At 40.3% G+C, this 104,032-nt stretch overlaps 23 non-coding genes across 23 annotated transcripts; 10 read left to right on the plus strand and 13 right to left on the minus strand.

The window, feature by feature from the left end:
* Positions 1 to 965: 965 nt before the first annotated feature.
* Positions 966 to 1,037, plus strand: TRNAQ-UUG (transfer RNA glutamine (anticodon UUG)). Its single transcript has one exon. It is a non-coding gene; the product is annotated as a tRNA-Gln (tRNA).
* Positions 1,038 to 5,117: 4,080 nt separating this feature from the next.
* TRNAS-GCU (transfer RNA serine (anticodon GCU)) lies at positions 5,118 to 5,199 on the minus strand. Its single transcript has one exon. It is a non-coding gene; the product is annotated as a tRNA-Ser (tRNA).
* A 5,976-nt stretch (positions 5,200 to 11,175) lies between these two features.
* TRNAA-AGC (transfer RNA alanine (anticodon AGC)) lies at positions 11,176 to 11,247 on the plus strand. The gene has a single exon. It is a non-coding gene; the product is annotated as a tRNA-Ala (tRNA).
* Positions 11,248 to 17,468: 6,221 nt separating this feature from the next.
* TRNAT-CGU (transfer RNA threonine (anticodon CGU)) lies at positions 17,469 to 17,543 on the minus strand. Its single transcript has one exon. It is a non-coding gene; the product is annotated as a tRNA-Thr (tRNA).
* An 8,045-nt stretch (positions 17,544 to 25,588) lies between these two features.
* On the minus strand, positions 25,589 to 25,660 carry TRNAA-AGC (transfer RNA alanine (anticodon AGC)). Its single transcript has one exon. It is a non-coding gene; the product is annotated as a tRNA-Ala (tRNA).
* A 5,296-nt stretch (positions 25,661 to 30,956) lies between these two features.
* Positions 30,957 to 31,028, minus strand: TRNAA-CGC (transfer RNA alanine (anticodon CGC)). Its single transcript has one exon. It is a non-coding gene; the product is annotated as a tRNA-Ala (tRNA).
* Positions 31,029 to 36,263: 5,235 nt separating this feature from the next.
* TRNAK-UUU (transfer RNA lysine (anticodon UUU)) lies at positions 36,264 to 36,336 on the minus strand. Its single transcript has one exon. It is a non-coding gene; the product is annotated as a tRNA-Lys (tRNA).
* A 4,076-nt stretch (positions 36,337 to 40,412) lies between these two features.
* On the minus strand, positions 40,413 to 40,484 carry TRNAA-CGC (transfer RNA alanine (anticodon CGC)). Its single transcript has one exon. It is a non-coding gene; the product is annotated as a tRNA-Ala (tRNA).
* A 4,312-nt stretch (positions 40,485 to 44,796) lies between these two features.
* Positions 44,797 to 44,903, minus strand: LOC132498122 (U6 spliceosomal RNA). The gene has a single exon (XR_009533734.1). It is a non-coding gene; the product is annotated as a U6 spliceosomal RNA (small nuclear RNA).
* A 747-nt stretch (positions 44,904 to 45,650) lies between these two features.
* On the minus strand, positions 45,651 to 45,723 carry TRNAF-GAA (transfer RNA phenylalanine (anticodon GAA)). The gene has a single exon. It is a non-coding gene; the product is annotated as a tRNA-Phe (tRNA).
* Positions 45,724 to 50,443: 4,720 nt separating this feature from the next.
* Positions 50,444 to 50,515, plus strand: TRNAA-AGC (transfer RNA alanine (anticodon AGC)). The gene has a single exon. It is a non-coding gene; the product is annotated as a tRNA-Ala (tRNA).
* Positions 50,516 to 59,131: 8,616 nt separating this feature from the next.
* On the plus strand, positions 59,132 to 59,203 carry TRNAA-AGC (transfer RNA alanine (anticodon AGC)). The gene has a single exon. It is a non-coding gene; the product is annotated as a tRNA-Ala (tRNA).
* Positions 59,204 to 64,534: 5,331 nt separating this feature from the next.
* Positions 64,535 to 64,607, plus strand: TRNAF-GAA (transfer RNA phenylalanine (anticodon GAA)). The gene has a single exon. It is a non-coding gene; the product is annotated as a tRNA-Phe (tRNA).
* Positions 64,608 to 65,085: 478 nt separating this feature from the next.
* LOC132498116 (U6 spliceosomal RNA) lies at positions 65,086 to 65,197 on the plus strand. The gene has a single exon (XR_009533728.1). It is a non-coding gene; the product is annotated as a U6 spliceosomal RNA (small nuclear RNA).
* Positions 65,198 to 69,812: 4,615 nt separating this feature from the next.
* Positions 69,813 to 69,886, plus strand: TRNAT-AGU (transfer RNA threonine (anticodon AGU)). Its single transcript has one exon. It is a non-coding gene; the product is annotated as a tRNA-Thr (tRNA).
* Positions 69,887 to 70,813: 927 nt separating this feature from the next.
* Positions 70,814 to 70,887, minus strand: TRNAF-GAA (transfer RNA phenylalanine (anticodon GAA)). The gene has a single exon. It is a non-coding gene; the product is annotated as a tRNA-Phe (tRNA).
* A 708-nt stretch (positions 70,888 to 71,595) lies between these two features.
* Positions 71,596 to 71,667, plus strand: TRNAA-UGC (transfer RNA alanine (anticodon UGC)). Its single transcript has one exon. It is a non-coding gene; the product is annotated as a tRNA-Ala (tRNA).
* Positions 71,668 to 75,671: 4,004 nt separating this feature from the next.
* Positions 75,672 to 75,743, plus strand: TRNAA-CGC (transfer RNA alanine (anticodon CGC)). Its single transcript has one exon. It is a non-coding gene; the product is annotated as a tRNA-Ala (tRNA).
* A 3,881-nt stretch (positions 75,744 to 79,624) lies between these two features.
* TRNAA-AGC (transfer RNA alanine (anticodon AGC)) lies at positions 79,625 to 79,696 on the minus strand. The gene has a single exon. It is a non-coding gene; the product is annotated as a tRNA-Ala (tRNA).
* A 5,359-nt stretch (positions 79,697 to 85,055) lies between these two features.
* Positions 85,056 to 85,128, plus strand: TRNAK-UUU (transfer RNA lysine (anticodon UUU)). The gene has a single exon. It is a non-coding gene; the product is annotated as a tRNA-Lys (tRNA).
* A 3,509-nt stretch (positions 85,129 to 88,637) lies between these two features.
* Positions 88,638 to 88,709, minus strand: TRNAA-UGC (transfer RNA alanine (anticodon UGC)). Its single transcript has one exon. It is a non-coding gene; the product is annotated as a tRNA-Ala (tRNA).
* A 3,379-nt stretch (positions 88,710 to 92,088) lies between these two features.
* On the minus strand, positions 92,089 to 92,161 carry TRNAF-GAA (transfer RNA phenylalanine (anticodon GAA)). The gene has a single exon. It is a non-coding gene; the product is annotated as a tRNA-Phe (tRNA).
* Positions 92,162 to 102,658: 10,497 nt separating this feature from the next.
* On the minus strand, positions 102,659 to 102,730 carry TRNAA-CGC (transfer RNA alanine (anticodon CGC)). The gene has a single exon. It is a non-coding gene; the product is annotated as a tRNA-Ala (tRNA).
* Positions 102,731 to 104,032: the final 1,302 nt, after the last annotated feature.

Here is a 104,032-nt window from a genome sequence, read left to right on the forward strand (position 1 = left end):
AAGTGACTATATCTCACAAAAGTGAACACGACAAAAAGTGAGAAGCTCCTTGATTCCCAATTCCGCTTCTTAACCTATTTAAAAATGTATATATACACTCACAAACTATGACTTATAAAAATTAGTTCATGCTATATATTACAATTCAGCAAATTTCTGGGGTTTGTTTATTTGTTTTAAACTTAGATTAAATCCTCTCCAGAAACTGCCAAACCAACATGTGGGTACCTACATCTATCCCATTCTTTTTAGTATATTATTTCCGTTGAATGGATGGGCATATTTTCAAGTTTCTGATATTGCAAAATATTACAGTGAACATCCTTAGACATATATTTTAATTTTTTAATTTTTTGTATTTCTGTAGGATGGCTTTTTTAATGAAAAATTGCTGAGTAGAGATTATTTTGATAGATATTGCCAAACTGCTCTTCGGAGGGGTATTTATCATGAGTTTCACTAAGTTTGTCAAGACTGCTCTCCAAGGCCCTGGAAGGGGTCGCCCTGTATGAACATATGTTTTTGTAAAACTTGCAAAAGTATATTATAATGGAAATTAGTTAAGACTGCAACCTCTTTTTATTCCAATTTTTCCTCAGATACGTTATATATGCTTTAGAGTAGCTGTATCTGTTGAGAATGTCTATTCTTCTTCTTTAAAAGGACCCCCTTGTGTCCTTTTTAGGAAACTTGTGTAAGTTTCAGACTTCACAAAATCTGGATCCGCCTCTGCTGGTCTTCCGAAAATTAATTTATGCTCCCAACAGAAGCAGAAGAGAGAGTGCCCGGATTGCCCTGAATTATATTTTGCCCAGTGCCTCTTCCCCAGCGACAATAAAGCGTCAGATTTCATTATCAGCGTGGTCTCACTGAAGCTTGACTTAACTCTTCTGGGTTAGAGCGATTGAGAACTTATGAAGGAAATATTTAACTATGATTACAGACGGAGGTTTACCTTCTCGGTTGGTCCCATGGTGTAATGGTCAGCACTCTGGACTTTGAATCCAGCAATCCGAGTTCGAATCTCGGTGGGACCTCTCTCAGAGGAACATTTTATAGTTCTTGGAATCATATCTGACCCGGAAAGAAAGCGTTCCTCTGCTTTACACATTTGTGGTCGTGTACAGTAGTATTGGATTCTACGACTCTGTTCAAACAAAAGGACAGAATACTTCTCCTGGGAACTAACGAATTCTTTAAAATTAAGCTTTCCAATCGCACAAAGTTCAATAGCAAGAAGGCTGACTAGAAATGGTCAGCCTCCCAGCAACCTCATGAACTTTTCAGGGCTCGGGCGGAACAGCTCCAGCAGCGCAATTCCTTGATGGAGACCGCATCTCAAAACCTCCAAGGTACCAAGGCCTCCTCACCGCGCCCGCTCCTAAGCCTAAAACCCCACGTGCCGAGTCGCCGAGCCTCGGCCGGGAGCGCGCTTTCTCCGTCCGGGGTCACTTCTCACCTCCTCTTCCCATTCCCATTTCACCGAGACAGTTCACTCTCCTCTGCCTTCTCTCATTCCTTCTTCTCGTTCTCATCACCCACCCCAAATGCGAAGCCGGCTTGGAAACTCCTCGAAAGCCTGCAGCCGCGGAGCGCGCAGTTCCTGCCGTCCAAGCAGAAGAACTCACGTCTCTCCCCGCGTCTCCCCTCTCCCGCCGCTCGGGCCCGCGGGAAATGGAGCGAACCTCTGAACGCAACCTTCTCAGAAAGTGCCAAACACCTGTACCCGAAGCACCCGGAAAACGGTTCGATGGAGCCGAGGCTCAGGGACGAGAAATGCCCCCCTGAAAAAGTACTCTGTGTGTAGACAGAGATCAAGTTGGAGACAAAGCTGATCAAACGTAGAAAGTCCGGTTAGTTCTAGATAGCCACTCATTTGCCATTAGAATGAGAAACGTAGGCGAGTGGGAGGAAAGATTTCCTTCAGCTGGACAGGAACTAAATTAGGAGGAGACAGGTATCTATGTTCTGTACAAATTAGTCTCTTCTACGTCATAATAGGCAACCCTTAAATCCAGTGATCTATTTTCAGGTTCCTTCTTGCTTCAACATTTTAATGTTCTCATATGTAACCAAAAAGTAAGTCAAGTCCTTCTCTCACCAATTCCAGTAACTCACTAAACTATAAATATTTCATTGACTCATATTATGATTTACCATTGGTTACACAGATACTTTGTAACAAAGTAAGGTTACTAAGTTTATGAAAACAGATTCTTTTGTTTCCCACTATGAGCACTTGATTGTATCTCTACTTAGATGGTCTGTGATGATGCTAATTGCAGGGGGAAATAACATTTTCTGCTTGGAGTGTTGCCTTAGCAGGTGTGGTCCTGTCTTCTTTCAACCTTGTTGATGCTAGTATGAGCAAAAGTATCCTCCAAAGTATCCTCTCTCTTCTGAACTGGCCTGATAGCCTTCCCGGTGTGGGGAGTTTCTAACTGCATTCTCTCCAACCAATGCCACCTCCAGCCTGTGGTTTTCAGACATCTGCAGCACTAACATCCTAACCCAAAGTCAAAACCTCAAATAGACTCCAGAGTTCCAACCACCCTCCTGGAACTTTGGGAAATGACGTAACAAAAGGGAGAACCACTTCATCTCAAATACTGAAGGGGAAATTATGACATAATCATTATGGTCATATTTAGCATCAAGGACCCATTTGTCCCAGCTCAAATTCAGTAACTCAGACATTATCCCAAGCCTCTAAATTACAGTAATGAAACGTACCTGGCTGGAGGACGTACCTGCACTCAAGTGGCCCAGGGCTGGAGAGAAGGCCAAGGAACAGCTGATATAGGGAGGCAGAACCAGTAACAGACGCATGAGAGGCTGGGAGAGCATGTGGACACTTCTGTAGGAACCTTACCTGGTCTGTGGATCTCCCATTCTTTAAGGAAGCTGAAGGAATCCCCATGGATATTAACAAGGACTCCCTCCTTGACCAAACTTGTGTCAAGCTCCTCTGAGCCCTCTTACAAACCATCTTTGGCCTGCCCAGCCCAGTTATAGTAAAGAATCCTGTTGATTCCAGTTTTGGCAAGAATCCCGCTAAGCCAGTTTATCTAGAATCCCCCCAACACCCTTGATATCCAGTCAAGTTCCCCTTCCTTCACTCTTGATAAATTTAATCAAGTTTCTTTCAGTAATTTTCCACCCAATGACTCCTTATTCTGCCCCTTTGGCTAAAAATCCTCAGCTGCCTCTGTTGTATTCTGAATGGAGTTTAATCTTCCTGATTGCAATAGTCTTAAAGTCTTCCTTGTCTGTTTGACTCCATCTGGTGCAATTTTTCTTTGACAGTTTCCACAAAGAACTTATAGACACATCCTGGGAAAACTGCTTTTTCAGAAAAGAGAGCTAACTTAGGATTTGAGGGTGCAATAAATGTAGAGAATGTGTGTCCAATGTAGATGACTGAATGAATTAATGGTAGCCAATTTCCTGAGGATATAAAAACAGATTTTAAAATTTGTCCAAGATATGAGGATGTGGCTGGTAAAATTGAAGGCAGGAGCAGCTTTCCTGGGCTGAACATTTACAGAAATAAAGAGCATTCTGGGTGATTGGATGTAATACATAGATACCTCAGCCAGACACAAAGCTTTAAGATCAACATGAGAAGCATCTGGATGCTTTATTAAATTACAGATTCCAGAGCACACTCCCTGAGATCATAATTTAATAGATCAAGAGTGAGGCCCAGAATTCTTCATTCACAACAAGCACTTGAAGCAGCCTAGAGATCATACTTCAAATACTGCTCTCACCTTAAAAAAATAAATAAAATAAAGCAAAAAATATTCTATCTTTATAAATGTAACAAATATTTTGTTGTAGTAAAAGAAATGAAAATTAAATTGCACTGCATTATCACTATCGCCTACTAAAATAACAGAGAAGCCAAAGTTGACAACATAGCATATTGGGGAAGGTGAAGGGAGAAAGGACCTCAGTCATTACTGGCTGGGAGTATAGATTAATAAAATTCCTTTGGAGGGCAGTTTGGCAGTACGTGTGAATATTTCAAATGCACATATCCTAGGACACAGCAAACTCCTTTTAAGAAATTTATCTTACAGTATTACAAATGCATATATTCAAAATTACATATACATATATATGAATAACTTTATACATAAATGTCTCTCTGTATAATATTATATATAAATGTATAAAGTTATTCATTGCAGCATAGTTTGTAAAAGCAAAAGATAGGGGAAAAAACCTAAATGTCCAATAGAGGGCTGGTTAAATAATATACAATAACCCATATGTTGGAATACCATGGGTCCTTGGAAAAGCATAAACTGTCACTTTTTTTTATGATATGGAAAGTGCTCCAAGATATATTGCTTAGGGGAAAAGGGTAAGGTACAGACCAATATGCATAGTATGTTATCATCTGTGTTACCCCTTTTTGAGATAAAAAGATATGTTTATTTCATGTGGTATATATTCATATATGCTTAATATGATGCTGGAAGGAATTAATAACAATGGCTGTCTATGGCGAATGTAATTAGGTGGTTGGAAAATAAGAAAGGATGCAAGAGTTTTCTGTATAGCTTTATATATATGATATTTTAATAAATATTTTAATAATTTTAAATTAAACTGTATTTTATGTATAAAATACTTAAATAACTTTTATTTCATAAAATATTTTATATACATATAAAAATATTTTGCCCCAAAGTTCTGACAAGTTGGAGATCACAGCAGAAACTACACAATATTGACATTCTTCTGTTCTGCTAAAGGAGGAATCCTTGGATCTAACAGGAAATGTCATGTGGGATATATTTTCAGTTTTGTCTCTTTAACAAACTTGGTGAAAATTGCAGTACAGTTAAAAACAGGCTGAAAATATCCTGCAAGTGTAACACAACGTATAATAATTTGTTGTGTATATTTAGGCAATGTTTTATTATATCCCTCTTCCTCGAAAAAGTCCGTGTGAATATAAGTACACCTCCCACCCTGAGGCAAGTTTCTATATTAGATTAAATGATGATAAGCACTGTCTACATGACAAGTACGAAATGAGTCAGTGAAGAGCAACCCGCTTACACAATAGCCGCCCCGGAGCGGCCAACGTCCAAAGAACCTCACGACGAGGGTGGGATTCGAACCCACGCGTGCAGAGCACAATGGATTAGCAGTCCATCGCCTTAACCACTCGGCCACCTCGTCTAATAATGTTGGGGTAAAATCATGTCCTTCATTACTGCGGTTCCTTTCTGTCGTACTATATCTAATTGCCTTTTCTGGTTTAATCCTGACTCAATCCTCACAATCAGATATTTTTATATACATTTCACAGCAACCATAAAACTGAAAATGACACTTAGAGTGGTTCGATTACTTGGCACATATAAAATGAACAAGTAAAACCAGTACACGTCGGTATTTAAATACATAGATCCTTGTTGAACACATGAATGAATGAACATAGCCAGGATTTCAACCCTGATTTGCTGACTCGGCTCCAGTCAGCTGCCCTGCTGTGTTCTCCCAGAGATTAGGGTGCCTCTGCCGCTGCACTCGGCATTCGAGGGGCCGAATTCCCTACGTCCTGATTAGAACACGTCCCGGGATTCCTGTTTTCTGGGAGAGACCAGGAAGCAACAAAACCTGGCTCTGCTTCTGAAATATGCTGGACTGCTGAAAGACTCCTTCATTTCGGTCTTGTTACCTTCTCTGGGGCTTGGGATTCATCAGTCTGCGACACACAGCAACGGGTGAAAACGTGGTTGAAAAAAAGTATCAGCAGAAAACCCGCAAGCGTCCTGACCGGGCCGTTTTGTTTCTAGAGCAGACTGGCGTCTTAGAGTGTACGATTGATTTACGGTGGCTACCACAAACACCGAGAAGGGCCAGGTGGGGAAATCCTCACTAGTGCAGGAGCCAGGACGCCTGGGTCCTGTTGTGGTTCTGTCCCACTCACCGTGTGCCCTTGGGCAGGCCACTTCACCAGTTCCATATCCACTCCTTCCCTCTCGCCTCCACAATTCCACCACCACCACCATTCTTCCCCACCCTCCCCACCCCCAGGAGGAAGCTGAACTTGACAACTTCAAATAAACTCAGCATCAATAAAACCCTGTCACTCACTAGGATTCAACTGCTTTTCTATATTTAGTGCAGACTTTTGGAGAGAAATTTGAAAAGACTCTAACATGCCCAAATGCTGTAGCTCCTTCCTTCCTATGAACTCTCTACTTCGGTTCTCAACTTTGGCAAGAGTGACCCTCTTCTTTGCCTCTCACGTTCCTTTACTGAATTTCATAAACTCATCTTCAACATACAACATACCCTGAACCACTTCTTTCCCACTACAGGTTTTGCCCCATAAGGAGAAGTCCAGGCTCAGTTCCTCCACCTCTCTGCTCTTCTGATGTTAAATATTCATCCCCACAGTTGTATTTCTATTGCTGTTTGGCTTCAAGATAACCTGCTCCTCTGCTGATCCAGGTCGGCTTCCTGCAGTTTTTGCTCCCAACTGCTCTGATTCCCAGGCACCCTAGGCAGGGCTCCCACATCTAGAGCTTTATCATTAGTCACCGTGACCTGTGCTCCACGTGCTTCTGAATGACTTTAGGCCCCATATAATATCATATTTGTTTGTTTTGAGTGACCTCCCTAGAGAATTCTCCAACTCTTTGTGAGAACAGAAATGTCACAAAGAGTGCCCTATCTAGGGGCTAATTGTTGGGAAGTAGGAGGTCCATCAGAGCTTCTAGTCAGTCATAATTAGTGAACATTTCCTTTAATTTTCCAGTTTTTAGAGCTGCATTCTTTGCATTACTTGACTTGTGGTTGCTTCCTCCATCTTCAAAGCCTTCAGTGTAGCATCTAGCTTCAGTCCAAACATTGCCTTCTTCTTCTTTGCTTCCCTCTTATAAAGACAGTTGTGATTATATTTAGGGCCCATCCAGATAATCCAGGATAATTTTCCCATACCAAGACCCTTGATTTATTCATATCTTCACTTTCCTTTACCAAATAAGGTAACATTTACAGGTTCCAGGGTTTAGGACCTAGATACCTTTGACGGCTGTAATTTGGCTTACACAGTACATATATTTTTGAACCCAGTGATATAACTCCTGGGCATATCTCCCAGATATTTAGGGAAAACTTTACAATGATGCTTACTGTAAACAGGCACAGCATCTAATTTTGTCTTCAATCTAGTCATTAGTCCTCCTCTTTTCTCTTCTCTACTCTTCTCATTCTAAATATTATTAATGTGTGAGTTCTCCTACAGAAAAGCCAGAGTATTTGGGCTTGGTGTGATCCCTAGTTTTTATTTTCAATCCTTCTTGAACACTATTTTTCCACTCTCATAGCTTTATCCTCTTTACCTTCTCCTGTCAAAAATCCATAAAGAACAATTTAACCTAAAGTAGGTTTTGGAAATTTCTACTTCCATAGGTAACAAAAAACCTTTTTTCCCATCGAAAAATTACCTAGACCCTTATTTTCTCTAACAGCAGTGAGCCTGTTATCCAGACCATGTTTTCTGAGAAAAAGTATTTAAAGAACATTTTTCTGTAATATGATTGATCTTTCACAGAGGGGTCATATTTTTCCCTGTGGTTCCCCTTGTATCTTCAGAGATCCTTATGACCAGTAAATAATATACAGTCCCAAACACATGGGGAATTCCTGAGCTGGGGAAGATGGCGGTTATCAAAGGGATACAACTAGATTACTCCAGGCTGAGAAGTTCCAGTTTAATACCAACAACAACAAGAATAGCCACCAAATAATAAAAGCACACTCTGTTCTAGGTCCCAGTGAATAAAAGTTTTGTACATTTCTTCTTTAAATCTCACAACAGTCATGAAATATAGGTATTATCATTTTCAGTTTACATGTGAAGAAACTAAGATTTAGAGAGATTAAATAACATATCCAACCCAGGCGCCTGAGACATCTCCAAGGCCATTTCAACCCCCATATCTGGCAGGTTGCAAGGCTCTGTAAACAAATAGATAATACTGTTTCCCTTTTCTCCCTAGGCCAGTGTTCTCTATTGCAAATTCCAAGTGGTGTTTGCTCCTGAAAAAATGTCTGTCTCACATTAGGTTTCACTGGACTTTCTCATTCAGAAAGCAGAATTACCCAGCATGACCTCTGGGGAGGGTAAAGGGATCTTGCTAATTTGCTCCTTAGGCCTCTTTTGTGGTTTCTTAAAACCTTTTAAAAACTTTCTGAGGAGATGTTAAAATGAGTATAAATTGAAGAAGAAGAAATATGTGCTATAGAGCATTGCTCTGTGCAGAGTATGGACCTGAAATCTGGCCCTGTCAGTACTGATTTTGAGGATGTTTGGGCATCTCCAGAGGGAGCTGCAAGTTGGAGGGACAGAGGCAAGACTCCACCATTGGATTTGAGAGTATTTTAGGAGGGGAAATGCCAATAAAACGATCCAGATATCACTTCTCATTGCCTTGTCTGCCTAAGAACATAATGGAAAAACAAAAACAACAACAACAAACAAAAAACAAAAACAAGAAAAACCAGAAAGAGAAAAAAGAGAACTCCCACTTAAGTGTAGAAATACTAAATCAGGGGATTCAGGTCACATACAATTCTCTAGTACTCTGAAGATAAAAGCTTACCAAAAGCTAGTTCATTTAATTTTCCCACATAAAAAGATTCTCGCTGAACTTTGATAGTGCATCTTGATGCTCTGTATTGCCACTATACATCATATCTTAGTGCAGGAAACAATAACGAATTGCTCTTTTCTTTTACTTCAAGGTTAATCATGATATCCTTGGTAAACACTTTACTGTGGAAGGGAAATCTCTTGTGGAGATAAACCCCAGGCAGAAACAGGAAGAGGAACCCCCCACCGACTGAAATAACATACCTCTGAGTACTGTTCTTGTGTTTGAAAACTTCATATTGAAATATAACAAACATACAGAAAAAGTACACAAATTATACTTGGCAATCTTTCATACAGTGAACCCATTTGTGTAACCAGCACCCAGATGAAGAAATAGAACATTCCCAGTATCCCAGAAACTCTTCTCCTGTCCTCTTCTAGCCACTACCCACAAGACAGGAACTGACTTAACTTCTTATACCATACATTAGTTTGGGCAGTTTTAAAATTTCAAACAAAAGGAATCATACACTCTGTTAGTTTCTTTCACGCAACAAGTTTATGTTTGTGGTTTTCCCCCCCTTACCCCTATTTGCTTTGGGCATATCAGAGGAGGTAGGACTTAGTTAAAAAAACAAAAACAAATTCCCCATCCCAAATTCTCATCCTGATCATCAGCTCCCTCATCCACTCCTGTTGAGCAGAATCCCAGTGTTGGGTGTTTATTTACTGGACATGAGGACAGACTCAGTCTAGGAGAGTGTGAACAAGAGAGTGGCTTGGAAAGTAAAAACGACTCAAAAAAATGATGGAGACATTTCAAACAGACATAGGAAGCCAGTTTGAAGGGACTCCCAGTGGCCAAATCTGGGAGTATTTGTGCACCAAAGTAGGTAAGTATCATAATCAATTATAAAGCATCAAAAACTAGAAATCCATACAAATGATTGTTTAGTAACATGTCAAGCACTGACTGTAAATATGGTGGAAGGACTGGAGTTGGAAAATCATTATTCTGTAACAATCATAATAAAGATTCGCTCAGACTGTGCATGTTAAATCTTGGGGGAGATTTTGATGAGGAACAGGATATTTGCAGTCTTAAATCACTGTCCTACAAACCAGGGATCAAAATTAACCTTACCAGTGAGTGACAGATAGTCCTTACCTGTCTCCAGGTATGATACTTGGAGAAGCACACAGCATTATCTACATAGTAATCCACTGAGGAATGCATAGTCTGAATCTAATCAGGAGAAAACATCAGTCAAAAACCAAAGTGAAAGACATTCTATTTTAAAAAAGAAAAGAAAAAAATACACTATTATTGAAATGGCACATTAATGTCATGAAAAAAAGAGAAATGCTGAGGAAATGTCCCAGATTAAAGAAAACTAAAGACATGTCATCTAAATACAATACCTGACACCAGACTAGATCCTGTACTCTAGGGGGTAATTGGTCAAATTGGAATGCAGACTGTAGGTTAAATACAGCTATTTATTTAACATTAAATTCACTGAAGTTCATGACCCTACAGTGGTTATGTAGTAAAGTATTTAAGGGTAAGTGAACATGATATACTGCAGCTTACTCTCACATGGGAGAGAGAGGTAGGACATGGGGTAAAATATTAACAATAGCTAATGGGTAAAAGGTGTATGGTTATTTGGGGTAATATTTTTATTTTTTTCAAAATTTTCATAAGTTTGATATTCAGAGGGAGAAAAAGAGAGACTGCGCTGGACTTGCCGGAGAAATCAATGCATGTGAATTGGGCCCGGGCCAACTCTTTAAAGTATAGGAAGCTTCCCCCCTTCCCAAACCTTCCGAGGTACTAATAATTCTTCATAGCTCCCTGGTTCCCAAGGGGTTGGTCGCGGAGAAACAGAAGCCAGTCGCGCCTTGCCTGCTCACCTTTTATCTAAATAACATCCCAGCCCAGCCCAGCCCACCCTCGACTAGCTCCGCAAGGCAAGGGGACTCCAGGGTTTTGCCGGAGGTAAGTGTTGGTTGGTAAATTGGACGATCTGGGCGCCTACGGTCCAGGACATCGTGAGCTCGCTGGGATGTTCCCTGCCATCACCACGAAACACTCAGTGGATTTTTCTGGCTTCCGGAAATGGAGATTTGAGGGTCTTTGTTCCAAGGGAGTTGGTGCTGGACGCGGGAACTGGAGCTCTGCAGGCGCGGACCCGCTTTGACTCCACCTCTGCTTCCTTCCCAACGCCACCTCCTCAGTGGGTACCCCGGCTGCCCAGCTACCTGCTTCGGCCTCCTGAAGCCTTACATGTGGAAAGGGCAGGAATGGAGGGAGGTTGGAGAGAGTGAGAGACAACAGATTGTCGAGACAACAGATTGCCTCTTTTCAGCCTCCTTCCTTTGGAGTCTCATTCTGTTGCTTTCTTATGAGGCCGCTGCTCAGTCTGTTTCGCAAATGGAGAATTTTACGTTCACGTTTCCTCTGCAATTTACTAAATCTTTGAGAAGCAAAGAAATAATGATTATAAATCACGAAAGGAATCCGAAGAAAACGGTTTGCAGTTGGGGGTGTAGCTCAGTGGTAGAGCGCGTGCTTAGCATGTACGAGGTCCCGGGTTCAATCCCCGGCACCTCCACAAGTTTTGAGAGGATGCATTTGTGATCGAACCACTTTTCCTTTCATCTCTCCCTTTAAACCTGGTGTCTTCTTTCATTCAATTTTCTGCCTACCTGTACTGCCTTTGTAGTACCCAGTTTCCGCCCCGAGAGCGTTGCCACCACCAGAAATGTCCTAAATCCTACGTGACAAGCGTTTTTGAAAGATAATTGGCCTGATTTCTTTGGATGCCAAGTTAAAAACAGAAAAGAAGAAAACAGAAAACAATAGACTCTAGGTTTCATTCACTTTCTTCTGAATTCTGAAGAGTTCTTAGAGCAAAAACCAAACTGGAGGTGGAATAGCAGAAAAATATCTTATGATTTCTTCCTTATGAGCATCCGACCACCCCATACTTTGTTTTCTTAAATCACCAGATATGGAAGCAGTGGGCTCCAGTCATAACCGCAAGGTTCTATGCACAGAGAAACAATAAAGCACTGTCTGTCATTGTACGTGATGCTTTCCAAGTCTAAACTGAATGATACAGAGTGAATGAAGACTGGCTGCTTCAGTGAATCCAAACCATTGCCACTTTGCTGAGATAACTTATTGGGAGTGTGAGAGATCAAGCATCTAAATATCTCCTGTTCAAGAAAATTTCAATCAAAATAAATGACATGGGCTCATTTCAGAAATAAATCTGAGTGAACGACCACTTCCACTTTGCCAACACAAACAAATATCCCACAATACCAATATGTCTTAACCAATCTAAAAATCAAAGCTGATTTGCTTAGGCCCACCTAGTCTGAAATATTGGTTTCATAATATGAGAGGGAAAAAAGATCAGTTGTCCCTTTTAAATGTATTGATTTCTAGGAATTAATTTTTATTTTGGAAAATAATTCTGTACAATATATATTTTTAGTTAGTTTTTATCATCTGTACCACCTATTTAAGTCACTTTAAGTATATCTGTGGTCACAGAGATTTAATTTCTTCATGACAAGATAAGGATATCCACTATCGTTACTATTTTAATGCTATAATGGAGGTACTAATCAAGGAATTTAGCATGAAAAAGTAATTAGAGGATTAGGTAGTGGATAGGAAGGGATAAAGCGCTCTCTATATATCTTGGTAGAGTTATATATCTAGAAGCTACTCCTCAGAACAGAAAAGCTACTACAAATGGACAATTTAGTAAAGAACCTGGTTGTAAAATTAATACACACACACATACACACACACATCTTCCTACATCCAGACTTTGGAGGTTTTTGGTTATTGATTCATTATTTTGAAAGCTGACAAATGAAGGAAAAGAATCAAGTACTTACACTACCTCTCATACAGAATGTATGTCAGGATAAACATACAGTTGATGAGGGAAAATTTTTTCCTGTAGAAGAATGACAGCTAATACATTCAGAAGGAACGATAAAATAGTCAACATTTTGCAACTGATATTGCTATAATGTATCCTGGTCACAATCATCAGTGGTTGCTACAACCATGAGGTGAAATTGGATGGGGGAGCTCTAGAACAGATGGAGCGGGCTGACATACCCAATCAATTTCTCTCTAAAAGTGAGACTGCTACACAACATGTGCCTCTTGACACAGTGAAATAGAACATACCCGAGACCACCAATGAAATACTTGTATTAAAAAATTAGTGCTTTGTCTAGTGTAATAGATGGAACCACCTGTTTACAGTAAGTATTGGGAATATAGGAATATGTTTAATAACATCACAAAAATGGAATCAGTCAAATCCAGAATGTGGAGGGCTTCCCTGGTGGCGCAGTGGTTGGGAGTCCGCCTGCCGATGCAGGGGACACGGGTTCGTTCCCCAGTCTGGGATGATCCCACATGCCGCAGAGCGGCTGGGCCCGTGAGCCATGGCCGCTGAGCCTGCGCGTCCGGAGCCTGTGCTCCGCAACAGGAGAGGCCACAACAGTGAGAGGCCCGCATACCGCAAAAAAAAAAAAAAAAAAAAAAAAATCCAGAATGTGGGACATTCTCCTGGACAAACTGACCCTCAAGAAAGAAATGGCATGGGGGATAAAGGGAGGTGGAACTGATACAGATTAAATGACATGTAAGGAGAATAATAGACAAATGCAACATATTTGGATCCTGATTCAAACAAAGTAATTGGAAAAAGAAACAATCAAACACATACTGAGGATTTGATTATATTAAGAAGTTTTATTATTTTTGCTGGTTGTGATGTTATTGTGGCAGTGTTAAAAAAGAAAGTTTATAATTATTAGTTATACATGGGAAAATATTTATAGTTGAGATTAATATCTGGAACTTGATTTTTATTCCAGGAGGGGAAAAAAAGCACAAAAAGAGACAAACAAGAACAACAAAACTATGATAAATGCCGAAGTTGGGTGGTAGGTACATGGGTATTCATTATAGTATGATTTCTACTTTGTTTTAAAATGTCCAGGGCTTCCCTGGTGGTGCAGTGGTTGAGAATCTGCCTGCCAATGCAGGGGACACGGGTTCGAGCCCTGGTCTGGGAAGATCCCACATGCCGCGGAGCAACTGGGCCTGTGAGCCACAACTACTGAGCCTGTGCGTCTGGAGCCTGTGCTCCACAACAAGAGAGGCCGTGATAGTGAGAGGCCAGCGCACTGCGATGAAGAGTGGCCCCTGCTCACCGCAACTACAGAAAGCCCTCACACAGAAACGAAGACCCAACACAGCAAAGATAAATAAATAAATTTAAAAATGTCCAAAACAAAAAGCTAAAAATTTAATACTTTATATATATAATATGCTTTATATTATATATTAAATATATTTAAATTTTTATTTTCATCAAAGAATGGCTTCTATTTCTTTTTTGTTCTTCTTTCTCTATTTCCTTTAGGTGTAAGGTTAGATTGTTTATTTGAGATTTTTCTTGTTTCTTGAGGTAGGCTTGTATAGCTATAAACTTCTCTCTTAGAACTGCTTTTGCTGCATCCCGTAGGTTTTGGATCATCGTGTTTTCATTGTCATTTGACTCTAGGTATTTTTTGATTTCCTCTTTGATTTGATTTTACTGTGATTGTGCCCCTCGTACCGTCTCATTGTGGTTTCTCCTTTGTCTTTGGATGTGGGGTATCTTATTTGGTGAGTTCCAGTGTCTTCTTGTCAATGATTTTCCAGTAGCTAGTTATGATTCTGGTGTTCTTGCAAGAGGGAGTGAGAGCACGTCCTTCTACTCTGCCATCTTGGTTCCAATCTCGCAATCCTCCCTTTCTTGAGCAAGGATTAAATTAGGCTTTTACATGTTAAGACTGAACTATCGTGATTTATTTAACATTTTGAATATAGAAGCTAAAAATAGGTATTGTGAGGTTATGAGATTAGGAAACAGAAGCTGGTCTTTCAACAAAATAAAATTACAGTTAAAGTTATTGAACTTAGCATAGGGAAGGTCTACTTAAGACACACAAAGAAACCACTATATAAATAAAAATATTGGTTCACTTGCCTTGGTCAAATTTAATATGACCTTTTGACTAACTGATAAAACAGGATAGACCATTTATATTTATATAAGCTACATATGATGAAAATTATTATTAAAAATAAATAAGAAGCTTCTACAAATCAATTTCCAAAGGAAACCAATTAAAAATAAATAAAATAGTTTATTTTTTCTTATCTAATCAACAATTTGGATGAAGGTGGAACTTATGTAAGGCAACCTTGATTGTTGAATATATTAACGTGCAGTGAAATATGTAATTAGGTGTGTGTGGTGTCTGTGTTTCAATCTAAAATGAACTGCAAGTGCCATTTATTTTGACTTAAAATATTTTGGACAAGAGAATTTAGTATCTTGTCCCAAAACTCTCCCATGAGCCAATAGGCACTTATTTTGAATTCCATCTGATACATTATAGTACCATTTATAGCTTTATACTTCAAGTTAGAAAGAAAGAATGGAAGGATAGAAGGAAGGAAGGAAAGGAGGAAGGAATTTCATCTTGTGTTTTTGCCAAAACAAAATTTTAAAAAATTTAAAGGATGTTACAGGGACAATTAGCAAAGTCTGAATAAGACCTGTATATTAGATAACAGTACGATATCAATGTTAATTTCTGATTTTGGTACTATGGTTATATTAGAGAATACTGTTTTTAGGAAACATACACTGAAGTAGGTAGAGGTAAAGGATCATCATGTCTGCAATTTACTCTCAATGATTTATATATATACATATATAATAAATTAAATGAGATTAAATATTCATATTTGGGAAATTTGAATGATGATAAACAGGAATTCTTTGTCCTGTTCTTGCAACTTTTCTGTAAAAATAAAATTACTTTAAAAGTAATAGTTAAAAGAAAAAGATAAGAATAAAATATAAGTTAGGATAATCAAATCCCTTAACAAAAGCCCACATTTGGTGAATGGCAGATCCAGGAAATGGATAGATACTTTGTCACCTAAAACTCGATGTTCCTTTCTCTTCTGTGCATGGTCAGTTACTTTATTGCCAGCCTTTTCTCTGCATTCATATATAGACAGATTTTGTTTTTTTACAATAACAATTTGGTCCATTGAATGAATAGTGCTTTCTTTAGAGGGAAGAAAACATCTCTGAATTGAATTGAGAGCCACTTCACTTTTTAATCTATGCCCCAGTGCAGAATCTTCGGAGTTTTCTGTTGAGTTTGCACTGTAAGGAGATCAACTGAGTTCTTTGCTGAGTATGAGGAGACTACAAAGCTCCATTAAGCCTCCTTACATAACCACACTTGGGGTTCAAATAACCTTAGAAGAGTTGACCTCCGATTTCTCTTATTTTGGTAGTTAAGAACTTCCAATAAGAAACAGAATGGAGAGTTAAAATTTCCAAAGAGAACTCCCTGTTAGCACAAATACCTTCTCACTAAAACATTGGTGAATTCATCATCATTAGATAGAGAGAGAAAGGATAGGATTATGAATTATTGACCTAAAATTACGGAAAAGGAATGGATGCATTTAATTTATTTCTGTCAAAGTTTTACTCTAAAAATATCTTGGAAAAAAAGTCACTGTCAGCAATGCTTCCCCTGGAGTTGCAGAAATAGGTTCTTTCTCATTTGGGGGGATTTTCTCCCTAAAACTTGATGCCAGTTCCCTTTTATTATATTTTACATTTATGTTTTCTGCACCTCTGGTTAAGTTGCTTAAAATCTACTCTTTTTCATTTTAAATCTATCTTCCAAAAAGAAAACAATATGCTCTGCCTCTCTTTCCTACATAATTCTTCCCCTTTTTTGCAACTCAAGTGTCCCCCTCTGTGACTTCCCGGATTAAACAGCATTTCTCATATATGTTCTCCTAAATCTCAGTCATTCTTTTTTGTAGCATTTATCATAGTCATGATATTATATTTCTGTCTGTGATTACATAATTGATTTCTAACTCCTCCTTCCTTCCTACTAAGCTCTTAACTCCTTGGAGGTGGAGACCAGACCTGTTCAGCTCACCTTTCCACATGCTGAATGAGCAGGCATACAATACATAATTTTTGGAATGAGGCAATGAATGAATGTTTCATAGCTATCAGCTAAAATAGATAAAGGTAGATCTTCTGCTGCTTAGGGCCAGCTGTAAGAGTTGTTTGTCTGCACAGATTTTCTTTTAGAACTCATTTCAGTGATCTCACATCCAGAAATATAACTTCTTGAAACTGATATGCTGGCCCAGAGTCATGACACTGACGACCAGATGTTTGCCTCTAATGGCCCAATTTTAGTCAGCCTAGGAGAGGGAATAATAGTCCTCTAAAAATCGACATCAGGAAGTCGGGCTTACCTGGTGGCACAGTGGTTGAGAGTCCGCCTGCCGAGGCAGGGGACACGGTTCCAGCCCCGGTCCGTGAAAATCCCACGTGCTGTGGAGCGGCTGCAACCGTGAGTCATGACTACTGAGCCTGTGCGTCCGGAGCCTGTGCTTCGCAACAAAAGGGGCCACAGCAGTGAGAGGCCTGTGTACCGCCAAAAAAAAAAAAAAATTTTTCAAATTTTATTCTGGAAATCTCTATTCATAATTGATCTTGAACACCTAAGTAGTTAAATTCCAGTACAGTATTCACCATATGATAGACCATCAGTTGAGAGCCTGAGGGTGATTGAGAATGCAGGTGTAATTAGAAGAGGTTATAAAAAACCTCCAACCAGTGGATTTGATACTGTGATTAGAGAAAATATCAGACAGATGGCTTCTAGGAGGGGAGCCAGACATCTTTTAAGGCCCTGCTGGGATTACGAACCCAGGATTGCCTGTTTACGAGACAAGCGCTTTAACCAACTAAGCCACAGAGCCTATAGTACAAATAATAGGGCCTCCTTTCTGTTCAAATCGTACTCAATTAGGTGAAAACCTATTAATTAGAGTCACTGCTCACTCTCTTCTCGAATAAATCGACCTTGCAGAACAGACACACCTGCGATGGAGACTCCTGGAACTTAAGACCCCCATCAAGCCTAACAAAACGCATACACGCACTCACACCATAACAGAGAAAATGTACTTAGAACAACCACGGAATGGGAAAGAGTAGATACGAGCCGAGTGTTCGTTGTGGAGGAGGGGACTTCTCTGAATGAGGCCAAAGAAGTTCTTATATTCCATCCGATTGTAGTAATTTAGAATCCTCAAGTAAGTGGATATTCTAAAAGTAGAGCGAAAAGCTTTAATAACAGAATAGGTCAGTTAGAACTTCAGTCAAATTAATGGCATTCCTGGTTGTTAGAAGAGGGCACACTTGTGCACTGAAAAACAAACAAAATGGAGACAACAACCCAAAATTCCAAACACATTCAGACTCTGCTAACAGCTGTCCGCTTGTGCTCTGCTTGAGGAAGTAGGAGACGGTCATTCAGGAGGCGGCTCGGTCAGAGTTCACTTAAAGGTTTTATGATTCAAATCCCAGGAGCCTTTGCCTGCCCGAGGCTGGGAAACAACCTCTGTTCCTGCAGCTCTTAGGAAGGTGCACAGATGGAAACCACAGCTCGCTAGGCTCTGGGAGGCGTCGTCGCAGATCGGGAGATTCCTCCTTTTCTATACTACCTACTTCTTGTTGGTTCTTCAAAAGGATGTTCTTTAGTATTTTCCTCATGGACCCTCAACTTGTAGAAGCTAAACAAACATTTACTGATTGTACAATTACGAAATTAAGCATCCATTCTTAGACTGTTAATGCTTGCCTCCTGGTTTTCTGCCTGTAATTGGAATAAGGCTGGCGCTGAAAAGGGAGTGAGTTCATCAAATTAGCAGATGCCACAGCACATCCTCCCAGCTTCTGCTGCCTGGTTAAAATACAAAATGCGAGGACTCCAAAATTCTTTATTTAACCAAGTAAAGGCTGAAAGGAGCTCTGGGCCTGATAAGACCTTTGAATCCCAAAGTCTTTTTTAATTTCTTTCTTGGGTCAAATGGTCTGGCACTGACATTTTCTATCCCATTCAGAATGTTTTTATAGTGAATACAAACTTATTTTCTTGCTAACCAGGATAGTCACTTTTTAATTTAATATATGCTAACAAACTTCTATGATAAGGCTCACACAACTACTCCATTTACAGTTACTGTATATTTGGAAAATATACAGTTTGGAAAACAACACCTTCAAAATAATAATGGACAAGGAATCACGGTGTTTCTGAATTCTAATTAGCTCAACTGTTTATGATCAGGACTGTAAAAATTTCAGTTACAAAAGCACAATTGGGATGACAGCATTTTTGGCTAAGTATTATTCAAGTATTGTCCAACAAGAGTGATATTACTGAGTACCTACTATGTGTCAGGGGCTGAAATGAGTTCTATGGATACAATTAGGTACCAGATGGCCAAAGATGATAGAAAATAGAACAAGAAACTGTAATAAAAATTTAATATGATAATAAAAGAAGCACGAGATGATAGATGAGCACCTAACAAGGGCTTGTAATACTCTGTACTATGAACACTGCCCAGTTCAATACATTTTTTGATGATTTCTCTTTAATGTATTTGATTTTTTGTAGAAAAAGTATATTATATATATATATATATATATATATATATATATATATATATATATATATATAAAATGTATAACTGTACAAATAGTACTTGGAAACTTCTTTAAAATTTTCATGTTAATCCCAGGTATTTAACCAAAATAGGAATCTCTGCCAAGGTGGAATGAAATAAATCTGACCAAGGCCCAACAGTAGGAAGGTTTGCAAGGTGCATGAAATAAAATTATCATGAGAGTAGAAAGAGGCAGAATCCATGGAACCTATTCCAACGAGGTCCTCCCGGAAATAGCCTTGCACTCAGGCAAACAATATGTATGAGAACTGAAAGAACAAATAACATATGAGACCCCAGGACAGTTTGATGCACAAGTGCTTGATTAATATTAGACCCAAAATAACTAAATGAGGGATATGAATATGGATAATGGAACAGGGGATTTTTTGTAACTGCAATGATTTCTCATTACCCTAATAAATGCTTCCTCTGTTGAGAATAGGGTGATTCAACATAATACTAGCTAGTAGATGTTATCAGTTGAATTTTGTCCCTCTAAAAATTCGTATGCTGAAGTCCTAATACCCACTACTTCAGAATGTGACTATAGAAGTAGTCGAGAAAAAGGGTCATTACTAATGTAATTAGTTAAGACAGAGTCATCCTGGAGTAGGGCAGGCCTCTCTGTTACAATATAACTGCAGTTCTTGTAAATGGGGGAAATTTGGAAACAGACATGCACACATGTGAACATGAAAGTGGAGGTTGGGGAGGGGGATGCACCCATAAACCAAGGAATACCAAAGATGGTCAGCAAACCATCAGAAGCTACCGGAGAGGCATAAAAAGATTCTCCCCCATAATCCTCAGAAGGAACCACCCTGCCAACACCTCGATTTCGGATTTCTAGCCTCCAGAATCATGAGATGATAAACTTCTATGGTTTAAGCCATGTAGTTTGTGTTATTTTGTTACAGTAGCCCTAGGCATCATCCTCTGAGTATGAGCTAAGTTTTTCCCTAAATTTTGCCCTAAACTTAACTGAAAACAATTTATTTAAAAAAGGGCTGAGAACTATATTCAATTTTCTATGATAAACCATAATGGAAAACAATATATATAAAACAATATATATATATACATTCTTATGTGTATATATATATATATATATATATATATATATATATATATATATACATTCTTATGTAATATATATATTTCTATATAGATATCTGAATCACTTTGCTGTATAGCAGTAATTAACAAAACATTGTAAATCAACTGTATTTCAATAAAAAATAAAATAAAAAGAGAACTAATGAATAAGGGGTGATGGGAGGTAAGTGTGAGAGGGGCTCATGTACACTAACTAAAAAGCTGAACAAAAATTGCTATAAATTTTTTATAGATATACATACATGTAGTAAAAGATTAAAATGCAGATTGGAAAGATACTAATGGACTTCAGGATGGTGGTTACTTTTATGGAGAGAGGAAGGGGAATGGGAAGTGAGGGGTGATGCTTCAATCATACTTCTAAATTATTTCCTTAGGGAAAAATGAAGATCTGGGTAAAGGGTACATGACATCTATTATAATATTCTCTGTATTTATGCTTTACTATTTCATAATTAATTTTAAGTTCAATAAAATAAAATATATTTGCATAAACTTTCACATTATCGTATTAGAAAAATAACAAAAGTAAAAGTAAAGATTAGTGCACTTGCAAAGCCCCAAGTATTCACATATTTGCTTTACATGTAGTAGAACCTCTTCCCTTAACAGATATTGCCAGAATTTCTATAGTTTCTAGAAAATAACAAAGAGCAGAGACATAGTCTTTGCCATTAAGTAGCTAAAATGTTAGTTGACAAAACAAAATGTATCTATGGGTAATGATACTGTAGCTTTACCTAGGCCACGTGGAAATGGGCTTTCCCTGAAGCATAGTGACATAAGTAAAGGCAAGCCTTCCAACATTTTATATCAAACATACCAGAAAGCTAATACAAGGGGAAAAAATAAAGGCAATGACTTGGAATAGCCATCTAAAGTTTCCTCACTTTGTGAAGCAACCATTCAAAATAACTTAGAATTTACCCTAAAAGAAAACTTCGGGGCAAAAAAGTAGTAGGACCCTTTAAGGATTAAGCACAGGAAGTTCTATGTGAGCAAATTAGCTCTCCCCTGTATAACTTTTTTCTGTCTCTTCAGTTTATTTTCATTTTTAACTTTTATTGGTGAATAGCTTATTTAGAATACCAAAAGATATGAATATTGCATTTTTATGCATCTAGCACATTTGTTACTTTGTTCATTACTAGAAAGTTAATCATTTTGTTGCCATTTGGTAGCAACTATGAAATAGCTATTCCAACCCCCTTATCCAACCCTCCTCTCCTTTGATCACCTCACACTATATGAATTCAAAAAATGATCGTCAGATTGCCTTCCCTGACTGTTTAAAATCTCCCAGATTTACAACATTTTCCTGAGGTCCTGTTGTCTAGAATGAACTCTGGTTATAAATGTCTTTGTGAGGAGAAGTGCTCTTAATTGGCTTCTTTCCCCTGATCTGGTTTGTTCTCTCTTTGGATCTGAAGGGCCAATATAGACAAGAAAGAAGAGAGATTAGCTTTCGTTACTACTTACAAACAGGACAAATTTTATTTCAAATTACTGAGAGGTCATTAGTCACAATTTAAGATTAAACTGTGCAAGGACTGCCCTCTGCTACAATGTAGGTCTGCTGGATCTCATTTCTCCTTGAAATGAAAAAAATAAGGTGTATTCTTCATTGAATGACCTTGGTTCACATCTACTTTTCTCTAGCCACAAGACTTTGTAGAAACTACTAAATGGAGTCCAACTCAGGGTAGGCTCAGAGGAATTCCATTGCTGGTAAATAAAAGGAGTGTTTTGGGTCTTTTTCTTCAATGCTAATGTATAAAGCTCAGCAAATAGAAGACTTTTCCCCAGCTATCCGCTCTCTTATGTTCTTAGAAAATTTTCCTTTTCTTTCTATCTTTGCTCCTCTTAATATTATTTGGGGGACAAAAAAACCCCACAGAATATGCAATCTAGTTTTACCTATTTAAAATAGTCATCTCTTGAAATATTGTTAAAAACGTTATTATTTTCCTTTAGGGACGCAGAGTCATATGATAAATTAAAATGAGCCTTTCAAACCATAATTCAAAAAGAGTCATGTACCACAATGTTCATTGCAGCACTATTTACAATAGGCAGGACATACAAGCAACCTAACATGTCCATCAACAGATGGATGGATAAAGAAGATGTGGCACATATATATAATGGAATATTACTCAGCCATAAAAAGAAACAAAATTGACTTATTTGTAGTGAGGTGGATGGACCTAGAGTCTGTCATACAGAATGAAGTAAGTCAGAAAGAGAAAAACAAATACTGTATGCTAACACATATATATGGGATCTTTAAAAAAATGGTTCTGAAGAACCTAGGGGCAGGACAGGAATAAAGACATAGATGTAGAGAATGGACTTGAGGACATGGGGAGAGAGAAGGGTAAGTTGGGAAGAAGTGAGAGAGTGGCATTGACATATATACACTACCAAATGTAAAATAGATGGCTAGGAGGAAGCAGCACATAGCACAGGGAGATCAGCTCGGTGCTTTGTGACCACCTAGAGGGGTGGGATAGGGATGGTGGGAGGGAGACGCAAGAGGGAGGGGATATGGGGATATATGTATACGTATAGCTGATTCACTTTGTTATACAGCAGAAACTAACACAACAATGTAATGCAATTATACTCCAATAAAGATGTTAAAAAAAACAAGCCTTCCATTATAAAGTCTTAGCCCCAAGTTATCAGTATCAACTCCCCTTTTTCATGAGGAAATTTTATTTCAGAAAATGTAATGTCTTTCCTGCTTCAAGTCTAGGTCAGAGCCATCTCAAACCACTGATAGATATCCCCAAATTTAAATTTTGGGGTGGGGGGAAGCTTAGAGTATATTTGTTCTGTCCTGGAAGGCACTGAATTATTAAGTGATCTACTTTCTTCCCAGTGACCAGCTTTGCAAACACAGGGATCTCAGGAAGTAACAGTTTTCATTTCACAGTCCTTGAACAACTGTGGTAAGATAAAGAGAGACAGAGGTGCTTCTCTTTACTTAGCAGAATGGTATGTGAAATTAAGTTATATCCCATGGATCACCCCTGTCTGCCCTTGACTTGGCCAGTCTGGGGGCTGCTCCTGTATCTGTGACTACCTCAGTCACCAGTGGTGTCTCTAGATAAGCTTAGACTAACTGAGAAAGGGGTAAGCCTGCAGGTATACCTCTCTTATGCCTCCTCCTACCTTTGTGGATATTTGGAGATAATTTAAATAGAGAATTTCTAGGCCAGCGGTTCTCAACCTTAGCTACATATTCAAATCACCTAGGGGGATTTTTTAAATGCTGGTGTCCATTCCACACTCCAGACAAATTAAACTAGAATCTCTCAGAGTGGGATCCAGGCATCAGAAAATTTTAGAGCTCTCCAGGTGACTCCAACGTGCAGCCAAGTTGTAGAACCACCGCTTCACTTTTAAAGAAAGTTGTGGGCTCAGGGAAACTGTATTGATTTTATCTTTCCCTCCCATCACCCAGTACACACTTTACCTACCAGATAAAATAATTTAGTTAGGACACTGTTTTTGGATTGCACCTAAAACTTTTTTATTGGTTAAATGAAGGTGAGTCTTTTCATGTGATTTGGAATAGAGAAATCTTAAAAATCTTTGATGAAGTTGATCACAGTCTGGTGACATGAAGTGACAAAAAAATCAGGTGGTAAGTCATAATTACAACTCAAAACTGGTTCCTAGGTAGAACTGTTGGTATTTCACCACTGCTAGACTTGAGTGTGGGTAACACGGCACATTGAAAATGGGAGGAACAAGAAAGGATAAAGTCTGTGAACTATTTCCTTATTAACCGCTCACCTGGTAGATGCTACGGCTACTATTTTAAGTTTGTTCAAAGTGTTCTAATATCTTTAGAGCTACACCAGAGTTAAACTATTGTAGGTCTGTAATAAATATTGGCAAGACCAATTGTTCAATACATGACAGCACAGGATGATTTTGGCTAATAGAATGCAAGTTTCAGCGCACCACACTTTCAAAGGCCCATTTTAAGACCCATACTTTAATTTTGCGGTTTTTCTTAAATAGTCAAGAGGCACAAGCACTAGATCCACCCATGAATGACAGACCAAATCATTAAAGAGTCCAACATAAAGGATCACAGCCATTATTATTTTTTAACACTGGGCTCTTGTACCTCTAAGAATTTGGTACATTCCATCCCCTAAGGTTCAGGAGCCCTTAACTACAGCCAGGCAAGGGACGCCTGGAGCTGCTGGAGGCCTTGCTGAGAAATAAACGGAACAACAGAAAACTGTTTTCTAAATTTCCTTTACTTGCTAATGTGACAAGGTGTCACAAATTGGAAGTTGAGACAAAAGCACCAAGATACAGGAGATGCTGCATTCCAAGGGGAATAGCCCTTCATCAAAACACACAAAGGAGCTAGCCAAAGAAAGTCCTTACCCACATGAATGGTGTAAAAGGGCTAGGTTTAGAAAGAGAAGTGGATTTTTGGAGAGAATTAAAGTCAGTAACTTTAGAATCAGTGAGGCAAATTCAGAGATTACAAAAGAGATCAGTATAGAAGGAATCAAATCCACGACGATGTGAACGCTGTGAGCTCTGGCAAAACGCACTGAGGGGAAAACATGTCTGCGTCAAAATGTTTCTACTTCACTCTTTTGTGTTCGATTTCTGAGAGAACGGTCACGTTTTAAGAAGCGAAATTTACCCAATACTTTCACAGCCTCCGGCCTGAGAAGAGTGTATTTTCTTTCTAGGGGAGCTTCCCGTGAAATCCATCTTGCTTATTGAGCCTCAGAGTATGAAACCTGACACAGGAGCTCAGCCTGCCGTCCCATCTCCCGTTCGAAACCCCGGCAGCAAAATTAAGTGAAAATACTAATCCGTTCGCAAATCTTCCATTTAGAGTTTACATGAATAACTGTCATTTTGTTTTTTCATGGAACAGGGACTAAAGTCACTCTTGATTTCACTTTGTGGAAGACCATCTCTAATCCCTGCTGAGGATGCAAAGGAATAAAATTTTTAAACGGAAAGGTTACTAGCATAACCCGCGCCAACTGTTAAGTACGAAAGGTTACTAGCATAACCCGAGTAAACTGTTAAGTACCTGGAGGCAAGATGGTTCAGATTCTACAAGAATGGGCTGTGACCGTAATGCAGAAGAGAATTGTTTCCAGAGCTAGAAAACAAAAGGGTGGAGATGCTGGGGATCGAACCCGGGACCTCATGCATGCTAAGCATGCGCTCTACCACTGAGCTACATCCCCATCACGCTGAAAAGCCGTTTTCTAAACTACCTTCATGAAATAAAACAAATTTACATTTTTAAAACAAAATTATTTCGTTCTTTTCTAAACAATTCTCACCTTCTATTTTATAGAACTCTGTTACCAAGGAATTCCTTTTAACCTGTATCTTGCAGAAATTCAGTGACAGATGAGAATACACTGATCTCGGAAATCTGAATAGGAAACAGTCTCACAGACCCTCCTTTTCTGAGTGCTTGTCTCGTTTGCCAAAAGATATGTGGAACAAAGGAAAATTCCTTAGAGGAAGGATAAAAATACTTTGCCAATGACTGTCTTTAATTATGAAACCTACCAAACTATCCCCAATTCCCCTCCCCAATTCTGCACCCTAGTCCCGGACTCCAGAAACCGCTATGTAACTATTCTTAGAAAACAAGGAGCCAATGAAGGTATTTCTGTTAGAAAAATAAATTCCTTCCACTCTTAGCAACTGGGAGGGCTAAAGGGTAAAGATGTTGGATTGCTTCCTGAGGCCTCTGATCCTCATTTTATCCAAGGAATACAAATCAAATCCAAGGAATACGAATCCTCGGATCTTGTTCTGATTCTTTGGAAAGAAAAGCCAGGAAGTAAGAAACGTGTTACTTTTAAGATTGAGGCAAAACCTCTGCTTCCGGGTTGCTTTATTTTTCTGCAGAGGGAGTGGTCCTTTGGAATTCAGATCACTCTCAATAAGGGTCTCAACAAATCAAGAAGGTTTTATCCCTGCCTAGTTCTGGGAAATCCCCGGATATAGTAACCTGTGAGCAAACCTGGAAGAATAAATAAGAATGTCAAGTAGAAAGGAAACGAAAACTGAGGATACAACATGCGTACAGGAGTGGAACTGTATGGAGTTCTGAATGGTTTGAGTTGGGAGGTGCAAGGTGGAGATAAAGGCAGAGAAATCAGCTTGACCAAGATGACAACTGCATTTCTCATCTTTTCACCTTGCTAAGAGAACCTAAATTTTATTCATGTAGTAGAGATGGTGGTCCCAGACAGTTTACATAAAACATGAGTCATCTAAAATAATTACGGTTTTTCCATTTCTTTTTGCCAGGGATTGTTTTAATAGTAGATCCATGACCCTCTGGTGGATAAGTTACACTAGACAATCAGCCTAAAATCTTCGGATTTTTTTCAGGATAAAAAGACAAACACGTGAGGAGAGCCACACATCTTAATTTAGCATTGCTATTTGATTTTCAAATAGTAGTCTGCAAGCTTGAGAGAAACATAAAAGTTGCATATTTTTTGTAAATAATGATTATTCCTTTAAGAGAATGTTAAAAAGGCTTGCTGTGAATATTAGTTATCTATTGATGAATAATACTCCAAAATGTACAAGGTTAAAAATATATATATTTATTATCTCAGATTCTGTGGGTCAGGAACTCCAGTGTGGCTTGGCTGGGTAATTCTGGCACCAGGTGTCTCTTGAGGTTGAACTCAGGGTGTCTACTGTGCATGCAGTGCTCTGAAGATTGGACTGTGTCTGGAGGATCTGCGTCCAAGATGGCTCATTCACATGTGGGTAGGAAGCCTCAGTTCCCCCTCATGTCTTGGTGACTGACTCAAGTGGGAGAAGACTGCACAAGGGTGTGATTACCAGGAGGTAAGGACCATAGGGGGTCTTCTTAAAGGTTAGCTAAGACACTGTGTTATCCTTAATTGTATATCAGTACTTATTACAATACCTAGTGTAAGTAAATATTTGAATCATTTTTAAAATGTAAATGAGTGAATGGATAGAGAGATAGATGTTTGCATAAATGAATAAACAGGAGAATATTTTCAGTGGCTACTTAGGAAATTTTAAAAGTGAGAAATCATGAAATTTGGCTTCAATCCTCTCAATTCCATTCAAAGAAATGGAAAATGTATAAAAATGTATAACTTATCAAGCTAACATAAAAAGTTATAGAAAATCTGATTCAGTATATTGCCATTTAAAACACTGTATCAGGAATTGAAGCAAAATTTCCATAAAATTTGATTTCCAGTCTGAGATCAATTTACTGGCATGTTCTATGAAATCATAAAGGAAGCCTTAACCTCTGTGTTGTACAAAATATTCTGAAAAACTATAAATTATTTTAGGAGATTAGTATAATATTGATACCAAAACCCAGTGGAGAAAATACAAGGAGGAGAAATTATAGGACCATTTCACTAATAAGTACAGAGACAAAAACGTATAAAAAACTAGCAAACAGACTTCCAGTTTCTGGTTCCATATATAAGGGGCTGGGAAGTCACCACTCCATTCTATAAAGAAGGAAAAAGCTGAGCAGACTGAAAAATCAACACCTCTTCTTGAATCTATAAGAGAGGTGTGGACACAGGGCAAATGGCTGCCCCCAAGATTGGAGAGATAGACAGGTGAATAAAGGGAGTGATGACTTACCTGAGCAGTGACTCACAAGTGGAAACCACAGGAAGAACCAAAACCTGAACTGTAATTGATAAATTGCTTAAGGATCCATGTAAGCAAGTCTGATAGTTAAAAACTCCAGGGACCCTGAGTCATGGCCGGGGCAGGGTGGAGGTGGCATCCCCACACTTCTGCGAGTTTTACCCCTAGGAGTTTGACCAGATTCTCACATTAAATATGCAAATATTGGGGGGAAATTCCTTCATGCTTCCAGCAGAGTGGGGAGAAGAGAACCATGATGAAATTTGCTGGGGTTTTGTCAGAGCCTAATTGTCCTGAAGGAAGGGAAATACTCAGTTCCAGCTGGCTCTAGACTTTCACATGAGAGAGGGAAAAACCCAATCCCAGCATATTCCAGCTATGTTGTCCCACTTAAGTCGGGGCATTGCAGGGTGGGGGGGCGGGTACAACTGAGAAACAGTTGTGAAGTTCACGACCCAGAGGTAAAAGATCCTTAAAAGACTGAGACCTAATCACTGGACTAGAGAAAGCTTCTCCTCCCCTAACATCTCACCACTACATTACTAAAGTCCTATATATCCTTTTATCAAGTAAACCATGTCAGGCTATACAGAAAAAATTACACAACATATCAAAAGGCAAAAAACAACTTGAAGAGACAGAGCAAGAAGAGAACCAGACATTGCAGGGATGTTGGAATTATTAGACCAGAAATTTAAAACAACTATGATTAATATGCTAAAGGATCTAATGAAAAAAGTAGATAGTATGCAAGAATAGATAGGCAATGTAAGGAGAAAGATGAAAATCCTAAAACAAACAACGAAAAAAGAAATGCGAAAGATTAAAAACACAGTAATAGAAGGAAGAATGCCTTTGTTAGGTTTATTAGTAGAGTGGACATAACTAAGGAAAGACTCTGAACTTGAGGCTATATCAATAGAAACCTCCAAAACTGAAAAACAAAGAAAACAAAGGCTGGGGGGAAGAAAAAAGAACAGAATATCCAAGGACTCTAGGACAAACACAAAAAATATAACGTATGCGTAATGGGAATACCAGAAGGAAAAGAAAGAGGGAAAGGAGCATAATATTTGAAACAATAATGGCTGAGAATTTCCCCAAATTAATGTCAGACAGCAAACCACAGATCTAGGAAGTTCAGAGAGCGCCAAGAAGGATAAATGAAAAAAGAAACAAACAGAAAACTATATATAAGCATATCATTTTCAAACTACAGAAGATCAAATATAAAGAAATTACTCCTGAAAGAAGTCAGAGGAAAAACAAAACAAAACAAAACAAAACATCTAGCCTATAGAGGAACCAAGGTAAGAATTACATTTCACTTCTATTAAGAAACCATGAAAACAAGAATAGATTAGAGTGAAATATTTAAAGTGTTGAGAGAAAACACCACAGCCTAGAATTCTGTACCCTGCAAAATTTCAAAAGTGAGGGAGAAATGAAAACTTTCTCAAACAAAAATGGAGGGAATGTGTTCCCTGTAGACCAGTCTTGCAAGACGTGTTAAAGGAAGTTTTTTAGAGACAAGGAAAATAATATAGGTCAGAAATTCAAATCTTCATAAAGAAAGGAAGAATATCAAAGAAGGATATGGGAAGGTAAATAAAAACTTTTATTTTCCTTAGTTGATCTCACAGATAACTGTTTGTTCAAAATTATAATAGCAACAATGTATTTGATTATATGGTTATACAAATATTGTATATATACTTATGTATGCTTATATATAACTGAAATAAATGATAGCAATTATACAATAGCTAGGAGGGAGGAAAAGTAGGATTTTTTTTATTACAAGGGTATTTACACTACCTGTGAAGAAGTATAGGGTTATTGGAAGGTGAACTTGGATTAATTGTAAATGTAGACCACAAAATCTAGAGGGACCACTAAAAAAGTTAAAGAATTATAACTGATAAGCTAAGAAAGGAGAAAAAAAAGGGTTTTGTGGTTCCTCAAAAAATTAAAAATAGAACTACCATATGATGCAGCAATTTCACATCTGGGTATACATTATTAATATTGTGATTTATAATAAGAAATGTATATTTGGCCTTCAGCCCTGCTGCTGGCACAGAGCTCCTAAAATCCTTGGAATTTCCTAAGCGATGAGAGAGACAAAGGTGTTTTTGTTATGTTAATGAGGTGAGCTTTGGCCTGCTTCTAGAGTTAGGGGCTGGTTGCTAGGAGAACAGGCATGCTATTAAGGGTGCCTTCCATTTCCACAGGCTATTCCTAACCTTTACTACATTTCCAGACCTCCTGTACTGGACTGTGACCAGTTTTTCTGCACAGAAACGTTGAGTAATGCCAAAGATGCAGTGAGAAATAAAATGGTAACTAGGTTAGTAACTATGCATAAAGAAATTCCTCTATGGTCATAGGGTGTACCCTTGAATACTGATGTGCAACTACCACATCAATACTAAAAAACATGTTACCTTCTCCTCCCCTTAAAAAAAAATTACTGAGATATTTTATTTTTACTGATTATTTTCCAGTGGATAGTGGGAATGGATAGGACCTCCTTTAATTGAGCTAAATAATTCTTTGATATGCAGCTGTATTCCCTTTTCCTGGGTGCATTCATAGGATGAATTAACTTGTGAATTGTCCCTCTGGGTTTGTACTACTCACTGCATAATAAGACACCCCAAGGAAGTTTCCAGGAAGCAGGGGAAATGGCGGTGGTTATTTAACAAAACGGAAGAGAAATAAGCACATAGATGGAAAATAGCTCGATTTAAAGGGAATGATAATGGGGGGAAAATGAGAATGAGCTAAAACATTTTGTTTAGTAATGTAAGGCCAAAGGCTGAATTTGACAGCAACGAAAACGAAAGGACTCACTGGAGATGCCGGGGATCGAACCCGGGGCCTCATACTTGCGAAGCATGCGCTCTACCACTGAGCTACATCCCCTACTGCAGCTCGGTTACCGGGCAGCATTCCTGTCCCTTTAAAATCTCAAAGCGTTGTGCACAATTTTGGGTTGTTCTGTTTCCAACTAGAGAGTAGCCGTCATTGAAGACGAATTACACCTAAAGCCTCTTTCGGATTATATCCAAGTAGCCCCCTTCCGAGACCCGCCGACAACATCCAACTCGTATTGTTACTGAGAACAGAGCCCAATTTTAGTAGCTTCAGCACAATTATTCTTATTTTAGTAGTTTCAGCACAATTGTTTTCTCTCCCGTCAGTCAAATCGAAACCCCGGTGGAAAGAACTGAAGGATTTTTCAGGACCCTTTGAAAAATGGTCTACGAGCCAAAACAAAGGCTCATGGAAAATGCGACCCAATTTTTTTGCAGCACAGTAAGTTGAATGGTCAAATGAATCTTTGGAGCTGCGTCTTCCAACTTGATCCCGCTTGGAGGAGAAAAAAGAAAAAAAGAAAATTGTCCAGATAGATGAAATTGTGAAAATCCTGCCCTAATATTTGTCCCCAGAGACAACGGCTTGTCCCACAGAGACCTTCTAGTCCACCTGACCACAGATAACCGGAGTGGTTATCTGTGAACTTTGGCTTCATGAAGAATTTTAGATTTAAAGAAGCCCGCATTCCTTTATTTCCCCTTTTCCTTTATCCAGTGGCCAGCTTCTCGTTCCGCAGGCTACTTTACCCCGTGGAAGAATGAACCTGGACAAGACCTCCTAAACCAGCATCCGGGTCCGGAGCGCTTCTGCACCCGCAGCCCCGCTGCACTACTACAATCTACTGAAAGGGCTTTTCTGACCCCAGACCCAGCTGCAGTGATTTTTGTCTCTCACTTCAGAAGTCATACAGCAGAGAACAGAAACTCTTCAAAAGTGAAAATGGCAACACCAAAGGCACGATTCATGATGATAAATTGGACTTCATTAAAATTAAAAATTACTGCTGCTCTGAGAAAGACACTCTTAAGCCATGGGCTGGGAGAAAATATTTGCAAAACACGTATCTGATAAAGGGATGGTATCTAAAATATACAAAGAACTCTTAAAACTCAACAAGAAAATGAAAAGCCAATTATAAATCAGGCAACGTATCTGAACAGATACCTCATCAAAGAAGAAACACAGTTGACAGATAACCATATAAAATGATGCTCCACATCGTACATCATCAGGGAATTGTAAATTAAAGCAACAATGAGATACTACTGCACACCTATTGGAATAACCAAAATTCAGAACACTGACAATACCAAATGCTAGGGAGTTGTACAAACCCTACTCCATTAGTTTCCCTCAGATATTTACCTTCCCACAGTTTTCTGCCCTCAAAAGCCTTTAAAACCGTTTTCCTTTATCTCATCACTTCTCTACAAATTTATCTTTCTTTCCTAAGACACTATATAAGCTCAGGGTTAACTACCCCTTTGAGTCATTTATCATTGAATCCTCCCATGTGTATGCATGATGCATGCATTAATAAACTTCTGTTTCTCTCTTGTTAATCTGTTTTTTGTCGCTTTAATTTGCACAGTTCCAATCAACGAAGCTAAGATGGGTAGAGGAAAAGATGTTTTTTCCCCTCTTCTACACTACTTTATCATCCTAAATCCCAGATTGAGACTATTGAAGAGCCAACAGCCAACCAATGAGGGAAAATATACAATGTGCCTTTATTGTTTAAGCCACTGAGATTTTGTGGATGTTTTCTTTTACATCATGATCAAGCCTATGCTGAGTGACACGGGGAAATTATGCCTTTTGTTGTATGAATAGCAATTCTATTTTCCCAGTCTGAATTTTTCATTGACTTTGCTTGTGTATTTTTACTTTGTTTCACAGGAGGCTTTGTTTTGTTCTGTTTTACTCTATTATTATTCAAATAATACATATTTATTGCAGAAAATTTGGAAAGTAAGAAAAGGATAAAACTACTAAACTTTACCTATACTTTTTTTTTTGCGGTATGTGGGCTTCTCACTGTTGTGGCCTCTCCCATTGCACAGCACAGGCTCCGGACGCGCAGGCTCAGCGGTCGTAGCTCACAGGCCCAGCCGCTCTGCGGCATGTGAGATCATTCCCAGACCGGGGCACGAACCTGTGTCCCATGCGTCGGCAGGCGGACTCTCAACCACTGCGCCACCAGGGAAGCCCTACCTATACTCTTACCACTCTTTCAGAAGCTCTCTTGAAATCAAATTTGTCAAAATTTTCCGTTAAATAATTTTGGATTTTTGAATCACAATTGATTCAATAGCCTTCCCCACTCCAAAGTTATTAAAAATTTCACATGTGTTTTTGAAGTACTAGTAAGTTTTGTTTTCATAAATCTCAAACACCATTTAGAATTCATCCTGCTGTGAGTTGTGGGATATGGAGTCAAAACTTTTTTTCCAGGTAACTACCCAGCTTTTGCCACACCAATTATTTAAAAGTCCATTTTTATCCATAATGGGGGATTATAACCCATTGTGCTCAGTAATTACCATCAGAAATAAAGTATGGATGCATAATATTTGAATTGGCAATTTATCTAACAGACACACATAGAACTCCTGATGAGAACAGAGTTCCCTCACAATCAAAATAACGTTATACCAATTAGAAGACTCTAATGCCCAGCTAATATTCTTTGTTTTACTCTCCTCCCTCCTTTTTTTCCCTGAAAGATATTGTAACTCTCTTTCTTTTCAAATGTGTATCTGAATTTCCTTTCAGATGTAAATGTTACCTTGTTTATGATAAAGTCCTTTGTTGAAAATATGTATATCTGAATCTCTTTTCAAATATATATTTTATCTTTTTACTGTGACACACTGTTTTCAAAGCATATACGTACTTGAATAGCTTTCTTAAAGTATATATCAACATTTTGAAGTTGACTTTCTTGTGAACAGAAGGATCTCTCTCCCCAGTGTCTCCCAAAGTAATTTCTTGAAAACTGAGGGATTCAGAGTCTTGTGGAAATGTGACCACTGACTTAGAAATTTTAAATATGACTTTCTGTATACAGGAAGTAATGGGGGGAATATCCACTGGCAGAAATGTCCAATGGCATGTTTCCTCTCAAGTTTTAACACATGCATTTTTATGAGTGAATGATTTGGGTAGAAGACAATCACTGTCATTCACGGGAAAACATATATTAGTCTTTAGGTATAGGAAAGATAAAGGATGGTAAAAGGATACTAAATATTAGCACTTTATCAGAAAGAATTCAGGTAACCTTACATAGTGGCCATTTACCAGTATTTGCACATAGCCGCTCCTGGACTGTAGTCCTCAATACGTTCCCAAATAAAACTGAAACTCATAGCTCCCGCATTGTGCATTTTTATTTCAGTTGACACATGTTGACTGGAAAAAAAAAAAAAACACACAATGTGAGAGTTGTGAGTTAAGTTTTATTTGGGGCAAAGTGAGGACTATAGCCCAGGAGACAGTGTCTCAGATAGCTCTGAGGAACGGCTCCGAAGACGTAGGGGGGAAGGTCAGTATTAGATAAGATTCTGGTGGTGAAGGGAGTACGTGCAGTTAAGCACACATTTTGGCAGAGGCTTGCTGCTAGTCAGGAGGAGCAGATGTCACCGCTAATGATTTTAGTGCTTTTCTAGATATGACAAGATGAAAGAATTTGGGCTCATAAAATCTCCTGGAAATATCTAACTATTTGAAGGCCTGTTGTGCCAGTTTTTCCCAGAGCACAGAGTGCCTCATTGCTGATCTCCACTCCAAATTCCTTTCAGGGTGTGTTGAAGGTCAGCAGCTGCAGTAGCTAGTGATTTAATCCTTGTAGAGACAGATGACAAGTGCCAATTTTTAGTTGGCACACCTCACAAATATGAGTGAAATTTTGCATATAGATTTTGAGTTGAGTTACAAAACTGCTCTAATATGCACATCTATATATTTTATTCTGTTTATTCAAATGCATTAATCCTTAGAACTCTGCTGTCCAATATGGTAGCCACTAGCACATGTGATTCTTGAGTACTTGAAATATGACCAGTCCAACTTCAGATGTACTGTAACTGTAAAGTACACAGCAGATTTCAAAGACTTAGTAAGAAAAAAAAAAGAATGTAAATTATCTAGGTAATATGCCTTTATATGGATTATTTATTGAGATGATAATATTTTAGATATAGTGAATTAAATAAAATATGTTATTAACTTCACTTGTTTCTTTTTACTGTTTTCAATGTGACTACTAGAAAATTTAAAATTATATATGTGGTTGGCATTTGTGCCTCATATTATATTGGGCAGTGCTTCCCAATTTACCGTGCTTTTGCTTATATCAGGAATGTACAAGACCCCACTTGGAATCCAGTTTGCTTCTGTCACAATGTAATGATTTACCAGGGACAATGGACATGATCCTAGTTGTGCTTTACACCAAGACGCAGAGGCAATTAAAGCCAGCCCCATTTCCCCACCCCACACATTTCTCTCACTCATTGAGACCTGTCACTTTTCCTTTTCCTATTCCTTATTCTGGCAGTCAGATGAATCTATTGGACAAACTGAGAGACAAGTTCTTCCCGACAAATGGGGTCCTTCCAAGTTCAAAATCTGCTTCATGGGATTTCTGTGAACATGAACAAAACTCTCATATGGTCAGAAGCAGGCAAAAAGGAGATTAGATACCAATCACCTCACCTAGATTTCTAAGCATTTCCCGGGATTTCTAAGGAAGCTCAAGGAACATTATACTATCTGGAGTCCAAGATCAGTCTAGCTTAATGCACCTTTTTCCAGGAATACCGTTAATGAGTTCCCAATCTTCAAATCACAATAAGCCCTTTTACATTCTCGCTCTACATACTGTCTCTCTTTTCCATAATAATAAAACCCCTCCCAATCACAGATTGCTGCAGAGTTGCCATCTTAGGGATCACTGTGGTTGCCAAATATCTCCACAAGGCTCCATCTTAACTTTTCTTAAACAGGCATCTTAATCATGTTCAAACCCAAGCTACTACTCGTTGCAAGCTCGATCTAACACCCTCAGAGCAAAAACACAACAGACTGCCAACATTCATTCTTCTCCGCACACATTCCACTATCGAAACCCGCACCCCCACCCCCTTTTCCTGTTTACTTGGGCGAAGGTATGAAACATTTAAGATTAATCCGCTTGCCTCTGGCAGTTCATAGCCCAGAGCAAGGACACTTGTTTTTTTTTGTTTTTGTAATGTTAGGAGAGAAAAAGCTCACTCTCGCCCGAACAGGGACTTGAACCCTGGACCCTCAGATTAAAAGTCTGATGCTCTACCGACTGAGCTACCCGGGCCCACGAGGGGCCGTCTTACGGCCTAGTAAAGGTAAGTTCGTTAGGTTGGATTCAATTTTGAGTTCTCAAAGCGTTAAAAAAAAAGTCGCCGGCACAAATACCTCACATACTCAAGCCAAAAGCAGCCTGCGGATCTCACTTCTACACTAACTTGCTGCCACCACAACAGGCAAAAGGTCTGAAACAATTTGACTTCTCTCAAAAATCCAACGCTCTGAGGAGCTACCTCAGCTATGGAAAGAGCCCCACGATGCTCTCAAAAGCCAGCGGTTTGGGTAAAAATGAGTGGGATCTTCTTGTGGGACAAAAGTTTGCTGCTCACTTCCCTAAAATCACGGAAAGCCAACATTTTCTTGTACCTATAGGATGCTAAGAAGAGAGGTGGAGCTTGAACACGTCCTTCCTACCCATCTACCCAAATCCTATTCATGTTTAGAGATCCATATTCAAGCCCTCTTCTCCCTACTTTGCTAACTCCAACCTCGCCTCCTCCCTCTTCCCATTCACGCACTGCTTCGCCTTTCCGCTCTGGTCCACTCTGCCAGCTCCTGCGTGAGATCTTCCCAATAACTCAGTCCACTCCATCCAGGTTCCAGGTTTTTGACACTCCAGTCAGGGTTTCCCAACCTGCCAGATTTTGAGTCTGCGGAGCTTTCTAATAGAATAAATTACTGTCCGGCCTCTTCTAAAATATGCTTTCGGACTTCATCCAAAATTAATATCTGAGTTACCTGTCGGACAAAATAGGCGGAAAGTATTTTTGCGCCTGAGTGCCTGAGATGTGAGATGCTCTCTAGACATACAAAGCGCTAGTTCCTTTCCCAGTCCATACATTTCCCTGCTCTCTCACATTCCGGAGAGAATTCCGTCCGAAAAAGGTTGTGTATTCTGTTTCCTCCTCCCTCGTCCCTCCTCCTTCTGTCTTTCAAAACAGAACCTCAATAAGGAAAGCAGTTGCCGGGTCCCGACCGTGTTGCTGTCCTAGGTTTGCTAGACACACTCTGTCGCTCTGCATTTCTTGGTAGGTTTTGTGAATTCGTTCCGCTCTGTTATCTCTTTCCTTCCGGAAGGACCTAAATCCCCCTCTATCCGCCCCATCCCTACCCACCTCCCGTAATACTCACCATTGAGGACTTCTCTGGTGGCGCAATGGTTAAGAATCCGCCTGCCAAAGCTGGTGACAAGGGTTCGAGCCCTGGTCCAGAAAGATCCCTACATACCGCGGAGCAACTAAGCCCGAGCGCCACAATCAGCCTGCGCTCTAAAAGCCCGCGAGCCACAACTGTGGAGCCCACGTGCTACAAATACTGAAGCCCCACAAATAAAACACTTAAAACCTTTCTTCTTTGTATTCTTCTGCATTACCTCTGTGGTCTTTTAGGCAGCTTTGGAGGCAGAGGAGGATGAAGTTGGGGCAAAGGAAGAATTTGAAGACAAGAAAAATGCCCCATTCCTGGGACTTTCCTTGCTGATGGAATGGAAATGCCTTCCTGAGAGCTAGCTGTGGAGCAGACTTTGAAGCAAGTTGAGAGAAGTAGGGAAGATACCCGAAGCAGAAACAAAGAGCCACATGGTCCGAAATCAATCTAAAGCCAGTCATTCTTTTGTTTTCCTGCAATGCATACCAATGACTCCTAATTCTCCAATTCCAATGGGTCTTTTTCAGTCCATGTGTTACTCTCATCTCAGGGGCCTTGTCTTCCATAGCCACGTTAAAATCCAGGTCTCTAGATGCAAGCTATCTGCTGAATTATAGACTCAGGTATGGCCCTGCTTACCAGACATCTTCATCATCATGAAGTTGCTTCCTACACATTTCAAATTCATCTCATGTTCAAACAGTGCCAGAACCAGTGACTGTCTATGGCAGACACTTACCCCTTTTCCTTTAGTAGCTGAAGGTTTTCTGTCTTCTCTTTCCATCTGGACCTAAATTTCTGGAGGTAACTTTCTGAGTTCCCTTCATTGTACTCACTCCCCTGAATTTTTTGCTAGGTCTCCGGCAGTCAGGAGCAGTGGAGGGACAGTCCCCTGCTGTGATGATGTGGGAAACCGGTGGTACCATGGAGATGACCAGAGAAGGAGTAACAAATCCCAAGGTACAAGCTGAAGCCACTTGAGGCACACTGACCATCAGGGAGCCAAAGGTGAACCTTAGAGGTCCTAGGTATTAGTTATTTCCTTTCCCTGGGAAAGGTGCCCAGAATATGGATTCCCTTGGGGGCTACAGTGTCTACAGTCCCAGTGCTCTTCAGAGACTTTCTGTCTTTCATGATTCTGCCCACTGCCTTCATTTATCTGAGACTGTATGGAGGCTCCATGTTTAATCTAGTGAGTATGAAGAGGAAGAGAGAGAAGATGCATCAGTGTTCCTGGCACAGAAAACACCAAGGGCAAGCTTTTGTTCTCTGCCAGGAGCTGCTAGGAGCCACTGGAAGGAAAATAAAGAGGACAACAGATAACTCACTCAAAAAGGAATTTAAAAGCAGTCTCTACTTGGCACCTGCCCTAACATAGACACTGCTTTGTAAAAGCATTTCTCAACTGGGAGGGTCCAAAAACGATGCCCTTGGATGTCTGTGATTTAGGTGTTTATAGCAGCTGCTGGGTAAACTGGGCATCCTAAGGTCCAGTGTCTGTGGAGTCCTGCCTTCTTCATCTTCCTCTGTGAGTTGCTAATCCTACCCTCTCAGCCCTCCTAGCCTTTGAGAGGCTAAATGGAAATCTTTTTTGTTTGTACACATGAACCAGCTTCCCTCCCTCTGCAAAATCCAGCTTTTACATTATTCTACTCCTTTGATACACAAACTAGCATCCAAAAAAAATTGAAAATGGAACTGATTTTGATATATTCACCTAATGTAGAATTATGTATAGCAACAAAGTTGTTCTATAATTTTAATTAGCTCTTTGTTTATACCAATAGTGTTTATTTTAGGAAACACAAGAAATTTATGCATCCATCTGTTTTTATCCCTCCCTCTTCATCTCCCCAACCCTGCACACACTACCACTTTGGTTGCATCTCAGAAATCTTTGGTGTGATGTTAAATCATGTATTCCACCTTATGACTTTATTTAAAATTCTAAAAACAAGAAACTGGAATTCAGTGGGCAAATGTAGGAAATGTAGAAGGCAAGACATTTTATAATTCATTCCTCGCCAATATCCTCGTGGTTTTATTTCAGCCAGGAGTGTGTGTATGGGGTTGGGTGTTTTCTACTACATGGTCCGTGAAAATCTCCAGTGAGACCCAATTTATCATCTGCCCAAATCCAGCTGCTAACAAAAAATTGTAATGCCTTAAGCCTAATTTCCACCCAAATCAAACTATTCCTGCCAGCTAATAGCTTCCAACCCTGAAACTTCCAATTATGTTCCCAATGTTCACTTTGACAGTCTCATCATTCCTTAGTGCTGCTGTTTGGGTTGTTCAATGTTCTCTCAGTTACTCACTCAGAAAGATTTGGGACCCACTTCCCCCACATCAACTGCTTGGGTCCAGTAATGGATGGAGGGGTGGAGGGAAAGGAGGTGGGGATGAGAAGGGGGAGGCAGGGGAGTCAGGTGAAAGCTTTTCTCTTGTCTGTTAGATGATGCAGATCTGACTGCTCATACAACTAAAAGAACTAAAAGAATAGGGCCGTTTCTCTTCCCCTTTATTCTGTCCTTTTTCTGTCCTGTCTTTATTTGCATATGCCAGTTGTGGTGGGAGGCTTCTTGCTTTGGAAGTGAAATGTCTGATGGGAATGTCTTTCTTTTCCTTTCTTCCCTTCTTCCCTCTCTTCCTTCCTGTCTTCCTTCCTTCCTTCCTTCCTCCCTCCCTTCTTTCCTTCCTTCCTTCCTTCCTCCCTCCTTTCCTTCCTCCCTCCCTCCCTTCTTCCCGTCCTCCTTCCCTCCCTTCCTTCCTTCCTTCCTCTCTTCCTCTCTTTCTCCTTCTTCTTGTCTTTATTTTGCTGATGCCCCACCCTGGGAGGTGGGAAGCCAGAGGCAGTAAAAATGGGAAAACTATAAAAGCAGTCCACTGCCCTTCTTTTCGCAGAGGATATGAGAAAAGGGGTTGATAAAACTCTATTGGAGGTGCCAGGGATTGAACCAGGGACCTCGTACATGCGAAGCACACCCTCTACCACTGAGCTACACCCCCACACCTCTTCTTTCTTCTGGCTGTTTCATAAAATATTATTTTTCCGTCTTTTTTTTTTTTTTTTTTTTTTTTGTAAGCTAAGAGTTCTCTGGAGAAAGTCTACCAGGTTAAAGTACACTATTTCTGAAGTTACTAACCTGGATACAGTCTAGTGGCTTCTCCCTGGCCTGCAGTTATTTAATTAACCCAGGAACAGTTGAAAGAATAATGCTTTCTAAGAGATAATTGACTGAGAATGTCTTACTTTTTTCTTTTTCTCTCTTTCTGTCCTTTTTCCTTCATGCTCCTCAACAATACTACCAATGGAATTGATTGCTCAAGCTTGATGATGTGAATCTGCCATGTTTGTCGTTTTGGGTTCAGGAAATCCTGAATGAACCAGATCTTTCTTTTTTATTTCCTTCAATTAAATGTTCCTTGGGAAGACAGACATCACCAATGATGATGAGGCCCTTAGAGTGGAAAGGGATCAGGAGCAAATGGGTATGAAGTTAACTTTGCTATGAGCAAGAAAAAGTGAGTTAGGGAATATAAAGAGGAAAGTGGGAAACGTTTGTGCCAACATGGTTTAAGAGAGTCAAAGAAAAGGGCAGGAACAAAGGTGCTAGAAACCGAACCCAGTACTTCATTTTGTGCACTCTACTCTCACATAATCCAAGAAATTCGGAAAAATACCTGTCCCCACTGATTTCCATTATTTGCTACTGGTTCTCCAAGAATAAGTCTAGAAATGAAATGCAAGGATTTAGAAATTTTAGAGGATCTTGTAATTGCTTTCACTCCCAAGTGCATGATCAGAGGACTTGACTCATTTTAATAGTGTGTAGATCTAATGGGGTGCTGTCCAACTTGCTTGGTGTATAGGATGTGGAGAGGGCAGCATACTAGAACGGGAGAGACAACACTTTATTCAACTTAGGCTTTCAGCTGGCACTCTTACACATAAAGGTAGGTTAACAAGAGAAAAACAGAGCTTGTTAATGTGTGCAACAGGCATCACACAGAAGAAACCTAAACAAAAAGTAACTCAAAGTGGTGGCTTAGCACCGCGGCTAATGAAGTATATTCAACAAAGAACAGTAAATTTGTAGACAAATGACAGGATCGAGGAATGCAGTTTTCATCTTCCAAGGGCAGAAAACTGTGGGAAATTAAATATATGGGAGGAAACTAGTGGAGTAAGATTTGTTTGCAGATTCCTCCGGTGCATCTCTGGGCTGGTAAGAGTTTGTCTCCAGTAAAAGGAGAATTTATACCCTGCCTTTGGGCGGATATGGGAGGGTAGAGAGAGCTTTTCTGTGTGTTTTTTTTTTTTTTTGCATCTTAATTAACTTCAGCTCAAAGTAATTTTCATGTCAAAGAGGCATATTTTGCGTGACATATTCTGGTTTCATACATAGTCATGTGCAGAGGGAGCATGTTACAGTGTGTGATATATTAGAGCTAATTTGTCACTTCGACTCAAAAGTGCATGAAGATCTGAGAAATTATGAGTATGTCTTTCTGTATCTTATCATATTTAAACCCTTTTAAGTTGCTTTTTAAACTTACAGTTTGATGTCATTAGTTTAAAAAGCCATTTAAAATTACATTATTTCTACTTAAACTAATTTACTGAATGCTAAACTAGATGTATTTCACTTTTTAAAAAAAAATTTTTTTGGCGGCGCCGTGTGGCTTGCAGGATCTTAATTCCCCAAGCAGGGATTTAACCCACGCCCTCAGCAGTGAAAGCGTGGAGTCCTAACCACTGGACCGCCAGGGAATTCCCATATTTCACTCCCCCCCGCCCACCGCAAAATAAGGAGGTAGCTCAATATGATGAGGATAGAAGTGATTCCAAAAAACGAAGGCCAGTTTTAGGCAGAAATACGAACACTCACAAGGAGCTGGTCTCAACACACAGAATAGGAAACACTCGCCTGCGATTGGAGGTGCTGGAGATTGAACCGGGGGCCTCGAGCATGCTAAGCACGTGCTGAACTACACCCCCTTACTCTTTTTGCTCATGGAATAAAATTTAATGACAATATCTATCTGCCTTGTGTTTACAGAACCTGAAATTGTTAGTACAAAAATCCCTTATGTACGGTTCCATTATTTCTGAAATTCCTTTATTGCATTCTCTTTCCAGGCTACGTGAAGAGAAAGGCATCTTCATGCTAGGCAGAAAGGTACATTCCTAGGATCTATTTACACTTGCCAACCTACAAAAGGTGAATAGAAGAAGGAAAAGAAGAGCCTAGAATCAGTGACACTCAAGGAACAACTGGGAGAACTAGCGCCACAACTTAATTTCTTCATACAGATCCCCATTGTAAGAATTTGCTGTCACCTAGAATATCATTCTGAGTCAGAACGTAAGAAAGTGCTTAAAGATGATAGTATGCTCAACAGATTACAGTATCTTCGAGACAATCTTGGAAACACTGAGCATTAAAATGAATAAGAAACAATAAAGGAATACAAAGTAATGGATGAAATAAGACTGCTAGACCAGAGAGCTGACTGAAATACTAGGTCTGAGTGAGGAGATGGCCAGCGTCAAAGGATCCTCAACTTTTGCTCTGAGGATGGTAAGAATGACTCTGTTGTCTGTTACAGAACATGGGGACTTCAAAAGTTCAGTCTGAATTGAGAGGCCAGTGGCTCAAACAGATTACTCAGACACTTGTTGAATTAAAGTTCTAAAATCACATGTATTTTGGCTAGAGTAGGATTCCGTAAGTTCGTTGTGGGTTCATTCATAGAAAAATCTAGAGCCATTTTGTGACCTTCAGTGTTGCCTAAAGGATTAGTGGGCTAGAAGACATAAGAAACCCCCAAACCCTTGAAATAAGGCAATTATAGCTTTCTCTCTAGATTTTTGTCGTGGCTCCATTACTTGAATAGGCAGGAAGCTCTGGGAGCAGCAATTTTTTCCCAGCACACACCAGACACTGATCGCTAGCTTATTACCTAGCTTATTAGCTTATTATTATTGCTAGCTTATTATTATCTAGAATACGGTGGAGGAAAAGCTAAGGAAACAAAATTGTGGCTCATGTTTTTAGTAGGATGATGTTTCCTTTAACTGAAATTACCTGTAAGTCCCATGTTCTTCACTATAGAAAATGTACATTGCTTCCCCCACCCTCACCAAACTTGAGGGATTGGGGATGGGTCTTTCCACTTTTTATTTTTCTTATTTATGCCATTTAATTTATTGATTTCACACTTTTCCCAAATCTAAGAGCAACTGCACTTGAACTGAATGAAGAAGTCTCTTCCCAGTGAGTGATAGATGATGAGCATCACTTACTGCCAGGTGTTGGAGAGTTTGAGTTTTGAGGCCTTGAAACTTGTTGGGTTTCCCAAGGGCAACTTGAAATCCTGCTCACAGAACTCTAGGTTGAGTTCTGACTGTGGTCAATATGACACATTTATTTTTTCAAACTTTCAAAATAAAAAACAGTGCTTGTTTAATGTAGCTGGAGGTAACAAGTGGATAATAGTAATAACAATGGGTTACATTAAATGATTATATCACCTCCTTGATAAACAGACTCCCTAAGAGGTGAAGTAATTAGTTGGCCACTAGTTCACAGCCAACATGTAACAGGGCAAGTTTCAAAGCCAAGCAGATTTCCTAGAACACCAGCTCCAGATCCTTCTTTACAGTCAGGAATCCTGGAATCAAAAGACAGATAGAATGACTTTTGGATTCATTTCCGTTTGAAAATATCATTATCACTCACAGGGAACGGGATGGCCCTACATAATTACTTAATGTTGAGCAGCTGTCAATGCTGTGGGGAAATGAGAAAGAAGGGAATGAATTCATAATATGTACCACGAAATAAAACACCTTAAATGCAGCAATATGGCCTGCAAACCCTGCTGTGACATTTTGTAGGGGACGCTACAGCTCTGGTTTTGGACGCCTCAAGGAACGCAGAAGACAGGAGAGAGGAAAACAAAGTATTCCTGAGAGTGAGGCATTATAGCATCTCTTTCAAATGGAATTTTCTCTGCAATAAAGAGAATGCCAAGGAGTTTGCGACTAGGACAATATCTACCAAATAAATCAGTTGAATACATGTCCACTAGCTAGACCTGTAGATTCGGGTAGCTCACTAGGTAAATTTCAGAATTTTTAATCTGGGGAAACAGTTTGAATCCCTAGGGGTTCAGGTTCCATGTGTTTACATTTATTCTCCAGTTATTTCTAATTGGCAAAAGGCTGCTGAAATCTTGCCTGCTTGATGTTCTGAATATTTACAATGGACTCTTCTATGCTAGTGGCTGATAAACTATTGCGTTCGAGCTAAGAATGGTTTTGGAAAGTTTCATGGATGTGCATGTCATCCTTGCGCAGAGGTCATGGGAATTTTCTCTGTATCTTTCCAGTTTTAGTATAAGTGTTGCCGAAAGGAGTACCGTTTTTTATTTTTAAAGGTGAAAAATAAAACGAAAAATAGTATTGGGTGAAGTTTATATGAAATTCAAATTTCGGTGTCCATATATAAAGATTTATTCGAACACAGCCACTTCTTTTACACATCGTCTATGGCTACTTTCGGGCCATCACGGAGAATAATTGCAACAGAGACAGCTCGTGGCACCCTTTTCCCTTCCCACTGCTGCTGTGCGCACTACGCATTGCAGCTACTCAGTGATCTTTCCTCAAGTTTTTCAGTGTCCCGTGCATCTCTGAACCATAACATTTTATTGTTATTACTTTTATTAGTAGTGCTTGCATATCATGTGAAAACAAAACAAAACAAAAGTGTGAACTATGGCGCAACATTGTTTTTATTGTGCAATTAGGCTTTAGCATGCTAAAGGAATTCAACATTCGTGGGCATCATCCGAGTGAATAGGTACCGGTCCGCGGCCTGTTAGGTACCAGGCCGCACAGCAGGAGGTGAGCGGCCGGCGAGCGAGCGAAGCTTCATCTGCCACTGCCCGTCGCTCCCCACCACTCTCCATCGCTCCCCGCCGCTCCCCGCCGCTCTCCATCGCTCGCATTACCGCCTGAACCATCCACACCCCCGTCCGTGGAAAAATCGTCTTCCACGAAACCGGTCCCTGGTGCCAAAAATGTTGGGGGCTGCTGCATTACGACATTCCTTATTAATGCGCAGGAAGGAAACTCACCCTCGGGATCAACTAAAACTCTTAGTGTGCCAGAACCCGGGATCGAACCAGGGACCTTTAGATCTTCAGTCTAACGCTCTCCCAACTGAGCTATTTCGGCTACCTGAAAAACCCATGTCCCTGACATTTCTTTTTTAATATTTAGATTGTTTTCAACTTCCGTTTTAGACGTTTTCAGATTCCTTAAGTATGGCTGCCTAATTGTCCAATATACTTGCCTATCCGGAAAGACCTGGAATCTATTGCCTTCCACGTATGCCAGTTGCATCCAATTCCTGGCAGTATTGGATGAACACGTAAAGGTGGGAGAATTTGAAAAAGGGTAATAATGAGGGATTCAATAGAAAGCCTTTCCACTCCTCTACATCCTGTCAGTTGACCCAGATACAGCTCAGAAACTAAAGGAAACTAAAGAAAATATTATTGGGGGGGTCCCTTATTTTTCTCTTCTTTTCATCCTTTCATCTCTCACAATCTCCAAAAATGCTGAGAAATGGAGTCCAATGATGCTGTGAATTTGCTAAAGGAATACCATATACATAAATATTACCAGACTAAACACTTGAGACAATATTCCCAACTGACAGGAAATCAACTGTCACAAAATTTAGAAAATTTGAAATGGCATATCTCATCATAACAGAATTTCTTCACAAAAATTCCTTCAAAAATGAAAATGAGACTACAACCAAATCAGCTTTTGATTGGCTCCTTCGTTAGCCAGGCAAGGAAATCATTTAGCATTGTGAGGTAATAAACAGGGCACAGCACCATTTCATATTCAAGTATAAATAGAATATATGAGCAGGGCCTACACACATGAGTAATTTGCATGAGAAAGTAGCTTATGTTCCCATGGCTCCTACACTTGGTACAATCCTCCATTCTTCAATCCTCTATAGCTGTATAGGGAGTTCCTACAACTAAAGAAGAAGAAGAAGGGAAAAAAAAAGAACCAGACCTGGTTTATAGGTGGTTCTGCTCATATACTGGGACCACACAAAGGTGAGCAGCTTCCATAGTACCTGAATGTTGGTGGTGAAGGTAAACCCTCTCAGTGGGCGTTACTTCAAGCAGGGCACATGACTGTTCATTTCGCTTGTAGGGTAGGGATCTACACTAATTCATGAGAGGTGGCTAATAGTTTGGCTGGTGATTAGGGGCTTGGAAAGAAAATTATTGAAAAAGTGGTGACAGAGAGGTCTGGGAAAGAGGCAGGTAGATAGAATTCCCCAAATGTGCAGAGTCTAGGATATTTGTTTCCATGTAAATGCCCTCCAGAGAACAAGCTCCTCAGAGGGGGTCTAATAGGCAGTTGGACACGATGACCCATTCTGTTGATGTCTGGAAGCTTCTCTTTAGCCACCACTCTACTTGCCCAGTGAGCTTATGGACAAACTGGCCATGATGACAGGAACAGAGGTCATACACAGGCTCAGCAACATGCACCTCTATGCACCAAAATGATGTAGTTCAAACCACTGCTAAGTGACTAAACTACCAATATCACAGACAAACTTTGAGCCCTCACAAGCTATCATTCCATGGGGGAAGCAGCTAAACCCCTGGTGTCAGGTTCATTATATTTGACCAATTCTGTATTAGGGGGACTGTGTATATCTCACTGGAATAAATACTTATTCTGTATGTGGATTTTCCTTCACCTCCCACAATGCTTCTGCCAAAACCACCAACCATGGATTTACTGAATGTCTTATTCAACAGCATCCACAGCACTGTTTCTGAGACAAGAGGCCAGTTTATAGCAAATAAAATTTGGCAATGGGCTAATGTTTTCGAATTCACTGGCCTCACCATAAGCCCCTAACCCTGAAGCAGCTGGCCTGATAGGATGGTGGAATGACCTTTTGAACACTTGGTTATTGTATGAGCTGAGAGACAATACTTTGGGGGGGGGACTGTGTAATGATATCCAGGATATGGTGAATACTCTTAATCAGTGACTAATAATGGGAATGTGTGTCTCTCTCATCAGGACTCATGGATGCACGAATCAGAGAGAGGAAGTGGTCTTTTCACTGTTATAGCTAACAGACACAGGGGCATTTTGCTTCCTCTCTATTCCACTGATAACTTTTATTTGGACTCCAAAGTCTTTAGGTGATTTTTCTGGTGTCTCTTTGTGATTGGAACTTATGAATAAAAGGCATGATTTTATTTAAAAAGATAAAAACAGTGTGGAAAGGGGGTTTATTAAGTGATGTCAAGGAAAGCTTGACAGCCTAAAATCCCTAATTTCCCTAAATCAGTACTCTGAAGAATTCACTTTAGGAACTGAAGGGAGGAATGTGTGGTCAGCTAATTTGTGTAAATTACTGAGAGGCGAATAATTCCTCATGACAAAAATCTGACCTCCCTTCATAATCCCAATAAGGATATGTGACTCCTCATGACAAACATCTGACCTCTTTTCATAATCCCAATAAGGATGGGTAACACTCTTTTGGCTAAATCAGAACACTTCTGGATTTACTTAACCACCTGCCACTCTTCTGCACTTTTCTCAACGCTGGGAGTTGCTGAGCCACTGTAAAGAATAATTAATGTTATTCTGTAGTGGTTCCCAACAGAGGGACTCCTAAGTGGAGGTACCGGGGATTAAACCAGGGGCCTCGTACATGCTAAGCACACGCTCTACCACTGAGCTGCACACGCTCTACCACTGAGCTGCACCCCCCCGCCCAGTGCTTATGACTTGTTTCATTCATATTAGAAATTAGTGAGGATTTGGTGAGTCTCGCAAAATCACCAATTGTTCTGTGAATTAATTTAATGAGCTTTAGCGGGTGCACTCCACCCAAAGTAAATGTCTTAACACCAGATTACTTGCTCAGAAAGACTGATGATCCATTGCCCCCTACTTCTGCTGACTATAGAAGATAATCATGCTTGGAGGTAGAAGAGTAGAGAAGCACAGAGAAGGGATCATCACTAGGCAGATTTGCTTCTCCTTAGCCCACAGCTATTGCACTGACCAAGGCACAGTTGAAAGAATAATGCCTTCTTAAAGATAATTGACCGAGACTGTCTTACTTTTTTCCCTCTTTCTGTTCTTTTTCTTTCATGCTCCTCAATGGTACTGCCAATGGCACTGAGTCCTCAAACCTGATGAGGTGAATCTGTTGTGTTTGTTGCCTCAGGTTCAAGAGATCCTACATGAGCCAGGTTTTTCTTTTCTATTTCTTTCAATCAAATGTTCGTTGGGAAGACAGAGTTCAACAGTGATGATGAGGCCCTTGAAGTGGAGTAAAGGGTTATGAATTCAACTTTGCTATTGAGCAGGAAAAGGTAAGTAAGGTAATATAGAGAGGAAAGTGGGAAAAGTCTGTGCAAGCATGGTTTAAGAGAGTGAAATAGGACAGTAATGGAGGTGCTAGAAATGAAAGGTTGCATCAAAGATGCTGGCTTGGAAATGCTGGATGAACATATGGCAAAATTAAGTTAAATGAAGAGATTTAGTATCCATATGAAGGAATATCAAGAAAGAAGTTATTGATTTAGAGAAGAATTGGATTGGTCAAACCTGAATCTTTGTGACCCTATTCTTTCATCTGCTTTCAGTTTTCACTACTCTAATCTGAGTGGTGAACTTATCCTTCATTTAAGAATGTTTAATACTATCTCCTGGACATTCCAGACAAATTTGGACATTCCAGACAAAGGGCAAAACTCTACCAGTGATGGCATGTCAGCTACAGTGATGTTTTGTCAGTAAGGAAAATGAGAAGGCTCAAGTAATTGTTAAAATGCCCAGGGATGTTCATCTCATTCCCTCATGTCACTGGTTAATTAAGCAGTGAAATCAAGATACGAAATGTCACATAAATTCTCACACATATACATCATACATACAGCACTGACACACACACAATAAAGAGGTTATTCTTTTATGGGTCATTTCACAGTGACTAAACCTCACAATACTCCCCAATGCACACACACACATAAAACCTCAAAGTAAAATGAAATTAAAAGTGTGATGCTGAGTAGCAAGTATATTGGAATTTCTTATCCTGCAAATTTCCTAGATTTTTCCAAGTAAACTTTATATTTTTATTTTAAAACTGTAAATGAAATCACAACCAAAATAGGTCAGTTAACAAAGCACAATTGTTGGATTATGATAGTTCCATTTGGATTCCAAAGGTTTGATATAAAATTCCTGTAAGAAAATGAGATGTATTAAGAAACCTGGGAGACCAGTTAGTTTTGATGTCACTCCCATGATTACATATGTGTTGTGTGTGTGTGTGTTCAAAACAGAATAACAGCAAAAACCCTAATCATTGATAACAATGACGGAATTTGGACTGGAGAAGCCTGAGCTGGAGGCTAAATTCTGCAGTGAAAGGGAAGGAAATGATGATGAGAGATGACAGGACTAGGGGAAAACAGAGCGCCAGAAGATAGTGTATTAGGAAGGTTTGCCTATCAGAGGAAAGAACCTCCAGAAAGGACCTCTAAGCAGCAACTGGCATCTGTACCAGAAGGGAAAAAAAAAGTCTTTAATACAATTCACTTACACTGTAGATTTCAAGAACGTGATCCTAGAACATATGTTTGGCTGAATCACCAGATGTTAAGGATGGGTAGACATAGTGGGTCTCAAATCTGAGTGGAAGGAGCGTCTTCTTGGGAGACAGTGACTCTGATGCTATGTCAGGCACAGTGGCACGGAATAGCTTGGCGGAGCGCTTCTTGCAAGAGACATTTACGTTGGGTGGAGTGCGCTCCCTAGAGCGCAAGTAAGTTAATTCATGGAAAAATTTCTAGTATGAATGAAACACCCTGGACATGCTGGGGGTGTAGCTCAGTGGTAGAGCACGTGCTTAGCATGTACGAGGCCCCGGGTTCAATCCCCGGCACCTCCACTTTGGTATCCCTCTTTATTGGGGGCCGCGTCAAACCAACCAGGAGTGTCTTAGGCTTTCTGAGTGAGAGAATATCCAAGTTTCCTGCCTTGTCCTGGTGCCACAATCTTCTTTGTCACTGTGGAATACAACGATGCTCTTGCTGAGTTACTCAAACCGTTTATTCATGCTTTTATTAGCCATTTGCTCTCTAGCCATCTTGAACAATCACAGCTATGCCGTGGGGTACACACAGCATAAGGGATGCCTGCCCCCACCCTTACTATTCTTAGGTATTGAGTGATGACTTCTGAAGTAGCCAGAGTGAAGCCAGGTACTTCTGATCCTCATGTGTCTTTGGTGGAAATAGCATTGGCCTTAAAGCAAAGATCCACGGGAGAGGAACAGAGAAAGTCTGTTCAAACTATTGCTCTTCAGACTCCCTCTGGGAGAAGTGTAGAATATAAGCAGTAAAGGAGAACACTGAAAATGTCCTGAAAGATACCTAGAAGAAAACTGGGTTTCCGAGGACTGACTTCTGCGTATGAGTAAGAAACAAGAATGTAAGAACTAAAGAACCTGCTCTCAGAGACTTAAACGGTCGACTTTCAGGTCGAAAGTTTGATGCGCTATCCAAGGTGCTGACACTTGTATTCTTGGACATCTATTCAAAAGTATTTGTTTGTTGTCCGGCTTACCCTTCTTTCTCATTTGTCCCTCACATTCCAAGCCCAATGCGCTAAAAATCAGTTGCTGCCTCAGATACGTAAGCCCAAAGCCACCGGCAGACCCCGCTTCTACGCTCAACATTGCTCCCACTACAGTCACACGGGAATCCAGATGTGGCTTTCCAGCTGCTCTTTATAAAGCTATCAATTCCAGCAGTACTGCACCGCAAACAAAAATTCAACCACACGAGCGCCCTACAAAGTGCTCAACTTGTTTAACCAGCGAGGAAAAGAGCAGCTAGTAGCTCTCAGACTACGATAACTGGAACAAAACAAACTGGATTCTTGTGAGACATAACGTTTTCACCTACTTCGCTTAGAATAATGGAGCTTCTCTTGCGGTGGACCTGTAGATATGCAGAAGAGGTAAAGACCTTGGATACATCCACATACTCCCTCATCCAAATATTACTGGTGCTTAATTCTCATTCCCAAACTTCCTTCTAGCGTCTCGTTCTCCTGCTCCTCCTTGGCTGCTGCTTCTCCCACTCAACTGTCTTCCCCGCCCCACAGGATACTCTCCGCTCTTCATCCCCTCTCTTCTCCGTCCCCCTTCAGCTCTCCCGTTCTCAGCATTAGTCTAGGAACAACCGAGCCCTGCTGACCTTTCAGAGTCATTTGGGGGAGTTTTTAAATTACATAATTTCCTGCCCCTCCCCTCCTCCATCTATGACAGGATTTCCTCAAAAAACCAAACCAAACAAAAAACACACACAAAAAAACACGCGTGTCTGGGTTGACAGTGGTACACATTTGAATAAAGGCAGGAAACTTCTACTTTTTTGCGCCTCAGGGACAGATAGGTTTTGAGGACCTGCCCAGGTGTGAGGAGGTCTTATAAATAATTTATTTCTTTTGCTTCCTTCGTGTTCGCCTTACTGTGGAAAACGTTCTGTCTGAAAGGGCGCAATATCGACGGGAACGTCTTTTCTAAGCCTCTTTCCTGTCTTCTGTCCTTAGGGGTCTCAGAGCTAGAGATGCAGCGTCCTGGGCAGAATGCTGCTTCCCGAGTTTCCAGACAAAGATGCTGGGCGCAGCGGTTTAGTAAAGTAGTGACTGACTTCGCTCTTCATTTCATGCCCATATTGTGAGTTAATTACACTTCACTCTTATCTCCCTGGTGGACCTAAATTTCCTGAGCAGTTCTCATGGCACCGGTCTTTGTATTCCTCTGCACTATCTTTTATATTTTTCTGAGAGCGCTGTAGACAGAAAAGAAAGAAGTTGAAGACACAAAAGAATATTCCATCCGACACTCCCCTTGGTGGTGGACAGGAACTGCCACTCAGGAAATCAGCTAGGAGCAGTCCTTGGAGGGTCCAATACTTTTGAAAGATTCTACCTGTATTTAGACACCTTTCACTTCAGAATACAATGTCTCTTCTCTTGAGGGTTTCAGAAAGAGCAGGGTAGCTTAAATCTTGGAATATCTGCAGGTAATAGTGGCAACCTGCTATATAGAATATTTTAAGCACCCTCAGCAGGGGGTGTAGCTTAGTGGTAGACAGCGTGCTTAGCACGCATGAGGCCCTGGGTTCCATTCCCAGCACTTCCAGGGTTAATCTCAGCCCTAAACTAAGGCTCACAATTTAGGAAGCCACTGCCTCGTCTTACATTCTCAATAAATTTGCAAAAATGGCAATGGTTGATTCCACTGATATCTCATTGTTCAATGACCTATGACATTCAAATGTTTACCACAAGTATCTGCAAAAAACCACAGGTTTACATTTTTCACGAGTTTTAAAACTTGTTTAACTAAGCCTTTTTTTTTTTTTTTCTGCCACCAGTTCTAACATATTGTAGCAGATTTCACTTCCGGTTGTAATGAATTGTTTGTTCAACTTCTTACAAAATATTCTCACCTGGAGTTTTCCATGTAGACTATTCATGCGGGTTATTTCTTCAGTCGCTTCAAACGGGCACTGACTCCTTGAATAAACAACTGAGTAATATTGGTAACACCTATGGACTCATCAGGAGTCAAAAGAAACGATGACAAATCATTTGTCTTATTTTTAAAAATCAACTACTGATGCTGCCTCACAGATGTAGAGAACAAACTAGTGGTTACCAGTTGGGGGGGGCAATAGAGGGGTTGGGGAGTGGGAGGAACAGACTTGGGTGTAAGACAGGCTCAAGGGGAACAAAGCCAATAATTTGTAATAACTGTAAATGGAAAGTAACCTTTAAAATTGTGTAAAAATTTTAAAATTAAAAATAAAAAATTTAACTATTGATTTTGTTTGGGAAGAAAGTCTGTTGTAATGAGATATGCCATTTTAAAATTCCTAATTTTTGTGACAGCTTTCCTGTCAGTTGAGAATATTGTGATGAGTGTTTAGTTTGGTAACGTTCATGTATATGAAGGAGTTCTGTTCCAAGAGTGAGTTCGTAAGTCCAATTTGTTCGTAAGTCCAACAAATTTAGCCTAGGTACGCAACTAACACAATTGGCTATATAGTACTGTACTGTAATAGGTTTATAATACTTTTCACACAAATAATACATTAAAAAAACACAAAAAAAATTTTAATCTTACAGAACAGTAGTACAGTATAACAGCTGGCATACAGGGGCTGGCATTGAGTGAACAGGCAAGAAGAGATACTGACTGGAGGGGGGAGAGGAGGTGGGAGCTGGAAGAGCTGAAGAATCGTCAAAAACAGGAGACGGAGGGCAAGCTGCAGTTTCACTCTCGCCTGACACTGATGGACCGCATGTTCACATTTTTGAAAGTTTGCAACTTGAAGATTCCTATGTAGGGGAGTTACTGTATATATGTACAGTAAGTATATATATTTTTTGCAAATTTATAGCGTTATTGGATTCCATTTCTCAGCAGTTTTGAAGATTGTAAGAGAGGAAGAATCAAGAAAAAGAGAAAAATACATTGTATTCCATTAGCATGTTAAAAGCTGTGCCATAGTTCAGCCATAAAGGAGCTCACAGCTGAAGCACACTTTTATTGTTTTCAAATGGTTTTGGGTTTGTTTTTAACCAAGCTAATAAATGCATTTTATGATTTCTTTGAGTTTACATAGTGCTCCAACATATTAATACCCTGTGAGCAGTAAGCACTGCTGATTTTTTAAAATAATAAAATATTATGCGTGTGACATTGAAAAACTTGGGGAATGGTCGCTGAGTCACTGTGATGTGTAGTGCGCACAGCAGAAGTGGGAAGGGAAAAGGGTGACACATACCGTCTCTGTTGCAACCACTCTCTGTTGTAGCCCGAAAGCAGCCGCAGACGATGTGTATGTAAATGAATGAAGTGGCTGTGTTCGAATAAAACTTTATATATGGGCACTGAAATTCGAATTTCATATAAACTTCACATGTCAACTAATACTCTTTTTTGTTTTATTTTTTCAACCTTTTAACGTTCCCAAACCATTCTTAGCTCGCAGGCAATAGTTTACCAACCACAAAGTATAGGGTCTCAGAACTTGTAAATACTCAAACTTTAAGAACAGGCAAGCTTTCATTAGCCTTTTGCCGGTTAGAAATAACTGGAGAACAAATTCAAACAGAAGGCCCTGAGCCCCTAGGGATTCACACTTTGTTTCCCCGGTTTAAAAACTCCAAAAGTTTACCTAGTGAGCTATCCAAATCTATAAATCTAGTTACTGGATATACATTCAGCTAATTCATTTGGTAGATATTATCCTAGTTGCAAATCTCCTTTGCATTCTCTTTATTGCAGAGAAAATTCCATTTGAAAGTGATACTGTAATCACTAGCTCTCAGGATTACTTTGTTTTCCTCCTTCTTTTCTGTCTTCCATTCGTTTAGGTGTCCAAAACCAGAGCTGTAGTGTCCCCTACAAAATGTCACAGCAGGGTTTGCAGACCATATTGCTGGACTTAAGGTATTTTATTTCATGGTGAGTATTATGAGTTCATTCGTTTCTCTCTTCCCAATTTCCCCAAAGAATTGAAAACTGCTCATCATTATATGATTATGTGGCACCACTTCTTTTCCTGTGAGTGATAATGACATTTTCAAAGAGTAATAAATCCAAAAGCCACTAATCTCAACTGGTCTTTTGACTTCAGGACTTCCATCTCTAAAGAAAAGACCTGGAGTAGGTGTTCTAAAGGAAATCTGCCTGGCATTGAAACTTGCCCTGTTAGATGTTGGCTGTGAACTGGTGGCCAAGTAATTACTTCATCTCTTAGGGAGTCTGTTTAGCAAGGAGGTGATATAATCATTTAATGTAACCCATTGTTATTACTATTATCCGCTTCTTACCCTTAGCTACATTAAACAAGCACTTTTTTTTTATTTTGAAAGTATGAAAAAATAAATGTGTCATATTGGCCACAGTCTGAACTCAACCTAGGGTCCTGTGAGCAGGATTTCAACTTGCCCTTGGGAAATCCACCAAGTTTCAATGCTCAAAACTCAAACTTTCCTACACCTGGCAGTAAATGATGCTCATCATCTATCACACAGTGGGAAAAGGCATCTTGATTCAGTTCAAGTGCACTTGTTCCTAGATTTGGGAAAAGTTTGAAACCAATAAATTAAAGGGCATTAAACAAGAAAAAAGTGGAAACACCCATCCCAATTCCTCTAGTTTGAGGGGTAAAACAATGTATGTTCTCTATAGCGAAGAACATGGAACTTTGAGGTAATTTCAACTAAAGGAAACATCATCCTACTAAAAACATGGGCCACATTTTTGTTCTCTCAACTTTTCTCCCACCATATTCTAGAAGGCAGAGAAGCTGATATCAGTTCCTGGTGTGCTCTGGAAGAAAAAGCTGCTCCTCCCAGAGCTTCCTGCCTATTCAAACAATGGAGCCATGACAGAAATCAAGAGATAATTGCCCTATTTTCAAGATTTTGTGGTTTCTTGTGTCTTCTAGCTTGCCATTCTTTTGGGCAACATTGATGATCACAAAATGGCTCTAGATTTTTCTATGAATGAACTCACAATGAATGAATGGAGTCTCACTCTAGCCAAAATACATGAGATTTTAGAACTTTAATTCAACAAGTGTCTGAATAATCTGTTTGAGCCACTGGCCTCTCAATTCAGACTGAAGTTCTGGAAGTCCTCAAGTTCTTTGACAGACACCATAACCATTCTTACCATCCTCAGAGAAAAAGTTGGGGATCCTTTGATGCTGGCTACCTCCTCACTCACACCCAGTAATCCAGGCAATAATCTTGTCTAGGAAGAAGTTGTTCAAATTTCTAATTTATCAATGATTTGTAAAATAAAAATCTTACCGGCATTTTCCAGTTTACAGGCCATATCTTTTCCTCCCTAGTTACTTTCTACACTTCTCTAAATTTTTAACCTTAAAAGAAATACTTAAGTTTCTTTTTTAATGTTGTAAGGAACCTTCCTTAAATCAACAATATCCCTACAGTAGAACAGAATAAACCACTGCAAGTCAATAGATGTTACTCTGGTTTCTAGCTCTTCATATTCCTGTTGAGCCAAGAGCTCCATGTGAGGAGGGTAAATGCATGGACAGGATTCTCCAGAACAAAGCTGGATTGTACTAGTCTTGGCTCATATCTAAGTAAGGGAAACAAACAAACAAAAAACTACCAGGCTCTAAAACGAGACCTAAATCCTGAACCATCAAATTGAAAGTTTAATTTTCCATCAAATTATCCAGGATTAAAGACATTTTGTTATGAAAATCTCTGCAATTCAAAAAATATAGGTTTCTGCCTAACCTATATTTTTTATCCTTTCTTTTGCTTTATAAACCCAATGTGCAAACAAATAGTCACTCCAGACAAATCTTAGGTACAGAAGCTCAAAACTGTCAGCAGATTCCATTTCTAAAACAAAAGGGTCTCCTCACAGCTACAATGGGGTCGAGAAAATGTGGTTTCTTACTGCTCTCTTTAGAGCCACAAATACCAGTGACTATTTGCCAAAACTAAAAACTCAACTGCACGCATGCCCTCTTATGTACTGTTTGTCTTGTTTTGAAAGAAAGAGCAGTAAGAGATTCTAAGATTGACATGAGAGGTTTCTAAGATTGACATGCTTAGAAAAAAACAAGCCAAGTCTTACATGGAACAAACACTTTCAGGCTACTTCACTTAGGTTAAAGGGAACTTGTTTCCTGTTTACCTAAAGGAAGAGTCAAAGAGAATGCACCCACCAAAATCCTATGCCAACACGAAGTGTTCTTCATCTTCCCTCCTCCGCATTTGGGTCAGATATTGTAAATTCATTCCCATCTCCCCATCAAGGTCTAAACTCCCAGAGGTAGCACACACAGAACTACGGTTTAAATCACTATGCATTACCTTTTATGTCTTTCTGGCAGCATTTTGGCACAATGAGGAAGGAAGTTGTAAAAAGGAGGAATATTTAAAACTTTTTTTGGAGATAATTTCAAACATAAAATACAGTTGCAAAAACTATCTTATATATCCAGATTCATCTATTGTAACATTTTGCCACATTCATTGGTTCTCTTTCTCTCTTGCCCTCCCTCTCCACACATAAATTTTTTCCTAAACCATTTGACAGTGTTGGCAAACATATCCTTTTACCCCAACATACTTCATTGTATTCTTTCAGGGCACTCCCTTATGTAAGCACAGTAAAATTGTCAAATGTAGAGAATTTAATATTGATACAAAACTATACCCCTCATACTCAAATTTTGCTAATTGTCCTGATACTAGCCTTTACTCCATTTTTCCCCCCAAATCCAGGACCTCTCCAGGGTGACACATTTCATTTATGTTAATGTATTTTTAGTCTCCTTTAATTTGGGACCATTTCTCAACTTTTCTTTGTCTTTCATGACATTTTCATTCATTGACATTTTTAAAGAGCATGTTACAGTTGGTTTGTATAACGTGTTTCAATTTCGGTTTGACTGCCTGATTAGATTCAGATGATGATGCATTTTGGTCAGAATACAATAGGAGTGTTGCGGTGTCCTTCTCAGTTTATCTCATCAGAGGTACATGATGTCAGTGTCCCCATTATGATGAAGGTAATCTGATAATTTGGGGTAAGGTTTCCTCTGCTGAGTTTTTTAATGGTCAAGTTACCATTTTCATAAGAAATATGTGAGGATAAATACACTTTGATAAATACATCTTTCTTTATCAAACTGTCACCCATAGCTTGGGCACTGATTGATGAATTTGGCCTGAATCAATCATCCCAGGACAGTGGCAAATGATGATGCTGTCATTTCTTCCACACAATAATTGGCATACTACGTAGGGTAAACTTTCTTTTCCTTCCTTCCTTCCTTTCTTTCTCTTTCATCTCCTTTTTTCTTTCTTTCTCTTTCCCTTTCTCATCAGTATGAACTCAAGTATTCTTATTTTATCCATCCAAACTATATTCTTTTTGTTTATTACTCATTTTAATGCTCAGTGTTTCCAAGATTTGACTCATAAATACTGTGCTCAATTATCTTTGAGTACTTTCTTACATACTAGCTCAGAAAGATACTCTAGGCTCATCTTGTACTTTTCCTGTCCCAGCCCTCTGGTGACAACAAGTTCTTCCAGGAGCTTTGGTTCCTTCTAGTGGAAATCTGTATTAAGAAAGTAAGATATGGGACTAGCTCCTCTCATTGTTCTTTGAGTGTCATTGATTCTAGGCTCTTCCGGGAGACAGGGTCAGGAAAGGGCTCTTCTTTGCCTTCCTCTATTCAAGTTTTGTGTAGCCGGGTCTTTGGGGGTAGGTTGACAAGCGTGAATCAGTCCTAGGAACGGTGACTTTCTGCCTAGCATGAAGTTGCTTTTCTCCTCATGTCACCGCGAAAGAGAATGAAAGAAAGGAGTTTCAGAAATAATGGTGTTGTACATAAAGGATCTTTATGCTAACAATTTCAAGTTCACAAAAAAAGCAATGCAGATAGATATTAAATTTTCTTCTGCCAAATTAATAAAGGAGCAAGGGGGTGTAGCTCAGTGGTAGAGCGCGTGCTTAGCATGCACGAGGCCCCAGGTTCAATGCCTGGCACCTCCAACCAGAGCACCTTACATCTCGTTCAGTGTTTCTTTGGTCCTTGGCTTTCTTCTTATTCCCTGGTTTTCTTACATGTTGAAACTTCCTCGTCACTCATAATTCATGCTGATTTGCTCAAATTTATTTGTCCACATTTAAAAGCCATCCACTCTAGCCACTGAGCAGTCACTCCTATGTTGGCTAAAGTCTGTACTACACAAAAATTAACTACTGGGGAAAATTAGAGTTCTGAGAGCAGGAAAATCACTTTGACCATGGCCCCACCTCATCTTTCATCAAACTAGCATCAGGAATCAGTTCAACGGGTTTTTTTCCTGGATTTGGAGAAAGTTTAAAATTAAGAGGCTAGAAAATCTGAAGTCATCATGCTCTAATACTTTGGGGAACAAAGTTCCTTCTCTGGCATGAAGAGCACAGGATTCTCCGGTAGTGAGACGTAGGACCGACTAGCTGCATAATTTGCTGGCCACAAGGCTCTCTGAAATGTGCTGGTCATAGGCACATGAGGCTGGCCATGATGACAGCTATAGGAGAGAACGCTCCAGCCAAAGAAGCAAGCCACTCTCTTGAGTCCTTGCCCTCTCTTAAAAGCTTGAGAGTGGATGTTCACCAGGGCCAGGTTTGTGCTGAGAAGGCAGGAGATACTCGTGCACCACACAGACTTGCTGTCCTGTCCTGTCCTGTTTGGATCCCAAAGGAAAGAAGTAAAAAGAGTACAGGAAAACTTCTTTTCTCCTTCTACTTGTCCTGAACTCTCACTCTGGCTATGCTTGGGAGAGCATCACCTCTTGAAAAGGCTGCTAAAGGAGATACACAGCTGGAGTCCTAAGCACTTTTGGAAACATCAAAGAACACAGATCTAGGACACTGGTCTCGAGAGATTTGGGATAGTTGCTTGGTACTTGTGGGACAATTCCACCTTTTCCTACAAGTAGTTTAACTTCATGATCCTATTAATAACAATGATTTTGATGAATCAACATGAATTTGATTATACAATCCAGTTTATGAAGTAAAAAAGTTTTTGTGTCTCACCTAAACCAGGGGAAAATGTAGAGGGAGACCTGAATGCAAAGCAAGAGGTTTGAGGGGAAGAGAAAGGCTATTCTTGGTCACAGAAGAGGTGAATGGTTTGATTTGTGTTAGTTTACTGTTTGTTGCAAACAATTGGCCACTTTCAAGAAGCCAAGTCACATAAAGTGATTGGCCATTGTAAAAGTTTCATTTCAGCAGTTTGGGAACATTGCATCTCTCTTACCTTATAAATTTGGCTGACTACACGCGCAAAATCTCCAGTAGTTCTCTGAAATTAACCTACATGCACTCTAGGGGGCGCATTCCACCCAAGGTAAATGTCTCGTAAAAGAAGCGCCCCACCAAGCTACTCCGTGCCATTGTGAAGTCGAGGTCTCCATGGAAGACACTCCTTCCACTCTCTCAGAGAGACTTGAGACCCACTACGTCTGCCTATCCCTTGTATCTGGTGATTCAGCCAAACATGTTCTAGGATCACGTTCTTGAAATCTATAGTATAATTGTATAATTGTATTAAAGACATTTTTCCTTCCGGTAGAGGAGTCAGTTGCAGCTTACAGATCCTCCCTGGAGCATCCTCACTCAGAAGCGCAAACCTTCCTAACATACCTTCCTCTGGCGCTCTATTTTTCCCCTGTTCCTGTCATTCCCCCATCGTCATTTCCTTCCCCTTCACTGCAGAATTTAGTCTCTGGCTCAGGCTTCTCAACCTTAATTGCCCTCACTATCATCAACGATTTCAGCGTTTTAGCTGTTGTTCTGTTTTGAATACACACACACATAATCATGAGGGTGCCAGCAAAATAAGCTGGTTTCCCAGATTTTAAATATATCCCATTTTCTTATAAAGAAATTTTCACTTTTGTTTTGTTTTTTCCAACCTTGGAATCCAAATGGAACTATCATAATCAACCCTGCTTTGTTAACTGATCTATTCTGGTTGTGGTTTAATTTACAGATTTAAATATGAAAATCTAAAGTTTACTTGGAAAAATCTAGGAATGTTGGAGGGTAAGAAATTTCAACACACTACTTAGCAACACATTTTTAATTCATTCCTACTTTGAGATTTTCTTTGTGTGTCTGTGCATTGGGGGGAGGGGTGCATATTGTTATGGTCAGTCACAAGACACTGTGAAATGACCCATAAAAGAAGAACTTCTCTACTGTGTGTGTGTCAATGTGCTATGTATAGTGTATATGTATGAGACTCTATTTGACATTAGGTGATCTTTATTTCACTGCTTTATTAACCTGGCGACATGCGGAAAATACCTGAACATCACTGGACATTTTAATAACTACCTGAGCCTTCTCATTTTCCTTACTGACAAAATACCCTTGCAATTGGCATACCATCACTGGTAGAGTTTTGCCTTTGTCTGGAATGTCCATATGTTAAGGGCTCCAGAAAGAACAATATTAAGCATTCTTAAATGAAGGATTAGTTCACCACTGAGATTAGAAAACTGAAAACTGAAAGGAGAAGAAAAGTAAGGTCATAAAGGTTCAGGTATGACAGTCCAATTTCTTCTTAATGTCGAAACTTCTTTCTTGATATTCCTTGATCTCAACACTGAATCACTTTACTTTTATTTTATTTTGCCATATATTCTTGCAACAGGTTTCAAGCTAGTATCTTTGATGCAAACTTTCATAATGCCTTGGCAGTCATAGTTTTTTAAATTAAGTGCCATTTTATAAAAATCCCTTGGATCACTAATGAAATTATGAAAAATATTAAACATCTACTTTTATTGACCTTTTAATTCAATCTTCCTTTCACAGAACTCTTTTTATTTTGAATTTATTTCATTTTATGATGTTAATGTTACTTATGTTTTAAGTATGTTGGTAGTTTAGTCATTTTGCAGTGGTTTCCATCTGCTCTACTTTAGTGTACAGAAGTCTATGTTACTGAGCTATATATGACTTCCATTTCTGTCACCGTGGCCACTATTTTCATAATCCCATTGGACAAGGACAGTGATGGCTAAGGAGAAGTTTCCAAACATCAAGAGAACGGGTCTTCTTTTCCAACTGCCTATTAAGATCCCCCCCTTAGGAGGTTGCTCTTTGGAGAGCATCTACATTGAAAATAATCCTTAGATTATTTAGCAATCTATCCTTCTGCCCATTTAGTAAAATCTATCCCTCTGTTTCTTTCCCAGACCTCTCTGTCATCACTTTTCAGCAATTTTCCCTCCAAGTACTAATCATCCAGCCAAACTATTAGTCACTTGTCATGAATTAGTATGGATCCCTATGCCCCATCGGTTCTTCCAAGTAAAATGAACAATCATGTGCCCTGTGTGAAGTCATGCCCACTGGGGGGATTTACCTTCACCACTGGCCTTCAGGTGCTATGGTAGCTGCTTACATACGTGTGGCGCCAGCATAGGGTGTAGAATTACTAATAAACCAGTCCTGTTTTGTTTTGTTTTTTCTTCCTCAGTTACATGGAACTCACTATGAGGCTATGAATGGGGGTTGAAGAGATAGAGAAAAAGTACCAAGTGTAGGAGCCATGGGAATATAAGCCACTTTTCCATGCAAATGACTCATGTGTGTCGGCCCTGCTCATATATTCTGTTTATACTTAATAATGAATGATGCTGTGCACGTACAACTTTATGGCTAGATGGATTAGAGAACAAGTAGGTCACAATTGGAAGCTCAAGTCTCATAGTGACTCGTGCCCAAGCATTTATTCTCTCTCATAACATAGACCAAAAATGATTTTTTAACAAGAGAATAAAAATTTGAGGAGGATGTCATAGTTTTGCACCAAATCCCAAAGGTTTGTCCTGTGATTCACTAATAGAAGAATGCCAAAAACTCCAAATACCATCTCTGTCTTACATAGACATTTGAGTACTCTGCTGGGTCATACAGGTGAAGTGATAGTGTAGCTTTCGTACAGCCTGGACCGATTGCAGAACTTTCTCTTGTTCTGGGCTTTAAATAAAACTGGGAGCTTTCCAGGCTACTTGTTAAGACCATCACATTATTAGGTCTGGAAGACTCTATATTGCCTCCAAAATTCAAAGAGGTCCTCTAGGCTTACCTTTCTCACAAGTTTTAAAATTTGTTCAACTAAGTCTTTTTCTGTTCCCTTCATAATTTTACCACCACCAGTTGAAACATATTGTGCCAGGTTGTAATGAATTGCTCTTTGTTCAACTTCTCACAAAATAGTCTCACCTGGAGTTTTTCCATGTAGACTATTCATGTAGGTTATTTCTTCAGTCACTTCAAACTGACATTGACTCCTTGAATAAACTACTGAATAATGTCAGTAACATCTGTTAGACTGACTCATCAAGAGTCAAAGAAAATGATGCCAGATCATTTGCTTATTTTTAAAATCAACTCGATGTTGCTCCTGATGTCCTCAAGGCTCAATCAGCGGGGTCTTAGATTTCTTTTCTCTAGACTTTTAAAAAAATTTTTGGCCACACCCTGTGGCTTGTAGGGTCTCAGTTGCCTAACCAGGTATTGAACCTCGGACTACAACAGTGAAAAATCTGGATTCCTAACCATTAGGCCACCAGGGAACTCCCTGGACGTATTTCTTTGGCTACTACAAGTAAATACTCTGTAATTACTTCTCCGTGATAAATGGTTTCCTTGCACGACTTACAGAGGAGCCAATTATAGAATGACTTGGTTGCAACCTCATCTTCATTAAAAACATTTTTGTGTGTGTGAACAAATTCTGTTGCAATGAGATATGCCATTTCAAAATGTCTAATTTTTGTGACAGTTGCTGTCCTGCCAGTTGGAGTACTGTGACGAGTGTTTATGAACCTGTATATACACTGGTAATGAACCTGTATATTGCATTCTGGTAATGAACCTGTATATTGCATTCTTTTAGCAAATTTATAGCGTTATTGGATTCCATACCTCAGCATTTTTGGAGATTGTGAGAGAGGAAGGATCAAAAAGAAGAGATAAATAAGGGATCCCCAAAAATATTGCCTTTAAGTTCCCTTACTTTCTGAACAGTGTCCTGGGTCAAGTGACAGGATGCAGGGGAGCAGAAAGGCTTTCCATTGAATCCCTCATTATCACCTCTCTTTAAAATCTGCTTTATACCTCTCCATCCCGCGCTGCCAGGAATTGGATCCAACTGGCATACATGGAAGACAATATATTCCAAGTCTTCCTGGGTGGGCAAATATATTGGCCAACTAGATAGCCATACTTAAGAAACCTGAAACCTTCCAAAGACCGAAGTTGAAAATAATCTAAATATTAAAAAGAAAAGTTAAGAAGTAATCTCATCTGGTAGCCGAAGTAGCTCAGTTGGGAGAGCGTTAGACTGAAGATCTAAAGGTCCCTGGTTCAATCCCAGGTTTCGGCAAGCTCAGCGTTTTAGTGAATACGAAATGATGCTCACGATACACCATACTCCCTTAGTATGTTAAAACCTAATTGTGCAATAAACACAATGCTGTGGCCATAGTTCAGCCATGCAGGAGCTCGCAGTTGAGGCCCACGTTTATTGTTTTTAAATGATGTGTAAGCACTGCTACTTTAAAAAAATAATAATAAAATATTATGTGTGAGACACTGAAAAACGAGGAACGATCACTGAGTCACTGCGATGTGTACTGCTCACAGCAGCAGTGGGAAGGGAAAAAGCTACCACATACCGTCTCTGTCACAAGTACTTTCTGTTGTAGCCCGACAGTAGCCATAGATGATGTGTAAATGAATGAGGTTGCTGTGTTTGAATAAAACTTTATATATGGACACCGAAATTTGAATTTCATATAAACTTCACGTGTCACGAAATACTATTCTTCGTTTTATTTTTCAACCTTTTAAAATAAAAAACGGTGCTCACATACTTTGGCAGCACATATACTAAAATTGGAAAGATACAGAGAAGGTGAGCATGACCCATTGCGCAAGGATGACACGCAAATTCGTGAAACGTTCCAAAATCATTCTTAGCTCGCAGGCAATAGTTTACCAACCACTAGGGTAAAGGATCTCATTGCAAATACTCAGAACTTTAAGAGCAGGCAAGATTTCAGTTGCTTTCTGCCAGTTAAAAATAACTGGAGTCATATCCCAGCCGCCCCGCCTTCCCCAATAACTACAGAACAAGTGCGAACATTGCAATACTAAACTGCTAGGGATTCGAACGTTGTTTCCCCAGCTAAAAATTTGAAAGCTTAACTAGCGAACTACCCAAACTTGTAGATCTAGGTACTGCACATATAAACAACTAATTCATTTGGTAGATCTTGTCCTAGTGGAAATCTCCTCTGCATTCTCTTCATTGCAGAGAAAACTCCATTTGAAAAAACTCTATAATAACTAGCACTCGGGAATACTTTGTTTTCCTCCTCCTTTCTTTCTGTCTTCTGTGTCTTTAAGAACCAGAGCTGTAGCATCCACTAGAAAATGTCACTGCAAGGTTTGCAGACCATACTGCTGGAACGGAGGTATTTCATTTCGCTGTTAAGTATTGTGAATTCATCCTTTGTCTCTAATTTCCCCACGTGCAGTTACATTCTCAAGGAAGCATGCTACTCTTCCTCCAATCCCTCTGCATTACGTTTTTCATTTTTCTTGCCGGCTGTGTAAGCAGAGGGGAAGAAAGTTGAAGGAGTGAGCATTTGAAGATACAAGGGTAGGTTCCATAATGGGCTTCTCTCTTTGGGTGGATGGAACTGCTACTCAGGCAGTCCCTTGGCAAGCAGACCTCAGAGCCAGCTAACTTTGGGAAGACCAAGTGTCTTTTCATCTGGGCTGCAGTGCCCCTTCTCTTGATGTAGCCGCAAGACCAGATTCAGAGTAGGAGCTTCACAAAATAAAGGAGCTGAACAGACTAAACTTTTCTGCCAACTATTAGATCCTCGAAGACATCCAGAAAAGGAAGGTAATTAGTCAAAAACTTTTTCTCAGCAGCCACATGTCTGGGTGGATGTAACTGAGTTGAGTCAAGATTACTGAGCATGGAAGAATGCCTAGGTTTAATCTTCCATATCTCCATGCTTGCATTTCACAGCTGCATCTTCCTGACCATGTCAGAACCTCTTCTCTTTTTCTCTTTTTTTTTGGTTTTTTTTTCTTACTTTTGCTTTTGCATTTCTCTACTCATCTTTTCCTGCTCACATTCAAGGGAGACTACTTATCTAATTTAGTTGGTTGCTTTAAGCACTCAAGCATTTCTACTCCAAGGGCTTTGGAGTCCATAACCGAACCTGATTGTGTCAGAACAAGGAAGGCTGCGTGGAGTGGGATAACAAAGGAAGATACTGTTCACCCAGGACAGTAAACATACCAAATGTACATTCACAAGCCAGTAAGTGATTCATTTGCAAAAATAATTGAGGATGGGGGGGAGGGGGGAAGAATGGGAAGAGAAAACAATAAGAGGACCATGCACAACTTCCTACCCCTATTTTCTCAGCTGTGCCTTTCTTGAGAGACAGGTTTCTGAGGAGCAGAAAGCCTGCCCACTAATTTTCTTCCACTCCCTCCTTATCTTCCAGGCTCCACTGAGGGCAACTCAGTGCAGTCACCAGACATTGAAGTCTACAGATCTCAATTCTATCTGCATGGGTAGACGTTGCACAATAAATCCACTTCTCATAAGGATGCCGTTATTATCCAAACCTCAATTCATTAAAATGAGTATTTGAGTCAGTGAGTGTCGAGTTTTCTAGTGTGACTGAAATAGCTAGATTGAGAGATCCTTTAGCATAAGAGTACTCGTATCTGTTCCCATAGTATGGTGGCAATGGCCATGTTTAGTCAATAATTCTTTCCCAATTTGCATGTAGAAGCTTCCTGACCACATACACCCTCCTCCATCCTTGAAGTGAATTGTCTAGGGGGCTGAAATGGGGGGGGGGTCGAAATTCCATGCTTTGTCATCATATATAAATATATTAAGGAAACCCTGCCAGGTACATGTCAGAAAATCACACAGAAAACACTGGAGAAGCCAGCAGCTAAAGTTGAAAGGCTCTGGGGGGGAAATGGCCATCATCAGCTGCATAGACAAAAGTGATCCCATCTCAAAGGTTTCAGCTATTTAATTTTATTCTTTCGAACGTCTGTGCCAATCTTTCCTGTCAGTCATTGCATTCTCAGAGGGAAAGGAATGTGAGGGCTTTGTCCTCTCTACTACTCTTACTCTGCTGCCCCGTGTCTGTTCTTAAAAATTGCCCTCCTTCAAACGAAAATGAAGAGTAGGTGCATTTCTGAAGTTTTGTTCTGATGCTATTTGGAACAAAACTCACAAGATGAAGTGTGTAGTAAGAACTGAGAACAATCTCAGAATGTGATAGTGCATGAGCAACAGCTGGAACTTCTGATTCAGCATAGGTGGGGCTCCACTCCAGGCTGCCCAATGGGGTTGAGTTCATGCATTCATGTCGTGGCATTGAACTGTTGAAAACTAACCTTTCTGTTACAAAATTTTAAGACAACAAATCAGCTAGCTTTTTTTTTTATCATTGATAATTCTTTGGCCAGATAAGGAAAATGCCAACAGAATGAACTGTAACACCCTACTGACAATATTAGAATCTGGTATCTGGGTAACAGACCCAAAATAAAAGGAGTTTTATGGAACCATTAACAAGCTTTGAAGACTGGTGGTTACTTTCCAAGGAAGTCAGCACTGAACTTTTGGAATCAAAGCTCATTATTTCATTTTCTTTCTATCATGTGCAAATAATCATCATTTTTCCCCCTGCCCAAAATTTTATAATTATCTCTTTTTTAAAACTGTCTCATTACTATTGTTTCTAAGCCAAGCCTGATTATTTTTAAAAGTTACTATGGTAAATCCCTCAACCTCTGTTGCCTACCTTTCTTCAAGAACCCAGGAATCATTCTGCCCACCCCTCTCCCTCCCTAACCATCACTTCCAGATGAAGTTTGTCACCAGATTGTCTTACTTCCACTCACTTAACTTTCTAGACCAATGGTGGTTCTCTAACCTGGCTGGCCATCTGTAAAATCTGAAGAAGATTTTAAATTATAAAGATTCCTGCCTTATTTTTACTTCATTTAGGAGTTGTGTGGTGGGCCCAGAAATCTATACTTTCATCAAGTTCTCAAGCCATTCCCCAGTTCTGGGTACTACTGACATTCGTCTACAGCAGTTATGTACCTTTTTCTCTCTACCCTGGAAGGTTGCTTGTGGTTGACTTTGCTATTTATCATAACATTAATGTTAATATATTTAAATTTTTATTTACTATATTAAGTGTATATTAAGAAATATTGATATATTTTCATATATATTTCCAGTGACATCCCCAAAGCCAGTTGAGTTTCTGTCTTGTTAATGGGCAGAGAGGGGAACTGACCTGTGGTACAGAGGAACTGGAGAGTTAGTTATGTTATTTCTGTCCTCAAGAAGATAGGACCTCACACCGGTAAGAGAGGTCGGAATGAAACTTCAAAGTAAGACAGAAGATGAAATGATTTAGGATTACCTTAAAATTTAAAAAAAAAATCTTAAAATTCGTATCTGGGTTGACTGACAGGTCAAAATTTGGCTAAAGGCAATAGCGTCTACTTTGAGCTTCATTGGTTTTAAGGTTTGGGGAATTGTTCAGTTGCATGAAGGGTGTGACAAACAGTTAATTTGCTTTTCATTTTCAGGTCATGTCCCCAAGCCATGTACCATCCTCCTCCTGTTGTCTTCTTTTGGTAGAAGACTGCTTAACACAGTCGCAGTGTTTGATGGGACGGTCTATTCTGAGGTATTTCAGAACCAGGCCTTTAGGATCCCGCCGCAGGGTTCCCGATCACCTGCTGGGCCAAGAGATTTGTGAGCAGGGACCGTCTTGCCTTGTCTCTTCTTCATTTAGCTCCTGGCGGTTTTGTGTCCTCTTTCCAACTGGACCTTTATTTCCTGAGGCAACTTTATTTTCCTCTTCGAAGTTTCTGCCCAGCTTTGTCAGCTGCGGTTCTGCCAGTCAGTAGCAGTGGAGGGGCAGGGATACCGGTGTAAAGATGTGGGAAAGGCCCGGTAGCGCAGGGCCTTTTCCAGAGAAGGAGCAACCTACCCAGATGCCCGCGGTGAAGCGTGGGGACCCTCAGACGCCAGCACGGAGAGGTTGAAGTAACCCTGGCCACAGATGGACGAGGTAGATTTTGAGGCCTTTATGGTTTTGCTAGTTTCGTCTCCTGGAGAAAATAGTCCACTCGGAATACTGATTTCCTTGCAGTTTGCCAAAGTCAGTGTCCCAGTGCTTTCTGAGGAAATCTACGCATAGTCTCTGCCTTTCTATATTGCTTGAACTTTTCTGCCTGAGTTTCCCTGAGGCAGTATCAAAACTCCACGCCAAATACAGTGAGGTCATTAACAGCGAAAGGAAAAAAAGACAGATGAATAACGCTTGGGTCAAAGCTGTTATTCATTGGTTGGGTGGCTCTGACCCCAGTCAAAAGCCAAGGATATGAAAGTCCACGAAAAGATGACATTATTAAAAAGAGATGAATAGATAGTTTCCGTCTCAGGCCCTATTCTGAAATACATCAATACAAAAGCATTCTCTGATGGAAGAAACCGAAACAAAGCCACAGGGTGGGCTCCGTGGCTTAGTTGGTTAAAGCGCCTGTCTAGTAAACAGGAGATCCTGGGTTCGAATCCCAGCGGGGCCTCTCTAGGTGTGACCTGTCTGTTTCTCCGAGTGCGTCTTTTGCTCTCTTAAAATTCGACTTTGGGGGAGCTTTTCCTACCAGCAGCCTACCAGCCACCCATTAATAGGTAGTTTCCAAAGGCTTTGGAAACAAAATGGAACTGATTTTATTACATCCGCACAACGCAGGACTATATTAAGAAGGCAAAGAGCAGGACTGATTTTAGTGTACTGCCTATTTTCTTAATGTTTCCTTTTGGAAATACAAACCACATCTTCCCTTGGGATTTTCCTTGCAATGTTATCTCAGGTATTCCAATCCTAATTTCATGTAAAGAATTAAGAACAATGAATTGAAATTCAGACAGGGACTGTAGACTCTGGGCGTGGATTTTAATATGAAACTTGCCAGTGCTCGAGATTATAATTCAATGATAGGTGTGTGGGAAGACTGAGAGTGGGTGTGGAGGTAGGTGTAATTAGCCCAAGAACTTTGTGAAAGCATAGAATGTCGATTTAATGTTGGTCAGGGCCGGCTGCATAATGTACGGGACCAGAGCAAAATGAAAATGTAGGGTCCCTTACCCAAAAAACAGGGAAAGATGCCGGTAAAGATAATAAAACATAAATTTAGCTTTTTTTCTTCCTCGCTCTCTCGACGTGTTATGGTATTTCTTAATTTGCTATTTGATGTCATTATTATTAAGGGAAAATAGCATCATAAATTATAAGAACGAATTTTACTATTCATTAAAGATTAATCAAAATTCAAAATTCACATGTCATTGCAGTCGCATGAATACGGGAGAAGCAAGGAATGCCGGACATTTCCTTTGCTCATGTGACATCCATTACAAGGCCTCAATTCAAAGATGGGAGTTGCAAGGACTAGGTCGCGGGGGTTGCTAAAATTGCCCTTCCTACCAGGTGTAGGCTGAAACACTCAGCTTACCGAAACTAGGGATTGAACCAGGGACCGTTTAGATCTTCAGTCTAACGCTCTCCCAGCTGAGCTATCTCGGTTCCTTAAGAATAAACTTCTCTGACACATTTTTCAAAACTGAGATTATTTGTAACCCGTTTTTAGAATGTTTCAGACTCCGCAAGTGTTGCTGTCTAATTGTCCAATATATTTACCCACCCCCAAAAGTTTGGAATGTCTTCCATGTATGGTGCCTGCATCCAATTCCTGGCAATGTGGGATGGTAGGAGGAGAGAGAAGAGAAGTAATAGGGATTCATTGGAAAGCCTCTCTGCTACTCCGACACAGCTCAGAAAATTACAGAAAAAAATTTTAATTTCTTAGAGTCCCTTGTTTTTTCTTCTTTTTGTTCGTTCTTGCATAATCTTCGAAGATGCTGAGAAACAGATTAATTTTTGTGAACGTGGGATCAGTTTTCTGTTTCCTGGTGATGATTTCAAGTGATGATGAAAGGTGATGATCTCCTTTCTTTTATGCTCTTCTATCTACTCTGTCTTTTGGCCCAGGTGAGAAGGTCTTGGAGAGGACTGACCCAGCTGAGAAGAAACCACGAGCAGGAAAGGTAAAAATTTGGGTTTAGAATTTACTATTCTTGAGCATAGACATCCACCAAAAAAATCTAATTTAAAAACTGTAGAAATCGTGGAGTCAACAGAATAAATTTTCTGACAAAAGAAAATAGCTTTGCCAAAGAATATGGAAAATGGACATATTTCCTAATATATCGAATAAAGAGAACACTACTACTGGGGGGTGTAGCTCAGTGGTAGAGCGCATGCTTTGCATGTATGAGGACCCGGGTTCAATCCCCGGCACCTCCACGAACACTTTGTTTTCTGGTCTCCAATATATTTTCTATTTTTTACATTCCTTCAGTCCCGCAGAATCTGCTCTCCTACTTTTCCACCTTTTGTCACTTTTTTCCCCCTGCTCACATGGAAAGTAAACATGAGTGCTGGGACAGCAGAAGGAATAAACAAGAGAAGGAAAAAACCCCAAAAGAACAGGCTTATTCCACATCCGCGAATATCCCCAATTTAACCAGTTTTTTCACCTGAACTACCATTTTACAATACTACTTAAGAGAGGGAAGATCCAAAGTAAGACAGGAAAAAAGAAAAAGAAAGAAACCTGTGTGCAATTTCTTTGGCCAGAATAACTAATCCTAAAGACAGTAGCCACATGAAAAATTAGGGTGCTGTGAGCAGGATTCCAACCGTCCCTGGAAAAACACTTTGAACTGCAAACCAAATGCCTTAGACACACAACTATTTTATCACATACCTGGAATAGAACACATGAATTCGAACAAGGACTTCTGTTTCTCCAGTAAGAGCCCGGAAAAAGACAAAATAAAGAAAGCCCCACCACCAACCTGCTTTAATTTTGGAGACAAAGTGATGTTCATCTCCTGCCCTAGAGAACACTTGACTTTCAGATAAATTCAAGAATTGGAGAGGTCTTGGTTTCTGAAAAGTCAGCCATCTCTTTGTTTCCTTCCCATCCTTTCCACTGGATTCTCAAAACGTTGAGAAGCAGATGCTCAGCAGCAAGTGGGTGTGGTGGAGGCAGGAGACGTTCCTTTTCAATAAACCAGACCCCGTGGACAGTATTTCTGCTCAAAGGTTGTCCTTTGGGGACTGGTGGAATTGATGCTGTTTCCTTTTACAGACAGCTTAAGAGATCTGCAATTTCTGCAGAGATAATCACTTTACGTGGAAGCTGATGGCAGAAAATGGGACTTTTATTGGTCTTCTAAGGAAACTTTAGGACCATAACAATAACCAGTATAAATCAAAGAAGAATGAGATCAGCCTAGGAGCAATCTCATTTCTTTGTTTTTCACAAGCCCTAACAATAACCTCCTTATCTATTTGTTTTTGGGTTTTTTTTGTTTGTTTGTTCGTTTGTTTGTTTTTTGGCCGCGCCACGCAGTATTTTAATCCCGCAACGAGGGACTGAACCCGTGACTCCTGCAGCGGAAGCACCGAGCCTTAACCACTGGGCCGCCAGGGACGTCCCATTACCTACACGTCTGAATGCATAACTTTAAGTTCTCACTCTACCTACTCTTCAGAGGCTTTCTACTCCTAGCCACATACATGTCCAAACTTGAGGTTCAGAGATGTCCACAGAATTCCAGATTCAGGTTATAATGTGTGTAGGTAGACATACTCAAGAGTCTACCTTGTAGGCATTTAAAATATGTCATACCAAAACCCAAACTCAACGTTACCCCTTGATCACCCCGCCTTATGCCCCTGATGCAAAAATAAATCAACAAACCAATAACAACAACAAACAGAATTCCCACCACTTCCCCTGTTTTTATTAGCTTTGCGAAAGGCATCACTGTCTGCATAATCCAATCTACCTGTAAGTCTTCCTAAGTACTAAGTATTGGACTCCAGTAAGAGTCCAAATCCTGTGTTATTCTACCACATTACATCAAATTTCTCCCTTGCCTTTCATCATTCAATTCCCTGTTTTATTTGTCTAGCGGACCCTTAAAAGCACCTCCGAAGTTGTCTTTCAGTCTAGATTAAGACAGAGCAAAACATCACTGGATTGTATACATTTATGACTTTCTCATTCTATTGCTGCCCTGGGTTTGCCCCTCAATGTCCTGCTTTTCAGAAGCTAGTCGAAGCCAATGGCAGGATGTGAGAAGTGAAGGAACACCCTAACATGATGCTCTAAAGACCTTCCTAGAAGAAAGCCAAGTTCCATCTGGCTTCCAAATAAAAGTTGGAAACAATGTAGGGGAAAAGGAAAAATGACTCCTCAGTAAGAAGCAGGGCAATCATCAGTTATAGATTTACTGAAGTATAGGGTCTATCTGGTTGTCTAGCTCACTGGTAGAGCATAAGTTAAGCATGTAGGAGAATCCAGGTAATCTTGGACTCCATTATTGCTTTTCCCTTTCCTCACGAATACTGTATTTCAAGAACACATCCAAATTTCCCCATTAAAAAAATTCTTTTGTCATTTTTTTTCCCCTGCTCACATCCAAAGTAAATCCATTACCCAAAAGATTGTTTTTAAGCTGATCTATTTCAACTCTATGACTCTGGCATCTACCAACCTAACTGCATCAGCACAAGTAAGATAAGAAGAAATAAGAGAGTGAGCCCATGCTCCCTTTTGTTCCATATCACAGTTTATCCAGGAAAAGGAAAGAAAAAGATACAAAGGAAAGGAAAAGAGGCTCATAGTCAATTTTTGTTAACGGATTCCTTTGTGTTCTCGGCTCTGCCTGTGTCAGTTAGAAGACTGAAGACTGAGGAACAGAAAACCTACCCACTGATTTTCTCTCCTCACTGCCTTCCCACACCCATTGTTGCTAGTAGTTGAAACTAATTACCAAATGTGGCAGGATATCAAACACCAACTTTCTCAAAGTGAGGGAAAAAGGGAACAACATCTCTCAAGGATTGCTGTGCTTTCCAAACTTGAAAGTGGAGAAAATTGTTAGTGCTGATGACAGTAGAGATTTGGTCAATATAGCTTAGTTGGAAGAGCTCTAAAAGGCTGGACTAAAATCAGGATTCCCTCCCCATGATTTGAAAAGCCCACAGTTTGTGTCAAAACAAATTCTCCTTCCTGTAACACGTCACCCTAATACAAATGCTTCTGGATTCATTTTCTCAAGAAAAGGGCTTAGAGGGCTAAGGCAAGAAGAATTGGAACTGCGTGCCTTCAGTCATCCCTGCCTTCACCAATAAACACTTCCGTCCGGTATTTTCAAGCCATTAAATGAAAAGCTTCCTGGATTACTTCCATCAATATCATATGAAGATCATGATAAAGAAGTATAGTTTAGGGCTTTGGACTCATGGAGGTCATTGGCCTTACAAAAAGCTGAAAGCATCCCAGTGAGAAAAGAGCTATTACCTCTGCTCTTTCCCACGCGGCCAATACTATCAGCTTTGAGTTACCCAGGACCTCCTCAAATTTTCATGTTCTGAAGAATTGCAGGTTTTCCCACTGTGATAATGGGTTCCTTCAGGGAAAGCAGTTTGACAGTTTGCTAGGTTCCCCAATGTTGTTTCTCTGCTCTGTGTTTGTCCTTCCATTCCCCCAGTCTAGAAAAAAGTCACTTTTTTCTTTTTCTTTTCTTTTTCTTTTTTTTTCTTTTGCTGTGTTGCGTGGCTTGCGGGATCCTAACTCCCCCACCAAGGACTGAAACTGCGCCCTCAGCAGCGAAAGCGTGAAGTCCTAACCACTGGACCACCAAGGGAATTCCCATGACAGCTTTTTCCTTTTTTTTTTAAGTTGATAGAACTAAAGATTTTTTTTAGTTGATAGAACTAAAGATTTTTTTTCCCCCCTGAAATCCTTTGTAGACATAACCCTCAAGAGGTGGGGGGATGTGGAACCAGAACTGAAGACAATCTCAGAACATGTGGTGATGAGTGAGCAAACAGTGAGTGTCAGCTGGATAAAGGATGTTTGTTGGCAGTCATCTGACCAACCTGGTGTGGAATTCAATTCGACTGCCTCTGGACTGAAAAGCACTTCATCTGAGCCAGTACTGCTGGAGATTTGTGTTGGAAATCCATGACTTTTCCAGGCGAAAGAAAGTAATTTTCACGTAGTTTCTTCTGAGTGGACCTTGCAGCAGGCTAACAGAAGTAGGAAAGTCCTAGAATCAGAGACTGTGTCAGTCGGACTGTAACCTGAGTGAAGCCGCTAGACAGTATCCAGTTTAGTAATTTCACAAATGGTGGAATTTAACCCAGTGGATTTTCTCCACCAGAAAATAAAGCCAATCTCAAAATAAAAGTAGTATTTTATAAGTGATCCCCAAGGAGTTCCCACAGCAGGGGGTGTAGCTCAGTGGTAGAGCGCGTGCTTCGCATGCACGAGGTCCCGGGTTCAACCCCTGGCTCCTCCATCTGGGTTTTTTCCTCATCTGCCCCTTTCATTTTTGTCATACATTTTGCCACGTTTCCCCTGCTCCCATTTAAAAAAATATGTAGGCCAGTGGATTCCCTTCGATATTATACAATTTCTACTCCATGGGCCTTGGAGCAGGGAATCCGAGATAAGCAACGGAGGTGCAGGGCACAGACCCCAAGTATTTTTTGGTGAGTGAGTGGGTGGACATTGGCCCAAGGTAAGGTGACATTTAGCAAAGCCTTTGCCACACGAACGTTTAAAACATGATTTGGAAGACTGAAGAGCTAGCTCACGCTCGCTGGAATAGCTTAGATGAGCAAGTGACTAACGGATTTTAAAGGTTAGATCCTAGGTTTGGGCAGCACAGTCATTTTTATTCCATGTTAAATCAACTTCCACAGGAAATTTACACAAAATATATACTAGAAGACACCCACTAACTCCCCACCAGCCCCTCAACCAAAACACCTAGGTGAAGTAAATCTCGGAAACCCTGCAAACAGCGGATTTAGATTCCTTACCTTCTACATTTCCTCGCTGAATTTCACTTTTCTGATCTTAAATCACTAAATGAATTAACAACACCTCATGTAACACCACACTGATGTCCCAGAGGAAGACGTGGCCAAAGGTGTTTGGGTGGAAATAAGAATAGATATATAATTTGCTTGTATTTAACAAAACAAGACAAAACAAGCAAACAGAAACAACAAACAGAAACAACTTGTTTAAGAATCAGTACAAACTACAGAACATCATTGCTCTGCACTTTGTTCTTTGTGCAAGTCGAGTGTTGGGTGAATGCACAAAAACTGTTCCATTTTTCTTTACCAAAACCTTTGCATGATAACTTTTGTATTTGAAAAGGATGTTTTAAAACGTGAAGTCAAAAAATTTTAAATGACATCTATTTTCCCTCATTTGGAGAAACTCAAATCATGTTTCTCCTAGGTCCTTCAAGATCATGAGAAAGCAGGGATCAGTCACAAGCTCAGCTTCCTCTGGGACTCAAACCCTGGACAGATGCTCAAACCAGCCAAGCCACTAAGCTTCCTTCCTACCAGGGCCATCTCTGGGCTGTCTCCATCCAAGTATGTTGTTGTCAAGCTGCCGTCTAAACCATTTCAGGGCAAAGATTAAGTGAATGAGTTTTCCTTCTCTTTGACTCTCATTCTCTAGACTTCTGACATGGGAGAGTAGAAAAAGCAGTGAAAAACAGCTTAGACCCCTTTTTCCATTTTGCCAAACACGATTCTCAGGACATTATTCCTTTTGCTCTTTATAGCCTCACTGTATTTAGCATGGAGCCCTCCTTCTGCCTCAGGGAATCTCTCAGGCAGCTGTCAAAAGCCATGAGACATAAGAAGTCCCCATAAAGAACAGTACGCTTCTGGCCACTGTAACCCATGAAGGAATACATATTTTGGATCCATTTTTCCAGGAGAAGGGAGTATCTAAACCTTAGGGCTGTGAAGCCTCAGCCATGGCCATGCATAGCCCATGTTAACTCAAGTGGCTTCAGGCTGGAACTCTGAATTCCTTCTCCCGGTGGCCTCCACCAGAAGGCAGATCCCACGTCTTCACATCGGGGGGCCCTGCACCTCTACTGCTTCTGGCTGTCAATTCCAGCTGGAAATGCTAGAACAAGGGTGCAAAGGAGCAGAACCTGAAAAGTTCCCTGGGGAATTTAGATCCAGCTGGAAAGAGAAAACAAGTCACTCTAGCAAACTCTGGAGCCCAGCGAAACTCCAAACTCTGGAGCCCTGCACCTCAGTGGCTTTGTCTTGGGGACCGTGCAGTTCTGTTTCTGAGATCCACAATGACGCTTAAGGGAGACACTTCGGAGGCTGAGCAAGAACGGCGAAGCAAATTAAACTTTTATAACAACCTTCCCACTCCAACCCGATGCTCTTGGACAAATACTCAAACCTCAGCCATCACAGAGATGCAGGGAATAGACACTTTCCTCCTGTTGCCAAAATATGTGGTGACCAAAGGTTAGTTTTAGGAGTAATCCTAAATCATTGTGTCTTCTCTTTTACTTTTTCTCACGAGTGGGAAATCTGTACTTTCCTGAATATCGGAATCAATTACATATATATCAACTCTTCATTCCCCCTCTGCTCCTCTCCAAAAAAAAAAAAAAAAAAAAAAAAAAAAGCCCGAATGAGGTTTAGTTGGCTCTGGAAAGTCGCTGAAATGGGAACTTAGAGGCGAAACGACTTTTAAAAGTAACTTGGTGAATAATATAGGCAACCTGAAGCGACTCACTAACACAGAGATAAAAGGTTTTAGACTGGAATGCAATGTTCCCGAACCTGGGGGACGGTCGGATAACTTTGTGGATATACGTATGCCCATTTCTACCTTGTAGCTCCTGAGTGCACTCAGAATCATGGGATGGGGGGGGGTGGAGATCTATAGGATGAAAATGCCTCCCCAGATGATTTTGTTGATCATCCAGGTTTGAGAACTGTTAATCAAGAAAGTGGAGCTGCGGGAACTGAAGTGAGCTGCTGGGAAACAACTAGCCTGGAGGAAGCAGTGAAACGGAATGAAAGGAGAGACGGGAAGGGAAAGTGAAGGAGAAGGTGAAGCAGCAGGTGATGAAGAAAGTGGATGGCGGGGGGTTGGTAGGAGGAGGCAAGTGGCTGCGGTTGGGGAGAAGGAACTAAAAGAGGAAAGGGCGAAAGAAGGCTTGGGACTAGGTCTTTACGAGGCCCACTATTTGGTTGGCCCGGGAGGTAATTTGCGCCCGCGTTGCCTCTGTCTCCTCTGCTCCCTCTAGGGATGCAGGAAACCAGAAGGCTATCTTCCTCCTAAGGGAAGCGGGCTTAAAAGCGTTTGTGCCACAGGAAGGCGCAACGCTTTTTGCCCGAGTCTGGCTTTGAGAGAGACTAGCTGCCCTTTCCAACACCGGAAATAACTTTTTCAACTACGGATTTTGGAAGCCTCTGAGTTTCATGAGAAGCGTCTTTGCCATGGACAGTATCTTAAACACTCCTTCACCAAGAAAAACCTGGGAACACAGCGCTCCATGGTTGGTGATTGGACCGACCTTTCGCTGCCCAACCAAGGTTCGGTGTGTGGTGAAAGCGCAGGGGCGAGTGGGGAAAGGAAACGGAGAAGGAAAATTTCCTCTGGAGCCCGCAGCCTGTCCATTGACACAAACCAGCTGAGAGGAAGACGGGGTGGGAGGTGGGAGGGGTAATCTAAAAGAATTTTCCCAAAGGCCCCCTTCCCCCTATTTCTCTTTCATTTTTTTTTTTCTTCCCTGCTTCTTAATAATAATGGGGGGCTTCCCTGGTGGCGCAGTGGTTGAGAATCTGCCTGCTAATGCAGGGGACGTGGGTTCGAGCCCTGGTCTGGGAGGATCCCACATGCCGTGGAGCAACTAGGCCCGTGAGCCACAACTACTGAGCCTGCGCGTCTGGAGCCTGTGCTCCGCAACAAGAGAGGCCGCGATATGAGAGGCCCGCGCACCGCGATGAAGAGTGACCCCCGCTTGCCACAACTAGAGAAAGCCCTTGCACAAAAACGAAGACCTAACACAGTCAAAAATAAATAAATAAATAAATAAATTAAAGTACCCTTAATTTAAAAAATGTATAAATAATAATAATAATGGGAAAAATGCAGCAAAGGAGAATGGACCCTACATGGCGTACTTCATGATCCGCCTTCAGGAGACTGATTCTGAGCGAGCAGTTTCTGTACTTAACTTGGTTCCTGGCTTTATTGTACTGAAGTAGTCAGGTTGGGAGATCCAAGGAATGTCAAGGCCCATAGTCACATGATTAACCGAAGGATACACAAGTTAAGGTCTGCACAAAGAAAACCGAGAAGAACCTCTGCTGTGAGGGACTTGAGGACAAATGGAGGTGCTGGGGATTGAACCCAGTGCCTCGTGCATGCTAAGCACGCGCTCTACCACTGAGCTACACCCCCCCCCCCGTTCGTAAGTGCATTTACCTATTGTCCCATGTTATTTATTTATCACTGTATGACGGTGTTGGCAAGCCAAAGTCCATTATGTTCAGTTCCTCTGTTTCTGAAACCTCTGGACTGACTCCTGTCTCACAGCTAGGGCAGGAAAAAGAGAAATGGATTCTGGACCGAAAAACCCTTAGGTCTTCCCACAATCCTCCTCCCCATCACGGACTTGAGCCAACTGCCTCTTGTGTCAGTTCTAGTCCACCACGAGGGAGAGTCCCAGAACTGAATCTTCTGTTATGTCTTCAGATTCTCCCTTCTTTAGAAAGTCCTCCTCTGCCCACGAAGCTGCCAAAAAATGCAAAACGTAGTGCTGGGGATACAAAGGCGCGCTCCGTGAGTGCAGCCGAGGGAATGTAGGTCCAAGTGTGAAGTTAAGACAAGAGGTGAATTAATTCCAATACTTGACCGAAACAAAGAGCGACAAGTATGAGTCTCAGGCAGTCTTGCGTGCTCTTGCAAACCACTGCATTCGGCATCTGGACTCGGGACGTGACAGCGGCTTTGTTAGGGCGACGCTATCGCTCTGGTTTTGCAGACAACACAAGAGTGGTGGCAGACAGAGGCAAGAGTAGAAATGTGGGCGCTCCTGTTGTTACAGCATCACTTTCAGATCAAATTATTTGCGCAAGGAGGAGAGCGCAAGGGAAGCTGCGCGCACCTGCGAAACCAATTCGCTCTCTGTAAACCTTCCCTATGCCTGGACAAGTCTGAAAATTTCATCAGTACCCAGGGCGCAGAACGTCGACATCTCCCACCTTTAGGCAAACATTGATGCGACTGTTAAGCTAGGTAAGAGTTTTGCATAAAATCCTAAACCTTCTGTCAGGAGAGGGAATGGGGAGGAGAGGACAGGTACCGACTGGGATGGGTTATATTATCACCATACTAGAAAGACGAGCGGCTGGGAAGTGGAATAAGCAGAAGAGGTGTTGGAGAAGGGAGAGTGGCCTGGTTCTTGGAAGGGAAAAGGATGAAGCCAATGAAGGGGACCAAAAGAGGCAGCAGAGGGAGAAGATAGAAGAGGACTAGTTTGGAGATGGGACTCAATGGAGAGGCTCGGAGGTAGAAAGTGACCAAGCCCGGCATTTCTGCTACACTTTCTGCTACACTTTCGGGAAGAGAAGAAGGCTCCTTCCTAAGGTAAGTGATTTGAAAGCGTGTGTCCCACAAAAAGATACGTCCCGTTTTGCCCAAGATTTTGTGACTCTGAGAGTGCCTTGCTCCACTTTCTGTCACGGCAAACACAGGTTGATCATTTTCAAGGGTGCACCTGTGGTTGCATATCTCTGGAGCAGTAGACCCCGGTATTAGAGATTTTAGAAAGGCGACGTTATACGTATCCCGATGCAGCGTTGAGTTTAGAAACAAATTCCAACCGCAGTTTTGTGTTTGGGCATTTCAACTGCCATCAACTAGTTTTTAGCGTGTTTGGCTTTAAAATACAAGGGAAAGAGTGGAAGGAAAAGGTTAAGCAGTGACTAAACGTTTTTGGTTTGAATAGATTCTCACTGAAACCTTCGTACTTTTGGGTAGCTCAGTTGGACCTGCATCAGGCCCTTAGTCTGGGGACCCAGGATTCACGACCCGGTTCGGGTGTAGACTCTTTCACTTTCCCCATAACTTCATGTATACATACACACACAAAAGCCTGCTGAAGCCAGCTTTCATTTGGAGCATGTTACTAATCACATGCTTATTCTTTTGTTTTAGCCTCTGTTGAATGTTATTTAAAATCATCATAGAAATCAGACAGTGGCATAGGTCCTATAAGTCACCCTCCTGTTGAATGTGGGCGCTAACTGGCACAAGAGCCCTGTTAGAAATGCATTCAGTCTCTGCAGCAAAACCTTTGCTCTAAATCCTTTTAAATGCTCTCTTCTCTTGTATATCTAAAAGAGAGATCATTTTTATTTTATAAAAAGAGTTTAACTTTAGAACAGTTGTAGATATAGAGAAAAATGGAGAGGACATTACAGAGAGTTCTCCTATACCCTGCACTCAGTTTCCCATATTGTTAACAGCTTACAGTAGGATGATACATTTGCCAAGTTAATGAACTCAAATTGATACATCTTTAAAAATGAAATCTACAATCTACTCAGATTTCCTTAGTTTTGCCTAATATACTTTTTCTGTTCCAGAATATTGAACCAGAGATGCAAGAGAGGATCTAGTTTAATGATTTTTACATTGGTGAAATTTATCTCAGTGGACTTTCCCTTGCCAACTTTTAGGTTTCTCAAAACCATCCAAAAATGGCACTGATATGTTATGAAGAATTTCTAGGGCAAGCTGATTTTTAGTGTTAAGCAGGTGCCTTCCACATACAAAGTCTTGAGTAAAACCCCTGTAACTCCATGTGTGTTCTTTACTCTGTAACCAAATCCTTCTTGCACCTTTTCATTCATTTTCTCATGATTTCCCCACTCATACGAAAAGAAAACCAATGATTCAGTGCATTGCCTTTGCAGCTGTTCCAGTTCTATTCCATAGAACTTGGCTCCACATAGGGTGGTTGTTTTGGTAAAAGGGAGATGGGATGGGAGAGGAAAAGTTGTGTGTGGGGGGAGTCCATCCTAAATCTCCACCAAAAAAAAGAGGTCCAGGGTATTCCCTGGCTGTCCAGTGGTTAGGACTCTGCACTTTCACTGCTGAGGATGCAAGGTCAATCCCTGCAATCCACACTATGAAGCCAAAAAATAATTTAAAAAAAAAAAAACAGTTAAGAAAAAGAGGCCTACCCCAACATTAAGAGGAAGTTCACCTTCAGTACAGGGAAAAAAGATGGAAAGAAGAGGGAAAATAAAGAACCTGACAGACATTTTTGTTGAGTCTCATAATTTTTAAGTCATGAAACAGACAGTAGATGGAGGAACAGAGATGCTTCCCACTGAAATTCCCTACCCCTCTTCCTTAATTACTTTCAGCAAAGTTTTGTTGTTTTCAGTGTACAAGTCTTTCACCTCTTTGGTTGAATTTTTCCTAGGTATTTTATTTTTTCAGATGCTATTGTAAATGGAATTGTTTTTTAAATTTCCCTTTCAGATTGTTCATTGCTAGTGTAGGGAAAAACAACTTACTTTTGTGTGTTAATCTTACATCTTGCAGTTTAGCTGAATGTGCCTGTACTCCTGGACTTTACTTTGTTGGAATTGGAAGGTTTTTGATTACTGATTCAATCTCTACGTGTTACAAGTTGGTTCAGATTTTCTAAGTAGGAAGCTATGCTGAATGTAGAAGGAGGATCCCTCTGCCAGGTGAATTTCTCAAATATTGGTGCCCTGTATTTATAACGAAGGCAAATAGTAGAAAGGTTAGAGAATAATCCACTTATTAGCTTTGAATAAATTCTCAGGATAAGTTGAATTCCTGAGCTGGATAGTTCAGTTGACAAGCATCAGACTCTCACTATGAGGGTCCAGACTGCAAGTGCGTGTTCAGGGTTTAGTATCTCCCCTAGCCCTCCAAGCACATATTCTTAACTCTTAGATAGAAACTCTTTGAAACCCAGCTTTCTCCAGAGAAATGTTTGCAGTCAACTTTTCTTCCCCTTCCTATCCTTTTCTTGGCCACTGTCTACCAGTTCTAGAGAAGGATTCTGAGCCAGAAAATCCAGGGTCATTATGGTATCAACAACTATACATGCATTAGTATTTCACTACTGGGTATCATCTGGTGATTAGATGTCAATGCGCAAGGTATCGGTAATTAGTGGGCATACTAATTTTGCTTTTTTTTTTTTTTTTTTTTTTTTAGCTATACGTGGGCCTCTCACTGTTGTGGCCTCTCCCTTTGCGGAGCACAGGCTCCAGACACGCAGGCTCAGCGGCCATGGCTCACGGGCCCAGCCGCTCCACGGCATGTGGGATCTTCCCGGACCCGGGCATGAACCCGTGTCCCCTGCATCGGCAGGCGGACTCTCAACCACTGCGCCACCAGGGAAGCCCCTAATTTTGCTTTTTAAAGACTCTTGCCTCATTTCAGGTTTTCTTCTCAAGGTCAGCCCTTAGAAAGTCAAATCAAAAGGATTCCATTTCTTGCCTAGCAATAAGCAAACGACCATGAAGGGACTCGAACCCTCAGTCTTCCGATCCAGAATCAGATGACTTATCCATTAGGCCACGTAGCCAGCTGCTGAATACCTGTATTCAAACCTGAAAGCTGAAACGTGGTAGGTTTCTGTTTTCAAATTTCTAACTTCATTGGAAAGAAGATCTCATTAATAACATTCCTGCCCCAAAGGGAATAAAACTGCATCAAGTTCCTGACAACAATTACTTAAAATTAATAAATGGTGAGGCGATCAGAAGTGATACAGCCTTTGAAGGCTTTCTTACCTAAGTCAGATGCAAGTTAATGATGATGCAAGTTCAGTGGAGAAATATGAGCCAAGAACTAAAGTCTGCAATGAAGGGATGATGATAGTGTAAGGAGAGGGAGCTTCAGAGTTTGGTACGTTCTGACCTGTTCCATCTCAAAGATACAATGGTGCATCCTCCAGGGAGAAAAATCTGTAAGCTCAAACAGGAGCAGTGGAGGCTAAGAGCTAGGGCCTGGAATGAATGAGTCTGGTTAGACCAAGGAAATGTCTTCTGCTGTTTCCTATGAAATTGTTTTAGTTAAACCCCTTTCCTTCTCGAAATGGGTTCAATGAGAAGCATAGATTGGATAATGGTCCCTTGTTGTTTTCCTGTTTGGAGAGCTACTGGCTCCAGTAGAAGCTGAAGAATGTAAATCCACACCACGTTGGGCAGAATGCCTGGCCAGCATGAGCTGTTCCACCTGGTTCCCACCCTCCCATCGGCCAGCTCCAAGACTCCCTTGCCAAAGGAATGTTTGGGGGCAATTTCATCCATCAACAGAAAAGGACCCATTACAGAACACTTTCTTGCATCTTCAAATTCCTCCTCCTTCAACTCTCTTTCCCTCTGTCTACAAAGGCTGCAAGAAATATGTACAAGACAACGCAGAGAGAGAAACAGAAATAGTGTGAGTGTTGCCTGGAGAAATTTAGGTGAGGTACTTGGCAAGAAATGAAACCCTCTTTGTCTAGCAATGTAGTCTGAAACTTGGCAAGGCTTTATCTAGGGGACGCAGCATCTCTAGGTTCTGAAAACCTAGAGAAGGAAGACAAAGAAGAGAAGAGGAAGGAAAATGTTCCTAATGATTATAACATCTCTCTCAAACAGAATCTTCTTAGCAATGAGGAAAACCCAAGAAATCTGACTTGGGAACTAATACATGAAAGATAAAACGAATTGTCCAAATGTGTGAAGATAGATAGATACTAAGGGAAAAGCTAACCCAATGGGCCTGGATAGCTCAGTCGGTAGAGCATCAGACTTTTAATCTGAGGGTCCAGGGTTCAAGTCCCTGTTCAGGCGTACTGCCTCCATTTTATCTTTATTCATACAGGAAGAGTTAGGGGGAAATGATATCCTGCTTTTACACTGATTGAAACTTTGCTCATTGCTTTATAGGTGTGAAATGATTACATGATAAATTTACCAACCCCAAGGGACAGTCTTGGGAAGTCATTTGGAATAGGGATTGATGACCTGAAGATTTGGGTTTTATGTGGTTTTTAGAAGAGTCTCTTTCATCAGTTGACTGGGAAAAAAAATCAACCAATTCTTAAAAACATAGGGGGGAAAAAAGTCTTGAAACCAGAGATACATGACACTTTACGCATATAGAGAAACAATTCAAATGACAGCGGCTATCTATCTCATCAGAAACCATAGAGGTCAGAAAGAGTGGCACAACATTTTCCAAGTGCTTAAATAACAGAATTATCAATCCAGAATACAATATCCAGAGAAAATATCCTTCAGGAATGAAAAGAAAATCAATATATTCTCAGATAAAGGAAAACTAAGATAATTTGCTGCCAGCGAACTACCTTAAAAGAATGGCTACAGTAAGTTCTCCAAACAGAAAGGAAATGATAAGAGTAGGAATATTGACTATCAGGAAGGAAGAAAAAAAACATGGTAAGCAAAAAAACATGGTAAGTACAATACACTTTCCTTGTCTTGAGCTTTTAAAATTATGTTTGAAAGTTGAAGCAAAAGTATAACACTGTCTGATGTGGTTCTAAATGTAAGTGAAAGAAATAGTTAAGACAATCATATTACAAGTGAGGAATAGTAAAGTGACAGAAAGGGAGGTAAGGTTGCTACATTTCACTTGAACTGGTAAAATGGTGACACCAGTACAGTCTAAGTTAAATATCTATAATGGAATTCTTACAGTAATGACTTTTAAAAATCTATACAAAAGGATACAATAAAAAATAGTATAGATAAATGAATATGGAATTCCAAAATATGTACAAGTGGTCCATAAAAAGGCAACAAAAAAAGGGAGAAGAGAACAATAAGAATAACAGAGAACAGAAAACAAACAAACAAAAAATGCCAGACTTAAGCCCTACATACCAATAATTACATTAAATGTAAATAGTCTAAGTGCACCAATTAAACCCACAGGGTAGATTAGAAAACACGACCAAACTATATGGTGTCTGTCTACAAAAAAAATTCACCTCAAATATAACCTGTAAATATATAGGCAGTTTGAAGAGGATAAAAAAAAAAAAGGCATGTCATGCAAACATCAATCAAAAGACAGCAGGAGTAGCTATATTAATGTCAAATAAAGTCAGTTTCATAACAAAGAAAATTATCAGAGGCAGAGAAGGACATCATATAATGATACAAGTGCCCATCTACCAAGAAGGGCATAGTAATCCAAAATATGTATGCACCAAACAACAGAGCTGCAAAATATGTGAAGGAAAAAAAACACCTGATAAAACTGAAAGATAAAATATGCAAATCCGCTATTATAGTTGGAGACTTCAACATCTCTCTCAGAATAACTGATGGAACAACTAAACAGAAAATGATCAAGGATATAGAAAAACTTGAAAATGCCATCATCCACCAGAATCCAATCAACATAGAATGGTTCATCCAATACAGGCAGAGTATAGATTCTTTTCAAATCCATCAGAATGTATTCCAAGATAGAACATATCCTGGGACATAGAATAAACCTCAACAAATCTAATAGAATTGAAAGATACAGTGTGTTCTCTGACCACAGTGCAAATTAGTCACAGAAAAATAAGAGGCAGATATTCAAACACTTGGAAACTAAACAGCACAGTTGTTCTAAATAACCCATGGAACAAAGAGGAATCTCAATGGAGATTTAAAAATAAATAGAATGAAATAAAAATGAAAATACAATGTATCAAAATTTCTGATACACTAAGACAGCACTAAAAATTTCTGATACTTATTAAAACAGCACTGAGAAGGAAATTTATAGCACTCAGTGCATACAAGAAAAGAAAAATCACAAGTTAGTCATCTAAGTTTTCACTGAGATAGCCAAGGGAAAAAAGAGCAGAAGAAACCTAAGGCAAACAGAAGGAAGAAACGAATAAAAACAATACCCTTGTCAACGCCTGGGCCAGCACCATGGTTGGGAAATACGGCATCGGTTTGTCTCCCGGGCTCTTGCAGCTCTGGTTCTGAGACTCACAGAGACCAAGTTGGGGACAAGAACAGACAGCAGGATGCTGCATCGATTTTTGCCCCTCTTAGTATATACGGAATCCTTTTCTGAATGAAAGAACACCAGGGGAGGAGGTTCAGCCGCAGGGCCCGACGTGCAAAATGAACTCGCCGGTTGCCAAATTAGTTCTTGAGATCCCATTGTCCCCGTGGAAAGGGGAGACGCTTCCCACCTTCAGCCAAAATTTGTTCCGACAGTCAACTCAGGTACTAGATTTGGAGGAAATTCTAAATTATCTCTGATGGGATAAGCCAGAAATCGACCTTGTTTAAAAGCTCCCCCCGATGATTCTGAAAGTCAGCCAGGTTTGGCAGTTCTCGGCTTTAGAGACTCCAAGACGAGTGAGCTGATATGTTTGGGAAAGTTAACACCAGGAGGGAGATTAGTGCGTCAAGGGGAAAGAACGAGAGCAGAATACAGGTAACGATAACGAAAGGCAGGCGTGGAGTCCGCGGCTTCAGCGGCCACAGGAAGGTGGAGGAGGAAAAAAGTGGACGAGTGCTTAGGTTGACATCAGTTTCGGATGGGCGGAGAGGCGGTTAGTTACGCGTCTCTGCTGCGCTTCCTCTGGGTACGTGGGGAACAAGCAGGCCCATTCCCGGTAAAAGAAGTGAGCTGAGAGCGCTTTCCCGAAGGAAGATCCCCTTCGTTTTGTCCGACTGTCACGGTTTTCAGAGAGCCTCGCTTCTCTTTCCGTCGTTGGAGCACTTGAGAGAAGTCCTGCGGTTGAGTTTCTGTTCTTAGTGTATCCCGGTGGTATTGGAGGTTTCAGACCGCGCGGCAGGGAGGCCACAGTGTCCGGATCCCCACGTGCTAGTGGTAGGAGAAGAGCGCAAGGTAGAAACGGGGACCGCCTTTGTCTTTAGACTTCACCATCTGAGCTATACGTAGGAGTGAGTGTTGTTGTTGTTGTTTGTTTGTTTAATGTGTTGAGCTTGGAATGCAAGACATGGAAGATAAGACAGGTAAGGCAGTAACCAAGTATTTTTAATTTGAAATGGTTTTCAGAGGCTGAACTCTAGATAGTTCGGTGTGTAGATTGTCATGACTTTAATCTCAGGGCCAAGATTTCGAGACTCTTCCTGTTGGCATCCCGTTCTTTCTCGCACTTCCTTTTTGTCTTTCTTCTGCTTGTTGAAGTCGTCTTGGTGAGGTCAAGGCTCACAGCAAGAGAGGAGGGACTTCACTGGAATCCACTGGGTTATGTTTTTACTTTGTATGTGTACAGGACTATAACGGGAAAAAAAGGGTTAGGAGAAGTAAATCTGTATTCCTTGAAGTTTGAGGGAAAAGTGAAACCAACACGTGGAGATGCCGGGGATCGAACCCGGGGCCTCATACATGCAAAGCATGCGCTCTACCACTGAGCTACACCCCCTTTCCAACAAACTTCCTGATAATGCTTCTTTGGGAATAAATTTTATTTCCTGAATCTCTGAATCCTTGGGTGTCTTGGTGGTAGAGGAACCGAAGAAGGATACTGATGCTTTAGAGTATAGAACTTGAAGTGGAAGGCAAAAGATTGGAAACGTGTCAGATAACCAAAAGAAGTTGCCCCCATAGCTTTAAAATATAGTTGGGGTCTCCTATTATGCTTGGCAAGAGATCAAATCAAGTCCCAGTTTTCGGACCTTTTGATTTCCTCCAGACATGTCTTAACCTGAGACACAAGGCCATTGAAATTCAGCTTCTTTCCTGCCTAAAACGCTTCATGATCTTTGTTGTTTGCTCCATTGGAATATTAAGGACCAGATTTGATGGAGGAAAGCCACAGGCAGTAAAAAACCCTAGAGCGATGCATTCAACATTGCAATGTAAGGGGCTTTTTATCTCTTCAAATCTAGGCACCCGGCTAATTTAGCAGGCCCCACCAATAATCCAAAATCTCTTCTTCATAAGCATTCATAAGGCATGAATGAAACAACAGCTTCAGGGATGGAGAGGAATATTAAATTATGAGAGCGAGACCAAAGACAAATAGCCGCAAGATATTAGGGATAAAGGAAAAAAAAAAGTATTTATTTATGTGTTTGTTTGTTCATTCATTTATTTAAGGAGGGAAAAAAGCCATGTCATTACCAAACAGAAGAAAGTGTAGAAAAGGGGTAGGTTTTAAAAATTCTTTTGGAAATGGGAGGAAGTTTGGAAGACGGAGAAAATGAGCAAGCTTTGCTCATGTTAAATTCAAGATCTATGTGGTGCACACTTGTGAGAATGTTACATGGTGAACTCAGACAATTACCCCTGCCTCCAGCTTTGGATTTGTGAGTAATCAGTAGATACAACTATGTGGAGGATGGATAAAGACAGAAAAGTATTCTCATTAGTGATATTCGTAGGAAAATAAATTTCCTCCCGGACATTTCCTGAACCCTGGGATTTATTGTGGTTAAGACTGTGTTCTTTGAAATATATAAAAAGACTGCAAGAGAACCCATTTCCTGGTACCAGATTTCCAGTGGCTAACCCTTTCTCCTGGTTTGCTCATTTATGGACTTTTGCCAGTATTCATAAAATAACATTGAGTTCCTTTTGAAGTTGAAAGAATATAGTTTGTCTGACAGATTTGTTCTTTCAGTTGGCTCATGAAATTTTTAGCCCATGAAATGCTGAGGAGAATTATCTTGACTGTTTGATGTTGTAAAATATTAGGTTTATGATGCTCTCCCATATTAGGAAGGTTTGCAGAAACACTGCTTGGTCATAATTTTGTGTTACACCTGGTGAAAACTGCATGTCTATTGGGGTCTCAGGAATTCATAATAATAAGGTATACCTTTTTTTTTTCTTTTTGCCCCATGAACAAAGTGGGGATTTTTAAAATTAAATATTTAGAGTTATAAAAATTGTTGAGTAACTATGTTGTACACCTGAAACTAATATGATATTGTAAATCAACTATACTTCAATTTTTAAAAAGTCTATAGCCATCTTCAGACTATGGATTCATTTAATACAGAATTCTTATCAGGAATTAAACTTCTAAATTGAGAGACAGAACACACTCATGCCATATATACTCAATTCAGAAAATCTGAAAATCTATGACATGTATGTTTAACCCTGCACTGTCCAAAATGGTAGCCACTAGCCACTTTGAGTATTGAACACTTAAAAATTGAGATGTGCTATAAGTGTAAAATATATATCAGGCCTCAAAGACTTAATATGATATTTAAAATGTAAACTATATCACTAATAATTTTTTGATTGACTATTTATTTAAATGATGTTTTTGATACACCAAGTTATTTAAATATTCTTCTTCAATTAAGACCACTTATTTTTATTTTTTATTTGACTACTAGAAAATGTAAAGATACAAAAGTGACTCATTTATGGCTTTATTATATTGCTATTGGACAGCCCTAGCTACAGAAGACATGACATGTTTAGATGCTGTTCTGGGAACACCAGAACCAAGGAATATGGAGCTGTCTACCAGTTTCCTACTATGTGTGGACATGACACAAAGCATTCACTTGCATGATCTCCTTTGGTATTTACAGTATCCCTTTTTACATAGACATCATTAGCCTCATTTTTTAGATATTGAATGTGAGGCTAATTATGTTTTGTGAATTACCCTAGACCTCCCACTTCAACAGAATGTAAACGAATCATTACTGTGTTAGGCAATAAAATAGTCAATGATGCTGTTTGTCCAATCAAATACTTCTTAATGAAATAAAATGCAAGCTTCTGAATTGAGAAGGGATAGATTGTTAAAGGATAAGTTTCTAATGCCAAGTTCCTGTACAGCGAATGTCCCTACCTTGACACTCCTTCTCAGTTTGTACCAATTTTCCATTTGCAACTTGATGCAGTTCTGATGTTGAAATAGTGTTGGTTATTTTCTTCTGACAAAGTGTCCAAGAGTTGTCGGTGGAAAACAGACACTATGAAACTGACACAGAAATTTGAAAAGAAGAAAACAGTTCAAAATGACACAAGAGTGACCTATTATCCCTAACAAAGAGTTTCAAGAAATAAAGTCAAAAATAAAAGGAAAAAAATGGGGTATTGGTACCTGAGTCTTGACGACTTTACTGTCCATTTGCTTTCATTTTTCAGTATTCTAGGTCCCCTTGTGAAAATTCAACAGAATAATCCTTAAAGAAGTGCTTATTTTCATTCTTTCCTGGATAACAAAACAGAAATAACTTAAGATGTACAAATTCTAGACAGGGGTGGAGGGCTGAAGGAATGAATGTCTTGTCAAAAAGAAAACTCTGCATGTTCTTGTAATTGTTTAAAAGTTCAATGATGTTCAACAAAGCTCCTTATTCTAGCAGTTTAAAAACGGGGTGGACTCAAGATACAAACCCATGTTTTCTGATCGGAAAATTTTCCTTGCATATACCACACCCACATACATACACTTACACAGTGTAGTAGTTCTTTTTTCTGCAGGTTTCCCCACCACCACCACCAACAATTCTTGTGATTAAAAAGATCACATGCACACACATAACATAAAGGCAGAAATGAATTGTAAGTGCAAGGGCATGTAGCATATTGGAATTTCCTAGTTCCTAGGAAAATAATTTCCTAGGTTTTGAAACTTTAAATAAAATATCACTGTCAGTAAACACTTCGTGGAAGACACTTCACACACACACACACACACACACACACACACATCCCTTGATCGCGCTTACAAAAAGCCGTAAAAACTGTAGTTATATATAGATTTTGGGGATTGGGGCATAACTGTCGTGTAACGGGTTAATAATTACACCACAGTAAAACGCTGCTGCCGAAACCCGGGATCGAACCAGGGACCTTTAGATCTTCAGTCTAACGCTCTCCCAACTGAGCTATTTCGGCCACCCGGGAACAACTGGTTTAGCTGTTCTCCCCAAATTTAAAGTTTTCATTTGGGGGGCCAGTCTAATCTTATTTTGTTCAACATCACCCATTCGTTCGCCCCAAAATATATGGGCTCCCCTGAAATCCATGTCTAAAAATAGGATCCAGTTTTAGGAGACTGGATGGGTTGGTAGAGGAGGAGGGAAGTATAGGGGGAGGAATGGATTCGGCTACTCCACTACTCAAAGACAGCTCAGAAAACTAAGGCAATTCAAAATGAAATTATCGAGCCTCGTCTTTCGGTTCTTTTTCTGTCTTGCTCTTCAATGACAAAGCTAAAAGGATTATTGGGCACGTTAATATGGAGATGGGCTTCTTGCTTCGGCTTGAGGAAATCCGGAAGGAGCCAATTCTTTTCTTCTAGTCATTTCCTTTCCCTTGTCTTCCTTGTGCTGCCACGTGGTTGTTAGTGCGGAGACACAGAGAGTAGAAACCGGAAGCATTTAAAGGCAACCCATCGGATAATGTGTCTATTTCCGTGTGAGCAAGCAAAGCGTAAAGGGAGAAAAATAGATGCACGTGTATGGTTTCCAGCCTTCTCGTAAGGAAAGGATAAACCACCACTGAACTACACCTCTCACGACAGAAAGGTCGTGAAGCTCATCTTTGAAATAGTAACCATATTTCTGAGGGGGGTCTTCAAAGATATGGTAGTTGGCCAGATAGAAAAGCCACTGTCTCAAATCCTACTATTTCTTAAACCTCTAAACTGTATCCTCTTAAGCTGCTACACTAGGAGAAATGTAAGGGTCGCAATCCAAATAGCACCGTTTCTGCTCTTAACACATTTCATCCTATCAGCTCTTTACGAGGTTCCCGCCCCAGCAAACTGCCTGGAGGCGTTTTTTCTGCAACCACCAGGAAAGATTTCCAGATGGAACTTTTTTTTTTCTGACTTCAACCTCCCTCTCTTCTTCTCTTTCCTATTCTTACAAAATTTTTCAAGTCCTCTCCTTCTTAAGAAGAGATGAACCTGAGAAGGTTCATCTGAGAGAAGATATTTCAACACTTATGTTTTACGAAAGACCATTATCTGTGAAGAACTTCTACAAAACACTAAGAAAAAGACTAAAATCTCATTAAGAAAGAGTAAATTAACATGCACTTCACAAAAAGAGGATACCCAAAATAGCCAATAAGCAATTTAAAAGGTGCCCAACATAATTTGCTATGAGGGAAATGCAAATTTAAAAACCAAATGAAATAATTCTTCTCTTCACCAGAATCAATTACCTTAAGAGAACTGACAATATCAACTGCTGCTGAGCATGTGGAGCAACTGGAATACTCACTCACACAACTGCTGATGAGACTGTAATCTGGTGCACACACATTGGGAAACTATTTGGAAATAGTGACTAAATCTAAATATACATGTAAGCTATGCCCCCAAAACTCCACAGCTGCATTTATACCCAAGAGAAATGCATGAGTATTTCCCTTGAAAGACAAATATAGGAATGCTAGTGACCACATTAGACAGTTCAGCCCCAAACTAGAAGCACTCTAAATGTACATTGACACTAAAATCAATTAAAAAGTTGTGACGCGGCACAGTGGTTAAGAGTCCACCTGCCGATGCAGGGGACACAGGTTCGTGCCCCGGTCCGGGAAGATCCCACATGCCCTGGAGCGGCTGGGCCCGTGAGCCATGGCCGCTGAGCCTGCGCGTCCAGAGCCTGTGCTCCGCAACGGGACAGGCCACAACACTGAGAGGCCCGTGTACCGAGAAAAAAAAAGAAAAAAAAAGTTGTGATGCACAGTATTCATACAATGGAATACTACCAAGCAATGAAAAAGAACTGCTGCTACTAGCAACAATATGGATGTATCCAACTTTTAAAAAATTGCACGAGGGGCTTCCCTGGTGGCGCAGTGGTTGAGAGTCCGCCTGCTGATGGAGGGGATACGGGTTCGTGCCCCGGTCCGAGAAGATCCCATATGCCACGGAGCGGCTGGGCCCGTGGGCCTGCGCGTCCAGAGCCTGTGCTCCGTGATGGGAGAGGCCACAACAGTGAGAAGCCCGCATACCGCAAAAACAAATTATAATAATAAAAATTGAGTGAAAGAATCCACACTCAAATGAGTACATATTGTATGATTCTATTTATATTATTTCAAAATGCAAGGAAAACTAATCTATGGTGATAGAGGTCAGAGAGTGGCATTGATTGGGATGAGGCACAAGGAAGCAGCTGGGGGCTGACAAATCATGTATCTTTGCCAGAGCTGTTGGTTACATGGGGGTATGCATACGTAATAACCCATCAAGCTGAATCATTAAATTTCATGCATTTTTGTTTACATTAATTAAGCCTCAATTTAAATAATAAGAAAAGAAGAAAAAGGATCTCCTTGGATACTTCATCACCTCCAGTACATCTTATCTTTTCATTAATGCTTTTCAGATTGTGGTCTGCCGACTGGTGCCTGGCTAAGAATTGTTTTTTACATATCTGAGCATTAGGAACTTTTTATAAGAAGTGAACAGTGCCAGGACATAGGACTCCTTTTGTTAAATAAAATAGAAACAATTTCAGGGGCTTTCAGGATTTCAGAAATAATAACCTCTGGAATGAGGAAAGGGCAGCACCCAAGAACCACCTGCTAAGTGAATTTTAATAAACCCCTGTGTATATCTGGACAGGTTCTCAAATCTCAATCTCCGATTCTGAAAGGGTCGAGCTTTTTGCCTTTAGCCAGAATTTGGTGCGAGTGGAAATTAGGATGCAAATCTTTGGATGACTTCCTCTAAGAATATTTTAGATTCTCTTACTGATTCTTTCTCCCCCCAGCATTTCTCTATCTACCCAGGGTTTTAGCCCCAGCCATGCACCTAGCCCCCACCAGACCAAGCATCAGCCTATGCTGGGGAAAGGCTGCTGGGAACATAAGGAAAGGAATTCGAAAGCAATGTGGAACTTAAAACATTAGCTACACATGAGTGTCTCAATACAGAGATTAAAATGCGTGTAAATGCGACCAGTAGTGCGCTAAGCTACTGTGCAAATTTCATTCCGGAGCACACAGTAGGGAGGAGAGGAGCGCCAGAAGAGGGAAGAGGCGGGGTGGGGTGAAGTAGAGGAAGAAAAGGAGAAACGGGACAGAGATGAAGTGGGCAAAGGAAAAGCCTCCTCAAAATGATTAGGATTTGAGGGGAAGTTGATGGGGCGAGGTGGAGGGGGGGTGTCTAAGCTCCATGTCTCTCCGTGGCTTCGTCTGGGTATGAGGGAAGAGATGAGATCTTTTGCTCTCAAGGGAGGTAGGCTTGTCCCAGAAAAGGATTTGGCTCTTTATGTCAAAGACTGTTCTGGCTTCGGGAGCGCCTCGCAACTCTCCATTGCTGGATAGACAGGCTGAGTGCTTTGGGGGACGAACGTGAGGGTGAGATTTCGTTTGAAGTTCAGGAACCTCTGGGACTGGTAGTTTGGGAGCTGCAGGGATGCCCCGGTTTGGGGGCGTGGATACGGTGGGAGCAGAGTCAACAGGAGAAGCGGCAGCTTTGAGGTTGAACACAACCGAGACTGTGGAAGCATCTTATTTTTTTTAAGGTTTTGCTTGAAAAGCAAAAAATTGAGAAAGTTCCCGTTTGCTTGCTGCACATATTTCTAACTCTTAGAAGCTTATTGAAACACAACTTTCTCCTGAAGAAACTCTTCCTGGCATTTGCAACAGGCTCCTTTACTCCTCACACGATTCTCTTGCCTCAAAAGGAGTCTGAAGAGTGGAACAGGGTCTGAAGACTCTGGTCGTGGAAAGCCACAGTCACTGAACAGTCGGTGATACTTACAGATGAAGCCATGGTCTCTTCACTCCTAGTACAGGCACAGAGCAATATAGATGAGTCCCTCACAAGTCAAGTGGATGACCTCAAGGTTGGCTGTACAGGTGGTTTGTGACTTCCTGGTGGACAGTTACAGCTTCCGGAGAATAAGAAAAGGGGAGAATGCACTATGGAAGACCTCCAGGTTTCTTGGCTTCTGTAGATGGAGAAAGAGACTGCTTTTCTGCTTTCTGAATGTTTATCAGTTTGCTGGCTTGGTTTTCCCTTTGGTGGCTGAAAACAAAAATAGATTTTTAAAAAATCCCTATCAAACTACCAATGGCATTTTTCAGAGGACCAGAACAAAAAATTTCACAATTTTTATGGAAACACAAAAGACCCCGAATAGCCAAAGTAATCTTGAGAACGAAAAACGGAGCTGGAGGAATCAGGCTCCTGGACTTCAGACTATACTACAAACCTACAGTAATCAAGACAGTATGGTACTGGCACAAAAACAGAAATATAGATCAATGGAACAGGATAGAAAGCCCAGAGAAAACCCCACACACACATGGTCACCTTATTTTTGATAAAGGAGGCAAGAATATACAATGGAGAAAAGACAGCCTCTTCAATAAGTGGTGCTGGGAAAACTGGACAGCTACATGTAAAAGAATGAAATTAGAACACTCCCTAACACAATACACAAAAATAAACTCAAAATCGATTAAAGACCTAAATGTAAACATTTAAACACTATAAGACTCTTAGAGGAAAACATAGGCAGAACACTCTATGACATAAATCACAGCAAGATCCTTTTTGACCCACCTCCTAGAGAAATGGTAATAAAAACAAAAATAAACAAGTGCGACCTAATGACACTTAAAAGCTGTTGCACAGTGAAGGAAAACATAAACAAGACGAAAAGAGAACCCTCAGAATGGGAGAAAATATTTGCAAATGAAGCAACTGACAAAGGATTAATCTCCAAAATTTACAAGCAGCCCATGCAGCTCAATATTAAAAAAACAAACAACCTAATCCAAAAATGGGCAGAAGACCTAAATAGACATTTCTCCAAAGAAGATATACAGATTGCCAACAAACACATGAAAGGATGCTCAACATCACTAATCATTAGAGAAATGCAAATCAAAAGTTCAATGAGGTATCACCTCACACTGATCAGAATGGCCATCATCAAAAAACTTACAAACAATAAATGCTGGAGAGGGTGTGGAGAAAAGGGAACCCTCTTGCACTGTTGGTGGGAATGTAAATTGATACAGCCACTATGGAGAAGAGTATGGAGGTTCCTTAAAAAAACAAAAATAGAACTACCATACGACCCAGCAATCCCACTACCGGGCATATACCCTGAGAAAACCATAATTCAAAAAGAGTCATGTACCACAATGTTCATTGCAGCTCTATTTACAATAGCCAGGACATGGAAGCAACCTAATTGTCCATAGACAGATGAATGGACAAAGAAGATGTGGCACATATATACAATGGAATATTACTCATCCATAAAAAGAAATGAAATTGAGTTATTTGTAGTGAGGTGGATGGACCTAGAGCTGTCATACAGAGTGAAGTAAGTCAAAAGGAGAAAAACAAATACCGTATGCTAACACATATATATGGAATCTAAAAAAAAAAAAAAAATGGCCGTGACGAACCTAGGAGCAAGACAGGAATAAAGATGCAAATGTAGAGAATGGACCTGAAGACGTGGGGAGTGGGAAGGGTAAGCCGGGACAAAGTGAGAGAGTGGCATGGACATATATACACTACCAAATGTAAAATAGATAGCTCATGGGAAGCAGCCACATAGCACAGGGAGATCATCTCGGTGCTTTGTGACTACCTAGAGGGGTGGGATAGGGAGGGTGGGAGGGAGACGCAAGAGGGAGGAGATATGGGGATATATGTATATGTATAGCTGCTTCACTTTGTTATAAAGCAGAAACTAACACACCACTGTAACGCAATTATACTCCAATAAAGACGCTAAAAAAAAAAAAAAAGACGGTGTATCCTGTGGATTTCTGATTAGGCATTGTGATACCAGAATCTGAAGCTGTGCAAAGAGCTCTGATCTGGAGATACGGGTTGTTCAGTAGTTTGGAAGGAGGGTGTCCCTAGAGAGTAAGTAGAGTAAGGTTGGAAATGATCTATTGGGATTGGGAGAATAAGAGCTCTTTCTCTATTTGTGGGAAACAAAGAAATGAACTTTCCCCTAGATTGATCTTGGACCCCAGAGTTCAGAATGTTTGCCATTTCAGACTGGACACTTTCTTCGAACACCCCGAGAAGTATGATTTCCCTTTACAGATTTCTGCTGAAGTGACTGCTAATTGATAGGTGACTGCTATCTTTTCCTTTGGCTCTGAGCCAAAAAGTGCCCACCCGCACACCGTCATCAATCACTGACAGTGAAATCTAGTGAAATATTTTAGTGAAATCTTCTCAGCCTCTTGTATCCTGGTTAGGAAGGAGCTAGAATAAAAGAACATAGAATAACTTAAGTGATTAACTTTCTGACAAGGAATCAGATGACTTGTCCATTAGGCCACACACACCCGCCTTTGCTAATGCTTTCAGATTACATACAACTGGAAATTGGGTGGTTGGGAAAACAGCTACTTGCTTTTTATAACCTATTGACAGTGGCCCACGCGCTAGTGATTGCTGAGAGTGCTTGGAGAGATGCAGTCAATAATAGAGCAAACAACAGATAACTTTAGTGAAAGAGCACAATTCCTCCCTGTGTCCCAAAAAGGTTAAGAAAGAATTGCCATAGCCCAGACGACTGAGTTTGACAAAGGTATTTCAGGAAGCAAGAGTTCTTAGGGTACGTGGGTAAGAAGAAAATACAAAAGTGGAGGTCCTACAGATTGAACCCAGGACCTTGTACATGCTAAGCCCACGCCCTACCACTGAGCTATATCCCCTCACTCTTATCAGCTTCTCAGAAGACTTTCTGTGACCTTCTAGTGACCAGCATTGCATCTTTGAAGACCAAGTTATCAAAATAAGCCACCTTAAGTTCAATTCTGCTATTTCTAAACTCCTTACACTTTATCCTCTCTCACGCATGGCTACTCCAGGAGAGAGAGACCTTAATGGTAGAAAGAAAGGCACTGTTCTTGATTTGTGGTCAGCTTGTGATCAGAATCTGATCACAAAGTTGGGTTCCCATCAGATTAGATTGCTTGGATTGTGCTTCCATTCCATCACCTGGGTGAGTCACGGGACACAACATTCTCCCACAATTTATCTGAATATTACTCTCTGAATTCTTTTGACTCTTGGAAACATTAATGTTTTACATAGTCAAAAAATAAAACTGACTCAAGTGTGTGTGAAACTACTGCAAAATTGAATATGAATAGAAAAAAATCTAACTGCATTTCAAAAGGATAACATAACCTCATTCAAGAGAAAAAGAAAGAACACATCCAAATAAATGTTTTACACTTTATCCCAATTGTAAAGACAAGAAAAAAAAAGCAAACAAATCATAACCTCTATGTAGCAGGGTTATTTTTTTGTAGTGTTAAGGGTATGTCAATTCTGATATTTTGTGTGAATTTTATTTATTTTTATGCGTGTGTGTGTGTGTGTGAATTTACTTTTGTGTGGTTGGGAAAATGAACACATATATTGTTGTTGGAATTCAGGGCTCTCACTGTAAGAGAAGGAGGTAAGTAACGAATAGCCCTGCTGGCTCTGGATATGAAATATGTGTGTGTGTGTGTGTGTGTGTGTGCACGTGTGTCTGTTTGTGTATCTGTCACTTTCCCTCCAGATCTGCTGCTAACAGGGCCTAGAAAAACTAATACCTCAGTAGCAATAAGCAATGCTAGCCCCATATCTTGATTTTTGAATACCAATCCCCACTAAAAGGAAACAGAGCTACTTGTAGGATTCACAGACTCTAAGACTGGATGAGGGAGAGTACAAGATGATCCTAAGTTATCTTTCTGTGCTAGAATATAACTGCTCAAAAATCATAAGGACAATTCAAAAGGATCCAGAAACCAACTTGAAGGGCCTCTCACTGGTCAAATCTGGGACAGTTTGAGATGAATAATGAAAATAAGTGATTACAATCCTTAGATACTTAAATGAATAAATATGGAAGAAGAGAAATTTTTCCTTACAGTGGTATGCCAACTAATAAATGCAGAGGTAATAACAAAGTTATAAAATTACCATCAGAATAATAATAGACTCTGGCAAAATTCATACATCAGTGTTAAAAGCATAGGTAAACTTTTGATGAGGATCGGAATATCTATATAGTCTCAGAGTATCCCTTACTGATTACTTATTAATTATGAGGGAATGCGTTTGTGGGGAAAGAAACCTATTAGACACAACTTTAACCAAGTAATCAAAGCTGACATCACTCACTAACAATGGGAGAAACTGACATCACATGCCCCTTGGTGTGATAGAGGGAAACGTAATTTCTGTGATATTCCTCCCAAATATTCATAACCTGAACTTACTCTAATTAAAACATAAATTGAAGAATATTCTACAAAATCATTGGCATGGGCTCTTCAAAAACATGTCAATCTCACAAAAGGCAAGATGGAGAAACAGTTCCAGATTAAAGGAGACTAAGGAGTAACTAAATTCATATGTGACTCTGGAATGGACCCTAGTTTGGGAGAGAAATTTCTATAAAGTATTTTATTGGTAAAATTAGTTAAATATGCACTGTATATTAGAAAAGACTTCTTATCACTGTTAAATTTCCTGAATTTGATCATTGTGCTGTGGTAAGGAAATGTCCTTACTCTTACTAAATATATATTAAATGTATAAAATAAAAAGATTATGCTGGAAGTGTATAATAAGAAGATTTTTGGAGAAAAAGATATAATATCTGCAAATTGTTCTCAAATAGCTTAGAAAAATATTGTTTGTCTGAGTAATTATATATTCCACAGTTTTTGGTTATTGAGGGAGAGGCAACCCAGTGTTCTGAAATGATCCCAAGATTTAGACAGTAGGTGCTTCTCAGGTGGTTCCCATCATATTGAAAACATTGCTAAGCAGAGACAAAGATGCAAATTTCCCAATTTATATTAGAATTTAGCAGTGTTTTGCTCTCTTTTCCTTTCACACTCCTTGCTTGTGAATTAAGCAACTAAGGACATTTGAAAGAGATTGAATTTCTTTCTCAGACCTGAGAGGTGAGGAGGGAAAGAAAGAGTAAAGTTCTCGTAGGGAAAGAGTAAAGCTGGGAGACAGAATTCCCTTCCCTCTCTAATATTCAGCGGTGAAGATGGGCAGAGATAGTGATAGATTTGTAACCATAATGGCCCTTTAACGGGGCCATCAATGGACTAGAAATTTTGAGGAGTGCCTGGAAAATAGAAAGAAGAAGTGATTATATGGGCAGGAAACAGTAGAGGAAATGGTTGGTTTTTCTCTACAGTGAAAATGTCTTAGACATTTGTGAACTACATGTCTTCTTGTTTTGGCAGCTAATAATTTCCATTTTGACATACATACCAAAAAATTCTTTTTCTTGCCACTTCTTCATGGTAGCATATTTGTTGTTAACTGACATTTCCAGGCATAATCTTATTTAGAGATTTGGAAAGAAGGAACAATGGATGAGTGACAAAATAAAAGGAAATTGGTTAGTACAAAATAGCAATTTGGCATGTGTAAGCTGAGTCGTGTAAAGCCAATTCTTTTTTTTTTTTTTTTTTTCATGTTTGGCAGAACTCTAGCTTCTTGACAGCTGTCCTTTCCAGTAGCATCACCCACTCATTCAACTAGTATTCTCTGGTTTATTTTTGGACTAAACTTTTGGTGATGGAGAGACTAATCAGAGGGAAGACTTTCTGTTTCTCGTCCTAAAACTTCACATAAAACCAAGGAAACTAAAGCAATTTTTTCCTCAAGCCTCTTATTTTCTTCTCCTTTTTCTCTTCTCTCAGTAGTAGTGGAAAATAGAAGCCAAGGTGAAAAGTTATGGCGGCACACTTGTTTGGGGTTTAGGGGATCCTATGAATAGTAGGCTGAATAATTGCTCCCAAAGATAGCAGGTCCCAATCCCCAGAACCTGTGAATGTTATCTTATATAGAAAAAGGTCTTTGCAGATGCAATTACATTAAGGATCTTGAAATGGAGAGATTACTTTGGATTATCCGGGTAGGCTCACAAGTGTCCTTAAACGAGAGAGGCAGAGGGAGATTTCACACACACAGAGGAGAAGGCAGTGTGACCACAGAGACAGAGATTGGGGTATTGCTGCCACAAGCCAAGGAATGCCAGCCGCCACCAGAAGCTGGAAGAGGCAAGAACAGATTCTCCTCCTAGAACCTCTGGAGGTGGCCGCGCTCTGCCAACACCCCGATGTCGGTCTAGTGATATAAATTTTGGACTTCTGGCCTCCAGAAGGGTAAAAGAATAAATTTCTGTTGTTTTAAACCACCGAGTTTGTGGTAATTTGTTATAGCCTCCATAGGAAACTAATAGACTTCTACTCTGTCAGCTGACTTGAGTGGTTCTGAGGCTCATGAAGTCTAAATAGTGCAGCATTAAAATGAACATCTTAGATCATATGTTTACTTTTCTTGTGAGCAGGCAATGGGTAAAGGAGTCAAGGAAAAGAGCACTTCAGTCTCACGGCTTCCTGAAAGCCAACAGCTGGAGGTGCCGGGGATTGAACCCGGGGCCTCGTACATGCGAAGCACGCGCTCTACCACTGAGCTACACCCCCTTCCGCAGAAGACCGTCGAGGTCCTTCAAGAAATATCTCACCGTATTGTGTGGGCCCGTCTCCCCAGTTGCGGTGTTTGTTGTTTTAGCAGTACTGTGTGTCGGAGCAGGATTTGTGACTGCTTTAAGATAGAGAAGGCCAGGGAGCTGTGGGTGATACTGATTCTTTACCAAATAAAACTTGAAGTGGAACGAAAAATATTGAAACCGTGTGTCAGAAAATTGACGAACTTTTCCTTGGATAAAACACTTCTTGCTATTTGCTGTTTGCTCCACAGGAATGTTAAGGGCAAGATTTTAATGGGAAAACCCCAGGTGAAAATTAAAACCACCGGCAATTCGTTCAGCGATTCATTCCCAACAGTCTATTCATCTTTATTACATCCTGATGGCAACTAAGAAGGTTCATAGAATAGTCTAGGAGAATAGTGCTCAAGGCACGCACTAAACAGCAGATTCAGGGATGGAAAGAAGTGTTGATTAAAAGCAAGTTAATAGGTATCTAGACACAGGTTGGAGACACCTACTGGGTTTACAGAGCAAGAAACAAAGTGGGAGGCACATAAAAGAGAACCCAGTCATCCAAGAAACAGGAAGAAAAGCAAAAAAGAGATCTGTTGTTCTTTTGCGCCCTCGGCAGCGAAAGCTTGGAGTCCTAACCACCGGGCCAGGCCGTTACCCTGGGGAGCTCCTCCTCCCCCTCCTCCTCCCCCTCCCCCTCCTCCTCCCCCTCCCCTCCTCCTCCCCCTCCCCCTCCTCCTCCCCCTCCCCCTCCTCCTCCCCCTCCCCCTCCTCCTCCTCCCCTCCTCTTCCTCCTCCTCCTTCTTCAGAATGGAAGAGAGATTATGCGGAGGAGATGGCGTTGGTTTTGGACATGCTGAATTTAACAGATCGATCCATAGGTTCCCGCCTGTCAGTGTAGCGCAGTGAACTCAAGTCAGCGCTCTGATACGAATACACAGGAGTGGGAGTGCTCAGAAGGCACAGCATACAGAGAGGGAGCAGAATGAGAACTGAAAACGTCCTTTGAGATTCAGCGATCAGGAACTCTATTACTGATAGTTGTGCAAAGCCAAAAAACAAAAACAAAAGCAAACAAACAAACAAAAATGCTTCTTAGTCTGATCTTGAACCCTAGCAGTCACACTGGTTAGCATCATGGCCTTGAAACTTCCATAGAAGACCCAGAAAGACTCGTTTTCTGGTACGACTCCTAGTATGTGTTATATCTTCCTCATTCATCTTATGTCTTTGCCTATATTAGTAAATATATCATTGAATACCTTTTGGAATTGAGAGGACA

Source organism: Mesoplodon densirostris, chromosome 10, assembly GCF_025265405.1.
Source record: "Mesoplodon densirostris isolate mMesDen1 chromosome 10, mMesDen1 primary haplotype, whole genome shotgun sequence".
NCBI classification, from domain to species: Eukaryota; Metazoa; Chordata; class Mammalia; order Artiodactyla; family Ziphiidae; genus Mesoplodon; species Mesoplodon densirostris.